The sequence below is a fragment of the Urocitellus parryii genome, chromosome 16 (genome assembly GCF_045843805.1).
Source record: "Urocitellus parryii isolate mUroPar1 chromosome 16, mUroPar1.hap1, whole genome shotgun sequence".
Classification (NCBI taxonomy): Eukaryota; Metazoa; Chordata; class Mammalia; order Rodentia; family Sciuridae; genus Urocitellus; species Urocitellus parryii.
Window position 1 is genome coordinate 17,203,807 of NC_135546.1, and position 121,896 is coordinate 17,325,702.

Consider the following 121,896-nt stretch of genomic DNA (forward strand, 5'->3'; position numbering starts at 1 on the left):
TTTCCAAAACGGAACAGATGATAATATGTAGCAATGATTATAGATAACATTTTGAAAACTTTTATGAGATGCCAGACTCTGCGGAACGCTCCCTCTGCCTCAGACAATTTAATCCCTCTCAGAAACGTCTAAGGTGGTCCTCTATGGGCATTATCATCCCCACTTGGAAAACAGCCACTTGGAAAACAGTTTGGCAGTTTGTCTTACAAAGTTACATTTCACCTCTCGTATGGCCCTTTGGTCCCCTCTGAGTTATCCTCTAAAAGAAATGAAATCTTATAGCCACACACACACACAAAAAAAAAACCATGTGAATGTTTATAGCAGCTTCATTCTTAATCACTAAAAACTGGTAGCAACTCAGATTTTCTTCCATTTGGGGAGTGGAGAAACATGTTGTGGTATATCCATACAATGGAATATCATACAGCAATGAAAAGGAATAAATGTTTTTTTTGGGGGGGTGGGTGCGCAGTAACATGAATGAAACCCAGATTCTAAGCGAAAGAAGCCAGATCCTCAAGGTCCCCATCCTGTATAATTCTGTTCAAAAGCTTCTAGAAAAGACACAACTCAGTGGTGGACTACTTGCCCAGCATGCATGAGACCCTGAGTTCAATCCCCCGTACGAAGAAGAAAAAGAAAGAGAAAAGAGGGAAAAAAAATGAAAAGATACAACCAGAAGTCAGGAAATAGATCAGCACTGGCTGGGGACAGGAGGGGAGAATGATTCCAAGAGGGCACGAGAGACTTTTGGGAGGGTGTTATGGTTTGAATATGGGGTATCCCCCTCAAAACTCCTGGGTCCACGAAGGAATGTCCAGAGGTAAATCGATTGGAACTTGAGGGCTGTGACCTCTCAGTTCATCCTAGTTTGAAGGGCCCGGCCAGGTGGGAACCGCCCAGGGGAGCATGGAACAGGTGGGTCACTGGGAGTGGCTCTGGAAGGGTTGGGGTGACTACCTGCGGGCCTTTCCCTCTGCTTCCTGGCTGCTCTGTGGTCCTCCACACCCTTCCACCATGACGGTCATTCCAGCAACTCAGGAGGCTGAGGCAGGAGGATCGCAAGTTGGAGGCCAGCCTCCGCCACTTAGTGAGAGGCCCTAAGCAACTTAGTGAGACCCTGTCTCTAAATTAAAAAAAATAAAAAGGGCTGGGGACAGGGGGCTCAGGGGGAAAGGACCTCTGAGTTCAGTCTCTGGTACCAAAAAAAAAAAAAAAATCAAACTAAGCAGAAAAAAAAATGATTGTCCTATAAACGTGAGATTTTTAAAATGCCAAACTCTTTCCAGAATAGTCTGTGAAAATCTGTGCCAGGCAAGAGAGGTAAAGCAAAGGCGCTAACACCTCGGTTATGTGCTGTAAATAATCAGAATAACTGCAATTATGCAGAGAGCAGATTTCACGCATTCCTTACTGTGGGCCAGGCTCGGTGCCAGGCTCTCTCTGTTCACTTCCTCTCCTCAGCAGCTCTAGGAAATGGGGGGGCTGGTTCCCAACTTACACACCGCAGCTCGGAGGCATAAGGCAGTCGGGAAACTCCACCAAAACCAGACGCCTACCCAGGGGCAGAGCGGGGCCTGGCAGCCATTTCTTTTCTCTGGCTCAGGTCAGCCTCCTGCAGATGCGTTTTTTGTTTGTTTGTGCCAGGAATTGAATCCAGGGGTGCCTAACCACTGAGCCACAATCCCCAGAAATATTTATTTTTTTATTCCGTGACAGGGTCTCCTTAAGTTGCTTAGAACGTGGCTAAGTTGTTGAGGCTGGCCTCCACCTTGTGATCCTCCTGCCTCAGCCTCCCATTTTCTTCTTTCTTATGTGCAGGGCCTTCAATGACGGAGTCACTTCTCTGCTTTCAACCTCTGTTTTTCCATGTCAAGTGGGACTGGATGAAGAGTCAGGTAACCAAAGCCGTTTCCGGGTGCCCCCACCCAGAGGGGTGAAATAAAATTTGCCCACAAATGTGCCAAGATGGAGAAAAATGATGTGTCCCAGGATTCCTTGGGGCAGAGTCCTCTGGGGGGTTAAAAAAAAAGGTGCACAGCTCTTGCCTTGTGTGTGTGGATCTGGGGATCTGGGTAGCCTCGTGATTGTGGGGTGAATTAGGGACTGTGGAGAGAGAGAGAGAGCTGTACTACATATTGCTAGTCTGGGGAAAAAGAGCAAAATTTGAAGTTTTCAGGACAGATTCTATTGAAGACATACAGCTTTCACATCAATAGCAAGTCCAAAAAATCATAAGCAGAAATGTCCCAAGTTGGGGACCATCTGTATATCATTCTCCTGCTGTGACTGGATCTTAAATGGCCCTCAAAGGCCCACGTGTTAAACAACTGGTATCCAGCTCGGTGCTATTCAGGGGTGGTGAACCTTTAAGAGGCGGGGCTTATCGGGAGGTCTTTAGGTCATTGGGAACATGCCCTGGAAGGGGATTGTGGGACCCCCCTTTCTCTCTTTTGCTGCCCGGCCATGAGGTTAAACAGTTGTGTTCCACCATAAGATGCCACAGGCCCAAAGCCCCAAGGACATCCGGTAATGGACTGAAGCCTCCTACATTGTGAGTCAAAGTAAACCTTTTCTCTTTTTAAGTCGACGGATGACCTCAGGTATTTGTTATAGTAACGGAAAACTGACTAACACATCCTCCAAATATTGGTCATGTTCTAACATTGCTCCTCTTACCCTGTCTTCCATCCTTATGTAAGAAATTTAAGTGGCCTCTGTGTCCAGGCTCCTGACTTTTAGAATTTGCAAAATTAAAGAAAAAAATGATTGTTCTGGGAGGCTTAAGTTTAGCAACAGGCTGTCCATCTCCCCTCCTGCCACCAGGGCCTGGTACTGGTCTCCTCTGCTGAAACTCCTCAGCACTGATCTCTTTGTCTCTCGTGTCAGCAATTCCAGCCTGTGATGGTTGGAACAGCAGGAATCTTAACCGTGGAGTTCATCAATCTGGGCAGGAAGAGCCGTGATTCTAAATTCCGCTGCCGGGGAGACTCACTGCCTTGTCAGAAGCTCACGGCCATTAAGACAGTTTCTGGAGTCAGCACTTTGAAAACTTGGGGGCTGTGGGCCCATCTACCCCTCCCTCACCCCGATCCCCTGGGCCTGCGCCCTCACTGATGAGAGTTATTAATAATTCAGGATTCATACAGGGCCAGCATGTGACCCAGGGAGGGACTCGGGAGCATGAATAAATGCTAAGTTGATCGGTCCCATTGTGGGGGCGGTGCTGTGTGTGTGTGTGTGTGTGTGTGTGTGTGGTGGCTTGAAGCTTGGCAGATCTGAGTTCAAATGCCAGTTCTGCTAATTCCAGATCTGTGACCTTGGGCAAGACACTTAACCTCTCTGAGCCCAGTGTGCTCCTTTGTTACATGAGATTAATTATAGCAGCCTTGAAAGGTGGGGGCATCTGACATCACATTCTTCCTTACCAAAGGGCTACTTCTGAAGTAGGTTGCATAGAAAAGGTCAAGATACCATTGGAGTCCTTTGGGGGACAAAAGCACCTGGCTGCAACTCACCTAGACCTGTTAGGACATCATGATGATCCTTGATAATCCTTAATTTACAGATTGGGAGTCTGAGGCTCAGAGACAGAGGTGATTTGCCCAAGGACACACAGCTCAACACGGAGATAGCTCAGGATCCTACAGAGACTGCTTATTTTTCTCTCCCCACTTTCACAGGAGGAAGAATGTGCTTTGAGACAAGGTCTTGCTAAGTTGCTGAGGCTGGCTTTGAACTTGTAGTCCCCCTACCTCAGTCCCCGTCACCCCTCAGTTGCTGGGATTACAGGTGTGCACCACCACCCCTGGCTTCCCTTTGCTCATATCACTTATAATGCATCTCAGAAATGGCTTCCCACTGGTGCACAAAGAACACATTCCCTTTTTATGGCTGCATAGTACTCCGTGACCCAGGTTTTACACACACACACACACCCCATTTCCATCTCATTCCTATGGAGAAAGCAAATCTGACTTCTGAAAACAGAAGGTCCCTGCCCCTTTCCTGGACTGTTCTTCCTCAAAGCCTCTGAGGTCTGTCTCCCAGCCCAGTTGGGTGGAATCCTCCGTAGGTACAATGTACAAACCTTCTCCCCAGCACATCCAGCCTTTGCTGTGTGTTCACTGACAGGCCCTAGCCCTCTCTGAGCCTCTGTTGATTCCTTTGCAAGATGTAAATCTGTGGTCTCCCACTCAAGGTGGGGAAGGCTCCTGTAGAGGATCCTGGATCCCTTTTGCCTCTGGAAGACCTGAGGCAAGGAAATTTGCTCATTCATTCATCAGATCACTTATTTCCACTTTCCTTCTCTCATTAATTTATTTACTAATCTTTTCCCTCCCTCACCCACCCAGTCACATTCACTCCGTCACATTCCTTTGGGGCCTGCTCATTCATTCCTTTGCTTATTTACTCATTCCTTCCTGTGCTTCTTCAATCAATCATTCATTCATTTGCTCATTCATTTGCTGTTTACTCAATTACTCATTCACTCATTTGCATATTTACTCTTTATTTGCCCATTCACGCATTCATTCTCTCCAATCAGTCATTCACTGGCTTGTTTACTCAATTACTCATTCATTCATTTGCTTTTTCACTCAATCATTAGTTCATCTGCTCATTCATTCATTCACCATGTGCTTGTGGACCCACTCACTCATTCATTCACTTATTTGCTTGGTCATTCATTCATTCTTTCCAATCATTCATTCATTTGCTTCTTTTGTCAAACTTTAATGCCTGTGCTCGCTCATTCATTCATTCGGTTATTTGCCCATTCGTTCAGTCATTCATTCATTCTCTCCAATCTCACTCATTTGCTTTTTCACTCAATCATTAATTCATTCTGTTCATTCATTCATTCATTCGCTTGTTTTCTCTTTCATTCATTCTTTCATTCTCTCACATCATTCATTCATCCGCTCATGCATTCATTCATCATGTGCTTGTGGACTCACTCACTCATTCATTCATTCACGTATTTGCTTATTCACTCATTCATTCATTCTCTCCAATCACTCATTCATTACTTTCCCACGCAATCATTCATTCATCTGCTCATTTGTTCATTCATTCGCTTGTTTACTCTTCCGCTCATTCATTCATTCCCCAATCATTCCTTCTCTCATTCATTCATTCATCATGTGCTTGTGGACCCACTCATTTATTCATTCATTTATTTGCTCAGTCACTCATTCATTCATTCTCTCCAATCACTCATTCATTACTTTCCCACGCAATCATTCATTCATCTGCTCATTTGTTCATTCATTCACTTGTTTACTCTTTCGCTCATTCATTCATTCTCTCCAATCATTCCTTCTCTCATTCATTCATTCACCGGGTGTTTGTGGACCCACCCACTCATTCATTCGTTCATTCATTCCTTCCTTCCTTCCTTCCTTCTCTTCTCCTTCCCTCCTTCCTTGTTCATTCCTTCCCTGACTTTGTCACCCCTCCGGGAGGCGATCCGTTATCCGCCGGCGGGTCTCGGAGCGGGGGTGCTGGCGGCGGGGTGTCGGGGCTGCGCGCGCACCCCCTCCCGCGCCGCCCCCGCGCCGCCCCCGCCCCGCCCCCCGCGCAGGGAAAGCGCGCGCTCCCGGGGAGCGTCGCTGCTCAGTCGCGGGCTCTGGCGCCGGAGCCGAGTGTCTGGCGGCCGCCCGGTTCCCCCGCGCTCGCGGCCGCCCATGCCCGGGGCCCGCGGCCGTCCCCAGCGCTGCGCTGCGCCGCCCGGGCCCGCGGGGGCGGGGTCGGGGCCGGGGCGCGGGCCGGGGGCGGGCTGGCGAGGCCGGGTCGGGCCGCAGGGCGGCGGCGGGGATGCGGGGCTGGCGGAGGAACCTCGCGCTCTGCCTGCAGCGGCTGCCGGACGAAGGTAGGACGCGGGGCCGGAGAGCGCGGGCGGCGGGGCGCGGGCCGGGGGACGCTCGGGGACTGTCCCCGCGGGGGGGGCGAAGGACGCGATCGGGAGAAGGACAGCGTCCCCAGAAGGGGACAGATCCAGGGGTCACCGCAGGACACCCAGTGACGAGCGGAGCGTGGTCCCGGGAAGCCCGCGGGGGGACTCCCAGGGCGCGCGGAGGGGGGACCCCGGGCAGGGCCACCAGGGCAGAGGGTCCGAACCTCGAAGGCGCGTCCCTGGACCAGTCCAGTTCCTGGAGCGAGCCTGGATCGGTGTCGCGGCCACGTGCCTCCTCCCGCCCGCCCGCTTGGCCCGGGCTCGGGAGGTGACAGCGCTCGCCGCAGGGGTCCCCTGGACCCCAGGCTGCCGTCCCCGCGCACCCAACTTTTCCGCGCGCTCAGACCCCGGAGTCCGCAGTTGCTCAAAGTTGCAAAGACGGTGGCGCCGATGTCCTGGGCAGTTGGGGTGACTCGGCTGCACGGGGCCCCCCTGTCCCCGCCTGTCCCTGCCGCAGCGCTGCGACGCAGCCCCCTCTGCCCCGCCATCCCCACTCTGTACCTGTTGTCGGAACCGCCTGGACCCGAGGGAGGAGGAGGGACCCGCGGCCAGGTCCTGCCATCGCCCAGGAAAGTTTGGGTTTGGTGCTAAGGACGATCTGCCCGTTGCCATTCGGGGCCCAGGAGAGGTGACCATGACAGCTACCCACGTACATCTTTGCGCACCATGAGGGGCATCCTGGGTGACAGCGACACTACATCCAGCGTGTCCAGGCGCCTCTGCCCTTAACCTTCACAGCCATCCCTCCGGAGGGCGCTCTCATTCTTTCCGCGTTACAGGCGACCATGCTGCCTCAGAGAGGGACAGCCCCTTTCCCAAGGTCACACAGCCTATAGGTGGCAGAGTTTGGATGTGAACCTACGGAGCCCAGAGGCATTTGGTAGTTTTCAGGTCCCCCTCTGGTCTGCCCCGTCCCCAAGTTGGGTCTTTCTCCATCTGATGGGAAAGGGTCTATTTCCAGCCAGAGTGGGGGCCCCCCAAGGAGACTGGGAGAGCTGGTCCTAATGGTCCTGCCCTGTCCCCAGGGCTAAGTAAGGTCCCTCACCTCTGCCTCTTCTGAAGGCCCAGGAGCAGAGATGGCACGGGGTTGGTGCCCTGGACCCTGGCTGGCTGGAGCTCTGGGTGGGTGCCCAGGGTGACCTTAGGGAAGAGGGAGATCGATAGGACTCTGATCCAGGGGATGGGGCAGGGGTGACATGCCCCTAGTCAGTGAAGCTGTCCCCAAGGAGCAGAGAACATTAAAGAATTCTCCAGGCACCGGGCGCTGGCCACCAACCTGCAGTCTGAGCGCGAGGCTTGCCTTCTGTCCTTCCAGGGCCCAGGCAGGTGGGGGTGCACCCGGGGAGTGTGCAAACCCGGGGTGGCATGTTTACCACGCAGTGTGAGCTGTGCAGAGGCCTCCGAGTGACCCACGGGAAGCAGAGGGGTCTTAGGACACCAAGAGTGGCTTCCCCTGCCATCTCTCCAGAGAGGCCACCTCTCCCTCAAGGCCAGAAGGATCCTCAGCGTTTTTTAGTTTTTTCCTGGGAAAATCTTCGCTAGACTTGATCCTTGGGCTCAGCACTCAATCACGGTGGTGGCTGGTGCCATCACCCGCGCCGGCAGGAAATGACTATTTCAAAAGAGACACAAATCTCTGGCTTTCTCTGGGCCACAGGGAAATGGGTTCCCGTGGGCTGGGTCCCAAATGAGAGGAGCAGAAAGAGGCAGAGACGGGGCCGGAGACCTATCACCTCTTGGAGGGAAGCTTGTTCGACTTATTGGATTTGATTATTATTATTTGGTGCTGGGGGTTGAGCCCAGGGCTGCTCCATCACCGGGCCCTGATTATTTTTGAGACAGGGTCTCCCTCATTTGCTTACAGCCTCGCTTAGTGGCCGAGGCTGGCCTCCAACTGGTGATCCTCCTGCCTCAGCCTCCCAAACCAGTGGGATTTTACGCGTGCACCATGGTGCCTGGCGGGAGGGATGTTATAAGCAAAACCAGTTCCTCTGTGGACCACGTTGAGTCATTGGGGAAATAGAATGGGCTTGGAGATCAGATGGATGTCTTGGGCACCTCTGAGTGCCAACTGTGTGTGACCTTGGGGTATCACTTTTTTTTTTTTGAGTTTTGGATTTTTTTTTTTTTTGTGTGTGTGTGTGTTTTAATTCATAAGATGGCAATGGCAGCCTTGCAGGTCATGATAGGTCTCTGCTAACATGTTATAGTGCAGGAACCTGCACATAGTAGATGCTCAAGAAATACTAATCCTGAGCCGGGTGCGTTGGCACATGCCCGCAACCCCAGCGGCTCAGGAAGCTGAGGCTTTAGGAACCCAAGTTCAAGGCCAGCCTCATCCATTTAGTAAGGCCCTCAGCAACCTAGGGAGATCGATCCTATCTTAAAATAAGATGTAAAAAAGGGCTGGCGGTGTAGCTCAGTGGTTACACACCCCTGGGTTGAAAGAAAGAAACAAGAAATCCTAATCCTGCTCTTCCTGATTTTTTAAAAAATCTGCTGTCACTTCAGATGTGGGGAAATGATATGGTGCATTGGTCCCTGGAGAAGGAGGACCCAGGGCGGATTTCCAAGTTGTAAGGGGTCAGCATATGAGGCCCTCCTCCATTAGGTTTTGGGGGAGTGAGTTTTGGCCACACAAGAATGTAGGGCGAGGCGTGGTGGAGGGCCTGGGTCTCGCGGGGTCAGGGAAAGCCTCTCTGAAAGTGACTTTTGAGCTGAGAATAAAGAATGAGAAGTCCCAGCTGGGCGCGGTGATCCACACCTGTCATCCCAGCAGTTTGGGAGGCTGAGGCAGGAGGATCCCAAGGTGGAGGCCAGCCTCAGCAACTTAGAGAGACCCAACTTTAGGAGACCCTGTTTCTAAATAAAATAAAATAAAACAAAAAGGGCTGGGGATGGGGCTCAGTGGTTAAGCACTCCTGGGTTCAGTACCTGGGAGGGAGGGAGGGAGAGAGAGAGAGAGAGAGAGAGAGAGAGAGAGAGAGAGAGAGAGATTTCTAGCAAATTCAGAGCAAAAAGGCAGGGGGTGAGGATCAGCTACTGGTCTGCAGGGGGTCATGTCAGGCAGTTTGACCTGTTGGAGTAGGAAAAAGAAGAGACGGTGGTCAAGGAGGAGAAATGAGAGGCTAGGAGCGGAGGACCCCGGATGATCCTCCAAGGTAAGATGCCCCTGGGCCTTCACGGCTGGAGATGGTGGATTTCATTCTGGGAGACTTTGAAGAACTTCCCCCGAGGGCCTGGGCCGCCTCCAAAGCTGAGCCAGGTTTTGAGGGATGCCCATGGTGGCTGGGCCAGGCAGAGGCAGGACACAAGGCGGGAAGCGACAGAGGTGGGAAAGTCAAGGGATGGCCAGAGGGGGACCTCTAGGGGACCTGTAAGGGAGGAGCTGTCCAGGGTGCTGAAGGGCGCGCCCAGCCTGCTTGGAATCAGGGTCGCCTAGGAGCGCAGGGGTGTCTGTGCGCGCGCGTCCCTGCGGTCCCCAGCTAGCTGATGTGTCCCTGTGCCGGTTGCCTAGGAGACAAGGAGGGAAGACGAGGGGGCGCACTTTGATTGGCTCCCGGGCTCCTGCTGCTCATCTGTCTGTGGGAACCGCAGGCCCAGGTTCCAAATGGTCCCCTGTGGGGATGCGGAGCGCAGGGACAGGAGGCTGGAGGTCCCAAGTCCCCCTGTGCGCGCTCGCGCGTGTGTGTCTGTGTGCGCGCGCGTGTGTGGCTGCCCGTGCGTGCGCACGAACTTGAACAAAGGCGCGTCTGGAGCTCACGTGCTCCCTGCTGGGAAACATCTGTCACTGCCTGCAATCAGGTGGCCAAAGGGGACCCAGAGGCACCCAAGGAGCAGCAGCCAGACTCCTCGGTGGGGTCTCCATCCCTGCCATGGCCACCCCGCGAGCTGATTGGAAAGGTCCCCTGGGGCCTCCAAACAGGCACCTGGAGCTGTGCATGGCGGAAGTTGGTCCCCGTGACGTGGACCATGACGTCAGCGTTGCAGAAGGGCCACCCCCACCCCCACCCCAGCCGAGAAGGGTGGTAGGAGCAAGGAAATCGGGGTTTTTTTCCTCCCCCAACTCCCTTCTCCTTTCAAATAATAGTCTCCCCTTTTCTTTTTTTTGTGCGTAAAAGGACAAGGAGCCTATGTTCCGATTTTATTCCAAAAGAACAGCAACCACAGAAACTCAGCAAAGTGTTTCCTTTGCAATTGGTTTGCCACTGCAGTAGCCCGGGTAGGCTTGGAAATTATTTTTAAAATGTTTTTAAGCTGCCTGGTGGCACATGCGCGCTTCAGCACCCTGGACAGCGCCCCTCCCTGAGAATTTCACAGCAGCTCAGGAGGAGGCTGAGGCAGGAGGATCGCAAGTTCAAAGCCAGCCTCAGCAACAACTGTCTAAACAGTCTCCACCCTGCTTCGTTATTTACGGGAGGAATCTCACATTGAAATACTTCCAGAGACACAAACTATGAGAGAAGGAGCCCCAGGACCTTTGCACTTGCTATATCTTTTTTTGCAATTGATCTTCCGCTGCTTGGCTCCTTTAGGTTCATGCAATTGTGTCCTCGGTAGAGGGGCCTTCCCTGACCATCCCATCTGGAATAGCTGTCCTTTAGCTCTGCAGACTTCTTTTGTTCCCAACCCTTTATACTGCCTGACTTTGTGACATACTTTACGTCCTTTTGATCCCCTACTATATAAGTGCCACGAGAGCTACAATCCCCATGTGATTCTATGTGATTCTCTCCACTGTATCCCGGCTGGCTGACTAGCACATTGCCTGGTATGTAGTAACTGCTCAATAAATCTGAGTGCACTAAAGGGGTGCATTGGGCTTGAGGGATAAAGTTGAACCAGAAGATGTAGGACTCATAGGCGCCTCGGCTCAACTTGCCAGATTTTCTGATTTTTTTTTCCTTAGAAGAGCTCAGGAGCCAGCATATAGTAGGTGCTCACTAAATGAGCCATGAATGGAACAGAGAAGGGAAGGGTAGGAACCAGCCTTTTAATTTAATGTAATTTTTTGGTACTAGGGATTGAACCCAGAGGCCCTTTACCACTGAGCCCCATCCCCAGCCCCTTTTATTTTTTTTTGTTTCAAGTTGGTCTTAAACTGGTGATCCTCCTGCCTCAGCCTCCCAAGCCACCAGGAGGGCAGGTGTGCACTGCAGTGCCCAGCTGAACACAGATTTATTGAGCAGATTTATTGAGCAGCTACTACATTTTTTTGAGCACCTGCTTTGAGTCGGGCCTGGGGCTGACTTTTCCACGTCCTTCCTTTACTGTGGCCCCACGATGACGCTGCTGAAACGACAGTCTGAGCTCCCAGTTTGCAAAGAAGAAGTAAAATATAAATTAAAATATAGCTTTATAGGCTGGGGCTGGGGGCTCGGTGGTAGAGCACTTGCCTGGTATGTGTGAGGCACGGGGTTCGATTCTCAGCACCACATATAGATAAATAAAATAAAGGTCTATCGACAGCTAAGAAAAATCTTTAAAAAATATAGCTTTACAGACTTAGCAAGACCTTGTCTCAAAATAAAAATTAAAAAATAAAAAGGACTGAGGATGTGGCTCAGTGGTTAAGCACCCCTGGGTTCAGTCCTTGGTACAAAAAAAAAAAAAAAGCACTCACACGTTTCAAAGACCTGCCACAGACCACGTGGGGCAGTATTTATGACTGTGCGTCACTGATAAAGAATAATATCCTGTGCACATAAAGGTCTCCTGCAAATCAATAAGAAAAGATAAGCAATCTAAGAGGAATGGTGAGAGATGCGAGAAGAGAGTTATTACAAGGAGAAACTCAAATGGCCAAAACAGGATGAAAGATGGAGAATCTCACCCTTTCAGGGGATCGTTCTGCGAATGCTAGGAAAAATGCTCATAGCGCCCGCGGCACAATATCAGTTTTAGGAGGAAATTAAAAAAATTCGTGGTGGGGAGTGGTGGTGCATGCCTGTCAACAACCAGCGGCTCTCGGGAGACTGAGGCAGGAGGATCACGAGGTTCAAAGCCAGCCTCAGCAACTCAGTGGGACCCTGTCTCTAAATAAAATACCAAAAATAAATAAATAAATAGATAAATAAATAGAAAGGGCTGGGGATGGGGCTCAGGGGTTAAGCACCCCAAGGTTCCATCCCTGGTACAAAAAAAAATTTTTTGTAGCACCTCTTCTTGGTTGTGACCTTGGGAGAACTGGACGCGCATGTGCAGTGAGTGGGAAGCGAATTAGACAGCTACCTGTGGAGCTAGAAAGTGCTGTAGAGAGACACTCTTTGACCCCGTTGGTCCTTTCTGATGTCTATTCTAGGGAAACATCTACTAGGTGCTGGAAGCCCAGGAGGGGAACCCCGTGTGGGAGGGTAATTGATTTGGGGGGTGAGAAATGAATTCTCTGAAGACAGAACGGGGTGCTGAATCTCACAGGGAGGCTAAATGATCAACGAGTCCCCTTCAGTGGGTGGGAAGGGACCCCAGGGGGTGAGGCCAGCAGGAAGGACCCTCCCTCCGAGATCCTTTGGTCGGGCTCTCTCAGGCTCCAGGCGGGGAGGACAGTCTCCAAAGGAGGGAGGGTCAGCCCAGGGCCCCAGGGGAGGCCGGGGAGCCTGAGACCCAGGATGTTAGTTAGGTCCTGCTAACTGGGGATCTGCTTTTGCTATATTTTCTGCTTCTCCTAAGTATAAACCAGGCTAAGCGCAGACCTCCCTCTGCGCGTCTTGGGTTTTATGGTCATTGGGTATTGCAGCCGCGGAGGCCTCTGGGAACTCTGTGCTCTGGACCCCAGAGGCTCAGCTTGCCGGCCTCCTGAGTAGGGTGTAGAGGCCACACCCAGGCAGCCTTCTCCGGAGGATGATGGGAAAAAAATTTTTTTGGGGGGGTGGTGCTGAGGATTGAACCCAGGGAGACTTTACCACTGAGCTACATCCCCACCCTTTTTATTTTTCATTTTGAGACTGGGTCTTGCTAAGTGGCTGAGGCTGGCCTCCAGCTTGTGATCCTCCTGCCTCAGCCTCCCAAGCCACTGGGATTAAGGTGTGCACCACCACACCTCATTATGTTAATGAGGTGATGAAGGTGATGCTTAGGGCTGGGTCCTAGGGAAAGGGATTAGGTTTACGTAAGGTCATTAGAGCGGACCTCCATTATTGAACCCTGTGGCTTTGGGATGCAGGGACAGTAACCAGACAGACACACACGGACGCATGCTCCATCTCTTGTCTTGGGATGCTCTGCAGCACCTCAGGAGTGGACCGTCCACCCTTCTATTGGCCTTCAAAATTCCATAGTCCTTCCTTTTCTGTTTCTAATAAAAAAAAATCTTGTAAAATGCTCATTGGACATTTAAACTATATTAATAATTAAACACAGCAACATGAATTTAAAAAAAAATTGCAATGCCCCCCTCCCTTTCCACCCAGCCCTGTTGGGTACACACTCGGGTGGCCTTGCTAGGGATGGTTAATTACCGGCTCCCCTATAGCTGGACAGCAAGGTTGTTTCCCGACTTTTGCTTCCGAACGTAAGGCTTCCGTGAGACCCCGCTTCCCCGCAGCTGCCATCAGCCTGCGTAGGCGTCCCCCCTGCAGATGTTATTTCTTACACTTGTCACTTTAATAGTCACATTATCTCTTGGAGTGTTGCTGTTCCTCCTGCTCCTCCCCCCTCCCCCTCGGGAAAGGGATCTCCTACCACCCACCCAGGGATTGAGCCCAGGGGATGCTTAAACCCTGAGCCCCTTCCCCAGCCCCTTTTTATATCTTATATTTAGAGACAGGGTCTCAGGGCCTCGCTAAGTGGTGGAGGCTGGCCTCCAACTGGCGATCCTCCTGCCTCGGCCTCCTGAGCCACTGGGATGACAGGCGTGGGCCACCGCCACACCCAGCAGTCACAGTACTGTGGATGCAGGAAGCTGACCTCCAAGGGGGAGAGAAGATTGTTGTCCCTGTGACCTGCCTCCCTCCTACCTGAGTCCTGGCAGCTGATTCCTACCCTTCTCCATTGATTCTATAATTAACTAGTTTGCAGCAGTCACTGCCTAAGCATGTGGGGGGGGGATGAGCCCTAAAGGACCAGACGGGGTCCCTGGGCTTAGGGAGCAGGGGGAGTGGCCATAACAGGTGCACGATTAACTAAGAGTTCACACAGGAGTGGGCCCCATCATCCCAGCGGCTCGGGAGGCTGAGGCAGGAGGATCACAAGGTGGAGGCCAGCCTCAGCAACTTAGCCAGGCCCGAAGCAACTCAGCGAGACCCTGTCTCTAAATAAGATATAAAAAGGGCTGGGGATGTGCGGCAGCAGCCACCCCTGGCCACTGAGGCCACCACCGTGCTCCAGCAGCAGGAGAGGATGGGGCCAGGTTGAGGGGCTGACAGCAGGAGGCCAACGGGTGACCCGAGCCTCTCTCCCTTCACTTTGCATCCGCTGTCCCTCCCTGTCACCTCTTAAGGCTGAATGGACCTTGGGTTTCCTCCTCCTTCCCCCCAGGGAGGTGTGAGGAGCCAGCAGGGTACCAGGGGGGGTCACCTAGCGGGTGCCATGTCGCCCCTGTCTCCTTACCATTATGGCTCAGGAAGGAAGTCAGGGACTGAGATGCGCTGTCCACCCGGATTTCCCTTGGGGCTGCTTACGGTCCTCCTTCAAGTCTAACCTGCTTCCTTCTTGCTGCAGGTCACTTGAGTTCCCTGGGACAGTGGCCCTGGGCCAAGGTGGCTCTGCACATCTAGGATCTCTCTTTCCCCCAACTCCCTGGGTCCCAGAAGCCGGGTCCCCCTGAGTCTGCATTGGCTGTGGACCGTCCCCATGTGAGAAACGGGCCAGTTGTGCCTCCCAGAGTCATCGGGAAACATCAGCGACAGAGAGATTCATGAAATCAAATCTCTTAAATTTTTTTTTTTTTACTCATATCATGTTTGTTTGAAGGGAGAGGAGGAGGTGACAGGTGGCCCCTTGGGGACAATCAACAGCAATTGAATTGGATTCTGCACTTAATTGAATGCAAAGTCCCTTCAGGGACACAGAGGCATTGAGGCTGCAAGGTAGGGCCCACGGGCAGGAGCTTCATAAAAGATTCAGGGCCCAGCTGAGCTTGCAGGCTGCTGGGCTCAGCGCCCTGGGCTCTGTTTTCACAGTGGGGGAGGCAGGTGGCCCAGGACTCCCTGCAGTTTAAAGGCTGTGTGTCTCTGGGCAAATCACCACCCGTCTCTGGGCTTGCGGCACCTTTCCATTTCCTGGCTCCTCCCCTACCTCACGGTCCTGGGGTGGGGGGGCAGCCCGCCTCCTACATTTTAAAAGCCTCTGTGCACCTGCGAGATTCTTCTTTGCAGTCTGCATCCCTCCCACTCAACTATTTGTTCCATTTTACAGAGGAAGAAACTGAGGGTCTGAGAAGCCCCCTGATGTGCCTGGCTTACCCAACCCATCTGGCACAGCCATGGAGCTCCTGGGGCCCCTTCATAGAGACAGAAACCTCCAGGTGGGGTTGAAAGACACTCAGGATTTGGATGGGTGGTGATCTGATTCTCCGCACCACCCCATGGTGGGGAGTCTGCTCTGTTAGTATTTTTATTTTCCCTTCCAACTAAGAAGAGCCAGAAGAATTAAGGAAACCTATGCACACCCCGCGTAACGAGTGCCAATCCGGCTGCCAATCTCTTCTGGCCCACCCTTCCTTCCCACCACATCCCAGAACTTGCTGTGTGACCCCGAGCAAGTGACCCAACCTCTCTGAACCTCCGTAGCAAAGATCACGTTATGCCCACCTTTACAAGGTGGCTGGGAGGATCAGACATTGGCAAATGGCCGAGCACAGTGCCTGGCCTCCATGTCCTCTGTGGGGGGTGGTGTATGTGTGAGTCCAATTCTAGGGGTGCTCAGACTGTGGAGGGAATTCTCCTAAAAATGTGTCCCTCCTCCTTGGAGGACCTGGGCTTTGCTGGCGTCCACCATCCCCATTGAGGAAGAGGGAGGGATCTTGGCATGGGCTGGTGGCTGCAGATGGCAGACGGCTCATGTATTTACTTCTGCCTAATAAATATGCATGACATATAAATAAAATATCTCACAACGGTCCCTCTGCGCCTGGATCCAAGCAGGCGGTGACAGTCGCAGCACGGCTTGCGTGTGCGGGGAGAGTCTGGCGACGAGGGTAAGGAGCTCATTATTCCTGCTTTAACCCAGTTTCCTGCCACACATCCAGAGGTTGCTCAGAGGCCCACTGGGGAGGCTCCGGGCTTCCCCTCCCTGTGCACCCCCAGCTGAGCTTTGGTGGATGAAGACCCCCCTGAGCCTTTGGCTTCTCTCTGAGGTGGGTGAAACCAGCCTGGACTGTCCAGTGACTGGTGGCCTCCCTGTCACTGTGGCTGCTGAAAGGGCCCCCCTATTCTGGAAGTCTCTCCAGACCTGCCATCATCAGATGGGTAGACCAGAAGGTCAGAATCAGCAGAAGGGATGATTATAAAAAGGGGGACTTATTAGGCTGGTTTAGGTGACCAGGAGCTGGAGGGGCCACAGTGGCCAGTCTGCAGGCGGGAGGACCCAGCAGCTGAGGCCCCAGAACCGGGGGGATCAACCGGGCTGCATCTGCTGCCCCTTTCTTGGTCTGTAACTTTTATTGAATCCAAGCCACCATCCTATTGGATGATGCTTCCCAGGCTTAGGGAGGGTCTCCACTTCCATTGGCTCTCCCACATGCCAATCATTCCTAGACACGCCTCCATGGACACACCCCCTTCCCTTTCAGCATCTCTGAATCCAGTCAAGTGGATGGTCCAGGTGAGCTACGCCAGGTTAACTGGGCAGCTCCTGGGGGGCCTGTTCTTGCTCTAGGACCTGGGGGGGGGTGCTTTGGGGAATAGGACTTTGGGTGCTAGGCCACAAGAAGTTAAAGCAGGTGACAATTCTGGCTTAGTTTTTTTTTTTTATTATTTTTTGGTACTGAGGATGGAACCCAGGGGTGCTCAACCATGAGCCCCCATCCCCAGCCCTTTTTTATATTTTATTTAGAGACAGGATCTTGCTGAGTTGCTTAGGGCCTTGCTAAGTTGCTGAGGTTGGCTTTGAACTCACGATCCTCCTGCCTCAGCCTCCCGAGCTGCTGGGATTGCAGGCGTGGGCCACCACACCCAGCTCTGGCTTGGGTCTTGACCATTTCCTCCTTTCCCCTGACCTTATGCCTTCTTACTCTAGCGTGATTCTAGCACTCATGGTCAGAAATCTCCAGGGCAGGCCAGGCAGGCTCCCACCAGGTCTATGCTTGAATCTTTCCCGCAATCTATGTGTGAGGGTCAGATATTGCTAAAACATCCAACCCTGAAGGACTTTGTGACTTGGGCCAAAGATCCCTTCGGATCCATCCCAGTGTAAATAAGTCCTGTGGGTGACCTCTGATTTAGCATAGGCTGTCTGTGAAGGTCTTGTACCCACAATATATAAAGAGCATCAACAAATCAACAAGAAAAAGACAACCCAATAGAAACATTGAGCCACAGTCTTGAGCAGTTGCTTCACAAAGGAGCCAGTCCATGTGGCCAGTGAGTGTATGAAAAGATGCTCCAACTGCCTCTCGTGTCCCTCCTTCGGGGACTTGGCACTGCAAGCCACAGTGGGACCCTGCCAGGAGGCTGACATTTTGGTGAAGCTGTGGGGTGCTCTGCCCCGAGACTGGGAAGAGTCCCTGAGAGATGAGAAGTGACACAGTTTCCTGTTCCCCTGGTTGGCATCTCTCTCCTCTCCCCGAGTCTCTCCTCTCCTCCTGTCTATTTCCAAGCTTGCACACACCAGATCCCAAGACAGAAGCCAGCCCAAACCCTATCATCCGAGCCACAGCCATCCATTCCTCCTCATCCCTTTCTGGGGAGGCAGGTAACATGGCAGCACTTGGTTACAAGTGACAGAAACCCTACTTCATCTGGCCTGAGCAAGAAAGAAACCCTCGTGGCTCAGATCAGCTTCAGGAAGGGCTGTATCAAGAGTCCTCCAGAGAAACAGAATCCTTCCATCAGTCACTCTACTTACCTATCATGTCTGTTATATCCGTCTATCTCCTGTCTGTGTGTCTGTCTGTCTTTCTATCACACCTGTCTATCATATCTATGTGTCTATTTCCTGTCTCTGTGTGTCTATCAGCTCCCATTGAGATTAATTTTAAGGAACAGGCAACAGGCCTTGCGTGATTCTGGCGCTCATGGTCAGAAACCTCCAGGGCAGGCCCGGCAGGCTCCCGCCAGGCCTCTGCATTGCAGTATTGAAAGCGGTTCTTCCTTCTTTAATGAACCTTTGGTCTTTGCTCTGAAGACCGTCCCCTGATTGGGTAAGGCCCACCCACATTCATGAACGGAATCTACTGAACTCCACCTCTGCCTTCCCCGTCACATCCAGGCTTGCGTTTGGCCAAACAACTGGACACTGCAGCCTGTCTGAGTGGACACAAAATGAAGCAGAGTTATTTATTCCACAGGGCGAGGACACTCAATGACCTGTGACTGTCTCTTTCCTGCTGCAAGGAGGCGGGGCCTCATGGCGTCCACAGGGAGAGGAAGGGAAGCTTCTTGGGCGTGATTGGCCTCTGCCCTGGGTGCCCCAGCCCCCACCCTGCAGGGTGCCCCCAGCTGGCGGGGACACAGCCCCTGTGTGCTGCCGGAAGTCCCACTTTGGAGCCAGCAGTCTGACTGAGCCCTGGCAGGTGATAATTTAGCCACCAACCACTGTGTCCCAGAGTGACATTGAATGACACGAGAACCACAGTGATTAGGGACAGAGGAGACCATCATGCGTGCGCTGGACAGGCTCAGCCCGCTGCCCATTCTGGCCCCCAGCACAGCCATGGCGTGAAAGGACACAGGGTGCCAGCTGTTTCTGCCACCAGGGAGCCTGGGTCTCGGGGAGGGGTCCCCTCTCTGCTCGGTGGCATCCTGGAGAAGCTGAGCCCAGAGGAATGTTCTAGAACCTGAGCCTCAGGGAGGGAAGAAGACACCTTGGCCTCTGCTCTGGGTGCAGGTTGGCGTGAGGCCAGAGCTGTGGCTGTCTCAGTTTCATGGTGGCATGTCCACCAAACCTGTGCCTTGGGTGGTGGTGGTTGGCATTTGGGTACCAACCACCGACATCCCCCGAATCCCTCCCTTCTGGAAAGGACTTTTAGTTTGATGAGGGGCCTGCATGTCCGTATCAGTCAGCTTCCAGTTGCTATAACAAAATACCTGAGGTACTTAACTTTGTAAGAGAAAAGGTTTGTTTCTTCTGGCTCATGGTTTTGGCTGTTGTGACCCAAGACGGAGTGGCCCGTGGTTTGGTGTCACTGTCTATGAGGCAGCATGTCATGGAGAGGGTACATGGAGCAAAGTCAGTCACTTCACCAACCAGGAAGCAAAAAGAAGAGGAGCCTGGGGTCCCACAGTCCATTTCAAAGACATGCCCCTAGTGACCTAAGGCTGTCCCCTCAGGCCATACCTCCTAGGTAACAGCATCCCCCTGGGCCAAACCTCAACACACAGGCTTTAGGGGGACATTCAATGTCCAAACCGTCACAGTCCAGTAACTTATCTCCTCACACAGAGGCCCTTGAAGTTGACAGAAAGGCTGGGCTGATGGCTTAGGCAATGGCCCGAAGGTGGGACAATCTAGACAAAGACTGGGACACGGGGACCAGTAGATAGACACTGCTTTTTGACTCTGCTGAGCAGCCCCGAGCTAAACCTTCATCTCACACGTTGTATTAGTCTGCTTTCCGTTGCTGTAACAAAATACCCGAGGCTGGGTGCTTTGTAAAGAAAAGAGGTATCTTTGGCTCAATGTCTTAGAGATCAAAGAACCTGGTGCTAACATCTGCGGGGCTCTGGTGAGGGCCTCATGCAGATGGCGTCACAGTGGTGTGAGAGGGTGCAGAACAGGCCAGAGATTCACAGCGACCCAACTAAATTGGCCATGAAGCCCCACCTCTTAGAGGCTCCAACCTTTAATACTGCCATCTTGAGGACCAACTTTTCTTTTTTGGTACCAGGGATTGAACTCAGGGACATTCACCCCTGAGCCCCGTCCCCAGCCCTATTTTGCATTTTATTTAGAGACAGGGTCTCCCTGAGCTGCTTAGGGCCTCGCTTTGGCTGAGGCTGGCCTCCACCTCGCGATCCTCCTGCCTCAGCCTCCCGAGCGGCTAGGGACAAACCACGTCGTACGTGCCTCTCTTTGTCTCCCTGTCGCCTTCTCTCTTTCTCTGAATCTTTCCTCCTTTGTCTTCTTTTTCCAGACTCAGGGACATGTGTCCCTTTGTCCCAGATTTCCTAAGAAATAAACACGGGCCGTTTGTCTCTGATCCAATTTCCCTCTCCCCCCCCCAACACTGCTAGTAGGAGTAATCGACACGAAATAAAACTGACATTGGCTAAAACCGTGCACAGTAAAAATAGCCATCGATCTAAAAATTGACGACAGAATCCGATCTCCATGCCAACACGAAGTTGTGCGGAAAAAAAAAAAAAAGAAAATCTGTCCAAGGAGAATGGGAGTTGGCAGAAATAATAGCCCAGCAGGGGAATCCACCGGGAGTGAAGTATTGAAGTCGTCCACAGAGTCAGCTACAATCAATCTGATGGATGAGGCAAATCTCCATCACAGATCTTAATTAGGAAAGAGCTGATCTCGACTCAATGGACTTTAAGAAAGCAGAGGAAAATGGGGAAAAAAAATACTAAAAACACGAAAGAAAATCTCAGAAGTGGCTTTGAAATCGATTCATCAACAAGTGGCCTCCACGAGGCTCAGGCCAGAACGTGCTTGCTCATGGCTGTCAGAGTTGGTGAGATGGGAACAGTCGTATTTGACATGCCCTTGGCTTTGACAGTGGCCTCAAAAGAGCCACCGCACTTGGGAGAAAAGACGGTCCCTTTATCCGTCAATCTTGAGTGAAGGAGGCTGAGGCAGGAGGATCGCAAGTTAGCGGATCTGAGGTCAGTTAGGGACTCCTGGGTTCACGTGAGCTGTGGAGCCAGGCAGCCTGGGTTCAAATCCCCACTCAGCCAGCGGGTGCCATGGTGCCCGTCTGTCATCCCAGCCCCTCGGGAGGCTGAGGCAGGAGGATCTCGAGTTCAAAGCCAGCCTCAGCAACTAAGGTCATTTGCTGAAGTTCCTAATGGCTCTAAGTTGAATTTGATTTTTCTTGATTTGTGTGTGTGTGTGTGTGTGTGTGTGTGTTGGGAGGTGCTGGGACAGAGCCTGGAGCCTCGTGCATGATAAACACGGCCTCTACCCCTGAGCTCCACCCCCAGCCTCTGAATTAAATGGAATTGTAGCCAAATCCATCGCACAGAATGGTTTGGGCTTTGCTCACGATGACACTTGGTCCAGACAGGACTTTAAACAAATGTGAAATCCCTGGAGCACAGTCCAATTACCAGTTGCTTTCACGGCCCCCAGGCCCTTTGATTTTGTGATAACTCTGTTTCTTTTTCTTTTTTGGGGGTGTAGGGGTGTGGGGGGAGTAACCGGGGATTGAACTCAGGGTCACTCGACCCCTGAGCCCCGTCCCCAGCCCTATTTTGCATTTTATTTAGAGACAGGGTCTCAATGAGTTGCTTAAGGCCTTGCTTTGGCTGAGGCTGGCCTCCAACTTGTGATCCTCCTGCCTCAGCCTCCCGAGTCGCTGAGATCACAGGCGTGTGCACCCCGGCGCCGACATTCACAGGGCTCTTATTGGAAACCCAAGTCAGATCCGTCCTTTCCTGTGCTCCACAGCCTTCCATGGTCCTCACTTGACCTGACACCTCCTGCGACCCCCTAGCTCCCTCGCCTCCAGCCACGCTGGCTTCCTGGCTGGTCCTCACCACACACCAGGCACGGACCTGCCCCAGGACCTTTGCACTGCCTGCTTTAGCTGCCTGGCTCACGGATCCTCCAGGTTGAACCTTCATTTCCTTCTTTTTTCCAGAAGACTTGACCCAGAGAGGCCTCTGCCCCCCACGTACTCTTCGCACCCCACTTTTTTCCCTTCCGACCCCTTATTTCAACCTGCGTTTTATTACACATGGATGACGTTGGTCCTCCCTCTGCCCTCGTAGAATGTGTTCTGAGTGGGTGTGCAAAGGCAGGAGGGTGTGTGTGTGTGTGTGTGTGTGTCCACCGCACTCTGACCCCACGTCTTCTCTCTCTCTGGAGTGCCAGCCCCTGCCCGAACCTCCCTGTGCCCCCTGACTCCCAGCCGGCCAAGATCCCACGGTTCACTGAAGCCCAGAGGCACGCAGGATCCCTGGGGACGGTCCTGGGCATTTAATAGCTTCATATAAAGTCCAGCCGTGATGGATGGCCGCCTCGTCCAGCTGGAACCCGTCCACGCCGCAGTGGCCGGGGACTCGGAAAGACTTGTGGCCAAGATTCATCTTGGGAGCCTGCCCACCTATTCCTTGGGGACTTTTTAAAAATTTTTTTCCCTTAGTGCTTGGGACTCATTTTGTCTCCCGTGGCCTTGGGGACAGGGCTGAGAGCAAAGAGCAAGCACACGCTCTGTGGCTGGCCTGGCTTTTGGTCTGGGCGGTGAGGAAAACCAACGGCTCACACTGTTGGTCTGGGGTCCAAGGAGACCGATCCCCTGCTCTGTCCCCCTCTTGAATCTGATGACCTGTGGCTTGGGTCCTCGGTGGTCCTCACCACACACCAGGCATGAACCTGCCGCAGGACCTTTGCACTGGCTGCTGCCTGTAATTCTGCCTTTCTAACGGCCGGCGGCTGGACCCCAGGGTGGCGTGGACCCGTGACCATGATGCCCTGCAGCTGCGAATCCACCATCTTGACTCCCTGGTGTGCCCTCCTGGGCTGTCCCCAGTCCCCTGTGACATGTGACTCTGAGATCCCATCTTCCTAGTGCCCTGGACTCTGATTCCTACACTGCAGTGGGTCTGTTGGATGGCCAGTGCCCGGGGACTTTGTTCAAACTGTTCACCCTGAAAAAAATCGAATGGACACATGCCATCTCGCAGCCAGGGTAGGCCATCGGAAGAAGCCAGAAGGCCCTTCGGGGACGTGATCGTCCCTTTCTGCATCTGGGGCCACAGGCGGGGCCGTCTCTGGGGGTCACTTTTGAATGTCTGCTCCCTGGGGGGCGGGGGGGACTCAGGCTCTGTGCCTCCTGGCCCGACTGTGCCACTAGCAAGCTACGTGACCTCAGGCCCCGCTGTGGGGAGTCTGGGGGTGAAATGTCCTGCAGGACGGGGCTGTTTGGCTGGTGACAGATGAGTGAGGACAGCCCCAGCTCCACTTTGGTGTTGTTTGAACCAGGGACTAAACCCAGGGCTGCTTTACCACTGAGCCACGTCCCCGGTCCTTTTTATATTTTAGAGACAGGATCTCACTGAGTTGCCGAGGCTGGCCTCCAATTTGCGATCCTCCTGCCTCAGCCTCCTGAGCCGCTGGGATCGTAGGCACGTGCCACCGCGCCCGGCTCCTCACCTCCATTCTTACCCCGTTTCACGAATTGGGGTCTCCCTGGCAGGTGCCCAAGGACCAGGGGCCAGTGTGTGACACTGACTCCCACGTCTGATCAACATACCCCTTTCCCAACCCCTGAGTCTGCAGCCAGATTCCCTCAGAAGGCGCGGAGGTCCCGGATTGTGGCACTCCGAGGTGGCAGGCGTGGGCAGGCTGTGTCCCTTTGCTGTTCCATTATGCTGTGTTTTCTGTAATCACGACGCCCACACGTTGGCACCCGCACAAGAGCCGCATCTGTGTTCAGCACAGCGGGCGGGCACCAGGACGGGTTCAGAACCAGGCTGCTCAGTTCACCGGCCCCTCCTCCCTCCAGAGCCACGGGACCTCAGCCCTTCACCCGTCTCCTGGCACCTTGGTCTCCACATCTGTGACCTAGAGACAGATGATCACGTCCCCACCTCAAGGACTCACGTGCATAAAAGGGCTGCCAACACCCAGACTGCAAAGCCAGAATCAACATTAGTTATTTTAGTCTCAGGTTCCAGATGAGGAGACCGAGGCTCCAAAAGCAAAAGGCCTCACACGGAATTTTGAGCTGGTTTCCAATCGCTGAGCCCTTGTGTGAGTCCCTGGACCGGGTGCAGCCCCGGGTGACCAAGCAATGCTACCTACACCCACTTGATGGGTGGCCAAGCAGCACACTGTTGGGGTCCTCCACCTCCTTGGTGACCATCCCCATCCCTGGGGCTCATTAAGAGGAATCAGCGTGGTCCGCGCTGCCGTGGACTGGCCCAAGGGGGAGCCCTGGCCACGCTGCTGCTCCGGTGGCAGGAGGGGACATTACCTCCACTCAGGTGCCCCCCTATGTAACCTGCCTCCTGTTACCAGTGCCTGCCCAGGAATTCGAACCTAATTATTGCTCTGCAAAAGCTTGCCACCTGTTTCCTGGCAGATGGCCCTGTGCGGGCACCTGTCGGCCAGCCACCCTGGCCCACACCAAAAACATGTGGCGGTATTTTTTTTTTGCTCTTGGCTCAGAAGCATCTTCGAGGCACCAGATGGTAGGGCTCAACCCCGCCATCCCCTTGAGGGCTCTTTCTGGCTCTCGTTCCTTGGGTGGAGAGCAGGGGGTGAGTGGAGAGATGGAGGGAGGGGTGTGTTGGAGATACCTCCTCTGTGCTGGATGCTGTGTGATGTTGGAGCACCTGCTTTCCCTCTCTGATCGTCACCATCCCCATCTTCATGACAGGGCCGCAGTGAGGCCGCAGCTCCCTACCCTGGCGCCCAGGTCCCACGTCCGGCTTCAGCACTAGTTGTTATTTTTTTTTTTTTAAAGCTCTTCAGATGGTCCTAATGAGAATCCAGGTGACATCACCTTCGCCCATCACAGCACCTGGGACGACAAACCTGTAGAGTTCTCAAGTTCTGTGCCTGGGAGAGGAAATGGCCCCAAAAGTGGTTCCCCTCTTGGTGACACATGCCCAGACAGTTTGCAGGACATTTTGATCACCTCTGTCCCCACAGGGCATCCTAATGGTGGGGTGTGTGTGTGTGTGTGTGTGTGTGAGTGCGAACGTCGCTGTGACAAAACACCTTAAGTAATTAAGTTAAAAACAGGAAAGGTGTGTTTGGACCCATGGTTTCAAAGGTTGCAGGCTGTGTTCAACTAGCCCTGTTTCGCTCCGGGTGTGCGGCAAGGCAGCCCACCATGCAAGATGGCACCATGTGGCGGAGAAAAGCCACGCACCCCGTACTGCGCTGCTACTGGCGAGTGAACGGAGGGTGAGGCACGGCGGGTCCTATTATACCGGTCAAGGACACGCCCCCCAGTGACATCACTTCCTGTAGCTAAGCCCCACCCCTTAAAGGGTACCGGGAAGTGAAAAGAGGGCAGGACAGGGCGGGTCCTGTTATACCTGTCAAGGACACGCCCCCCAGTGACCTCACTTCCTGCCACTAAGCCCCACCTCTTAGAGGGTACTGGGAAGTGAAAAGAAGGCAGGGACAAGACAGGTTCAGTTAAACCTGTCAAGGGCACGCCCCCCAGTGACCTCACTTCCTGTAGCTAAGCCCCACCCCTTAAAGGGTACTGGGAAGTCAAAAGAGGGCAGGACAAGGCGGGTCCTATTATATCTGTCAAGGGCACGCCCCCTGGTGACCTCACTTCCTGTCACTAAGCCGCACCTCTTAGAGGGTACTGGGAGGTAAAAAGAAGATAGGGACAAGGCCGGTTCAGTTATACCTGTCAAGGCACGCCCCCAGTGACCTCACTTCCTGTAGCTAAGCCCCACCCCTTAAAGGGTACTGGGAAGTGAAAAGAGTGTGGGGACAGGGCGGTTTCTGTTATACCCTGTCAAGGGCACCCTCCCAATGACCTCACTTCCTCCCATTAGGCCCCACCTCTTAAAGGTTCCACCACCTTGTAATAGTACCACCGTATGAGGACCAGGCCACTAATGGAGTGTCTGTCAAAGACCCAAAGTCTAATGAGTCTGTGGGGAACACTCCAGATCCAAACTGTAGCGCTCAATTATCAATCATCATCTTCTACAGTATCGCTGAGAAAAACTGAGGTCCAACCTGTTTGACCCTGGACCTGCGGCTGCTAACCTGGAGGAAGGAGCAGCTGTCCCGCTGATGGCCCATCCTCAAGGACACACCTCATTCCACCCCTTTCATCTCCCCTGCGTCCACCCAGCCTCCCTGCGCACGCGCAGTGGCTCCTCCCTGTCTCCCTCTGTCCCTCACCTCCGTCCTTTCTCCCATCAGCAGCTGAGCGGGGAGAGTGTTGAATCAGAGGTCAGACCACCTCCCTCCTCTGCCCCCAGGGCAGCAGTGACAAGCCAGAGTCCCCTGGAGGCCTGCATGCCCTCCCCCACCACCCTGGCTCCTGCAGCCCCTTCCCCACAACTCTGCCCCCTCCCTCTTCTAAGCCTGTCTTTCAAAATGTCACCTTCTCAGGGAAGCCTTTGAGGACCCACTCCCCTTTCTATCTCCACATTTTCAATGACTTTAAAACAATGTTCTGGTACCTGGAATTGAACCCAAGGATGCTTAACTACTGAACCACACCCCCAGACCTTTTTATGTATTTTGAGACAAAGTCTTGCTAAATTATTGAGGCTGGCCTCCAACTTGTGATCCTCCTGCCTCAGCCTCCCAAGCCACCGGGATGACAGGCATGCACCACCGCGCCCGGCGCCCAAGTTTTTACCTTCGAACATGTTCCATCACTTACTTACGTATTACATTTGTCATTTATGTTCTCTTCTCCCCATTTGTACATCATCAGCATGTGAAGGTCTGATTTCCAGGCCTGGCACACAGAGATGTGCTGAATGAATGGAGGAGCACATCTCTCCCTCTCCCGGCCTGGGGAGGTGATGGCAAGGGTCTTCCCCCCAACCCACCTCTGTACATGGCAGAGCCAGTCTCCGAGGCCTAGGTCTTATTTAGATCAGCGGAGCTGGGTGGCAGAAATGTCACTGCTTGGCCCATGGGGGAGAAAAGCCTAGGAGATTAAAGGCATCTCTGATGAGATGCTAATTTTTGTTTCTGGAAGCAGGTGGGGGTGGCAGCAACCCAGGGCCTCTGGGACTTTGTAAGGCTGAGGCCAAGGCTAGCCAGGATCCCTGTGATCTTTTTCTCTCCTTTGAACCCATCTCCTGGGCTTTGTGCAACTCGTTTTTTAAAGGGGGACCACACACTCCTATGTTACAATCCTGGCTTGGACACTCCAGAGGCTGTGTGACCTTAGGCAACAAGATAGACGTCTCTGGATCCTGGGACCCAGGAAATGAGAGTGCTCTAAAGAGGGTCAGACTCCACAGCCTTGTGGCTCCTCCCTCCTCTGGGCTGATTTGCCCCAGCCCTTTGCAAAACCTTTCATGAGCTTCCTTCACGGGTCCCCTCCCTGTCCCCTCAGTCACCCTGGGGCTGCGGCTTCTGCTGAAGGAACCCTGGAAAATTCTTGCGGTCACTGAAAAAGGAATATGTGGACTTCAGGCACGGTGGGTTCCAGGTGCCGACATGACATCATCATCCGTATTGAATTCGTCTCTCTTCCCTTTTTCTTTTGGGTTCCAGGGTGCTGAAACACGGAGTCACCTCCCCACCCCTTTTTTAATATTTTATTTAGAGACAAGGGTCTCGCTGAGTTGCTCTCAGTCTTCTCACCAAAGGGAGCAGAGAAGTGAGAGCAGGTTGGTCCTTGGCTAGACCTCCTGCTCCAGATTCGGGCTGTGTGTGCCACACTAGGAGGTCAGAGTGGAGGTTTACTGGGTGTGAGGCGGGAAGGAAGGCTTCACATGTTAACTGAACTCTTGCTGAATACCTGGGACACGGATGCATGCCCTTCTACACTGGTCACCCCATTAGATGCCCAGCCAAGAGCTACTCACTGGACATCTTTGGCTCCAGGCTTGGGGTCAGATAGACCATCTCAAGCTAGTATGAAATGCATTCTAGCAGTCCCCACCCCCACCCCCACTTCATCTGTGGTTTTGCTTCCCACAGTGTCAGTTACTTGTGGTCAACATCAACCTGCAATTCTATGGAAAATTCTAGAAATGACTCATGTAAGTTTTCCATTGCACACTGTTCGGATGGGTATGATAAAATCTGGAGCTATCCTGCTCCATCCAGCTCAGGATGGGATTCCTCTCTTTGTCCAGCGGATCCACTCTGTATATGCTACCTCCTCGTTAGCACTTAGCCTGTCTGGGTTATGAGATCAACCCTCGGGGTGTTGGAGTGTTAGTGTCCAAGTCAGAAAGTCAATAATAGCCTAATGCTACCCTAGCTCAATGTCACCATCCCCATGCCAACCACCTCACCTCAATTTGTCACATGGGCATCTTCTACCATCACGGGAAGAGTAAGTACAATACAATGAGATATTGTGAGAGAGACGGTTTGCACAACAGTTATGGGAGGCTAGAGAGGAGGTCATTGTAGTGGGAGGGTCCCCTGACCCACTTCCACAAGGGCCAGGGCCTGGGAGCATCAACAGCCCTCCCAGGGGACAGGGGACAGGGATTGGTTAGATTTCAGCAAAAAAGATGGGGGTGGAACCTCGCAGCACTTTTGGCGGGAAGGAGGCCTGGGGAACAGGGGACCCGTGGGGGTTGGCCGTTTCTGAACTTGTGGGAGCCGCTCTGTCGTCCCGGATCGCGGTGGAGGAAGGGCCTTGTCGCCACCGATGCCACCACAGCGGCTGGCTCCGGGGAGGATTAGCTATTTTAGCAACTCGGGGAGGGAGGAGCAGGGAGCGGCGCAGCCTCTCCATTGAGCGCAGGCGGCTCCGGGGCGCGCAGAGGCGCGTGGGGCTCGGGGTGGCCCGGGAGGCCCGGGGACAGGCTGCGTCCCGTCCTGGACCGGAGGAGGGACACGATGCTGGCGGTGTCACTCAAGTGGCGACTGGGCGTGGTGAGGCGGAAGCTCAAAGGTACCGTGTGGGGAGCGCGGGATGGGCCGGGAGGGGACAGAGAACCAGGGCGCGCGGTGCGTCTGGATGGAGAACAGAGGCTGGGGACGCCAGGAGGACACCCCGGTCCCCTCCCTGCGCCCAGTCACCCCCTGCTCTGCCCGATCTCTCTGTCTCGATGCTTTTTGGGGTTCTCTGTTGCGGCCCTTTGGAGGGGTGACTCTGGGTCTCTCCCTTTTCGGTCTCTTGGGTCCTTCTCTGTCCCTCTGTCTGTTCTTCTGTCTGTCCGTCTGTCCGTCTGTCTCAGATCCATTCTCTCCATCTCCATCTCTTTGTCTAAGTCTCTCCAACTCGCTCTGGGTGTCTTCTCCTCTCTCTCTCTCTCTCTCTCTCTCTCTCTCTCTCTCTCTCTCTCTCCCTCCCCCTTCCCTCTGTCCCCTCTGTCACCTGGTCGCCTCCCTGCTCCTCCTCCTCTCTCTCCAGCTGGGTCCCTCTTTGCTCTATCTGTCCCCTCCTCTGTCCCCTCTTCTGTCCCCTCCTAGCGCTTTCCCAGTCCCTTCCTGGTCTTTGTCTGGGTCCCCCACCCCTTCCCGGGGCATGTCACCCGTGGCTCCCCCCTACCCCCACTCAGGATCAGAGGTCGCCTCTCGGGTTGGGGTTGGGGTGGCCCCCCGCGGTGTGCGTGTGCCGGGAGCCAGCGCTGCCCTTGGCTGTGGGCCCAGCCTGAGTCTCTGCGGGGCTCCAGCCAGGTGCCACCTCCCTGGGCAGGAGTCCAGGTCCTCAGAGGAGCAGGGCGGAGAGGAACCTCTGCAGGCTGTGGGACCCCAGCCCCACCTGCGGCCACTAGCATCTGCCATGGCTGCCCCTGTGACAGGGTAAGGGTGGGGGAGGTGGATTCACCATCCCTTGTGCCTCGGGCTCAGAACTAAGAATACTCCGGGCCATTAGCTGGAATGACAGTGGCACACACAGTTCAGAGCCACCGTGCGCCAGGCAGTGCGATCACTCGCTCCTTCCTCAACACACCCAGTGAAGTCAGGGCCACCCTTGTCCTGATGGTGCTGGAGGAAATGGAGGCACAGAGAGGTTAAGTAACTTGCCCAAGGACACACAGCTAACAGACAGAGGCTCCCGCCTGACGTCTCCCCACTCTCCTGGGGGACTCCAAGGGAGTCTCTACTTGTCCACGTGCAGAAATAAAATCCCAGAGGAAAAGCACTCAGGAGATCCTAGGCCACGTGGCCTTGCCAGATGTCCCCAAACTCTGGGAGGGTCCAGAGAAGAGAAGCTTTGGTTTTTCTTGAGAGAAGTGAGCAAGGGCTTCGGGAGTGGGGTCTTGAAGGATGAGTAGGAGTTTGTAAGGTTAAAAAAAAGATGGTGGGGCGTGGTTTGTGCACATGCCTGGAGGCTTGAGAGAGCTGCCTCAGGGGACTGTGAGAACTTGGGTCAGCATGAAGGGCCTGGGGAGAGGAGGCAGCCACCCAGAGGGCATAGATGGTGGGCTCTGTCCTGAGGGCAGTGGGAGTCATAGAGGGTTCTGGAGCAAGAGAGGACGGAGGGCAGCTTTGAGTGTGGGAATAGGCTTTGGCTCTGGTCTGCAGACCACAGATGGGGCTGCAGGGAGAGGCCAGGGCTGGGGTCCAGGCGGGGGACCAGGACTGCAGGGCATGTGGGATTCATGGACGCTGAGGCAGGAGAATAAACAGTGCCCGTGCCCCCATTCCACAAGTATTTACTGAGCACCTGCTATGTGCCAGGTACTGTTCTAAGTCCTTGGGACCCAACATGGAACAAGATGGGTAAAAATCCCTGTCCTTGCCCTGCCAGGGATAAACTCATCCTGAGCATTTATGGAGCACTTGCTGCATGCGCACAATGGACAGAGAAGGACCATACGGGGATCCCAAGGAGCCCAGCTCAGAACTCACCAGGGAGCTCCAGGCAGAGCGTCCCACCCAGGTGGAGATGCAGGGCGGAGGGACCTGCCGTGTTCTCGGCAGAGAACGGTAGTCGGACATGGTGATGGAGTAAAGAACATTCTAGAACATTCTGGAACATTCTGGAAGATTCTGAAACATTCTAGAATATTCCGGAACATTCTAGAACATTCTGGAACATTCAAGGACTCAGCACCTTCCTTCGTATGGACCTCCTCACTCTCACACGGAGCCTGCATTGCCCATAAGGCACCCAGGAGACCGAGGCCCAGAGGGCAGTTGACCTTTTCAAGGTCGCACACCTTGGAATGAGCCATAGTGTCTGAGCTCCAAGCTCCAACATGTCACCTGGGGTGGGGCATTCCTCAGTGACAGGTTTACCCAGCATCCCCTGCTGAGAGCAGGGACCCCTCTGTTGTGTCCCCAACCGGTGTACCCCTCTGGCTTTGTCCAGGATCCCCATTCCTGCTGCCCCTGAGCTGGGTCATCTTGGGCGAGACAGCCATTCCCCTCCCCAGGGAGACGGTGGGATGGAGCCCGAGACCCAGGCCAACCCCAACTCTCTGAGGACCAGCCTCGGTTTCCCTCCTGTGTCCCAGGGCGGGAAGCCTCTGGCTGCTCCCGCCGAGCCCTGTCCCTGGGCCGACCTTGACTCTCGGGCGCCCACATTTCCGCGTCTTGGCCGAGGAGTCGGTGACTCATAAGCAGATGTGCTGGGCAGGTGGGCGGGCCAGGCGGGGCGCGTCGCTAGCAGATGGGGACAGCCACACAACTGGGGTGCCTAGGGTCCCCGAGCAATGACCTTGGGCAAGGTCCTTGCCCCTGGCTGAGCCCATGAGCCCCGTCTGCAGGATACACTCGTCAGGGAGGGTGTGCAGGCAGCTGGGGCCCCTTGGCGTTCCCGTTGGGGACAGAGGTGAAGCCGCCCCAGACTGGCTGGCGGGACCTGAAGCAGAGACGGCAGGTCCCACTTCTCCCCAGCCCACTCATGCACCCAAGGGCCAAGCCAAATGTGCTCAAGGTCACTCTCGGCAGAGAACAGTAGTTGGACATGGTGATGGAGATGAGGAACATTCCAGAATGTTCCAGAATGTTCTAGAATGTCCCAGAATGTTCTAGAATGTTCTTTATCTCCATCACCATGTCCAACTACTGCCCTCTGCTGAGAACACTGTAGGTCCCTCCGCCCTGCATCTCCACCTGGGTGGACCCTCTGCCCGGAGCTCCTTGGTGGGTTCTGAGCTGGGCTCCTTGGGATCCCCGTATGGTCCTTCTCCGCCGGACATTACACCTTGGTGTAGGACTTCAGGGTTCTCTGTCTCTCTTTTGTACTGCAGATTGAACCCAGGGGCCCTCCACCATGGAGCCGCGTCCCCAGCCCTATTTTGCCTTTTATTTAGAGACAGGGTCTCACTGAGTTGCTCAGGGCCTCACTTTTGCTGGCTTGGAACTCTCGATCCTCCTGCCTCAGCCTCCTGAGCTTCGGGGATAAACAGGTGTGCGTCACTGTAACTATTCCCCGCTGAAACCTCTGATCCAGCTTAGTTCCTGGCAGGTATAGTAAGTGCTCAATAAATACTCTTTGGAGTGACCAGGGAGATGGAGCCGAACCGTGTTCCGGCTGAACACCGGCACGTGCCCTGCCTAGAGTTCTCAGAGGAGTTTGAAAAAAACCAGAACAACCACCACCACCAGCACAACAAAAAGCTTTGGGAATGGACAACTTACATTTCAGAGGAAGAACCTGAGTTTCAGAGAGGTCCCCTGCACGATTGTACCCTCCAGGGGGGGAGGCTCAGAGCAAATACCAAACGACGCATGGCGCACCTTCCCCAGTCTTCTGAGGGTCCCCAGGAACAGCAACAGGGGACACCCAGCCCCCTGGCTCCATCCTTACTTGCTGGGCCACCTTGGGCAAGCTGTTCAACCTCTCTGGGTCCAATTGTTTATTGGAACTCCGCCTCGTTCCAAAGGGACAAACTGTTGCTTCTGGACATTGGCTTGGGTCAAATCCAATACAAAGGAGCTCAGTGGGCAGATGGGGGCAGAGAGCGGAGCGCCGACCCTGTTTTCCTACCTGGCTCCTTGCGCCTCGGTCCCCCAGGGCCCCCCGCACAGCAGGCCCACAGAGAAGCAAGCGGTGGCGCCTGGGAGCTCTCCCGTAATCCACGGGGTGACCTTTCAGAGGCTTCTCATGCACCAAAGTAAATTCCAAGGCAGCAGCGAGAGAGACCAGAGCGAGGCAAAGCTTCCGCCCGCCCATCTGTAATTGCTCATTTAAATGCATCTGCACCCAAAGCAAATGTTTTCTTAAGTGAAAGGGCAGCTGGTCCTCCAAAGGCCTATGGGGTGCTCTGTCCCTCCACGAAGGGGCTGAGGAAGGGGACGGGGCTGGGACTTAACCACCGAGCCCCATCCTCAGCCTGTTTTATATTTTATTTAGAGACAGGGTCTCACTGAGCTGCTTAGGGCTGGCCTCCAACTTGCGATCCTCCTGCCTCAGCCTCCCAAGCTGCTGAGATGACAGGGGTGCTCCACTGCCCCCCACCCCAAGCATCTTTTTTTGACCTTTGGTTTCTCTGCTGGTCAAGGGGACCTGGCCTGGCTCCTGGAGCCTGTCACCCAAACAGGAAGGCATCTTGGGAAGTGGGCCACACAGGAGAGACTTGGGCCTACGGACAGATTTTGAACCCAGATCCAAAGTACCATGGGGGGTTGGAACAACAGGGGTAGCCAGAAATGGTGAGCTAAATTCCAGAAGCAGCCCTCAGCCTGTGGCGACCCGGCAGCCGTCTTCTATTACCCATGGAACGTCGCCTGTCCAGTTGGGTGCACTGTACGGTTGCCCAGGTTGTTGACTCCCACCGTTCAGGGCCACTTTTACCCTGACCTTCTCTTCAGAGAGTCTGGCCCTGGCTTGGTGAGACGGGGGACAGAAGAAGTGGCTGCAGCTGGCTTCCGCCTGTCACAGATGGGTGCAGAAGGAGGCCCTGGGTGCCCATTGGGATCTGCCTGGTCCGCCTTAAGCCAGGAGCGGACAGGGCTGAGGCCCAGCTGGGGGGCGGGGGAGGGAAGGGGCAGCCTGCCAGCTGTGGCCAGAGCCTGTGACCAGCTGTGCCTGCCCGTCAAGCCCAGAGGCGGGCAGATCGGTCAGCAGCTCATTTGATCTTCAAATAAGCGTGTGGGGAGGGGGGGGGAGGCTGACCAGGGGGAAACTGAGGCTCTGCGGGAGGAGGCCGGACCCTCTGGTCTCCAGCACCAGGATTTCTAAACTGAGACCTGCAGGGACACGTCCCCGCATGGTGCCACCTCCAGAGAGTTGACCCGACTCGTGGGGTTTCTGTGCAGGTTTTGTGCAACCGGGGATTTTATTAAAATAAAAGCAATCATCAAGTTCGGGCCTCGCTGTGCCCATTTTCCAGGTGGAAAGACTGAGGCCCGGGGAGGGGACGCACTGGCCAGAATGCCAGGACGTGTCCCCTTTAAGCAGAGAGCCGCCCTTGGCAGTGGGTGGACTCGGGGCCCAGCCAGTGGGAGCCGAGGTCCCCTCCCTGTCCCTCCCTGGGAAGGAGGAGGCCCCGCCCAGTGGCTCCAGGGGACTTGGTGGTCAGCCGCTGGGGACAGAAGGGGACATGCTGTGCGGGCTGAGCCGGGAGACCCCTGGAGAGGCTGGTAGGTGAGGTGGGCGGGGCCAGGGGGCTGCCACCAAGCCTGGGGACCAGGGTGACCAGCCCTTGGGACTGCCACTCCCAGAGGCCCAGGGACTTGGGCAGAGTTGGGGGGTGGTGGTGGTAAGGGAGATGTCCCCGAGCGCTGGCTGGGTGGCAGGAGGGTGGGGCACAGTCGCCACATTCCTGGGGAGTGGCCGTGGGGCAGCGCTCGGGTGCTCTTGTCTGTCTGTCTGTCCATCCACTTATCTCTGGGCGACTTAGCCTAACTTCCCCGGCCCCAGATCACTCCGTACTCGGTGCCCTGCGGTCACCCCCTCCCATCCTGTCCTCCTTCACCCACCCCCGCCACCTGGCATGCTCTGGACATAGCTGCACAATGGCTTTAAGGGCCGGGACTGTGGTCCCAGAGGGCAGAAGAGGAGACTGAGGGTCAGGGAGGACCACTTAGATGACTTTAATAGCACCACGCCCCCATCCCTGCTCGGAAGGACCCAGACACTCTTTCTCCCACTCCCCACCCTGGTAACGGGTCGTCAGAGGTCAGCCCTGTGCCCAGACTCAGCCCCACCACCCCCCAGCAGCAGGGGTAAGAAGAGTGACATTTGTGTGACTTTCTTTGGCTTTTGGGCTCTGTTCTAAGCTCTTTTTTGGGGGGTGAATTTTCTCATTTAAATCCTCCAGAGAGTACCGTAAATGGCGCACTGTTATTCTCCCCCATTTTACAGCTGGGGAAACTGAGGCACGGGATAGTAGGTCACTTGTCTCTATCAGGTGACCTCTCTCTCCTTTCCGGAATGCTCTAACCCCTCCTTGATGATTTACTTGATCCTCTCCACTGCAGCCCTCACCCTCCTGTCCTCCCCAGGTCCCAGAACCTCCTGAGTTGACACCTGCCTCCGTTGACATCAGCCCAAAGGCTCTTTTTTTTTTAAGTCCAAAAAAGCAGCTTCAGGTGCAGCGGGATCCAGGTGCTGAATTAGCATCATTAGGGCTCTGGGCTTCATTTCCAGACAGACTCTTCTTGACCTTCAGGCTTAAGGTCAACCAACTCTAAGGAAAGAGCCTGTTTTCTGATAGTTCCAGCAAAAGTTGCTGGGCTGGCCCTCATTGGCCCAGCTTGGATCCCATGCCCACTGCTGACCAATCACTGGGCTTCTGAGTGGTGCCCGCCCCCTGGGGCTGGAGGGATTGTGGCCTGATTGGCTGGGGCTGGGCCAATCAGAGGCAGGCTTGGATCCCACACCCATTGTTGACCAATCACTGGGCTTCTGAGCGGTGGACGCCCCCTGGAGCTGGAGGGATTGTGGCCTGATTGGCTGGGTCTCGGCCAATCAGAGGCAGGCCCATCCCCAGGCTGGCCAATCCCAGCAGGACTGCGCACAGACTGGGCCAGGAAGCCCCGCCCCAAGCATCCACTTTCCCACCTCTAGGATGGGAGGCCTTTTCTGACTTCCCTGTCACAAAGATGTCCTTGTCCCCAGGGCCTGAGTGAACATCGGCCACCCAGCAGGGGCCTGGAAAGCTCTTAGGGAGTATCTATGTGGCATGTGTCCAGGGGAGGGGTCCCTTGCTGAGCCCCTGGCTGCCCAGTTCTCCCCAGGGGCTCTCAGGGGAGCCTGCTCTCAGCCTGGGGAGCCCTTAGCAGGGGCTGGGGCCACCAGGGGACCTCAGAGGCCGCCCAGCCAGGAGCCTGGAGCCAGGGAGGCCCGAGTTAGCGTCCGGGTTCCGCCCCTTCCGAAGCCCTGGCCTTGAATAACTTGCGTCTCTTTGATCCCCATTCTCCTAACCCATAAATGGCAAATGAATTCAAAAAAGATTTGTTGGACAGTGACCCGTGTCCAGCCAGCCCCGGAGTCGACAGACGGAAGCCCAGCCCAGTCCCTGCCTGCCCCTGACATCCCAGAGGACAGATAAATAAGTGTGTTTTAGAAAAAGTCCAAAAAAAGCAGCTGGTGAGATGCTGTGCATCTTACCAGCTGAGCGACCACTCTGAGCTCCCACCAAATAGGGAAATCCGTGAGTTCAATCCTCAATGTCCTTTCCCCTGTCCTTCTCCGCCCCCAGAAAAGCTGAGGAGGAGGCCCCCTGCCATAAATTCCTGAAGGAAGTGAGAGAAGCAGTTTGTACAGGCTGGGAACAGTATTCTGGGCAGGGGAACAGCCAGTGCAAAGGCCCTGGGGTGGGGTGTGTAGAACAGCCATTGGAGTGCCAGCAGGCAGGAGTGGAGTCGGGGAAGAGGAGAGCATTAGGAGGCTGTCACGGTGGGGAGGACTTTGGATGGGATCTTCTCCGTGTTCCAGGAAGCCGCTATTGGAAAATTAAGTCATTCTGTAGGTGACCCAGTTTCGAGGTCATATCCTTGCTATAGCTAGTGGCAGAGGGAGGGCAGAGGGACACAGACCCAGAGCACAGATGGCCAAGCCTGAGCCACCTCCCACCTGGTTGGGGGCTGCCAAGCCCCCTGGAGATGGGCTCTGGCAGGGGTGTGGCTTCAGGCCCCAGGTCCTGCTCAGTGCATGGAAGGTAACTTGGGGACCCTGGAAGTCCCCTTCCCAATGCCCTGACCCCTGTCAGTGGCCCACTGCCCTCCTGTGTAGGGAGGAGAGAGGACCCAAGGGTTAAGGATGTGGCCTTTGGGGATTCAGAGAGATCCAGCTCCTGGATGCTGTGCAGCTTACCAGCCGAGTGACCTCTCTGATCATCCATCTCCCTAATTGAGAGACAGGATCTCGTTAAGTTGCGTGGGACCTCGCTAAGTTGCCGAGGCTGGCCTCCACCTTGTGATCCTCCTGCCTCAGCCTTTGAGCTCCTGGGATTACCGGCATGTGCCAGGGGTACTCGTAATTAATTTTCTCTTACAATCCTTGGCACTGAGTGAGTCAAACGTTCTATGAGAAATGCTCAGATGCCTGTTCTCTGGAACTTAGCAGCCCCAGAGCTACATAGTTCTTTAGCACCCCCCAGGCCTATCCTGGCATTGGGGGAGCAGCCAAGAATGGACCTGGAAGGTAGGGCCAGAGCCCTGGGGAAGCTAAAGAATCCTGGATCGGTGCTGTGTGACACTGAGCCGTTTCCTAAACCTCTCTGTGCCTCAGTTTCCTCATCTATACCATGCAGGTGATAATGGCACCCGCCATTTAAGACTAGCGTGAGGATAACGTTGTGGTCATTTTCAAGTTCTTAGAACAAGTCCTGGGTTCAAATTCTGGCCCTGCCCTTCACCACTTCACCTGTTGATCTTCCAAATGGGAATAACGCTGATACCATCTCCAGAGTGACAGCGATTAAGTGAGATGCTATTTATCCAGCGCATACCATCGTCCCCTGATCCAGAGCGGTGGTTGCCATAACTCTAGGAAAACCTTTGAATGCTCTGGGGGTCAGAAAAGGAACCACTGTGCTTCCTCTGCACCCTACACCAGGTCCCCTTGACCCGAGAGCAGGGTAGGAGCGCCCCCATTCTGCAGAGGGCAAAACTGAGGCTCTGAGAGCAGCGTCCGGCCTCAGATCTCTTTTAGAGCAGAAAGCTGGGGGGTGGGTCAAGGATTGTCACTGGGCCCTCGGGAGCACCCTTGAAAGGTCGAAGCCAGGGGACAGTGGGGGCCACAATGGAGCCAGGTAGGTGCCCCCTTCTGCATTGGCACATGGCCGGCTGTCCCTTGTGTCCAAGCTGATCCCATGCACGGGCTCATTCCAGGCCCCGAGGAACCAGCTGTCAATCAACCTTGGAGCTGAGCTGACGGCCCTACCCCTACATGCCTTTGGGGTGACTTCCTTTCTCTTTTGCCCTTTTTTGTCATCTTAGGGGTGACTTCTCTTTTGTTAACCTTAAAGAAGTCCCTCCCCACCCAGCAGGGGACAGCAGGGGGACCAGGTCCCAGGTGTAGGGGGAGGGGGCTGGATTTCTGGCAAGATCTTTCCCTGCACTCCCTGCTCCCCAAAGCCACATTTTTCTGCTGGGGACTGGGGGGGACCCGGTTGGCTTCACGATGGAAATGAATTCCCCTCCGAAGCCAGTTCTTGGGCAAAAAAATCTCCTAATTACCCATTGCTGGAAGGAGTCGAAGTGGGGGGGAAAACATGTGGATAAAAATATCTCTTGTTTTTTTTTTTTTTTTTTTTTTTATGCACGTTTCCTGATGCAAAAGGGTTGGGAAAGATGTTTTTGAAAAGCCTTCATCGCTAAAGCATGTAATTACCCGGTCCCAGAACAAAGAGGGACAGGGAGGCACTGCGCATGCGCCTGAGGGAGGGGGCTGGGGTCTGAACCCCAGGATTTTTTTTTTAAATTTTCTATAAATAATGTCACCCCAGCTTCTCAAACCCCAGGCCAACAAGGGGAGACGCCTGCATTTCACCGATAGGGAAACAGAGGCTCAAGTTGGTGACATTGATGCTGCTTCTTTGATCCTTGGTCTGCTGCCCCTCACCCCAGGGTGAGCTTCAAAGTGACAGCACGCCTTCCTTCCGGGTGGCTTTCTGAATATGTGGAGGGGTCTGGGTTATGCAGAAACCTCTTGGGCGGTAACTTATCTGGGACCTCTTGGCCAAAATGCACTTGTCTTCCCCAGGGAAGTCCCTCCCAAGGTCTGACTTATTGCCCATGGACTCTCTGTTGGCACACAGTGCTATGAATCTGGTTTGCAGCTCCCTCCACTCCCCAGCAAGCTGGGAAAAGAAGCATTTTGAGCCCAAAGCCAGGAAAATCGGGGAGAAATGAGGGAATTGGGGCCACTCCGTGTTGAGACAAGCAGACCCACCCACACACTTCAGCTGTCCCAAGGGTGTCCCCAGGGTGTCACAGTGCAGCCCAGCTCAGCAACGGAGCAAAAGCTGAATACTGGATGAGATGAACTTGGAGGAGACCACGCCAGGAACTGGGTTCTCTCTTTAGCAGCTAGTGGGTTCAGCCTGGGTGTCAGACCCCGAGTTGGGGGACCCTGTCCATCATCCTTCCTCAACGTTTCGGACTCTTTTGATCATCAGGGCTCAAAACTCCACCTTGGACCTATCGTCCTGCTCAGCTCTGCTTTCTGAGTTCTTGCTCTGAATTTGGTGAACTTGGTCCCCAGCTTCCTTAAGCGGATTGTCACCCCCCTCCACCCCCTTTGTCCCATCCATGCACAAACCTCCCAGCAGGCAGCTTAGCTCCCGTCTTCCCGGGACACAGGAGGAGAGAGGGATTTTCCAGTGACAGAATCTAATTTGCACGGGATAAGACACATTTTCATTTCAGAATCGCCCTCGTGAAATACGCGAGACGCTCCCTGTCACACAGTTGACAGAATCCAGTCTCTCTAATTTTATTAGCTCGGAAACATCTTGTTGAATCGAAATGAAGTGCGTATTAGGGAGCCCTAATGGGAGGCATTAGACTTAATGGGGTGTTACTTGCCTCCGTGGCAGCTGATGCGACAGGGGGTCTGGGGAAGGAGGGGGGAGCCGAGCTGCTGGGGACCCAGCCCCAGGGGCCCAGGAAAGTGAGCACCAGCTTAACTGCTGTTTGATTTGTTATTTAGCAGCTCCTGCCAAGCCAAGGCCAGGCAGCTATTTGGTGGAGCAGTGACTGGGGAGCTGGGACAGCGTCTCAGGGGTTAGAGTGAAGATGGTGGCATTGCCAGGACCCTGAAACCGTGATCCAGGCTGGCCCCTCCTTCTCCCAGACTGTGCCCCGCCCATGGATGAGCCCGCCCCTTACCCAGGCTGGCTCCGCCCTCCCCAATCTGAGCCCCGCCCCTGGCTGAGCCTGCCCCTTACCCAGGCTGGCTCCGCCCCTTACCCAGGCTGGCCCCGCCCTCTCCCAGACTGAGCCCCACCCCTAGCTGAGCCCGCCCCTTACCCAGGCTGAGCCTTCCCCTTACCCAAGATGGCCCCGCCCCTTCTCAGACTGAGCCCCGCCCCTTACTTAGGCTGGCCCCGCCCCTTACAGGGATGAGCCCCACCCTTTCCCAGGGTGGCCCTCTCCTCTCCCAGACTGAGCTCAGCCCCTGGCTAAACATGACCCTCACCCAGGCTGGCCCCGCCCTTTCCCACACTTAGCCCCGCCTCTGGTTGGCCCCGCCCTGATCTGGGCTAGCCCCGCCCCTTTCCCACGGGTGAGCCCCGCCCCTTTCCCAGGCTGGCCCCGCCCCTGCCTGTGGAGCTCCTGCCCAGCGCAGGCTGACGTTGCTGTCCTGGGGAACCTTTGGCAGGGTCTGGAGTGATTTCCGGTTGACACCCGGCCTCTGGTGACACTTGAACTTCCTACAGCGCAGAAGAGAGGCTCCCCGCCGTCACCACCAGGACTTATCTAGCAGAAAATGCCATTATTGTAGAGGTTGAGAAAGTCCCTGTGGACTGAGCCCTGGTCTTGGTGTGACTTAGTCCCCACCTGGACCCCAAGTTGAGCCTGGACTTGGCCCATCCCAAGTCCTGATTCAGGGCCAGGTCCATTTACCCAGGCTGACCCCTAAACTGACCCTCCCCCTCATAACAGAGACCTGCAGGATGGGGTACGCCCTCTGCCACCTGCCCAGGTGGCTCCCCCTACCCTCCTTTCTGTCCCTGAGCAGGGAGGTGGGGGAAGGGGCGTGGCCTCCTCGCAGCTGGCGGAGGGCGGGGGCGGGACACTCAGGAGGCCTGGCTGGAGCCAGGGGGTCAGGGAGGCAGGGAGACCCTTCTCTGGCGGCAGCACGGGGAGTATGCTGGAGCCTCAGTTTGCTTATCTGTCAAGTGGGCATGATGGTAGCCTCTGCCTCTTCCCAGAGTCACTGTGAGTCGTGAACAGGACCGAATGAGACAGTGTGGGTGGGCAGGACGTGAGGGGTAATCTGGAATACGATCAGAGTAACAAAGGGCATGGCGTGGGAGGGGAGGTCCTGCCGTTGTTGCAGTGGAAATCTAGCTTCAGATCACCTTGAGATGCACAGACGACCTCTCAGGAAAGTCAGGCAAACCTCAGGAGTCGAAAAAGATAAAAAAAAAAGGAGCGGTGCGGGGCCTGAGGGTGCACGCCTGCCCCCGCGGCAACTCTGGAGGCTGAGGCAGGAGGATGGCAAGTTGGAGGCCAGCCTCAACAACTTAGCAAAAGATGAGATACAGATATTCGATACATCTATTCTATCAGCTTTGTACTAGAGATCTCCCCTGGCACCACTGGGCAAGTTAAAGAAATAAAAGGGACCAAGATTCGAAAGTAATACAAGTGTCCTTTTATGCAGATGACATGATTATGTCTGGAAGTTCCCGAGGACGCAGAGCAACTTGGGACCCTCTCATGTCTCTTTTTTTTGGTGGCAGGGGGAAGGGGCACACACCCACTCTGAGTCCTCGGGCAGCTTCTTACACAGTGAACCCCGTCCTTGCAGAATCACCCCGTCAATCCCACTCCTGAGGCTTTATCCAAGGGAAATGGAAATTCAAGTTCCAACTCAAACCTGGATGGAAATGTTTATTATGCTCCCTGCAAAATGAGCCCAAATTGGAAACAACAGAAACGCCTTTCACCAGATGAAAGGCAAAAAAAAAACAAAATCTGGTACAGCCACTGAGTGGAACACGCGTTGTTGATAATAACAAGAAACAAAATACCCAGACACGCCATGCGGGTGAATAGCAAATGATTATGCTAAGTCACACACACACAAAAAATGAGGCTCAAAAGCCTGTAATACGGTAGGACTCCATGGATAGGCCCCTTCTGGAAAAGGGCAAAATTGCAGGACCAGAACAGAGCGGTGCATGTCGGGAACCAAGGCTGGCAAGGGATAGATCTAAAGGAGCAGCACAGGAGAATTTGAGGAGGTGATGAAATAACCAGGAAAAAATAACTCTGTACAGAGGCAATTTTTTTCCCTAATATTATCAACCCAGGGGTTGGGAAATGCCTCTTAACCACCTCTATCATCAAGCTCTGGGACTTTCATCACCTCCCAACGACCTGGGAGGCTGAGGCAGGAGGATCTCAGGTTGGAGGCTGGCCTCCACAACTCAGCGAAGCCCAAAACAACTTAGGCAAGATCCTGTCTCCAAATAAAAAATAAAAAGGGCTGGGGATGTGGCTCAGTGGGTAAGGGCCCCTGGGTTTGGTCCCTGGTACCATAAGAAAAAAATAGTCCTCACAAATAAGCCTTGGTTATGGCCACTCAAGACTGAGTCAGTACTGTCCCACGTGAGCGGTGGCACCTGCGTGTGACTGAGCTCCCCGTCTCTGCAGGTAGGCAAGCACGCCCCCTCCTGGCAGGGTCAGCAGCCGTGGGTTCTGATCTACTTTGTAACAACTCCCCAGCTGTGTGACCCTGGACTTGGAACTATCCCTCTCTGAGCCTCAGCTTCCTTCTGGGGTACCGTGGAATTGTATCACCCACCAGAGTAACGTCACCGCCCGCAGATGGCGCTGAGTCTTCGACCACAGAGTGGCCCTGAAGCTCCAGGACCTGGCGGGGACTCACCACAGTGCCATTTGACCAGAAGAGCTGGGGTGGAGGGGGGGAGAGCTTCTTTAGGACAAGGGAATCCATGTTCCCTAGAGGAGGATCCGGGGTTCCTAGTGGCTGCCACCCACAGCCCCAGGCAGGGGGCGCCCTCTGGGCTGAGATAGGGTGGAAACCAGGGTGTCTTGTCTTTGTCCCCTGCAGACGATGGGCCGTATTCCAAAGGTGGCAAGGACGCGGGAGGCCCTGAGGTGGCCCTGGCATGCCGCAGACAGAGTATCCCAGGTAACGACATCTCTATCCTCCCCCCTCCCCCTGCCCTGGACGCACAGCGAGCCCAGGGTGCCCGTCCCAGAGCCTCAGCTCTGCCACTCGCTTGCTCTGTGACCTGGGGCCAGTCGCTCCACCTCTCTGATCCTCCGCTATAAAAAAAAAAATGAGATGATATTCCTCCGCCTTTAGCAACGCAGTGCGCATGCCTCCCCGGGGTTGGCCTCGCCTGTCTTGGACCAGGGGACCCCAGCACCGTCCCCTGCTGCGTGCTCACGGTCCCGTCTTTCTGCAGAGGAGTTCCGAGGGGTCATCATGGTGGAGCTGATCAAGCGGGAGGGCAGCACCCTGGGCCTGACCATCTCCGGAGGCACCGATAAGGATGGGAAGCCCAGGGTCTCCAACCTGAGGCCTGGGGGCCTCGCAGCCAGGTGAGGCAGGGGCTTGGTCGGTGACGTGAAGGGGTCCCGAGAGCCTGGGCTGTTCCCTCTGTCTAGAATGCTGTTCCCTGCAGTACCTACCCGGCAGGCTCCTCAGGTGCTGCTAGGTGCCCATGTGAGCCATCATCTGGCAAGCCAGGACCAACATTAGGGAGTGACCCAGATGTGATATTCTGGACCTTCCTTGGGCTTGTCCCTGGGCTGGTCAGAGTCATCATCAAGAAGGTGACAGACGGCCTGCGTGTGCCTGTCATCCCAGCAGCTCAGGAGGCTGAGGCAGGAGGATCGCAGATGGGAGGCCAGCCTCTCAGCGAGGCCCTGAGCAACTCAGCATGAAAACATAAACCTGCTTAGAGGACAAGATGGGACGGGGGGACAGATGGGGGGGAGGCCTGGTGTCCCCCATCCTAGGTTCAGATCTGCCCTTGCTGGTTACCCCCTTGACCTCTCTGGGCCTCTACTTTCCCATTTTGTCCAAAGGATCCAGAAATCCTCAGGGTCCCAGGGAGGGGAGGTCCCAGGGGCTGGTCCAGCCCGGTCACTCTGGGGTCCCCCCCTGGTTTAGGAGCGACCTGCTGAACGTGGGGGACTACATCCGGTCAGTGAACGGGATCCACCTGACCAGGCTGCGGCACGACGAGATCATCACTCTGCTCAAAAACGTGGGCGAGCGCGTGCTGTTGGAGGTGGAGTATGAGCTGCCCCCGCCCGGTGGGTGCCCCCCGGGAACCCTCTCCACTGCCTCGGTCCGGTCGTGGGTGGACACGGCTACCTCCTGCCAGGGCCTGGGGGGTGGGGGTCGTGCCAGACACGGGGAAGGGGATCCACAGACATCCATGCCTCGCTCAGGACATGGATGCGGTACGCTGTCACCAGGAGGCGGCAGGACCCTACTGTGCTTTTGCAGATTGAATTTCCAGATGTTTTTCCTGGAAGGGGGGGTGATTTGGGGGACATGGGCTGACCACGCACCGTCCCCACTGCCCTGAGGTGGGCCACGCTCTGAGTTCCCCAAGTTGCTCTCAAGTCTGGACATTTGAGACTTGACTCAAGCCTGGGTTTTTGGCAGCCTCTTTGTGAACAGGAGGCAGGCTCCTCCCTCTAAGTAGGGCACTACCCGGGGAGTGTGAGATCTCCCAGCGCCGCCGCTGGAATAAGCTTGGGGGACATCTGCCGGCTGAGGGGTGTGACCGTGGGACTCAAGGGAGTCTCTGTTTCTCTCCAGCCCCCGAAAACAACCCCAAGATCATTTCCAAGACGGTGGACATCTCACTCTACAAAGAGGGGAACAGCTTTGGCTTCGTCCTCAGAGGTCGGTGTGAGAATCACCTTTGGAGTTAGTGGGTGGGGACACAAAAGAGGCCAAGGGTCATTTCCTGTGTGCTCAATTTTGCTTTAATGAATGTGACAGATATCTAAGAGAAAATCATATTAAAAAAAATTTGTGGTGAGCGGGGTGCGGTGGCACATGCCTCTCTTTCCAGCGGCTCAGGAGGCTGAGGCTGGAGGATCGCAAGTTCAAAGCCAGCCTCAGCAACTTAGCAAAGTCTTAAGCAACTCAATGAGACCCTGGCTCAAAATGAAAATAAAAAGGGCTGGGGAGGGGGCTCCATGGTTAAATACACCTGGGTTCAATCCCTGGTACCCACCTCCCCCCCCCCAAAAAAAAGAGAAAATTATGGTGAAAGCTACTGTGAGACTGAGAACAAAGTTTGGAGCTGCCTAGCAACCAGGGCAAAAAGGGAAATAAGATGAACTCACAGGAAGGGAAGCAAGTCATTTAGCAGAGAGAGGATTGATCGTGTTCCCTGTCCCTCGTCCTATCAATGCAGGGTGGGTGGGTGGGGGAGAGATGTATAGTGGGTGTCTCACAAGAAGTGTCGGGACTAGCAAGGACAAGGTCCTCAGGCAGGTGGAACTGAGGAAGGCTGATCTAGGGACTTGGTGGGGGGCCTCTGGGTGTCAGGGAAGGGGTGGGCAGGTGACTCCCACCTCTTGTTGAATTGCGTTCAGGAGGTGCCCACGAAGACGTGCACAAGTCCCGCCCGCTCGTCCTGACCTACGTGCGTCCTGGTGGCCCAGCTGACAGGTGAGGCTCAACGGGAGGAAGCCACAGCCTCACTCCGCACCGACCTCCCCTGCCTCCCCGGGGAGGGGGCAGAGTGGAGGCCATGGTGCCCATTCTGTAGAGCAATGATTGAGGCCGGCAGAGGCCACACCCGGTGGCCAGAGCCCCTCAGCATCCTGGGTGCAGCAGGACAAGTCACTCCAGGCTGCCCCCAAGCCCTCTTACCCCACCTCCTGCCCTCTCGGTCCCCCGGGGCTTTGTGATTGGCTGGTTCTGGCTGTCACTCAGCCTCTAGGCAATGCCTGGGTCCCTACACAGAAAGCCCGCCCCTCTCCTCTCCAAGCCCCACCCCGCCCCGCCCCTCTCCAAGCCCCGCCCCACCCCTCTCAAGCCCAGACCCACCCCTCTCCAAGCCCAACCCCGCCCTTCTCCAAGCCCCGCCCCTCTCCAAGCCTAGCCCCTCCCCTATCCAAGTCCAGCCCCGCCCCTCTCTAAGCCCAGCCCCGCCCCTCTCTAAACCCAGCCCCACCCTCTCCAAGCCCAGCCCCGCCCCTCTCCAAGCCTAGCCCCTCCCCTATCCAAGTCCAGCCCCGCCCCTCTCTAAGCCCAGCCCCGCCCCTCTCCAAGCCTCAGTCCCGCCTCTCTCAAAGCCTCAGCCCCGCCCCTCTCTAAGCCCAGCCCCACCCTCTCCAAGCCCAGCCCCGCCCCTCTCCAAGCCTCAGTCCCGCCTCTCTCAAAGCCTCAGCCCCGCCCCTCTCCAAGCCTAGCCCCTTCCCTATCCAAGCCCAGCCCCACCCTCTCCAAGCCCAGCCCCGCCCCTCTCCAAGCCCAGCCCCGCCCCTCTCCAAGCCTCAGTCCCACCCCTCTCCAAGCCTCAGTCCCGCCTCTCTCAGAGCCTCAGCCCCGCCCCTCTCCAAGCCTAGCCCCTCCCCTATCCAAGTCCAGCCCCGCCCCTCTCTAAGCCCAGCCCCGCCCCTCTCTAAACCCAGCCCCACCCTCTCCAAGCCCAGCCCCGCCCCTCTCCAAGCCTAGCCCCTCCCCTATCCAAGTCCAGCCCCGCCCCTCTCTAAGCCCAGCCCCGCCCCTCTCCAAGCCTCAGTCCCGCCTCTCTCAAAGCCTCAGCCCCGCCCCTCTCTAAGCCCAGCCCCACCCTCTCCAAGCCTCAGTCCCGCCTCTCTCAAAGCCTCAGCCCCGCCCCTCTCCAAGCCTAGCCCCTTCCCTATCCAAGCCCAGCCCCACCCTCTCCAAGCCCAGCCCCGCCCCTCTCCAAGCCCAGCCCCGCCCCTCTCCAAGCCTCAGTCCCACCCCTCTCCAAGCCTCAGTCCCGCCTCTCTCAGAGCCTCAGCCCCGCCCCTCTCCAAGCCTAGCCCCTCCCCTATCCAAGTCCAGCCCCGCCCCTCTCCAAGCCCCAGCCCCGCCTCTCTCCAAGCCCCAGGCCCCTCCCCTACAGGAGATTCCTGGCCATTTTAAGAGAAGCCCTGGAATGGCCTTGTCACCAATCTAAATCTGTCCTTGGGACAGGGCCGTGTGAACTGCTATTCAGAGAACTTCCCAGAATAGCTTTGGCCACCTGTTGGGGCCCCTGAGACATCCAGGCCTGGGATTTGACCCAAACAAGAGGTCTCTGGGGGTGGGGGGGGGGTCAGTGGACGTTGCTAGAGCCCCCTCTCCTGAGGCCCTTGCCAAGTTCTTGTCGCCAGGCCAGATCCACTGCCGGAACCAATGGAAAAGGGGACCTTTGTGATAGGCAATGGGAAGCCCAAGGCCATGCCACCTCTGATGCTGTGTGACCCTGGCAGGCCAGACACCCTCTCTGGGCCCCGGTGCAGGAGTGGGCCCCAGCTTAGAGGTTCTAGGATGAAGTCCAGGCTGCCTGTGGATTCCTCCTTACCAAGGGGGTGGCGGAGGCCAGGGCCACCCTGGGTACATCCGGGCATCCCTTCTTTCTCGCCCCCGCCCCCTCCCTTCCCAGTCCTGCCTTCTGTGCGGTGCCCTGCGCTCCTGCCGGGCCACCCGGCTGACTGTGCCCTTCCCTGCAGGGAAGGCTCCTTAAAGGTGGGCGACAGGTTGCTCAGTGTTGACGGGATCCCCCTGCATGGGGCCAGCCATGCCACCGCCCTGGCCACTTTGCGACAGTGCAGCCAGGAAGCTCTCTTCCAGGTGGAGTACGATGTGGCCACCCCAGGTACATCGGGGACCAGGGTTGGGACAGGAAAAAGTCCGAGGTGGGGGATGCAGGCAGTGGCCATAGTTCCTTCCCATTGCCCAGGCTGTGTGACCTCCAGCCAGTCACTTAGCCTCTCTGAGCTTCTCTAGGCTTTAAATCCTGTCTGTCCGGGGTTGCTTGATGCACCCGGAACCCAACAGGTCTCTGTTCTCACAGAGCTGACGTTCTGGTGAGGAGAGAAGGTCAGAAAACAGAAGAGATAAGAAACAGTGTGTGTCACCAGGTGCCATGGTGCATGCCTGTCATCCAGGCTCCTTGGGAGGCTGAGGCAGGAGGATTACAGGTTTGAGGCTAGCCTCAGGCAATTTAGCAACAAATTGTCTCAAAATAAAATTTCCAAAAAGGAATGGGCCGTGGCTGGGCTTGTGGCTCAGCGGCAGAGCGCTTGGCCTCACACGTATGAGGCTCTGGGTTCCATCCTTAGCACCATATAAAATAAATTTTTAAAAATATTAAAAAAAAATAAGGACGGGGATGTGGCTCAGTGGGGAGACACCTCTGGGGTCCATTTCCAGTACCAAACACACACATGATATGGCACGTGCCAGGCGGCTAGTAGCACAGTGGGACAGAAGGAGAAAAGGCAGGGGTGTGGGAGGGGAAAGGCCCAGGGTGCTAACTAGGGTAGTGAGGGAAGGAAGCAGCTGGTGCAAAGGCCCTGGGGCAGGAGTCTAGCAGGCTTGACCCGGATGAAGCCCGTCTGGCTGGAGCACATGGGAGTGAATGGGAAGGAGGTAAGAACAGAGGAGGCGGGATCAGAGTGGAAGCCAATCAGCTGGAGGAGGCGACTGTCACTCATGGAGACTGGACCAGGCTGGTTATGGAGGTGGGATACCAGAAAGACCACGAGGGTCAGGCTGGTCTGATGGGCTGGCATCTGGATGCACAGCAAGTGTGACAGTGGCTCAGGGTGACATGGAGGTTTGGACTTGAAGCCACGGGGTGTGTTCACGGAGATCCCGTTTGATTTCTAAGACGAGGACAAATCATAGCCAATGTTATAGTTCATTGCTGGCATACAGCAGGCACTCAATAAGTGCAGACAAATTACTATTCACCGTGGGTGCTTCACTACGGGTGCTTCACCGCGGTCCCCACCCCCAGCCCTTTTTATTTTTATTTGGAGACAAGATTCCGCTAAGTTGCTTAGGGCCTCCCTTAGTTGCTGAGGCTGGCCTCCGACTGGCGATCCTCCTGCCTCAGCCTCCCAAGCTGCTGGGAAGACGGGCAGGATCTGGTTTTCTGATCTGTGGAGTGGGCATGTTCTTCCCTTTGGGGCAGCAGGTGTTCAGTGGACAGTGCAGAGGGACTGGGAAGGAGGGTGCTCGATATTTGCGTTTCACACCTGTTTTAAGATTTCTTTCCCCTGGTGCCAGACACGGTGGCCAGTGCCCCGGGGCCCTTGGTGGTGGAAATAGCCAAGACTCCGGGGTCGGCCCTGGGGATCTCGCTGACCACGGGCTCCCACCGGAACAAGCCCGTCCTCACCATCGACCGCATCAAGCCAGCCAGCGTGGTGGACAGGTGAGGCTGTGGGGGCGTGGGCGCAGGGGACAGGTGGCCCGCAGCTCTGACCGGCTGGACGCGCCTTCTCTGTCCCCTGTCTGGCCAGGAGCGGGGCCCTGCATGCCGGAGACCACATCCTGGCCATCGACGGAACCAGCACGGAGCACTGTTCGCTGCAGGAGGCCACCAAGCTCCTGGCCAGTGTGTCCGAGAAGGTGCGGCTGGAGATCTTGCCTGTGCCCCCGAGCCAGCGGCCCCTGAAGCCCACGGAAGCAGGTAGGTCCCCTTGGCCATGGTCCTGGCCGCAGCCCAGGGCTGTCCGGAGGGTGCAGAGGACCAGGAAGCCCAGGACTTCAGCCTGGAGGGACAGTGTGAGGCCACTGTTAACTATTGTCCCATTTCACACGGGAAACCGAGGCAGCTGAGGCTCAGAGACGTATGTACAGCGTCTCACAGGCCACCAGCCGCTAACTGTCCCCGGGCTCTTGTTAACTGAGCCTCTACTAAGTGCCCATCCTTGCTGGAAAGCTCATCATACTTCATTCCAGTCCTCTCTGTGGCCTGAGGAGGTGGCCCTGTCTTGATCTCATTTTACAGATGATCACAAGGCACAGAGAGGTTAAGTGAGTCGTCCAGATTCCACAGCTGGGCAGTGACAGGGCTGAGAATGTTTTTTTGGAACTGGGGATTGAACCCAGGGGTGTTTCACCACAGAGCCCCCTCCCCAGCCCTTTTTATTTTTTATTTAGAGACAGGGTCTCCCTAAGGTGCTCAGGGCCTTGCCAAGCGGCTGAGGCTAGCCTCCAACTTGGGATCCTTCTGCCTCAGCCTCCTGAGCTGCTGGGAATCAGGGCATGGGCCACCGCGCCCCTCTCAGAGCTGAAATTTCCCCTGCTCCATTAGCTCCAGGACTGGCCAAGCCCCAGGGTCGGGGTGGGACACGGAATCAATGGGCAAAATCAGCCCAGTCCTCCCCTGTCTATCCAAGGACATGGTGGCCCAGACGTGGTGGCCCTCCAGTGCGAGGGAGGGCCAGGCAGGGGCCTGGGGCAGTCTGGGAGGAGAGATCTGGCCCCAGTTTGGAGGCTGAGATGGGGAAGCAGGATCTCACAGAGGGGCCAGGGGGACCCCAGGGCAGCAAAGGCTCAGATGGAGTCCCCTGGGGTGAGGCTGGGGAAAGGAGGCCGGTGCCCGGGATCCGAGCCAGGCCCTGGCACTTCCCAGGGCACAGCAGGTCCCGTATATACCCAGGCCCGGGGTCCCCTGCTTCTTCCTCTCCCTGTGCACATGGGAAAGCAGGCTCCACGGGTGCAGGTGAGCTGGGTCTCCCTGTTCCTAACACCTGTCTGTCTGTCTGTCTGTCCATCTCTCCCGCTTACCTGTCCACTCCAGTCAAGCTGCAGAGGAGCGAGCCACCCCACCGCTGGGACCCCTGTGTGTCCTCCTGTCACAGCCCGAGGCCTGGCCACTGCAGGACGCCCACCTGGGCCACAGCTGGTGGCCAGGACCGCAGCCGATGTAACACACCCAAGTGGCCGCTGCAGCCGGCCGGTCCCCTGTGGCTTTCTCCTAGGGAGGGGGGCGGTGTACTAGCGGAAGAGAGCAAGACCCAGATTGGGAGGCCTGGCCACTGTCACCCAGAGTGTCAGGAGCAAGATGGGCCACGCCTCCAGAGCAAACCACACCCCCAGAGCAAGCCACACCCCCAGAGCAAGCCACACCCTCAGAGCAAGCCACACCCCCAGAACAAGACACACCCTCAGAGCAAGCCACATCTCAGAACAAACCACGCCCCCAGAGCAAGCCACACCCCAGAGCAAGCCACACCCTCAGAGCAAGCCACACCCCCAGAACAAGACACACCCTCAGAGCAAGCCACATCTCAGAACAAACCACGCCCCCAGAGCAAGCCACACCCCAGAGCAAGCCACACCCTCAGAGCAAAACCACGCCCCCAGAGCAAGCCACGCCCCAGAGCAAACCACGCCCCCAGAGCAAGCCACACCCCCAGAACAAGACACACCCTCAGAGCAAGCCACATCTCAGAACAAACCACGTCCCCAGAGCAAGCCACAACCCAGAGCAAGCCACACCCTCAGAGCAAAACCACGCCCCCAGAGCAAGCCACGCCCTAGAGCAAACCACGCCCCCAGAGCAAGCCACACCCTCAGAGCAAACCACACCCAGAGCATGCCACACCCCCATATCAAGCCACACCCTCAGAGCAAACCACACCCCCAGAGCAAGCCACACCCTCAGAGCAAGCCACACCCCCAGAGCAAGCCACACCCTCACAGCCAGGTTCCACTGGGTCTATGGAAACTGTAAAGTCATTGAGGCCCAGAGAGGGAAAGAGACTTGCCTGAGGTCACACAGCGAATATCTGAGGTGTCAGGAGGACAGCCTCCCCAGGTCTCTGGGCAGGTGGGTGACTTCCTGGGTCCTACTGCACAGCAGGGTGAGGGGCCCTGCCCGGGGGTTCACAGGGCTGTGCTCTTATCTCCCCAGCCTCGTCCTCCACACCCTTTTCCTCACCGACCATGAACCATGCCTTTTCCTGCACCAACCCCAGCACCCTGCCCCGCGGATCCCAGCCCATGAGCCCCAGGACCACCATGGGGCGGAGGAGGCAGCGGAGGAGGGAGCACAGGAGTTCGTGTAAGCCTTTGGTCCCTTTGGGCCACCTGTATGCTGGGAGTGAGGTTTTCCAGAGGGCGGAGCAGGACACCTGGGGAGGCGGGGCAGGCCGGGCTTAATGGCCCACGCCTGTCATCCCAGCGGCACGGGAGGCTGAGGCAGGAGGATTGTAAATTGGAGGCCAGCCTCAGCAACTTAAGGAAGCCCTAAGCAACTTAGTGAGACCCTAAATAAAAAAATAAAAAGGGCTGCGGATGTGGCTCAGTGGTGAAGTGCCCCTGGGTTTAATCCAAGATTCTGATCCATGCTATGACACGGATGTCCCCTGAAAACATTCTGCCAAGAAGCCAGTCGCTAAAGATCATGTACTATACGATTCTGTTTCCATGGAACATCCAGAAAACGGAAAATTTTACAGAGACAAAAAGATCGGTGGTGGCCGAGGGCTGGGTGAGGTGGGAGGATTGGGAGCAATAACAAATTTTCCTTGGGGTCAATCAACCTATTGATCATGGTGAACGCACTAAAACCATTGAATTGGACACTTTAAGTGGGCAACTACTCTGACAGGTGACTTGTATCTCAATGAAACCATTACCACTGGTGTATCCACCCTGTATATGCTACCCTCCCGTCAATTAATAGCTATTATCACATTGACCATCTTGATATTGCAGTGACACTTATTTTACTTCAGAATGGCCTCAAAGACCAAGCCTAGGATGCTGGCAGGATATTGGTTTTATTCTATTTTATTAATAGTTATTGTTAGTCTCTTACTGCAGCTGATTTATAAATTAAACTTTGTCATAGGTATGTGTGTCTAGGAAAAAGCATAGTATACACAGGGTTCAGGACTTGGAACGCATCCCATGCGGTTCAGAAGGAACTAGGGTGACATAATTATGCAGAGCCCCGGAATCTCTGTGTTACAAAATCAGGTCCCCACATACTGTCTTCTTTAGTCCTTGCCCCAAGCAGGTAGGAGTCATCATCCCATGGCACAGATGAGGAAACTAAGGCTCAGAGTCAGGACTCTTGCTTATGTGGCCCTCAGGCTCTGGTGTGGGTGGGCTCTGCTAAGGCCTCTCTGGGGCAGGCCACCTGAGTGCCATGATCACCTGTCCCCAGTATCCCTGGCTTCCAGCACGGTGGGGCCAGGTGGGCAGATTGTACACACAGAGACCACAGAGGTCATTCTCTGCGGAGACCCCCTCAATGGCTTCGGCCTGCAGCTCCAGGGCGGCTTCTTCGCCACTGAGACCCTGTCCTCTCCACCCTTGGTGCGCTTCATTGAGCCCGACAGCCCGGCTGAGAGGTGAGCCTGCTGCCCTTCCCCTTTGTCCAGTGTATCCACCCTGTATATGCTACCCTCCCGTCGATGGATAGCTGTTATCACATTGACCATCTCGGTATTGCCTCAAAGACCAAGTGTAGTGATGCTGGCAGGATATTGGTTTTATTCTATAAAACTGACAAAGGGGACAGTGGGGAAACTGAGTCAAAACATCAAGCCCCGGCTTCCTTAGTGTGTCTCAGCCATCGAATCGACCAGCCCCATGTTGACAGTCGAGGCTCAGAGAAGTTGATTCACTTGCTCAGGATCACACAGCACAGGCATGAAATCCTCAGGACTCACGCTCCTGCATGCCTTGTGGAGTCCTCTGAGGATCTTGTGAGGACTCTGGCATCTCCCCCCATGGACAGACAGACAAACCGAGGCCCAGGACGGTCAGGCCCTTAGCCGGGGTCCTAGGACATACTGTCTGACGATACATAGCTGGCACACCCAGTGGACATGTCATGCAGATTCTTCTCTCTGCTGGGCCACCCGGGGTTCAGGTGTGGGCTGCTGCAGGTGGGGGACCGTGTCCTGTCCATCAATGGCATCGCCACGGAAGACGGGACCATGGAGGAGGCCAACCAGCTCCTGAGAGACGCGGCGCTCACCCACAAGGTGGTGCTGGAGGTGGAGTTCGACGTGGCCGGTGAGTGGGTGGCCTCTCTTGATCTTGCACGCGTCCTATGCAATTTTCCCAACACCCTGTCCCTCTCTGTGCCCAGTCCCCTGCTGGGGGACAGCATCCGGTGGAAGTAGGAGGTAGCCTGGGGCTGGACCGGGGATACCCTGAGCTGCTTCTCTGCATGATTCAGCCAAAGGATCCAGATTCTGGTGGTGGGCTCTCCACCCCGTGCGACTCTGGACAGGACACTTTCCCCATGCGTAAAATAGCAGGTAGAACCCACAAGAGGAGTATCCTTGGGTTCAAGAGCATGAATCATGTGACTAGACCTAGACAGGACCTGGCACATAGTAGGTGCTCAGTAAATCCTTGCTGGATCCAAACTGGATTGAATGTGGCCTTGGGCACCTCCCACACTGACTGACAGTCCGCGGCCTGCGTTCCGGTCCTGACTCTGCTCTGACCATTGCGGGTCAGTCGTTGGGAGCAAATGTGTTCCTTCTCTGGCCCTCGGTTTCCTCCTCCATCAGGCGGAAGAAGCAGAGCGGGGTTGGAAGGGTCTCTCTCAGGGGTCCCTCCCCGCCAGGCCAGAGTGGGGATCCCCGAGGCTCCCGCCGTGGGCCTCACATCAGCCCACATCTGTTTGTTCGCAGAGTCGGTCATCCCGAGCAGCGGCACCTTCCATGTGAAGCTGCCCAAGCGGCGTGGCGTGGAGCTGGGCATCACCATTAGCTGTGAGTCCCCCTGCTGGAAGCGGGTCCTCAGGCCACGCCCCCCAGAGCAAGCCACGCCCCAGAGCAAGCCACACCCTCAGCAAAGACACGCCCCCAGGGCAAGCCACGCCCCCAGAGCAAGCCACACCCTCAGAGCAACCCACACCCCCGAGCAAGCCACATCCTCAGAGCAACCCACACCCCAAGAGCAAACCACACCCCAGTGCAACCCACACCCTGAGAGCAAACCACACCCCAGAGCAAGACACACCCTTCAGAACAAGCCACGCCCCAGAGCAAGCCACGCCCCAGAGCAAGCCACACCCTCAGCAAAGACACGCCCCCAGAGCAAGTCACGCCCCAGAGCAAGCCACAACCCTCAGAGCAAGCCACACCCTCAGAGCAAGCCACACCCCAGAGCAAGCCACATCCTCAGAGCAACCCACACCCTCAGCAAAGACACGCCCCCAGAGCAAGCCACGCCCCAGAGCAAGCCACGCCCCAGAGCAAGCCACACCCTCAGCAAAGACACGCCCCCAGAGCAAGTCACGCCCCAGAGCAAGCCACAACCCTCAGAGCAAGCCACACCCTCAAAGCAAACCACACCCCAGAGCAAGACACACCCCAGAGCAAGCCACAACCCCAGAACAAGCCACGCCCCAGAGCAAGCCACGCCCCAGAGCAAGCCACGCCCCCAAGACAGCCACACTCTCACAGCAGCCATGCCTCTCAGAGCAAGCCACACCCCCAGAGCTAGCTACACTCAGAGCAAACCACGCCCCTCAGAGCAAGGCACACCCTTCAGAACAAGCCACACCCTCAGAGCAAGCCACACCCCAGAGCAAGCCACACCCTTGGAGCAAACCACGCCCCCAGAGCAAGCCACGCCCCCAGAGCAAGCCACACCCTCAGAGCAGGCCACACCCAGAGCAAGCCATACCCTTTCAAGCAAGCCACGCCCCTGAGCGCAAAGCCACGCCCCTCAGAGCAAGCCACACCCCTCAGGACAAGCCACACCCTCAGAGTAAGCCAAGGCCTTTCAAACAAGCCACCCCGAGGAGCAGCTGTCTTCTCGCCAGCATTGCCACACCCGGGACGCACCCAGCTTGGGCAGGAGAGGAGGGAAGATGGGAGCCCCCTGGCCTGACAAGGCTCCCCCTGGGGCTGTCAGGGGCCCTCCAGAAAGACCCACACTGCGCCTCCCGTTGTGTGACTTAGTCTCACCACTTCCCCGCGAGGCCCGGGCCTCCCACTGACCTTGCAGAATGGAAACGAGGCTCAGCTCAGGGTGGCGGAGGGTTTGTTCACGGTCACAGCCAGGAAGCCGTAGAACAGGGCGCCTCCTGTCCCCAGCAGCCCTGGGCTGCATGGCCCTGCCCCACCCTGAGGTCCTCCGCGGTCAGATTCATGGCCACTTTCCCCCCAGCGGCCAGCAGGAAGCGAGGGGAGCCGCTGATCATCTCGGACATCAAGAAGGGCAGCGCCGCACACAGGTAAGGGACACCCCTGGGGACACGGGGAGGGACGCCCGGGCCCCACGTCTGCCTGCCCCGGGCGCTTCCCATCCCCCACCCCGGCTCCCGCAGGACGGGCACCCTGGAGCCGGGTGACAAGCTGCTGGCCATCGACAACATCCGTCTGGACAACTGTCCCATGGAGGACGCCGTGCAGATCCTGCGACAGTGCGAGGACCTGGTGAAGCTGAAGATCCGGAAAGACGAAGACAATTCGGGTAGGGACCCGAGTGTCACCTCTCGGGCGCCACCCCGTGGGCCAGCGAGGTCCCATCTGGCCAAGGAAGGAGGGAGATGGGGACAGCTGAGTGTATGCGTGCAGATGGTGACCTCAGGGTCCCCACCGGAGCGGATGCATTGCATGGAGTGAGTGTCACCGCTGCAGGGGGCCAGCCCTGTCCCTTCCCCAGGGGACCCTGGCCCTCACGGCGTCCCCCTTTGCAGACGAGCAGGAGACCACGGGCGCCGTCAGCTACACGGTGGAGCTGAAGCGCTACGGGGGTCCCCTGGGCATCACCATCTCGGGCACAGAGGAGCCTTTTGACCCCATTGTCATCTCGGGCCTCACCAAGCGCGGGCTGGCGGAGAGGTGAGCGGGGCTCTGGGGGGACCCGGGTGGCCCCAGATGTCCCAGGGAAGGGACAGGCAGAGGGGCGCCCTGGTACTGCAGTGACCTAGTGGCTCCTGGAGGGAAGGCACCGCGCCCGCAGCGCCCCCTGCTGGACTCCTGGAGCGCTGCAGAGACTCCAAAGGTCCTTATGAACCACGGAGCGCCCCCAGCCCAGGCCTGAGTGTTGGGGACCCACAGACGACCCCTCTGCCCCCACCAGGCTGATGCAGCCCCGCGCTGGCCAACTGAAGGACAAACCGAAATGCAAATTTAGCCACTAACTTTCTAGTCGAAAGAGTTGGGCACAGTGGCGCACGTCTGGAATCCCAGCCGCTCTGGAGGCTGAGGCAGGAGGATCGCAAGTTGGAGGCCGGCCTCAGCAACTTAGCAAGGCCATGTCGTTATTTCAGTGTGCAATCAATATTTCCTTTTCCTCATACTACGTCTTCAGAATCGGGTGGCTATTTTAGAATCTAGCTGATCCTGATTCACATCGGCCACTCTCCAGTGACACAGAGGTCACCTATCCTGCCGGCCATACTGCCTCTTCCCGATCCGCTGCCCGGGGGCGTCTGGGGAGCATGCTGGACAATGCCTACCCCCGCTCACAAGCTCCCACAAAGGGTGACATCTGCGTCTGGGGTTCCGGATCCCTGACCCCAGTCCTCTGTCTTCTGTCTCCCCCCACCCCCAGGACTGGCGCCATCCACGTGGGGGACCGCATCCTGGCCATCAACAGCGTCAGCCTCAAGGGCCGGCCCCTGAGCGAGGCCATCCACCTCCTGCAGGTGGCTGGCGAGACTGTCACACTGAAGATCAAGAAGCAGCTTGACCGTGAGCGCACCTCCACGCCCTGGGCACCACTCAGCCCCTTAGGAAGGACGGGCCACCTGTCCCCCTGGGGTCAGCTTAACGCATGTCTCAGGAGTCCTTGCCACATCCCCAGGAAGGCAGGAGGGTGGCTGGGTCAGCTGGAGAGAAGAGGGAGCCTGGGTTTGGAGTCTTCTTCTACTTATTTTTATTTATTTATTATGATTTTTTATATATGAATGCATCATAATTCTTATTACACATATTCAGCACAATTTTTCATATCTCTGGTTGTATATAAAGTAGGTTGACACCAATTCGTGTCTTCATACGTGGACTTTGGATGATGATGTCCATCACATTCCACCATCCTTGCTAACCCCCTGCCCCCTCCCTTCCCTCTCACCCCTCTGCCCTATCTAGAGTCTGTCTATTCCTCCCACGCTCCCCCTCCCTACCCCACTATGAATCAGCCTCCTTATATCAGAGAAAACATTCAGCATTTGATTTTTGGGAGATTGGCTGACTTCACTTAGCATTGTCTTCTCCAATGCCATCCATTTACCTGCAAATGCCATGATTTTGTTCTTTTTTAGTGCTGAGTAATATTCCACTGTGTATATATGCCACATCTTTTTTATCCATCCATCCACTGAAGGGCATCTAGGTTGGCTCCACAGTTTAGCTATTGTGAATTGTGCTGCTGTAAACACTGATGTGGCTGTGTCCCTGTAGTATGCTGATTTTAAGTCCTTTGGGTATAGTCTGAGGAGAGGGATAGCTGGGTCAAATGGTGGTTCCATTCCCAGATTTCCAAGGAATCTCCATACTGCTTTCCATGTTGGCTGCACCAATTTGCAGTCCCACTGCAACAGCTGTGATCAGCTGTTACTCTGAGGTCAGAGATGGCAGCTCCTCCTCCTCCTCCCCCTCCCAGGTCCCCTCCTGCCCCACAAGCCGGGCAGCCTCAGCGAGGCCAGTGACGTGGACGAGGACCCACCGGATGCCATCAAAGGAGGCCGACTCCCAGCCCGGTTCTCGCCCGCCGTGCCCAGCGTGGACAGTGCTGTCGAGTCCTGGGACAGCTCCGCCACGGAGGGTGGTGGCTTTGGGGGTCCAGGTAACACCCTGGGGTCCTTGGACCTGCCTCGGTGGGGCTCAGTCCCTCTGGAGCTCCTTCCTGCCTCTCCTGTCTAGCGTGACCCTCTAGGCGACACTTCATAGAAGTAAGACACGATTCGACCCCATTGACCACTTCCAGGGTCCCTGGGCTCCCCGGGGCACTACCATTCCCGCACCCCAGCCAGCTACTTAGATTTCTCCTCCATGAGACGAAGAACCAAGCTGGGCTGGCTCCCGGGGGTCGCCTGTCATCCTAGGGGCTCAGGAGGCCGAGGCAGGAGGATCGCAAGTTGGAGGCCGGCCTCAGCCACTTAGTGAGACTGTCTCAAATCAAAACCAAAAAGGGCTGGGGACGGGGCTCGGTGGTTAAACACCCCGGGTTCAATCCCTGGTACCAGGGGAAAGATAAAGGGGAACCAAGTTTGCCTCATTCCCATCCCGACCTCTGGTATACAGTAGGTGCCCAATCAGTGTTCACTGCATCCAGTTGAACATGCAAAATCAGAGAGCACCCTCCCACCCCATCCTACAACACTTGAGCTGGGCCGATGCCTCTGGGGCCCCCTCCCGGGTCAGGCATCCTGAGACCCACCAGGGACGGTGACATCTGATGCTGTCCTTGTCTGTCACCCTGGGACCCCCAGGTCACACAGTGACTGAGCAAGGCCTCCAGGGGCCTGGGGAGCCCCAGCCCTGGCTCCCACCACGGGGGGAACCTGCTCTCTGCGGGCCTCAGCCTCCCTCTCCATCCTCCGGGCTGAGCCTGTCAGCTTAGTCCCTGGGGACCGTCCTCAGAGGCTGTCCCCAAGGAGCTGGTGGGGACAGGGTCCAGAAGGCGAGCTGGCCAAGCCAGGCCTGTGGAGCTGGGTGACCGACCAGGAGGTCTGGAGAGGGCCCCAGGGACACAGGGACCCTCGGGGGCTCCAGAGAGTCCCACAGGCCCCCGGAGGAGCAGCCAAGGGGACAAGGTCATCCGGAATGTGCATGTCCCCTGTCTCCGCCCGCCAGGTTCCTACACCCCACAGGCGACGGTCCGGGGTGGCGTGACCCCCCAGGAGTGGAGGTCCAGCCGGCTCAGGGGCAGCCCACCACCCATCGAGCCCCGGAGGACCAGCTTCACCCCGGGCCTTGCCGACGAGAGTTTCCCTGAGGAGGAGGACTGGGAGCCACCAACGAGGTGTGTGGTGGGGACACCAGAGGAGGAGGAGGCAGCCTGGGACTCTTGGCTGGGATGGGCCAGGGTGGCCGGTCCCTGGGCTGTGCCAGGAGGTGGGGAGAGGGCACCAGGGCGGAGGCCCAAGATGGGAGGCTGAGGCAGGAGGATCGCAAGGTGGAGGCCAGCCTCAGCCACTGAGTGAGGCCCTAAGCCACTCAGGGAGACCCTGTCTCAAATAATTAAAAAAGGGGGGCTGGGGGCATAGAGGATCAACAGGAGGCTCAGAACTTGAACCCGCACCCACCTTCTGCCCAGAAAGCCTTTCCGGCTTCTCTCCTGGAAAACTCCTACTCGTCCCTCAAAACCCAGCTCAAATAACCCCGGCCCTCCAGAGGGAGGCTCCCCCGACTTTCTCAGGCAGGGACAGGGAAGTCCCAAGTGGCCTTTGAGCCTCTCCCAGCAAAAAACTAAATAAATAAAATAAAGTCCCATCGTCCCCATCTCTCTGTGTCCCCCTGCTGTGTCACGGTGTGTGTGTCTGGGCGGGGCCGGGGCCTGTCCTCTGGGTCTATACCATGGATCTCCTCTCTGTCCGTCTGTCCGTCTGTCTCTCTTCCCAGGCGTCCTGTGTCACCGCTCTCCACTCTGTGTCATCTGCCCATGTTTTAACTGGCCACCTACACTCCTGGTGGCCCCTAGCTGCGTGTCCCCCCTCCCCGGCCCATTCTGTGTCACCAACCACTGTCCCCGACCCCCACCCCGGGGGGCCCCAGCACTGTCACCGAGGATGCCTGCCCGCCTGCCCGTCCGTCCGTCCGTCTGTCCACCCTCTGGCCCCTTGAGCCCGACGCTGGCCCCAGGGCCCTGAAGACGCACCTCCGGCCCCGGCCTGTCGCCCAGCCGCCACCTGACGCTGTGGTTCCCTACGTTACAGCCCAGACCCCCGAGCCCCCCGCGAGGAGGGCTTCTGGCAGGTGCTCGGGGAAGCCCTTGAAGACCTGGAGTCGTGCGGCCAGTCGGAGATGCTGCGGGAGCTGGAGGTACGGGCCACCCGGGCCTGGGCACATTGGGGTGTGTGTGCTGGGAGGGGACACATCCCCAGCCCTTTTTAAAAAATTTTTTATTTTATTTTTTTTAATTTGAAGACAGTCTCACTAAGTTATTTAGGGCTTTTGCTAAATTGTTGAGGCTGGCCTCCCACTTGAGATCCTCCTGCCTCAGCCTCCAGAGCCGCTGGGATTCCAGGCGTGGGCCACCACTCCCGACTCTTCCGTGTGTATTTTTTAAGCAATGATGCTTTGCCCGGTGTCTTTGGTATTGAACTTTCAGCATTTTTTTTCTTTGCTCACGGAGTCCATTGGTAAAGCTACGATTCCACCTGTAGGAACTGCTTTGGCTGCGATCCTTCAAATTTTGATTTATGCTGTTTTTACCAGTCCATTCAGTTTCAAATGTTTTAAAGATTTTCACCATCGTCTTCACTTCAACCCCTGAACTGTGCAGAAGTGGGGAGTTTTGTTTGTTTGTTGGTGTTTTAGAATGCTTGATTTTGTTTCTAGCTATGTTTATATTTAATGTAAAAGAAAACCCAATTCATATTGCTTTTTTTTTCATTATCATGTACCGTGGCCAGAATATATTCAATTTCATATTAATTCTTTAGAATTTGTGAAAACTTCTTTCTCTGTGGCCTAGAATGGGATTTTTTTTTTTTAGTACCAGGAATTGAACCCAGGGGGGTGCTTAGCCACTGAACCCCATCCCCAGCCTCTTTTATGTTTTATTTTGAGACAGGATCTCACGGAGTTGCTGAGGCTGGCTTTGAACTCACGATCCTCCTGCCTCAGCCTCCCCAGCCGCTGGGATGACAGGCGAGCACTACCACTTCCAGCCCCGTATTTTTTCTTAACTTCAATTTTCTAACAAACTCTAATCAATACTTCTTAATAAGACAGGCACTTGAGAAAACGCCCAACTTCCCCCCAGACAATCTCCTTCTATCTCCTAACTTATTTATAAAAACTGCTCAAATTTCATGCGGGGATTCGGCCGGTACGTGTTTCCTCTTATCAACCTTTTTCTTTGCTCACGTTCCTTCTCTTATCTCACCTTTCCTTTCCGAGTTCCTTTTTTAAATATATATTTTTTTTCAAAAGCTCAGTCAGTGAGGGTCTTTGGATGTCAGGTCTCTTAGGTCTTGTGTTCTGAAGAGCTCTGTTTCCCTGCAAATCTTGAAAGATAGTTTAGCTGGGTATAAAACGAAAATTCTCTGGCCTCTTGGGAGGTGTGGCTCCGTTATCTAAGACGCATTCTGTCCTCCACGTCTCTTAGCTTTTCTCTTAACATCTTTCCCTGCCCTCTTTAATCTGCCCACCAATTCACTAATTCTCCCTTGGCTCTATTTATTCTAACGTATAGTCCTAGAGATTGTATTTCAGGAACTCTCTCTTCTATTTGTATAATGTCTATTTATTTTTCAAATATTCTGACTTTTGTTCTTAATGTCTTTGTCTCCCTATGTTTCAACTTTTCTGTACATTTTTCAACAGACCTATTCTCAACTTTTCTTTCTTTTGTGTTTTTTTTTCTATTATTTCTAGTGTCTGGGCATGAATCTACCTGTCTGTTACCTCCAGGGGAAGCTGGGCTTTTCGATTTCACCCTCTCGGGGGCAGTCACTCCCAGAGGCACCCCACCTGTGTTCTGTCTTGTTGGAGCATCTCTGAGATAGTCCCTCCTCCCGTGCCACCCTACTGCTGCCCCCAGCCATGGGCTTCCTTCCAGGTCTCCCCACCGCAGGGCCTTTGCATATGCTGCTCCGTCTTCCAGAGACACTCTCCTGCCTCCTCTTTTTCCTTGTCTCTGAGATCTCAGTTCTGGAAATTTCCCTGACCACTTACCCTATCCTGGGTGCTCACGACCCATGAACCTCTCCTCTGTCTCAATGATCATGTTACCTTAAGGTTTATGTTCATGAATAGCCGCGCAGCAAAGTGGTTAAGAGCCCTGACTTTGGAGCCAGACTCTGGATTCAAGTCGTATCTCTCTAAGCCTCAGTTTACTTATCTGCAGAATGGGGGGGGGGAATGGTGCAAGACCCCCTGATTACTATTGTAGAGAATAAAAAAGAGTTGTGAGTGTGAAGTGCTGAGAAGTGAGCCCAGCATCCGGGCACATGGTGCACGCCCGGAATCTCAGTGGCTCTGGAGGCTGAGGCAGGAGGATCGCAAGTTGGAGGCCAGCCTCAGCAACATAGTGAGGCCCTAAGCAACTCAGTGAGGCCCTGTCTCTAAATAAGATATAAAAAGATCTGGGGACGGGGGCTCGTGGTGAAGCACCCCATCTTTCAATCCCCAAAAAGAAACAAGAAATGAGCCTAGAAAGTTCTAGAATGCAGCCCCAGTCACTATTATTGTGATGATGTAATGGGAGGCCCCAAGGTGAGGCAAGAGCCACCTCCCTCTGTCCCCCTACAGGCCTCCATCATGACGGGCTCCGTGCAGAGCGGGGCCCTGGAGGGCAGGCCTGGCCCCCGGGCCTGGAGGAGGGCCCTGGAGGTGCGAGGGTCCCCCGAGGAGCTGCAGGAGCTGCTGCGGCCCGCGCCCCTGGAGATGCACAAGGTGGGTGCTGGGTGGGGACGCTCCTGGGACGCAGAGGGCCTCTCTGCTCTCCAGGCACATCCTCCTCCACCGAAAAACAGGGATTTTATACCGGGTTGAGTTTCCCAGAACCTCGTCATTTGGGTGATAAACACGCACAATGCAGAACGGGACTAAGTGGACCCGCTTTTACCCCCTCTCCAGTGTGTGTGTCCAAGTGTGTGTGAGTCGGCACCGATGTGTGCACGTGCATCTAGAAAAGTCGATATATTAGAGGCACCGAGATACGTGCACGTGTGTATACAGTCGGCCTTCCCTATCCACAGCTTCTGCATCTGCAGATCCAACCACACACAGGTTGGAAACATTCATCCAAAAATGGCATCCTTGCTGGGCACCAGGGCGCCTGTCGGTCATCCTAGGGACTTGGGAGGCTGAGGCAGGAGGATCGTAAGTTGGAGGCCAGCCTCAGCAACTTAGCCAGACTCTCAAAATTTAAAAAAAATAATAATATAAATGGCGGAGGGGGGCGAGGCTGGGGCTGTGGCTCAGTGGTAGAGCACTCACCTAGCACGTGGGAGGCCCTGGGTTCGATACTCAGCACCACATAAAAGTAAACAAATAAAATAAAGGTATGGTGTCCAATTACAACTAAAAAAAATTTTTTTTAAATGGCGGGGGATGTGGCTCAGCGGTAAAGCATCCCTGGGTTCAATCTATGCTTAAAAAAAAATGACATCTGCACTGAACATGTACAGACTTTTTTTTAAGTCTTTAAGGGTTACTGGAATCAATCTCCTGCATAACTGAGGAACCACTGTGCAATCTCTCTCTCTCTCTCTCTCTCTCTCTCTCTCTCGCTCTCGCTCTCTCTCTATTGGGGATTAAATCCAAGGACCCTGAACCACTGAGCCACATCCCCAGCGCTTTTCATTTTTCATTTTGAGACAGGTCTCACTAAGTGGCTGAGGCTGGCCTCCAACTTGCGGTCCTCCTGCCTCAGCCTCTCCCAGCCACCGGGGGGCTGACAGGCGTGGGCCAGGGCACCAGGCTGGGTAACATTTTTCTATCCATCATAACTTTCCATTACTACCTGAAACGAGAAGCCAGCATCTCCCAGGAGGAGAAACTCCCAGCCCTTGAGCTCGAACCCAGCTCTTTCCAACGCCAGACCAAGGGATTCAGGCCACCACGGGGGGGTGGGGCTGGAGTCACAAGTCAGAGCCTCAGGGACCCTCCCGTCCTTCTGCTCCCAGGTGACGCTGCACAAGGACCCCGTGCGGAACGACTTTGGTTTCAGCGTCTCGGACGGCCTCCTGGAGAAGGGGGTCTATGTGCACACCGTGCGCCCCGAAGGGCCAGCCCAGCGGGGGGGCCTCCAGCCCTTTGACAGGGTCCTTCAGGTAACGCAGGGGACACGACAGGGGGGGGGGCCTTGGGACCGGGGAAGAGCCCACCTCTACACATCTGGGAGAAGCCAATGACGACTGGGTGCGGTGGCCCACGCCTGTCATCCCAGCGACTTGGGAGGCTGAGGCAAGAGGATCCCAAGTTGGAGGCCAGCCTCAGCAACTTGGTGAGAACCTATGCAACTTAGACCCTGTGTCAAAATTTAAAAAATTTTTTTTTAAAAAGATGAGGGATGTAGTTCAATGGCAAGTCACCCCAGGTCCTATCCCCAGTACGAGTAATAATAAGGGGAATGACAAAGTGAGCTGTATCAGTCAGGTGAGGCTGAGTTATGCTGCAGTAACAAACAACCCCCAGACCTCAGTGCTGAGCATGCACTAGTATTGAACTACTCTGTGCGTCCACTGGGGGGCAGTGTGGCCTTGCTTTCCCCAGGCGGAGGGACCCTCCAGCTTGTCTAATTCCTGTGGCCTCCTCAAAAATGCAGGACGGAGGAAAGGAGGCTGCCTTCACCCAGAAAGATACCTGTCACCATCCTTCGCAGCCCATGTGACCTGCCTGACAGCCAAGGACACCGGGGAGGGTGGGAGGTCCCCCTGGATCCTCCTTTCCCATGCCCAGACATTTTTGTCTCCTGGCTTTGGTACTAAATGGACTAAACTTGTGCTTTCTCTCCCTAAATCGATGGGGCTTTTTCAACTTAGTTATTTTGAAAGGAAATTTTTTTGTTGTGGCTTTGGATGGAACCCAGGGGCGCTTAACCACGGAGCCCCAGCCCCGGCCCTTTTTATTTTTATTATTATTATTTTTTTTCATTTTGAGACAGGGTCTTGCTAAGTGGCTCAGGGTCTCATTCAGTGGCTGAGGCTGGCCTCCACCTTGGGATCCTCCTGCCTCAGCCTCCCGAGCTGTTCCCTTCCACTTCCCTGCTGCTGAGCTGACCCCTGGGTCCTGTCGCCCGGCTGTGCACTGTGCAGGTCAACCACGTCCGCACGCGGGACTTCGACTGCTGCCTGGCGGTGCCACTCCTGGCCGAGGCGGGTGACGTCCTGGAGCTGGTCATCAGCCGCAACCCCCTGGCGCAGAGCAAGAGGACATCGCGAGCGCCAGTCCCCGGCAGTCCCCAGATGCTCTGAAGGCAGCCCTTGATCCAGACACCCCAGGGGGCCAACGGCGGGGTCCCCGTGGGCACCTGCTTGGCCGACTGGGTCGGGACCTGGTCTCTGTCCCCAAGTTCTGTGTCAACGGGGGACACCAGGCAGCGAGGTCCCCGTCCTCGGTTCAGAGTGACATCTGTGTGTTTGCCAAGTTGGTCACCAAGATGCCCCAGAGGAGCCCCAGAGGGGTAGGGACAGGAGGAGAGGGGCCGGGGCTTCTCAGGTCCCCGTGGGCCTCCGTGGACAGGTGACAGGGACAGGAAAGCCCGAGAATGGGCTACCAGGGGCGCTGAGCTCGCTGTCACAGGAGGTGAGCAGGGGCCGTCCCCCAGGACCCGTCCCCCGGACTCAGGTGCTTACATTCCCTGGCAGAGGGCCCATGTCACCCAGGGACCGGGCCACCAAGGAGGATATGTTCAGGGTGGGACTCCTGGGACCCCGTCTCCCGCAGCACCTCCGCTCTGGGGACACCGAGCTGGGGCACGTGGGACCCCGGGAAGCCGGCCCTGAGCCTTTGACTGGGGCCTGTGGGTCTGGGGACCCTGGGGCGGGCACCATCGGGCTCTGGGTGACCACGACCCACCTCCGTCCCCGAGTTAGTCCAGGCCCCTTTTAGTGGTGATGTCATGTCCCCGGGATCGGTTCCTGTTGGACAGTCTCTGAGCGGACACAGGACCCTCTCCACCTGCCCACCGTCCTCTCCACTTCCCGGCGTCCTGCTCCCTGATGGTCCCGTCCCCGAGGGTCCTTCCTGCCTCTGGCTGGGGCCACCCAAGCGTCTCTGCCATCTTGGATTCCCGGGTCCACGTCCACCCCAGGGTGAAAGGACTCTGCCCACCTGTCATCAGGGGCACCATGCGAAGGCCCAGAGACCCCGGCTTCGAGGGGTGGGAGACGGCACCGCCAGAGAGAGGTGTCTCTCCGGGCCATCAGCGGGTCCTGCTGTGCAGCCTTGGATGGGTGGCCCACCCTCTCTGGGCCTTTGTGAAGAAACAGGGCTGTCACGGACACACACTCAGGGCTTCTGGGCTTGGGCTTGCCCCTTCGGACTCCAGGCCTCCAGGCCAGGGAGGACACATCCACTCGGACCTGCACCCCCCTGTCCCCTCCTCGGGCTGTGGCCTCCGCCATTTACCCCACCCCCAACATATGCAATGAGGCCGGGCGGCGTGGCTCTGTGGCTCTGTGGCCAGTGGGACCTTCTCATATGCAATACTTCCCGTGGCTTCTCGTGGGGACGCCCGTCCCTGACTTGACGCTCCCCAGCACCCCTCCCCGGTGACCGCCCTGCCTGCAGACGCCTCTTGGGAACGGCCCCTGTGACATGTCCCCCTCCCCGCCCCCGTCCCCAAAGCTGTATTTTTCTCTGGCTGAGATGAGGACTTTCCTTGTAAAGTATTTTTCTACTCGAGGTTTCTCAGGGCTCCGGGGAGAGCCCGACGTGCCAACCAGCGACATTGCAAAGGCCACCTGTGGCCTGTGGGGGGCCCACGTGTCAATCTGTGTCCCTGTGGGGTGGGGGGTCCAGTACCCGCGGGGTGATTTTTTTAAAAAAAAAAAAGTAAAAATATCTCAAGGCACCAGAGTGGACGGTTTTCTTTTTTCCTTAATTTTCTTTATTTCTTGGTTGGCGAGACCCAGGGTCCCTACAGATCCGGTGACATCGCACCTGGTTTAAGTTCAAACACTGATATTTTTGTTGTTGTTTGAAGTTTGGGTACCCAGGATGGAACCCCAGGAGGACTTAACCACCGAACCCCCATCCCCAGCCCTTATTTTTATTCCTTTTTTAGAGACAGGGCCTCGCTATGTTGTTGAGGCTGGCCTCCAACTTGCCATCCTCCTGCCTCAGCCTCCCCAATGTGAATGCACGTTAGCCATACGTGAAGACATTTTAAAAACCTGCCATTTACTGGGCGTGATGTGGCCCCTGGACATTACAACATCCACAGAGGGACTGAGGGCCTGTCTGCCTACTACAGTGGAGGACGGTGAACCCCGTAAGCAAATCATTAAGACTTCGGGCTCCGGAGGCAGAGGCAGGAAGGATCGCAAGTGGGCGTCTATGAGCAACCTCGCGTGAGACCCTGGCTCAAAAATAAAAACTAAAAAGGGCTTGGAGGGTGGGCGTGGTGGCGCACACCTGTCATCCCTCCAGCGGCTCTGGAGGCTGAGGCAGGAGGATCCCAAGTTGGAGGCCAGCCTCAGCCGCTCAGCGAGAGACCCTGTCTCTCAATAAAATACAGAAATGGTCCCCCCCCCTCCACCTGGGACGGGATCCTCCACCTGCACTCTCTACATTTTTGCAGGGTCGGCCTCAAAAAGCCCTTCACAGAAATTTCTAGAAACTGTCAAGGGCTTGCCCAACCCACGGGGAAACGTCCGCTCAGCCCCAACACACCGCACACCCGCTGGGGGCTTTTAAAAAGGAAACGTTTATTGTCGTGTTATAAGGTGATTACAAACTCCTCTACAAAAAAGAAAAAAAAGCCAAAGATGGATTTAAAATATCGATATACATATTTATCTAAAAAGCCAAGAAGAAATGAACACACACACACACACACTCACACGAGCCCCGCGAATCCCAGGGACCCTCCATCATCAAACGTGGACGCACAGAAGCTCGTATTCTGCGGGGACAGGGGGATGGGGAGGGGGACACACCAAGGATTTTGTTCAAATACAAATATCTCCTCCTCCGAAGAGTCTCCCGTGGATGGATTTCATAGATTCTTTTTTTTTTTTAGTCGTATTTTTTCTTTTTTACAAAAGTTTAAAATACCTTAAAAATAGTTCGAAGGTTTTTTTTTTTAATTTTCATTTTTTTTTTTTAATTTTTTAAAAATTTTTATTTTTTAAAAAAGTCCCGATGAGCCAGGACATTTTTTTTTTTCTGGAAGGAGGCGAACCCCACGTTTATCAGCTTTTGCTTTGTGCTAAATAGAGAGAGTCTTGGGGGTGCGTGGGGGGGAGGGGGAGGGGAAGGTTGGGGGACCATGACTTGGGGGAAATCAAGGGACAAAAAAAAAAATCAAAATGCAGCCACCATCTTGATGGGAAGCCAAAGGTCCCACAAGAGACTCCCTCCTCCTCCTCCAGGGAGTCACAACAGGTGGAGAGGGGACACTCAGGGGACCGTGGGGGGGGGAGAGCTTCCTGTGGGGGGTCACGGGCGGGCAGGCGGGGGTGGCCCTGGGACTCGGGGACTCTGGATTGTTCTCCAACTTGGTGGCTCCTGGGTTTTCGGTTTGGCCCTGAATCTGTCGGAGGGTCTTGCCTGCGTCTGAGGCTTTGAAGGATCCTCCAGGGATTGTCCCTTGGGTCCCCTTCTGGCTGAGTGTCGGGGAGAAGTTGGGGACTCTTTGCTCCCAGCCTGGTGCCACCGCCCAGAGCCATGGCTTTGTCAAAGGGGCTCTTGGAGGTGCTCGGGGACAGCCCAGGGGCTCTTGGTGCCACCATCTTTGGGGTGCTGGGCGGGGACCGGGGAGTGCCACCTGGTCCTGGAAATTGTCATTAAATCCTATTTTTTTTTAGGGGGAGCCGACCGGCCAGCCTGGGCCTGGGCTGGCTCTTGTGCACAGAGGACTCTCGGGTCCCCTCTCCCAGGGGTGACCTGTGGGGAAGGAGGTCCCTGGGCAGGGCCAGAGGGGACAGATGGCCTGTCCTGCCCGAGGCCACCTCCCATCTCGCCAGCTGGGGACCGAGAGGCCCCGGGGGAGGGTCTGAGGTGCTGGGGATGCTTCTCGCCCCGTCCCTGGCCACCAGGACAGCTGCTTCCTCTGTCACCCACGCGTCTTTGGTCGCCAGGGAGAACCTTGGGGAGGGATGGGGACCCGGCTCCGGTCACACTCGCCGGCCACCGCCTGGTCCTCGTGACCCGGGAACGTCTGGAGCCCCCTCCCTGCTCGGGGACCGGGTTTCCCCAGGGACACCGAGGTCACTGCACAGGGGACCCTGGAGAGCCTTGGGGACAGTCCCAGGGTCTCCGATCCATGAGGCAGCTCCCCGGGGAGGGGGGTGGACATTCATCTTGGGGACCCCCCACCCACTTCTTCATCTTTAAAAAAGAAAAGTCTGTGCCTTGGTGGCTTCCTGTCCAGACGGGGCAGCCTGGGCACCGGGTGACACCAGACCTAGGTGACACCAGACCTCTGACCCGTCCCAGGCAGATGGATGGCGGGAGGAAGGTCGGACCCGCCTGTCCCAAGACGGGGACCAGTCGTGAGCTCTAAGGGACAGATTTCACTTCTACAGAGAGAGACGGAAAGACGGCCATCGTCACGGGGGACACGGACCAACGCTGTGGCCAGGAGGGGACACGGGAAGGCAGGGGCCCGGGGCCCCGGGAGCAGCAGTTGGAGACAGTGGCCGACCCCTCTTCCAGGTGGGGGCCTTGGGGACCCGGCCTCTGTGTGCGTCTTTGGTCTAGGAGAGTGTCACCACGTTAGCGGGATGTCCCTCCCCCAGGTCACCAGCTCACGGTGGTGGCAGGAAGGGGAACAGGGGGACCGAGAGGACCCCGAAGGCTCAGGTGGCCGCAGTCTGTCAGGGTCCTGCTCCCCGGGAGGTGGGGGGGACCCTGCCTTCCCAGAGGGACACAAGGTGAGTTTTCTAGAAAGTTCCAGAAGGACGACAGGAAAACCGGGGGGGGGGGTGTCACACGGCAACTGGGTCACATCAGCAGGACAAGGACACAGGCCCCACACCACGGGGACCACAGAGACACGGAAAAACGGGGACAGGGGACCAGCACGGGTGGCTTGGAATGGGATCGGGGGACGTTTGGCAGAGTGTCCCTAAATAGGCCACTTGTCCGAGACCAGAGGGGCAGGAGGGGGACAGCGGAGTCTCCCCCCCTCCACTAAAAATCCCAAATTGGGGCAGCAGGAGGTTTCCAGGGGTCACCAGAGACACAGCTCAGGACGTGGAAGCCAGCCACGGGGACAGTCCCCGCCTGGGTGCCTGCGGTCACGTTGGGGGTGTGGCCGAGACCCTGACCACAGTGACAAGGACGGCCCACGGCCCCGTTCAGGTCCACGGGGGGCACGGGGTGGACCTCTGAAGGGTGCAGCACCTTCCTTCCTGGTTCAGGGGCCGACCTGGCTCTGGGTGTCACTCACGATGACACCAGGTCTTGGGGGTGCCAGCCCCCCCTCCCCCCGGGTCCCTGGACGACCCCGACCTGCCAGACTCTCCTTGGGCCGGCACTCAGGGAGGATCCCACCCCTGAGGCCACTCTGGGCATCTGGGGGCCAGGAGCCGAGGTGGCCCTAGGTGACACTGGAGAGAGAGCAGGTCCCAGTCGGGGGTGGAGAGTCGAGGGGAGGGAATCCCCGCTCCCCAACTCCAGGCCCCTGTCCTTTGGTCCATCTGTGTCCCCTCATCCTCGGGGGGTGGGGGGACACCCAGATCCTGCACTGACCCCCTTCAAATGCAACAGACCCACCCGCCAGACCCCGGGTGCTCTCGAGCCAGCTTGGGGTCTTTGCCCGGAATGTTCCAGAAAGGATCGTGCGTGGCCCATCACCCACCTCGTTCAAGGGCTCTGCCATGTCTCGCAGCTCCTGCTTGGACCCTGGACTCGGACAGTCCTACTGATTATCCACCCTCGATCTCAAAATAAAAGATGGGATTTTTTTAAAAAAAGAAAAACCCGGAGCTAGAGTTTCTATTGCTATTTAACTTTTCTGAGCTCTCTCCGTTCGTCTATTTAATTTGAGGGCCTGGTTCATAGATTTGGGCAGGTTTACTGTTGGCTGAGAGAAATGTAACGAAGGGTCTCCTCCGGGCCCTGTTTCTTCTGCTCCTTGGGGGTCTGGCCAGTCACTCTGCTCGGGATGTCGAACCCCTGAACCAGGTTCGGAAAGATACTACACCCTCAAGATGCAGCTCAGGGCTGAAAAAATCGTCCTCAACATTTTAGTTTTCCTTGGGGGTCAGAATTTTCTCCTGGTTCGACCAAGCACCAAAAAATTGCTTTTGGAAAAGAAAACCAAAAAAAAAAAAAACGATCTCTATTGCTGGCGAGAAGAGTCATTCACATGGTCAAAGTGTCCCATGGTCAAGAGTCACATGTTCCAGAAAGAGAAATAAACAAAGATATCTACAAAGAAAACTTTTCACCCCGTTCCCCTAAAAGAGACCTAATTCAGTAGGAAAGTTCGCATTTCCCTGGGGACATCTGCCCAGGGGGGGGTTTCTTCTATTTTTTTTTTTTGTACAAAATATCCCCAAATCAGAACAAAATACACACACCCACGATACACACACACACGCTCACGCACACGCGCGCACGCACGGAGTTCACGTTTGACAAAAAAAAACACCAACGAGGACGAGGAAGAGATCCCTAGTGCAAAATATAAAGCTCTGTAAACCTGGTCCTAGGAGAATCTAATGTTAGTAAACAGGTGGAAAGCGGCCGCCCCGTGGCCCCCCGCGGGGGTCTCACATCATGGTCTCCACGATGATGTGAGTGGGTTTCATGAGGGTCCCGTTGAGCGTGATGCGGGAGCTGTAGGGAGTGGCCCCTTCACACTCCACGGCCCAGCGGTTGGGTTCCCTCGGGGTCAAGAGGTACTTGACTCTCTGCAGAAGGAAGACCCCAGGGCTCAGATGCCACGTCCCCGTCCCCGTCCCCCTCGGCCTCCCTCCTGACATTTCTGGTGTGTGCTGTGTGGCCTTGGGACAGTGATCACCCTCTCTGGTTTTGGGGGTTCTCCTGGAGTGGATGGAAGGTTCTTGCTCCCTGATTGGACTTTGGCTCATGCTGCTGGGGATGAGGGAGGGGGCCACTTGGGAGTGCTCAGAGCAGCAGATGTCCCCTGTTTGTCCTCTGTTTGTCCCCAGGCCCAGGATTTCAGGTTTGTTTGGTTTTTTGGTACCTGGGATTGAACCCACGGGTACTTGACCCCTGAGCCCCGTCCCCAGCCCTTTTTCTGTTTTATTTAGAGTCAGGGTCTCCCTGAGTGGCTCGGGGCCTCGCTAAGTGGCGGAGGCTGGCCTCCACCTTGCCATCCTCCGGCCTCAGCCTCCCGAGCCTCGAGATCCTACCATCTTAAGAACTGACAGGCTTCCCAGGATTCTGGCTGGACATTGGGGTCCTGTCCTCTGTCTGATGAAGACCCAGGGGCGGGGGTCTGCCTGGCTCCCTGGTCCCCCTGACCCCGGGTTCCTTCTCCCCTCTCCCCACTCTCAACCTTTCCCCTTCCAGCCCAGGAGGAAGCTCCCTCAGGCCAGCCCAGGGGGGAGCAGGGCCCCAGGACATCCTGGCTCCAGATTGTGAAGAGAGAAAAACAATAAAATTCAAAAAAACCACCCGGCTCAGAACAAAACCCGCGTCCTGGCCCCGACCCAAGTCCGGAGGCTCCGGGAGATTCTGAGAAGGGAATTTCTTGGAAAGAGCCTCAGCCTCTGCCAGCCCCGACCCGCCCTGGGGCCTCCGTCTTGTGGAGAGGAGGCTGGGGCAGGAAGGGGACCCCCGGGGGACACGGGCAGACACACAGTCTGCCACCAACCCAGCTGAGACTCGGGCACAAGGGGCTTCTGGGGGCTGGGCCTCCACTGGGCTCCAGGGTAAGGAGAGGGGTCTGGGGGGAACTCGGCTCCTTTCTCCAGAACATTCTGTCCTTGACTCTCACATTCTGGAACCTTCTTCCTCAGCCCCCAGACCTGCCCTGACCAGGACCACAAAGCCCTCTCCCCCCCTCTGCACCAACGGGGCTCTGGGCCTCTTTTCCCACAATGCACTCTGCCCAAACCATCCCGGGAAGGGTCTAGGATTCAGAGAGGGCTACCGTCTGGCTTCAGGTCACACAGCAAAAAGCCAGCCGGCCGGCCGGCCTCAGCCTCCCGCTTCTCCCAGCCCAGCACTCACCACGAGGAACGGCCCCTCCGTCTGGCAGAGGCGAATCAGGATGACCAAAGGGATGCACATCATGGACGACAGGGCCAGGCCCCAGCCAAACCCGATGGCCCAGTTTGGGTACACGTAGACTTTGTTGTAGGTCAGGGGCACGTACTTGGCGAGAGAAAAGACGAAACATCCCTACGGAGAGAGAGAAGGGGGCGGTCAGAGGGGGGTCCCGGGCCACCCAGAGGTGCAGGGGCTTCTGGGACCAGGAAGGGCCTCAACCTGAGAGGACGGTCTCTCTCTCCCAGGGAGCAGAACCCTCTGCTGCCCTGAGAATCTCCTTCCTGCGAGAATCTGACCAAGTCACCTCCCAGAGGGTGACACCACCCCCCCACCACCAAGTGCAGCCTATCCACCCTCAGGGAGCGAGGGATGAAGAAACCGAGGGTCACGCTGGGCACAGTGGGGCACGCTTGTCATCCCAGTGGCTCTGGAGGCTGAGGCGGGAGGATTGCAAGGTGGAGGCCAGCCTCAGCAATTTAGTGAGGCCCCAAGCCACTCAGGGAGACCCTGTCTCTAAATAAAATGCAAAATAGGGCTGGGGACGGGGCTCAGGGGTCCAGGGTCCCCGAGTTCAATTCCTGGCAACAAAAAAAAAAAAAAAAGAATCTGAGGGTCAGAGTGACAGGCACTGGTCATGAATAAGCTTTCAGTGGGGACAGGAACATGCACCGAGATGGACCCAACGCCTCTCTGCCAGGGGTCAACTCAGCTGTGGTCCATGGTTGCTATAGTTACTTACTTTTCTGGGGGAAAAAAAATTCAGGGGTGGGGGGACCCCATCCTAGTAAATGATATTGGTAATAAAGTCAGTCAGCTCCCACCAGAACCACTTCAGAGTGACCTTGTTCCAGAGGTGGGGAAACTGAGGCCCAAAGTGGGACCTGGCTGCTTGAGGTCACTCAACAAGCTAACAGCAGTGCTGACCCAGCGTGGCCTAGGAGCAGAGGGCCCCTGGTGCTCCTTATGGGGACTTCCAAGATGGCGGCCACTTCCAAGATGGCGGCCACTTCCAAGATGGCGGCCACTTCCAAGATGGCGGCCACTTCCAAGATGGCGGCCACTTCCAAGATGGCGGCCACTTCCAAGATGGCGGCCACTTCCAAGATGGCGGCCCCAGGAAGGGCAAGAGTGGCCATGGAAATGGTGTCTCTGGGCAGCACGTTCCCCAGGACACTGGTGACTTCACACAGGGACAGGTCAGCAGCCTTCCCTGCCGAGGATTTCCCGATTGCAGGGAGGACAACCTCTGAGGCAGAACTCATGGGAATGGACCAAGGCCCCTCCCAAGATGGCGGCCCTTCCAAGATGGCGGCCCTTCCAAGATGGCGGCCCCTTCCAAGATGGCGGCCCCTTCCAAGATGGCGGCCCCTTCCAAGATGGCGGCCCCTTCCAAGATGATGGCGGCCCCAGGAAGGGCAAGGTGGGCCACCACTATCCCCAAATCCTGAGGGGCTATGAGGTCTCCTCAACCTTGGGAGAGCCCAGAACATTCCTCTGTGAGGACGTCCTCTCTGGAAGCCACCATCCTCATCCCACCATGGAAACAATATGTCCAGTGTCGATGGAAATTCCCAAGCCTGCCACTGGACGTCCACCTCACCCAGCTCACAGGCTCTGGGAGAGTCAGCGGGGAGCTTGGTCCTCCGCTGTCACCTCCACCCTCCCTGGCTGCACCCTACCCTTTCACAACACAGGTGGCTTCCTCGGCCGGGGACGCCCTTCCTGTCCCCTCTGCCCAACAAACTCCTATTCATCCCTCAGAACCCATCTCTGGGAACCCTGCTAGAGCGGCCTCTGTCCCAGAAACTGAAGGGACGACCCCAGAGACCCAGAGATGTCCCCAATCCCCCTCCCCCTCCCCCAGCCAAATCAGGGCTGTACTCACAACACAGAGAACCGGGGTAATGACAGTCCAGCTGTACTTCATCCAGGGCCCAGGCCGATAGCCGATCATGTCCTCGATACCATCGTAAAAGTTGTCACCACCTGCAAAAGACAGCGGTGGACACTGGGTGACACAGCACGGTGACCGCGGTGTGACACGCTGGTGACATGTGACATTCTGCCCCGGGGAATGCTGTGTCAGGGGGATCAAGGAGATGTGTACCTTGAACCCTCACAGCACTGGGGTCATCTGGATAAATGGTATCAAGTCGGAGAGGAGAGGCCGGGAAGGGGAGGCCTTTCTCACTGCTCCTGAAGCTTCCCCGCGTAGTAGAGGCCCAAAGGAGAGGCTTAGGGAAGAATATGCCGGAATCTCTACTCACCAAATATCCAGGCAATAACAACACATTCAAAGAATGCAACCCACAGAAGGCATACACCACTAGCTGCATAGTAGTCAAAGAGTTGAAACACATACATGCCACCCTGTAAGGAAACAAAGAACAACACATCCCAGGTTGAGTGCTGGTTTGGGTTCTAGTTCCCTTCATATACAAAGAGCTCTGGCAAATCAATAACAACAACAACAAAAAATACTCCCAAAGGAAAAAAAAATGGGTGACACAGGATGACCGGATAAATGTGTCTAAAAAGATGTCCAGCTTCACGGTTTGAAGTTTGAACCTTCTTGAACTCGGACACACAGAGACAGAAAGTAGACAAACAACATTGTCTTAGCAAAAATAATGGCCAAAATAATGGCCGCCGAATCAAGTGCAGTTAACACACAGGACTCTGGTCCCACCCAGCTTGAGGAGGGACGCAGCAGGGCAGGCCCGGGGTGACGCTGGGCCTGTGTGGGCTGAGCGCGTTGTCTCTCTGGCTTTCCTCTTGCTAGAGGTGCCAAGGCACGGTGACACACCTGCTCCTGTCACCTCTCGGGCGCTCTCTCTGTTAATTTTATTTATTTTTGGTTCCAGGGATTGGACCCACTGAGCCCCCGTCCCCAGCCCTTTTTATGATTTTTTTATTTAGAGACAGGGTCTCGCTAAGTTGCTGAGGCTGGCCTCCAACTTGGGATCCTCCTGCCTCAGCCTCCTGGGTTCCGTGGGCCACCCCTTAAACCTATTTGAAGTCGAGCCCCCTCCTGGCCCCTGGCCACTCTCTGAACCGTGGATCTGCCCCCGTCAGCCAGAAGCCCCCATGTCCCCCGGCCTCAGCCCCGATGGGCCACACGTGTCCAGCCCTGCCCAGCCCTGCCCATGGGTGGCCATGGCCAGGGGCAGTCAGCGCACCCCCCCCCCACAGGAGTCCCTGTGCCACACAGGGAGGGCCAGGCACTTCCATCCCCATTGTCACCGTCATTGTCACCTGTCACCATTATTGTCACCTACCTGTCAGCCTCATCGTCACCCACCTCCATCACCACTGTCACCGTCATTGTCACCTACCTCTGTCACCCTTGTCACATCACTGTCACCTACCTCTGTCACCTTGTCACATCATTGTCACCTACCTCTGTCACCATTGCCACCATCACTGTCACCCACCTCTGTTCACCATCATCACCCTCATTGTCACCTACATCTGTCACCATCGTCACCCTCATTGTCACCTGCCACCATCATCACCATCATTGTCACCTACCTGTCACCATTGTCACCCTCATTGTCACCCTACCTCTGTCACCATCGTCACCCTCATTGTCACCTACATTGGTCACCATTGTCATCATCATTGTCACCCTCATTGTCACCCACCTCCATTGTCATTGTCACCCACCTCCATTGTCATTGTCACCCTCATTGTTACCATCACTGTCACCTCCAGCACCATCATCACCCTCACTGTCACCTACCTCTGTCACCATTGTCACCAATATTGTCACCCACTTCCATCATCAATGTCACCCTCATTGTCACCTGTCATCATTATCACCCTCATTGTCACCCACCTCTGTTACCCTCATCATCACCTACATCTGTCACCATTGTCACTATCATTGTCACCCATCTTCATCATCATCGTCACCCTCATTGTCACCTACCTCTGTCACCATCGCCACCCTCATTGTCACCTACCTCCATCCACCTACCTCCTTGGCCATCACCACTCTCACCGTCACCTCCCTCGGTCGCCCTCACTGTCACCTCCCTCCGCAGCGCTCTCGTCACCTACCTCCGTCACCATCGTCAGCCCCAGCAGGTAGCTGATGCCACACACGATGGCGATGAAGATCTCCCGGCGATAACCCTTCCTTAGGAAGGACGGGTAGAGGTCCACCAAGGACGTGATCTGTCCCTCGACTTCCACAAACTGCGGGAAGGACAGGAGCAGCCGTGAGGGGTGACCAGAGACAGGGCAGGTCCAGGGCCTTCTGAGCCGGGAGCCCTGGGCCGTGTGGGTCGAGCCACGGGGTGCCACACGCAGGGGGCCCCTCAGCCGACGTGTGACCCAAACGTGGAGCTCAGCGCCCACTTGCTGGGTGGCTTGGTGTCCCCCGGGGAGAACGGAAGTCGATCCCGGTGGATCCGCACACCCAGGTGCGTGAGCGACACGGAGATCCACGAATCCACCCCGGGGCTTCCAAAGGTAGCCAAGGTGACTTGAGAGGGACCCTCCCTCGGTGACATTCCGGAGCCAGTCTCCCTCTCTCGGTCTCCGGGCAGAACAATCGATCATGGAGACTGCGCCAGGGGAACTGCCTCGTTTTTGAAATGGTGACATTAGACTCCACCTCCTGGACATAGATCATCATTGATCTAACCCAAGCCCCCGACTCATGGCTTCCAGGTTTCTGCTCCTACTCCCCCCGACAGTGACACTTCCTCTCCCCATCTGTCCTGAGGCTCAAATGTCCTGTGGCAAAGTCTCAGAAGGGCCGTTTGGGGATTAAGGGACCCGCGGAGGCATTTAAATTTCAGGGACACCCTGGGTCCCCCCTCACAGGGCTGACAGGGCTGGCCTCTGCCAAACCTCCCCCTTCCCCACGTCCCCCAAGTCCCCACGGCCATCAGATGCGGACAAAGGACCCCGGCCTAATGTGGCTTCCCTTGCTCAGTCCCCGGGGGTGGCCTGGGGATCCGGGGACTTGGGCTCAACACCTCCTGTCCCCTGGGTCTGAGTGACAGGCCACCTGACCACCGAGCCTCGAGTCCCAGGCTCTGCAGACGGGGTAAGGAGTGACCACCGTCCCCGGGGCTGGCTTTGAGAGCGTCCTGGGACCCTTAAGGTCATCTGCGGACCTGGGACCTTCCGGAGAGGGGCCTGTCCCCAACCCGGGGCCCGTGTCCCTGAGGGAGGAGAGTCTCATGATGAACCGAGGTCCCCTCTGGCTCAGGAAGCAGTTTCTCCCAAGCCTGGGTGGCCTCCTTAGGGCCCGTGGGGACGTCACGCCTCGTCGGTCATTAACCTCTGTGTTTGGCTCTGTCCCCGCCCGCGAGCCGACCTCTGGCAGAGGTTCTAGAAGCTTCATGCCTGGGGCCTCCAGAGGCCAAACCCATGAACCAGGAATGATTAACGGCGTCCCCAACTTGCTGACCCAGCTGAGTCCATCAGCCAAGGCGGGACTCGGAGTTTGCTTTTAGCGTCCCAAATGTCCTCCTCCTGTCTTTCCCGCTAATCGGGGTCCCCTGTCTGCCAAAGCCTCTACTGGGTTCCTTTTCTTAGTTTTGGGGACCCCGAGATTGAACTCGTGGTCACTCGGCCACGGAGCCCGGTTCCCAGCCCTGTTTTGTGTTTTATTGAGAGACAGGGTCTCCCTGAGCGGCTCAGGGCCTCGCTTTGGCTGAGGCTGGCCTCCACTTTGCGATCCTCCTGCCTCGGCCTCCCCAGTCCCCCTTGGGAGGACAGGCACATTCAGTCGCACCCTGCTCAGACCCCGGGGGCTGAAACCAACTTGAAATATCCCCTGAAGGCAGCGAATCAGGTCCCCACCCCAGGGGACAGTGGCTACGTACCTGACTATCCAGTCCAAGCAAGAGAAGCATAATAAAGAAAAGAATCGACCAAAAGGTGGGGAGCGGCATCATGGTCACAGCTTTGGGGTACGCAATGAAGGCCAAGCCAGGACCTACAAGAGAGAGAGAAAACGGGGAGGGGGGGACACAAGGTAGGGGACGCGTCAGTGACCAGGCCACTCGGCACCCCGGGCCTCACCGCAAAGACTCTCGGATCTGAGGTGGGCCTCCCAAACCCAAGACCCGGGGAGGAGCCGGGTCTGTCACCTGGGGAGAGACACCAGGCCTGTCTCGCTTGGGGTGGGTGGGGGGACGCACGGGGGCATCTGTCTCTTATGCAGCAAGAGTGGCCTCCAAGATTGGCCTCCAAGAGTGGCCTCCAAGATTGGCCTCCAAGAGTGGCCTCCAAGAGTGGCCTCCAAGATTGGCCTCCGCAGAGGCCCAGAACCGTGCAGACTCGGGGTTGTCGGGGAGCAGGGTTGGAGGACCGAGGCCCAGGGAGTCAGGAGAAGTGGGGGACCCCGCCGCCTCTCCCCGGCCACCTGGGCTGGAAAGTCCTGGTGGTCTGACCACTGGAGGCCTCCTGGTTTGCAAACAGAAGGTCTCTACACCTCTCTGTGCACTCCCGCGAGGCGCGCTGGGCCACCCAGGGCCCAGCCCCACGGGGACAGGCACCCCCCAGGCTCAGGAGCACTTCCTGTCTGTATCTCCCCCTTGGAGGGCCTCACCTAAAAGTGAGGGGACAGGTCACCCCAAGGGCGTCTGTCCAGATGCTCAGAGGCAGAGACCATGTCCCCCCCACCATACACACACACACAAATAAAGAGCTCTCGGTTTCCAATGTGTGGATTTGGCTGTGGGGGGTGGGCACAGGAGTGTGGTCAGCTCCCCGGGCAGCCTGTGGCTGGGATGATTCTGGAAATAGAAAGGTCTCCTCCTCCTGCCTCCGAAAGGCGGCAAGGCATGGTTTTTAAAGCAAACATTATGCGCCAAATGAATGCTCTGAGGATGGGAGGGCCGGGCGCCGGGCACATGCCAGTCATCCCACGGGAGGCTGAGGCAGGAGGATCGCGAGTTCCAAGCCAGCCTCAGCCAAAGCGAGGCCCTGAGCCACTCAGCGAGACCCTGTCTCTCAATAAAATGGAAAATAGGGTTGGGGACAGGGCTCCGGGGTTGAGGGCCCCTGGGTTCAATCCCTGGTACCAAAAAATGTCCCCACTAACACCCCAAAGGTGGCAGAGGGGGGCGGGCCTCTTCAGAAGGAGGAGTCGACTCAGCCAGACCCCAACAATGGCCTTGGCCTTGTCCAGTGGTTGCTTAGGGTGACCCTAAGTGGCCTCAGGGTCTCCTTTCAAGCCCGAAAGCTACTTGAATGGACCCCAGTGTGGACGGCTGAGAACTGGATTAGGCTTCCCGCTCAGGACAAGCTTGGAATCAAGGTCAGGGTTAAAATAGGGCATCTGCAGCCGGGTCCACCAAGGAGGCCAGAGGAGGGGAGCACCGTGCTCTCCCTAATGCCACAGCAGTGAGGAATTGGGCCGGGGACAGCGGCGCACGCCTGCAATCCCAGTGGCTCAGGAGGCTGAGGCAGGAGGATCTCAAATTAGAGGCCAGCCTCGGCGATTTAGCAACTCAGTGAGTCCATGTCTCTAAATAAAATATAAAAAGGGCTGGGGAGGGGGCTCCGTGGTGAAGCACCCCTGGATTCAATGCCTGGTACCAAAAAAAAAAAAAAATTGAGGACTTTGGTCCAGTCAATTGGGAGACAGATGTAAAATGGGACTCCCTCCCCAGCCTCCTGCCAGGGCCTCCCAAAGATGCTCAGTTTTTCTGTGTCTGGATTTTAATTCTGCTTTTTTCAAGCCAGGCTCTGGGAGAGGGTCCCAAAGTCTTTCCCTGAGAGCTGATGGTGAACTTGGGGATGGGGCAGGGAAGTCCCCACCCGAGCCAGGCTGTGTCCCCCCGCCTGCCCAGCGCTCCCATCTGGCTACTTAATTATCTCATCTAAATACACCGTGGCTCAATATGGTGCTCGTTAAAAGCTCATTAGAGAAATAATCGCTCTAGAGGTTACCGGCGGCTCCTGGCCATCCCCACGGGGAATGAATGACCAGATGTCTGAAGTGGACACAGTGGAGAGTTCGGAAACGACTCAGGATGCCCAGAGACGGGTATGCAAAAGCGCCCGGCCGTCCACAGAGAAAGTTCTGGATCACAGAGAGAGTTCTCTGTGTCTTCCCCCACACCAAGATCCAGGCCCTGCCCTGGGCCATGTCAATCCACCCACAGGACTCTGCAAAAGCCCCCACCATCTATGGGCAAAGCGGGCAACGGGGTGCCCTGGGTCCCCCCTCAACACTCCCAACTGGCCATGGAAATTTCTAGAATCATTTTGGGTGTCCTTGGTCTGTTCTCTGGGGACTGTCTCTGAGGGTCTGATTTGGAAGGAGGGGAAGAGAGGCACGTAGGGGGCCGGGGGCTGGATTTTCCAGGTGGTTCTGCAGCTTGGGGAGGGGACGGGGGTGTCCCAAGGATGAGACCTGGCAGGGGACAGGGGACAGGGGACTCCAGGAGGTCGGAGGAGCCCAGGCCAATGCTCACACCTGAAAGGCCAGAGATTGTCACAGGTGTCCCAGGCCCGGATGGGGAGGCAGAAGAGGGACACGGTGATGGGGGGGGTTTCTCCAGCAGGTGGAGGGACAGGGCCAGGGGCCAGGAGACCCCTGTTCTGGCTCTCACCCCCCCAGAGTGACCGCTGGCCTCCACCCTGGAAATGCCAAAGTGGCCCCTGGGACCCCAGAAGCGGGAGGGGCACCGTCTTGCATTTCCAATGCATGACGTTGGAGGAGGGCAAGGTCAAGGTCAAGGTCAAGAGAACAGCCCGCCCCTGGTCTGCCGCGGTAGGCTCCAAAGGGACCTTAGCCCAGGACCCTCACCTGGGTCCAGGCGACCCGAGGGCGGTTGTGACAGATGTCAGGAAGCCAGGTGGGGGTCTCAGCGGTGACAACCCCACCCACCCTTCCAGACAAGGGACAAGGACCCTCCTGAGGGACCCGGGCAGGACCCTGAGAAGGGCCCAAGAAGCCAGGACAAGAAGAGTCTGGGGACCTCGGGAGCCTTATCATCTAAAGCCACTGTCGTCTGCAAGTCCCAAGCCCAGGACATGAGCAGCGGTGACCGCGTCCTGGAACCCAGGTCCCCGGGACACTGGGTTGAGGGTCTACACCGGGGGCCACGGGAGAGCCCAGCATTGCCAGGCGACATGACAGGGTTCCAGGTCCCCCAGGTCCCCGACCCCACAGAGGGCTCAGGGTTGGGACACGGAGCAGGCATCGCCTGTGACGCCATGTGTCCCCAGGAGGCGGGGGACACTGCGCTTCCCACCTTCCCTGGGAGGGGCGCCTTCCACTCCCTCTGGCCCCGCCCTGACGGCCCCTCGGGGATTTGATTGGCCCCCCGGGGAATTTGATTGACGGATGGAGGAACTGGAGATTTGATTGACAGATGGAGGGAGACGCATGCGCACTGAGAGCAAAGGGCCAAACCCCGTCACCCAGGCTGGGGGGAAGGTGGCCAGGCCATGATGCCATGGCCACGGGGTGGTTTCTGTCCCTGAAACCGGGAATGGGCTGCAAAAGGGCGGACACACCACGTCGCCCAATGTCCCCAATGTCACCGCCTCCCCATGGCATTCCTGCTGCCCCAGTTGCAATGACCATTTTGATTTTCCAAGGCCGCTCCTCCTGGGCTCGGTGACAATCCGTGTGTGGGGGGGTACTTCTTGGTGGGGGGGGAGGTCTATTTTGGAAATCAGGCTCATTCCCCCCCCATCCCCCCTGGGGGGGGTCTGGCTTCATGCCTGCAGTACTCGGCTTGAACACTAGGTGGCAGTGCCCACCACCACTGCCCCCGAGGCTACCGTACCTGACTCAGCCACATCAGCAATGTCCACCCCTTGCTCTTGTGCCATGAAGCCCAGGATGGAAAAAATTGCGAAGCCAGACACAAAACTGGTACCACTGTTCAGGCATCCCAGCAGCATACAGTCCCTAAGTCACACATATGTCAGGGAGCAAGTTAATTCACGACACATGGAAGCCAGGCTTCCTACTCAACTTGTTTTCTTTTTTTTCTTTTTCTTTTTCTTTTTCTTTTCAACATCATCACATCTAGGGTCTACCAGGCCCCGCCGGCGCGACACTTGCCTGTACGAGTTGTACTTGTACTTGTTGTAGCTCCCCAGGGAGGTCATGGCCCCCAGGCAGATGGCATAGGAGAAGAAGATTTGGGTCCCAGCGTCGATCCACACCTTGGAAGGGTGACGGACGGGGAGGTGGCAGGGAAAGAGAGAGAGAGAGAGAAGGAGCTGTCAGTCATGGGTGGCCCGGAGGAGAAGGCGCAGGTGCCTGGCCACCAGGGGATGAGCCTCCGGGGGGACTTTGGGGTATACACATGAGCTGGGGGGTGGGGAGGCTGAGGCAGGAGGATTGGAAGTTGGAGGCCGGCCTCAGCCCTTTAGTCTTCAGCAACGGAAGCCAGACGGGTTCCCAAATAAATGCAAATGATTTTTAAAAAGGGCTGAGCGGTTAAGAGCTTCCATCCCCAGGAGCCAATAATAATAATAATAATAGGGAAGAGGTCGGTCGGTCAGTGGACCCGCAGCTCCCATGGTGACAGTGATGGTTAATGGATCACAGGCAAAAGCCGTTTTCCAGAACCTTCAACAAGCACCACCTTCTCACTGTCCTTGGAACCCGGCCAACTCCCCGCCTCCCTCCCAGAGCTTAGGAGAAGAGACCCGGCCCCCAGGAAGGTGACCAGAGAGCAGAGCTCTGGGGACAAAAGGTCGACCACTGAGCCCACAGCCTCCTCCTCCTCCCTGAGGTCCTGAGGCTGGGCACCCCGGGGGGTGGCTCTCAGGACCTGCCCCTGGACCTCCCAGGAAGCCATTAACTCTGCAGTGTTGGTCACCCAGGGTGGCCTGCAGCAGTCCCCCCCCACACCCCGGGGCCAGCTCTGCTAAGGTCTGTCCCTTTCCTGGCCCAGTGCCCAAGGCAGACTCTAGAACTGGCCTCCTGGGGGGTCCTGGGCGGGATCAGAGAGGCCCCCGCGGCGGTGGGGGACAGGGGCCCTGGTTACCTGCGGATCCTCCAGGCGGGTGATGTCAGGGTACAGGTAGAACTTGATGCCCTCCCCGGCGCCGGGCAGGGTCAGCCCGCGGACCAGCAGCACCAATAGCATGGCGAAGGGGAAGGTGGCCGTGAAGTAGACAACCTGCAGGAGGGGGGACCACGGGGACTGTGAGCATCCCGCCCCATCCTCCCCTCCCCAAGGGGAAGGAGGAAACAGAAAAGCAGAGACCTCTACGAGAGCCAGGCTGTGCAATCTCACGTGCTGTGTGACCTTGGACACGTCGCTTAACTTCTCTGAACCTGCTGCTTCAAACCAAAACCTGAGCATGATACAATTATTCTTCTGGTCTAAGTCCAGAATATGGTGGGGGACCACGGAGAGCACAAATTCCTCTCTGCCACACGCAGAGGGCACGGTAGTGGTGCACGCCTGTCATCCCAGCAGCCGGGGAGGCTGAGGCAGGAGGATCGGGAGTCGGAGGCCAGCCTCTGCAATTTGTCTCTCAATTAAAAAAAATAAAAAAGGGGCTGGGGACGGGGCTCCCTGGTGAGGCGCCCCTGGGTTCAGTCCCCAGGGCCAACTCTGTCACCCGCTCCCTGAATCTCTTTCTTCTTCCAGGGCCTCAGGACCTGTCCCCACGCCCCCACACCCTACTCCTGACCTTTATTTATTTTCTTTGAGGCTGAAAATCCTCACAACTTTCCAAGAACGGAGGCGGAGGGCGGGCCAGGAAGCCCCAGAGGGGTCAAGAAAGTCAGCCCGTCTGTCCCTCCCTTCCTGCAGACAGACGGTCAGGAGACCCTGGTCACTCCCACCCCTGGGGGGCCCCTGGGTGGGCCACGCCTCAGTGGGTGAACAATAGCCGCAGACAGCAGCTCCGGTGGGGTCCCGCCGGGGCTCCCACTTCAAAGCGGCCTCGGGCTGTGCCCAGAGCCAGTGTCGTGGGGGGCCATTTCCCTTGTTGGGGGGCGGGCTTCACTTATTATTTCAGGGTTTGTACCTATTAACTCATTTAACTCCCAGAGCAGGTTTGGCAAGAGCTCGGGACCTTGCTAGCTGCATCTTCCAGAGGAGAAAGATGGGAACAGAGAGCTCAGGTCACCCTCACGGGGTCCTGAGTCAGCAGGGGTCAGAGGTGGGGTCTTTCTTTGGGTCTCAGTAAATGGTGGAGGCTTGGCCTCCAAACTCCCGGTCCTCCTGCCTCAGCCTCCCGAGAGACGATGGAATCCCAGACGTGAGCCACTGTGCCCAGCGTTGGAGGTGGTGGGATTTGATCTAGGTCAGCGACTTCCAGGGTCCCTGCATCTTGGGGGGGGGGCGGGGTGTGGTTGCTATTCACCCCCCAAAACCCGGCGGGGTCACACGGCCTCAGTGCCTCTAAAGAGAGCCTCCCTTGTTTTGCAGAGTTGGCTCCGGGGATGAGCCCCTGAGAGTGTCTCTCCATATTTCCGTGACTCCCCCGGGGATCCTCGAGGGAGAAGCTGGTGCCAGACACCACCCGCGGGGGCCTCTGGCGGTGGCCCGGCAGGTCGCGTGGCAGGACGCGGTACTTTTCCGCTCTGCCTGGTGGAACTCCCTGGTGCCTCTGAGAGCCCTCGGCCCCAGCGCCCTGGGGACTTAGAGGGACAGGCTTTTCCCCGTTCCCCTGCAGGGACATGCCCAGCTTGAACCCTATTGATTGTCCACTGACAAGCTGTGTGACATCGGGCAAGTCTATTAACCTCTCTGGACCCTCCGATTCCCCATGGATAAAATGGGAGGATTAACGAGCTAAGGAGGTCCACGTCTGCTTTGGGGCATCCGTGACCACAGTCACTAGCCCTTGAATGACGTAGCCCACGGCGTCTTCTGGGATATCTCAGACCCTTGGAGTCGTGAGAATCGTAGAAATAGACATGGCCAGTCGGGCGCGGGGGTGGCCCTCGCCTGTCATCTCAGCGGCTGGGGAGGCTGAGGCAGGAGGATCGCAAGTGGGAGGCCAGCCTCAGCCAAAGTGAGGCCCTGAGCCGCTCAGGGAGACCCTGTGTCTCAATAAAATGCAAAACTGGCTGGGGACGGGGCTCAGGGGTCGAGGGCCCCCAAGTTCAATCCCTGGTGACCCCCCAAAGCCCCCCCAAAAAACAGAAAGTCAGTAAGTGACTTGAGCTGAGGCCTGAGCCTCTCGGGTCTGGTCTCTCCTGCCATCTACCTCCCCGTCCCTTCCCCAGGGACCCGGGTCACCTTGAAGACAGCCTTGGCCAGGAGGAGACCGTCAGCTGCCTGTGGGCCCAGCCCCCGGGGCAGTGGCCATGCACTTGGTCTCTGGCCAGGGCTGGGAGCCATGGCCGGCGGGCGGGCGGGCGTCCTGTGGGCCACCGAGCTCCAGGAAGTCCCCAGAGCTGTTTGTCTTGGCTGCTCTGGGCTGACCCAGGCCCTGCCATTGTTCTGGGAACCGCGCCCACCCCCAGAGGAGGCCGAGGCTGAGGGTGGGGTGGGGGGAGACCGCAGGTTAAGTCACGTCTCCGCACGGCCACCGCTGTGACCTGGCACCCACTGGTTTGGCGTCCGTTCTACTCTGCGTGTGGCCCTTCGTCTCACGGGTCGGTCACGGTGTCTGGTGGACGCCGGCCTCCTCCATCGGCCTGGATGGGACCTACCCCAGGGCCTTTGCACAGGCTAGTCCCGTCTCCCCGGGAATTTTTCCCCTTGGGTGTCCAAGTCACCTCCTGGTTGAACGTTGCGCCTCCTCAGGAGGCCGAGGCAGGAGGATCGAAAGTTGGAGGCCAGCCTCGGCCATTTAGCGAGGCCCCGAGCCACTCAGGGACACCCTGTGTCTAAATGAAATCTAAAAAGGGCTGGGGACGGGGCTCAGGGGTGGAGCAGCCCTGGGTCCCATCCCTGGTACCAAACAGAGAGAGAGAGAAACAGGTCTGCAAAAGACCCTTGTCAGAGGCTTGGTCCCCAGCCCCTGGCACTACCCTTACAAGTAGGGCCTGGTGGGAGATGGCAGGTCCCCGTCTCCTCCGAGCTCCTGGGGACCCCTGATGCTGCCAGTCAGGTCAAAAGCGTCACAACCTGTCCACCGAGGGCTGGTTACGAGGAACACAGCTGCCGCAGGGCGCGGTGGCCCACGCCTGTAGTCCCTGCACCCCGGGAGGCCGAGGCAGGAGGATGGCGAGCTCAGAGCCAGCCTCAGCAACTCAGCAAGTCGCTAAGCAACTCAGCGAGACCCTGTCTCTAAATTTAAAAATTAAAAATGACAAAAGGGGCTGGGGCTGGGGGCTCAGGGGTGCAGCGTCCCTGGGTTCAATCCCCGGCAACAAAAAATAAAAATAAAATTAAAATAACACAGTTGTCAGAGAGGATTTCTCTGTTCCCAACTAATATTACTTACAGCTCTGATATTAATTAACTGCCAACACCTGCACCTACAGGTAACACCTGTATCTACCTCTAACACCTGCATCTACTGCTAACACCTGCATCTACGGCCAACACCTGCACCTACCTCTAACACCTGCACCTACCTTTAACACCTGTATCTACAGGTAACACCTGCATCTATAGGTAACACCTGCATCTACAGGTAACACCTGCATCTACCTCTAACACCTGCATCTACTGCTAACACCTGCATCTACAGGTAACACCTGCATCTACAGGTAACACCTGCACCTACCTCTAACACCTGCATCTACAGGTAACACCTGCACCTACCTCTAACACCTGCATCTACAGGTAACACCTGCACCTACCTCTAACACCTGCACCTACAGGTAACACCCGCATCTACCTCTAACACCGCACCTACTGCTAACACCTGCATCTACAGGTAACACCTGCATCTACCTCTAACACCTGCATCTACAGGTAACACCTGCACCTACCTCTAACACCTGCATCTACAGGTAACACCTGCACCTACCTCTAACACCTGCATCTACAGGTAACACCTGCACCTACCTCTAACACCTGCACCTACAGGTAACACCCGCATCTACCTCTAACACCGCACCTACTGCTAACACCTGCATCTACAGGTAACACCTGCATCTACCTCTAACACCTGCATCTACCTCTAACACCTGCATCTACCTCTAACACCTGCATCTACCTCTAACACCTGCATCTACAGGTAACACCTGCATCTACCTCTAACACCTGCACCTACTGCTAACACCTGCACCTACTGCTAACACCTGCATCTACCTCTAACACCTGCATCTACAGGTAACACCTCGGATGGGGAAGCAGCCGCGGTTGGGTCAGTCAGAGAGACCCGCCGTCCCACCTCCAGGGATCCTGCCGCTGGTCCCCAGACCACTGACCACGTGGAGCCAGACCCTGAGACTGGACTTCATCTCCTTTTTCTAGGGGACGGTTCGCCCCGCGGCCACGCTGGCCTCTTCCCTTTCCAGGTCAGGGAGGCCCGGGACCGGGAGGAGGCAGGGGGGTGGGGACGGCCACTTACCTTGCCCGTGGACCGGACGCCCTTCCAGATGCAGAAGAAGCACACCAGCCACACCAACAGGAGGCAGAGCGCCAGGTCCCACTTGAGGGCGCCCGGCTCGTCGATCCCCGAGGACAGGCTCAGCACGTTGCGCCTGGGAGCCAACAGGGCGGGAGTCAGCGGGGACCCGGGGTCTGGGGGCACAGTTGTGGGGACGTCCGGAAGGGGCCAGAAGAAGGGTCAAGGGCCCTGGGGTCCACGATCCTTCGGCAAACCCAGGTTCAACCCGGCCTGGCTTGGGGCAGGTCAGGAAACCCCTGAGCCTCAGTTTCCTCATCTGACAAATGGGTACTGACTTTTCGACAGGACCTCGGCTGACACACTCAGCTTCACCTGGCCGCCTGTGGTCCTGGCAGCTCGGGAGGCTGAGGCAGGAGGATCGCAAGGTGGAGGCCAGCCTCAGCCACTTAGCGAGGCCCTCAGCAACTCAGGGAGACCCTGTCTCTAAATAAAATAGAAAAAGGGCTGGGGACAAGGCTCCGTGGTGACCATCCGGGATTCAATCCCTGGTACCAAAAGTAAAATAAAATAAAATTTTAGCTTCATTGTTCATGGGGACCGGTGACCCGGCCTCCCCAGACCAGCCTCCGGCCTCTAATGTGGGGCAGACACTCTCCCCATGTCCTTTGGTCCCTCCCTATTTTATCGGCCCCACCCCCTTGTCATCTGGATCTCTGTAAGATGTGCGGCCCAGTCTCAGGCAGCCTCCACTCCCCGGTGGTCCTCCCTGGAGGTCCGCGAGGCCCGAGCTGAAGGCCGCGCTGTGCCGTGTCCGCTGGTGCGTGAGGACCCACGCGCAGCTCCGCGCCCTGCGGGGGCCAGATACCATCAGGAACCGGGGGCCAGGCCCTGACCCTCGGCCAAGTCCAGGAAACATGATGCGCCCACAGGACACTCGTTGTCCCCAAGCGCGCAGTGCCCGGTCAGTGATCAAGAGGAGTCCCCCAGCCTCCACCCCCCGTGTGCCCAGGTAATCTGCCTCCTGATCTCCACGGTCCCCACGCTCCGGGGCGAGGGCCAGGCCCGGAAGAGGCTGCTTCTCCTTTCCAAAGCACCAGCTTCTGCCCGAAGGCTCTGTGCCCCAGGAGTAGAGTGACTTTGTCCCTTGTTTGACCTTTTATAAAATAGAAATCAAGGGCTCCAGTCCTGCAGGGCGCGCAGGGCGCGGGGGTGCACGCCTGTAATCCCAGCCGTTCTGGAGGCTGAGGGCGGAGGATCCCAAGGGGGAGGCCAGCCTCCGCAATTTAAAGAAATTCTGTCTCAAAATAGTACTGGAAAGGCTGGGGGGTGTAGCTCAGTGGCAGTGCACCCTGGGTGTGATCACCCCGAAAAAAACCAAAATAATAATAAAGTTGCCAGGATGCCCGTGTCTTATCAAGACCCTTTTTGTTAAAAAAAAAAAAAAAAAAAAAAAATATATATATATATATATATATATATATATATATTATTTAAATCTTATTTGATCCAGCCCCACTTTACATATGGGGAAAACTGAGGCCTGACAAATCCATTTATACACATTCACAAAGCCTTCAGGCAGCTGGAAGAGCGGTCACTCAACCCCAGATCTGTCCAGCGACAAAGTCAGGTCCCTGTCCCTAGCGCAGCCTCCCCCCCCCCGCCCCGCCCCTGCCAGGGGCCGATGGTCTCTGGGTTCAATCCCAGTCCCCCCCCCCAAAAAAAAAAATTTAAAAAAATTTGATGCAAATCACTGGTGTCCCCTAAGCACCTTCTGACTGCCCCAGACACCCACACTGCCACCAATCCTGTCCCCGATTGCACCACAGGACTTTTGAACAGCCTCCTCACTGGACTCCCCGCCTCCACTCTGGCCTCTACAGTCAGAGGGAATCCAGCAGGACCCAGGCTGCCTCATGGCCTCTGCCCCTCAGCCTCCCATGGCTACCACCCCGTCCCCTAAATCTTCAGACCTAAAGGGGTTCTTTTTCCCCAGGGGGTGGGTACCAGGGATGGAACCCAGGGGCATCCACCACGGAGCCCCATCCCTGGCCCTTTTTATATTTTATTTAGAGACCAGGCCTTGCTAAGTGGCCGAGGCTAGCCTCCAACTTGTTATCCTCCTGCCTCAGCCTCCAGAGCGTGTGAAATTCCGGGCACGTGCCACCTTGCTTGGCACACCTAAAGGTTTTAAAGAGCCTGGGGACCACGACCTACTGCGTCTGCCTGGACCATGTGTGTTCCCAGGAAGCACCTGTCGATCATTCAACAGCACCTTGCACAAAGCAGGTGCTCAATTAATGCCACGAGTACACGGATCACGCCCATTTCCTTGGCGGGAAAACGGAGGCTCAGCCATTCACCTAAAATCCCCCAGACAGACATCAACCCTGGACACCTGGGTCCTGTTTCCTGGTGTCCCCGCTCCTGGGGTCCAGCCACCCTGCAGCCCGGGACCTACGGCGGCCATCAGCCGGGCCTCTCAGCCTCCCCTGTGTCTCTGGCCTCGAGGGAGGAGACCCAGGAGTCCGCGACATGATCATCCAAGAATAGCGGTGACTCATTGCAGGGTGGGATCCAAGAACTGGAATAATGACCGGGCTCCGGGCCGCCGTCCAGAGAGGTCAATACGTCCCCAAGTGGGGACCAATGGCTTCCTCTTGGCCGCGGGCCAGCTGTCTCTTGGCCACGGCTGCCCCCTGGGGACCGGCACAGGACAACAATTATAAAAGGACCCGTCCGCCCGGCGCTCGACGCCGCACAAGCCTCCCCCGGCCTCTCCCCCGGCCTCCGCCTCCTTCCAGCAGCTGCCGAGGAAGATTGGGGACTGTTTGGAAACGTGACTCATGTGGCTTTGATTCTAATAACGACTAATGAGACGTGCCGGCTCCCGGGAGGCCCCAGGGGGAGGCCAGGAGGAAGGCCGGGCTCCGCCTGCTGAAGGGCATGGGGCCAGGCCGGGCCTCCGTCTGTCCTCCAGAACCTGAGCCCGTGAGGGAGACCTCGGGACAAAGGGGACCTCAGATGGCAAGGCTCAGAGAGAGGTGGGCTGGCTTTGGCCAGTTATAAAGCCAATCCCAGGGGCCCTGGTGGTTCTTCTGGGAATAGAGAGAAGGGGGACATCTCCTGGCCTGGGTGGCCCCTGCCTGGAATTCCAGCCACGGGGGAGGCCGAGGCAGGAGGATCGCGAGTTGGAGGCCGAGACTCGGCAACTTGGTGAGACCCTGGCTCCACGTCAAACACAGAAAGGGCTGGGGCTGGGGCTCGGGGGTGAAGGGCCCCTGGGTTCCGTCTCCAGGACACCACGGAGTCTGGGGTACGTGACGTCCAATGGCACTTTGCATTTTTCTAGCGGGTTCTGAGGGCTGGGAACCAGTCAGGGCCACCCTACAGCCTTGGGGTGGCAGAGGAGGACATCAGGGACCTGAGAGGGGGCTGTGACTGACCAAGCTAGAGATGGCAGAGCAAAGGCTAGACCCCAGGGGCACAGGCTAGACCCCAGGAGGACGGGCTAGACCACAGGTGTGCAGGCTAGACCCCAGGTGCACAGGCTAGACCCCAGGAGGACGGGCTAGACCACAGGTGTGCAGGCTAGACCCCAGGTGCACAGGCTAGACCCCAGGGGGACGGGCTAGACCATAGGTGCATAGTCTAGACCCCAGGTGCACGGGCTAGACCCCAGGGGGATGGGCTAGACCCCAGGAGGACGGGCTAGACCCCAGGTGCACGGGCTAGACCCCAGGGGGATGGGCTAGACCCCAGGTGCACGGGCTAGACCCCAGGTGCATGGGCTAGACCCCAGGTGTGCGGGCTAGACCCCAGGTGCACGGGCTAGACCCCAGGTGCGCGGGCTAGACCCCAGGTGTGCAGGCTAGACCCCAGGTGTGCAGGCTAGACTCCAGGTACGCAGGCTAGACCCCAGTTGCACAGGCTAGACCCCAGTTGCACAGGCTAGACCCCAGAGGGACAGGCTAGACCCCAGGTGCACAGACTAGACCCCAGGTGCATGGGCTAGACCCCAGGTGCACGGGCTAGACCCCAGGTGCACAGGCCAGACCCCAGGGGGACAGGCTAGACCCCAGGTGCATAGTCTAGACCCCAGGTGCACGGGCTAGACTCCAGGTGAATGGGCTAGACCCCAGGTGCACGGGCTAGACCCCAGGTGCGTGGGCTAGACCCCAGGTGCGCGGGCTAGACCCCAGGTGTGTGGGCTACACTCCAGGTGCATGGGCTAGACCCCAGGTGCACTGGCTAGACCCCAGGTGCATAGGCTAGACCCCTGGTGCATGGGCTAGACCTCAGGGGCACAGGCTAGACCCCAGGTGCACGGGCTAGACCCCAGGTGCACAGGCTAGACCCCCGGTCGTGATGGCAACGAGGCCCAGTAGGCTGGCAGAGATGCTGGTGCCCCAGGCAGGGCAGGCCTGTGTGGTCAGGCCGTGCCAAGAACAGCACAGAAAGGTCAAGGCGGTGGCCTTGGGCCCATTCAAGTGACAGAATGAGATGCCAACGTTTCTTTGTCTAGAAGCTCGCTCCCCAACGGGTGGGAGCTGAGGGGGCGATGCGTGTGCTCTTAATGTCCTCTGTGTTTGCAGGGGACCATGTGTATGCATGAGGAGTCCCTCTGAGAAGCCTGGGGACCTGCATTCTTCTCTGTGCAAACAACAGAGAACATCTGTATTTTCCCTAACAGCTCCCTGCGGTGATGGACGACGCTGTGGCTCACTGTGAAAGTACCCGAGTTCTCCACCCTCGCGGACAGGCGGGTTTTATTCCCCCGTACTTCTGTGTCTGGGGTCGTCCTTTGGCTTCCCCTGGTCACGGGACATGAACACAAACGACGCCCGAAAGGAGACTGAAAAAGAGCTTGCGCATGGAGGGTCGCCCGTCTGTTGTCCCCGGAGCTACCCGTGACAGAGCCCCTAGCCAGCCAATGCCCAAGCGCTACCCCGAGGACCCACAACGGTCTGCAGACACAGGAAGCAGCCCAAGATTCGGAGGGCCTGGCGCAAACTGCCGACAAACAGAATCATGGTAAATGGTGACTGTGAATTCACCAAATGTGGGGATGGTTGTTACGCAGCGAGAGCTAACTGCTAACTGATACACAATTTTCCCCACTCGATCTACGCGCCTTTCACTGGAGTAACTACCTCAGCCTCGTATAGGCTTTTTTTTCCTCTGTTCAAGGACAGAGAATGTATTTTTTTTTCTAGAATGTACTAAGAAATCGTGAAGAAACTGAGGCTCAGAGAGGAGAAAGGGGACTTGCCCAGATCAACGGGCCAGGAAGTGGCAGAACCGAGATTCGATTTCAGCCCTGGGCAAATAGGGACCCTCCCCCGGTCCCATCCCTGACCCTCGAAGACCGCGACTCCCCAGGGAGGACAGGGGTGGCCCGCCCCCTGCGCCCCCTGCGCCCGCCCGCGGCCAGGCTTACTCCCAGAACTCGATGACAGGGGACGTGTAGTTGTGGGCGCTGAAGGTGAGCCACGGGCTCTGGTTCCTGCGCAGCGTGTCCTCCAGGCAGTGGGCCGTGTTCCAGCTGTGGTTGCAGTGGGCCCAGGGCAGGTCCTTCTGGAAGGAGTGGAACAGGTAGTAGGTGGCCCAGGCCAGGATGACGATGTAGTAGACGTTGAGCAGGGACACGATGACGATGGACGCGTAGCCGATACCTGGGGGGGGAGGGGCGCCATGAGCATGGGCAGGGGGCCACCAGGACCGTCCACTCCACAGGACAGGGCCAGGGCGCTCTGCAGCAGAGACCAGCACCGGAGGAAGATGGACGGATGGAGGGACGGACGGGTGGACGGGTGGAGGGACGGACGGGTGGGTGGACAGAAGGACAGACGGACAGATGGATGATTGGATGGACGGATGGATGATTGGATGGATAGGTGGACAGACGGACAGATGGATGGACGGATGGATGGACAGATGGATGGACGGATGGATGGACGGATGATTGGATGGATGGACGGACAGACGATTGGATGGATGGATGGGTGGGTGGACAGAAGGACAGACGGACAGATGGATGATTGGATGGATGGGTGGACAGATGGACAGACGGATGGACGGATGGATGGACGGATGGACGGACGGATGGACAGATGGACAGACGGATGGATGGACGGATGGACGGACGGATGGACGGATGGATGGACGGATGGACAGACGGATGGATGGACGGATGGATGGACAGATGGACAGATGGGTGGACGATTGGATGGACGGATGATTGGATGGATGGGTGGGTGGACGATTGGATGAATGGACGGACAGACGATTGGATGGATGGATGGGTGGGTGGACAGAAGGACAGACGGACAGATGGATGATTGGATGGATGGGTGGACAGATGGACAGATGGATGGACGGATGGATGGACGGATGGATGGACGGATGGACAGACGGATGGATGGACGGATGGACAGACGGATGGATGGATGGATGGATGGACAGATGGACGGATGGATGGACAGATGGACAGATGGATGGATGGACGGATGGATGGATGGATGGACAGATGGGTGGACGATTGGATGGATGGATAGGTGGACAGATGGACGGACGGATGGACAGATGGACGGACGGATGGACGGATGGATGGACGGATGGACGGACGGATGGATGGACGGATGGATGGACGATTGGATGGATGGATGGATAGGTGGACAGATGGGTGGACGATTGGATGGATGGATAGGTGGACAGATGGATGGACGGATGGACGGATGGACGGATGGATGGACGGATGGATGGACGGATGGACAGATGGGTGGACGATTGGATGGACGGATGGATGGACAGATGGACAGATGGGTGGACGGATGGACAGACAGATGGATGGACGGATGGACGGATGGACGGACGGATGGACGGATGGATGGATGGATGGACGGATGGATGGACAGATGGACAGATGGGTGGACGGATGGATGGACGGATGGATGGACAGATGGACAGATGGGTGGACGATTGGATGAATGGATGGATAGGTGGACAGATGGACAGATGGATGGATGGACGGATGGATGGATGGACGGATGGATGGATGGACGGATGGGTGGACGGATGGTGGGTGGTGGGTGGTGGATGAAGACCCAGTAGGTGCACAGAGCACCCAGGCGTGGTGGTTGGTTGGCGGGTCGGCCAGGGCAGTGGAGAGCTGAGTGGGTGGACGGTGGATGGTGCAAGCTGACCGCCTGACCGCATTAGTGACTCATCGATCATCTATCAACCAGTATCACTATTGGTCACTGGATCACTGGTCCGTGGCCCACAGGGTGGTGGAGTGGACGTCTACGGGTGGCTGGGCCAGTCGCCCTCCTGCCCGGGGCCCGGCTCCCGTCTACACGGCGCCTCCTGGGAACACAGAGCCCTGGGGGGCCACGCCACCTTCTCTTCCTAGCAGCCGGGTGGGACCCCCTGAGCACCTACTGTGTGCCAGGCCCGTGTCCCCTCCCCTCAGGGGCCAGGGCAGGAGCACCCCGTCGGCTGTCCCCACTGGCCCCTTCCTGACCTGCATCAGGCACGTCCCCTGGTCCTGGGGCACAGTAGCTGCTCAATAAAACCCGGCGCAGCACAGGGACCCCCCACTCACCGGAGAACAGGGGGCAGATCTTCTCCCAGCAGGTGATGCCCCCCTCCGAGGTGTACTGGCCGATGATGACCTCCAGGAAGAACACGGGCAGGCCGCTCCCGAACAGGAAGATGAAGTACGGGATGAGAAAGGCACCTGTCGGGGGGCAGGCAGGAGGGACCCAGCGTCAGGGCGGTGACCGGCACCCAAGGCGCTCGCTCCCGACCCCTCCCGGCCACCAGAATCTGAGAGAGAGACAGAATGAGTGACGGGGGCAGGGGGTCAGCAGGGACAAGGGCCAGACTCTCCCACGTGTCCCCGCCCCCACCCCAGCCATCTCCAGATCGGCCCCCGGTCCTCGGAGCCACAGGGCCTTTGCTCGAGCTGCACCTAGGGGCTCGCCTGCCTCAGTAGGGTCTGTTCCACCTGGGAGACCCTCTCCGACACCTGCCATGCCCAGAGAAGCCGCTGGAAGGATCTAGAAGGATCGCAGCAGCCGCCACGAGAAACCCCAGGGTGGCTTCTTCTCCAGCTGGTGGGGGGGGGCAGGGGGTGGGGAGGGGGTGCCAGGGGACGGAGGCGGGGCACAGCTGGGGGACCGGGGTCCTACCTGCGTCACTAATGGCTTCAGCGGGTTCCATAAACCCTTTGAAACTGTGGGCAACTTGGGTCTAGGGTGGGTGCTTGGTTCTGAGGAGCGTCTGGGGCCCTCATCAGAGCCCCCCCAGGGGCCTGAGACCTACGAAAGGTTAAGAAACCAGGCTCTAAGGGAAAAGTCCCCAGAAAGGGTGGCACGGGGCCAGGCTTGAGCACATTCCGACCTACCCAAGCTCTCTCTCCAAGTCCCTAAAACCTCGGGGCCGGGGAGGCGGGGTGGCCACAGGACCTTGGCACCTCCTTCGCCAGGCAGGATTAAAACAGAACGAAACAAGAAAACACCCCAACCACATGGCCCACACCTGGCATCCCAGCGGCTCGGGAGGCCGAGGCAGGAGGATCGCGAGTTGGAGGCCAGCCTCAGCCAAAGTTGCTTGAGCAACTCCGCGAGACCCTGTCTCTCAATAAAATGCAAAATCGGGCTGGGGACGGGGCTCAGTGGCCGAATGTCCCCAAGCTCTCTCCCCGGTACCCCCTTCCCCCCAAAAAAAGCCAATGTCAAGGAGAGATAAAGTGGGGAGCAATAAATCCAGGGGGGGTTTACAAAGGGCAAGTGTGAATATTCAACTTTATTCCGCCTTTTCAGAGACTAGAGGATCAGAGAGGGTGGGAGGCACCTCCAGGTAACACAGCAAGACTCGGGACGGAACACGGCCACCCTGATTCTCAGTCACGCTCTTCTCCTGTGTCTAGGGTGAGCTGGGGCCGGGGGTGGGACAGGGTGACCCGGGGAAGGAAAATCAGGGTGCAGAGAGAAGGCACCCCGACCCTCGGGGGGCAGGGTCAGCTGCCACCCTGGACTCACCTCCACCATTTTTATAGCAGAGGTACGGGAACCGCCACACGTTGCCCAAGCCCACGAAGCCACCAGCCACGGACAGCACAAAGTCGATCTTGCTGGCCCACTTCTCCCGCTGCGGGGGCTTGCCCTCGGCCTCGTCCTCGGGCCGGGTGCCGGGGCTTTTCCCGGGAGACGGCTTCAAGATATCCTTGTGGAAGTCCTTCAGACACTGCAACTTCTCTTTGGTGGCCATCGGATCACTTTCTAGGCAGGGGGGACACAATGGGGCCAAAGGGTGAGGCCCATGCGGTGGGCCCCGGGGGGGGGAGCCACAGGACGGCCTGATGCTCATTTTGGAGGCTGAGGCCGGAGGATCGAGAGTTGGAGGCCAGCCTCCGCCAAAGCCAGACCCTCAGCCGCTCAGGGAGACCCTGTCTCTCAATAAAATGCAAAACAGGGCTGGCGACTGGGCTCAGGGGTGGGGTGTCCCCTGGGGACCAGAGGAGCCCGTCCTGGGGTGCCCCTGGCAGGCACACAGTAGGGCATCAGGCAGCGCCTTGGGGTCAGCGGTTCCCAGGGATCTGCAGGTCGCTCAGCTCTGGGGGGGACGCAGCAGGCCAGGGGGGGGTGGCCCGAGGACTGGGGCGTGCAGGCCCGGCCCCAGGGCCACCAGGAGACAGCGAGACCCACCTCTTCCTGTCCCTGGCTGGGGTGGGGGACCCCGATTGTTTCTGGCGACAGGCAGACCCAGGAGGCTTCCTGCAGCCCCGGGCAGCCCCCGGGCCCCTCCTCTGTCTGGTGGGGCATCCGCAGGGCCCGGTGGGGCCAGGCCACTGTAAAAATAGCCCCAGCGGCCACTATTGTTCCAGCGGGGGCCCCCGATGGTTATCGGGACACTCATTGTGGGCCGGCTGGGTGGGCCTCTAGTGGGAGGATGTCTGGGCCTCCCCTCCGGGGGACAGTGTGGCTCAGGGACCACGTCCACCCTCTTTAGTGGGAGAGGATTGAACTCAGAGATGGCACTTGACCCCCGAGCCCCGTCCCCAGCCCCGTTTTGCGTTTTATTGAGAGACAGGGCCTCCCTGAGCGGCTCAGGGCCTCGCTTTGGCTGAGGCTGGCCTCCCACTTGCGATCCTCCTGCCTCAGCCTCCCCAGCCGCTGGGAGGGCAGGCGTGAGCCCCCACCGTGCCCAGCAAAGGCTGGTTCCCCCCCAGGAGCCAGGGCTGGTGGCTGGTGGAGAGTCCTCCCTCCATCTCTGGGCTGCAGGATTGACTCCTCACACCGGCAGAGAACCTTCTAGAAACTTGGGGCAGAGCGGTAACTGGAAATCCCCGAGCCCCTTGGGTTCCCTCTAGTTTCCTGTGGAACCAGGATTCTAGCTCTTTCCACGGCCCCGGGCCGGGCTGCCTGGGGCTGAACCAGGGTGGTTGGGGGGGGGGTGTTGAAGGGACAGGGCAGGTGGCTGTCACCTGCAGGGCTCTGTGGGGTCCTCCCTGCTCCTGGCTTGTCCCCATAAGGAATCCCAGAGTGTCAGCCTGGATCCCAAAGCCAGGAGCTCCTTCCCTTCCCCCTGCTGGGTGACCTCAGGCAAGTGAGTCAACCTCTCTGGTCAAGGACTTGGGTGCCAGCTGCTGGGATCCAACTGCTCTAATCTCTACCAGCGTGGAAAGGCTGCTTCGTGCGACTCTGGGTGACATCAGCAAGTGCCAGATGCTCTGAGGTCACTGAGCTGAGCTGGTAGTGCCAGGACACCCAGGCCTTCCCTGTCCCTCTCAGATGGCCCGGCTTGACCTCACAGGACACCCTGGCTGCCGGGCCTCCGCCCATCTCTTATGGATTCCCAATGAGGACACTCTCCGGGACACTCCAGCCAGGGCACCCCTCGGGGCCGTGAGTGTCCGGCCGCGGGCACGGGTCCCCTCTGCCGGCGTGCGACGGTCGATTTTCCTGCCGACATGAGCTGTTTTTCCTGGCCCGGCGCCCAGGGTGATTCTGTAGCGGCCGAGATACATAATTCCTCATTTTAAGAGCTTCCTCTTTGGTTTTGACAGCCACAAGCCATTGTGGTGGCCCTGACCCAGGCGCTGTGGGAGGACGCCTCCCGCTTGGCCCGACTCAAAACCCTCCCCGTGTCTCGGTTCCAGGGATGGCGGCCAGATCCAGCCGTGCCTGAAGGCCCACTTGGCAGCAGATCACCTGGTCAAGCTCTGGCCAGATGCAACCCGGGGCCGGCCACATGGGGGGTTTGCAAAACAGTCCTTTGGTCCCCAAATTGTTAACCAGCATCAGACGGCCGAGTAGCCACTCTGGGCCAAAAGCTGCTTCTAATGACAGTTTCCTGAGCCATCCCCAAATATTCTTGTGTTAAAAGCATCAGGGAGCTGAGCGCTGGGGCCCACGCCTGTCATCCCAGCAGCTCAGGAGGCCGAGGCAGGAGAATCGTGAGTTCAAAGCCAGCCTCAGCCAAAGGGAGGCCCTCGGCAGCTCAGCGAGACCCTGTCTCTCAATAAAATATAAAAAAGGGGCTGGGGACGGGGCTCAGGGGTTGAGCGATCCTGGGTTCAATCCCTGGGACCAGAAATAAAAAAAATAATAATAATAAAATTAAAAATAAAGAAGGCAGCTTCAAGCCACAGACCAGATGACAAATTAGGGAACTGGGTTCAAGGGCAAATAGGGAAGTGAAGGGCCCCGTGACCTGGTGGGGAGATCAGGGGGGTGAGGTACATGATCAAGGAGGCGGATCCAAAGTTCAAGGCCAGCCTCAGCCATTTAGCAGAGAGCCTGTCTCCAAATAAAATCATCAGGGCTGGGGGGGGGGGGGTATAAAGCCACTGGATTCAATCCTAAAATTTATTATTAAAAAAGGGGGGGGGGGGCAGGGCGCCGTGGCGCACGCCTGTCATCCCAGAGGCTCGGGAGGCTGAGGCAGGAGGATCGAGAGTTGGAGGCCAGCCTCAGCCAAAGCGAGGCCCTAAGCCACTCAGGGAGGCCCTGTCTCTCAATAAAATGCAAAATAGGGCTGGGGACGGGGCTCAGGGGTGGAGTGTCCCTGAGTTCAATGCCCGGTACCAAAAAAAAAAGAAAGATTTAATCATTGAGTGGAGTCATGCGGTCAGTAGCCTTTGGTCACCTATTTCTGGGCAAAGGCTAACCAAGCCCCCGGGTGGCCTCTCCTGAGCCAAGTTCATCCGGGAAACCAGGCACTGTTTTTTGGTCTGGGTTTTGGTCCCAGGGATTGAACCCCAGGGGCACTGAACCCCTGAACCCCAGCCCCAGCCCGTCTTTCTGTTTTATCACCGACAAAGGGCCTCACTCCATGGCTGAGGCTGGCCTCCAACGCGCGAGCCTCCTGCCTCAGCCTCCACTGGGAGGACAGGCGTGGGCCCTGGTGCCCGGCCTGAGAGGGGGTTTTTAGGGGTTCTCCTGGGGCTTTTGTGGGATTTTCTGACCATTTGATTCCCATCCCTCAATCTTGTCTCATCCTCAGCTGAGGCCCTCGGACAGGGACCCACTTGGGATGAGTCCAGGGGCGATGGGACTGGGTCCCCTGGTCACCCCAAGCAATTGCCCCTGGGTGAGGAGATGGCCCTGTAACGGAGGCTGGAGCCGGAGGAGGAAGGAGGAGGCTGGGTGGAGAGGGGGAGGGGCATCGTGTCCCCCCCTCCCCCGGGTCCTGGTGCTTGGGGACCTGTGGGGACCTGTGGGTCCCACGGGCCAGATCCACCTGAGGATTCTGCACACAGGAAGCTTCTGGAACCGCGGCCTCCAGACTGGGCCTCCCTGGCATGGCCTGGGTGTGGGGGGGAGGTGTGTGCTTTGGAGGCTGAGGTTTGGGGACAGGTGACAGGGATCTGCATGCCCTTCCCCCACCGCCCAGGCGGTGAGTCAGCCGGCAACAGGCTCCCGGTGACACCCACGGAGCTAGCTGTCACCTCCTGTCCCAGGCAGTGCCACCCCCTCCCCTCCCCCAGCCCCGGGGCGGAGGCTGGCTTCCAGGGACGTGGGTGGGGGCGGGGAGGGGTGGACGGCTCCTGAGACCCAGCAGCCAGGGCCATAAAGGGGCCATTTCCTGGGACTTCCGCTTTTTGAAGCTCTGCAGATTGTCACCTGGCCTCCTGTCACCTCGCCACCAAGAGCAAACCCCCGGTGGCAGCCCCTCCCTGGCTCTACACACACACCAAGAAGGGCCCTGGGGGACACAAGTCACAAGGGTGTGGCCAAGGGCCCTGTGCCCACTCAGAACTGGCTGTCCCCGAGTCTGTCACCAGGGCTCTGCAGGAAGCCACAGCTCTGTGGCCACCGGTCCCTGCTCCGGGGCCTCGGCCTCAGTGTGACCATCTGGGCAGTGGGCGCAGCAGGGGACGCTCCCAGGGCTGGACGCATCGGCCAACAGCCTTCCTGCCGGCCTCCACCCTCGGAAGTACCCAGCACCACGGGGTCCCCTCCGTCACCCTGATCCGGAAGCCGGGTTTCTGGTCACCTGAAACCTGCAGAAGTGTCGGAGCACAGTCCCCCCAAGAGAGTCGCCTACAGTGGCGCACGGCGGTCATCCCCGCGCCTGGGGAGGCTGAGGCAGGAGGATCGCAAGTTGGAGGCCAGCCTCAGCCACTTAGCGAGGCCCTGAGCCACTCAGGGAGACCCTGTCTCTGAATAAAATAGAAAAAGGGCTGGGGACAGGGCTCAGGGGTTCCGTTCCCAGAGATGGAGGAACGCAGCTCTGTCCCCAAGAGCAGACCTCGTGACGAGACAGCCATCGGGAGGCCAGCCTCCTCCGCAGCCCACACCACCAGGCCTGGCGAGGGCTCTGCTCCCAGAGCAGAAACCTGAAGGGGACCGTCCCCACAGACATCCCCTACCAGGTGGTATACAGCAGGCGCCAGACCTCGGTGCAGACCTGGGTAGATGGAGCTCATGTCTAGGTCTGTCAGTCAGCAGATGCTGGTGTCGGGGGCGGTGACCACGGGTGACTTCCAGCCTTTTCTAAGATGGAGCCTAACTGCAGCTACTGCTCGGCTGCAAGAAAAACCGAGCGTTAAGATCCGCACCAGGAGCCAGCTCAGGACTGGGTGTCCCCAACTCTGTCACCAGGAGCCACAGCTGGGGACCCACTCCCTGCTCCAGACTCTGTCTCTAAATAAAATGCAAAATAGGGCTGGGGAGGGGGCCTCGGTGGCCGAGGGACCCTGGGTTCAATCCCTGGTTCCTCCCCCAAAAAGTCTCCCTGAACCTAGTAGCAGCCTCGACCCTCAGCCTCCACCCTCAGCCTCCACCCTCAGCCACAGCCTTGAGGAGCATCTCCAGGGTCCCAGATGGTGTCTCAGCGCCCGGTCCTCCATTCAGCTGCTTCTCCCTGGGCCTCCCTGGCTCTTGGCCGCCTCAGCTACAGGGGCCATGTGGGGGAGGGGACCTGCTGTCTCTGCCATTAAACTTGACTGAAGGGTGACATGGGTCCCCTGAGTTGGTGGATCTGAGCACAGATGTGGAAACCTGCTGACCACCCCCTCTTCCTGGTTTTGGGGAGGGGACGGGAGACAGTTCCCTGAAGAGCCAAACCGGGTGGCCCACGCCTGTCCTTTCCCGGCGACTCGGGAGGCCGAGGCAGGAGGATCGCAAGTTGGAGGCCAGCCTCGGCAATGTAAAAAAAAAATAAAAGTCCCCCGGAGGCGGTAAAGCTAAAATTTGCCGGTCCACACCCCTCAAGGGTGAGCTTGAAGGAGACTGCGAAAGCCCCCTCCGTCCCTTTCCCAGATGGGAGAACCGAGGCCCAGGTGGCGGAGGAGGAGGAGGTTATTGGAGGCTGAATAAAAAGCCTCAGCCTCTCCTGTTGGGGGTTCCTCTCTGGGGCTCCCTAGAACGGTTGGGGTTTCCTAGGGTCAGCTCAAGTCCTCTTTCCCAGACCAAGACACCCCAGAGTTGTCCCCAGATCCCTCCGGGGGTCCTTGGGGACAGCCCTGCCCACGCCCTGTGCACCCGGCAACCTACCTTGGGTGCGCTCAGGGACTGACTGAGGAGAGGCTGGGGAGGTGGGAGAAGAGAGGTTCCCATTGGTGGTCCAGGGGAGGGGGCGAGCTGGGCAGGTCCTCAGCCTGGGGACCCTGGTGCCCTCCGAGGAAGACCCCCGTGCCCCTCGGGTCCCCAGGAAGCAGGAAGTCCCCAAGCAGTCCCATGTCTGTCCCCTGCACCCTCCCCCCACCTTCCAGAAAGACTCTGCTCCTCCTCGGAACCCCATTTCCCAGGTAACCACAGCTGTTGGTGACCTCACAGGACAGGAGTCACACAAGAGGATCCAGGGTAGTTCCAGCAAAGGGCCAGAGGCTGAGGCAGGAGGATGGCAAATTGGAGGCCAGCCTCCACCACTTAGGTCTCAAAATGAAATTTTTTTTTTTTTTTTGTAGTTTGGTGGTAGATCATTTAGCACGTGGGATGCTCTGGGTTGGGTCCCCAGGACCAGGCACACACATAAAAGGAGAGGGGGGTCCCTTGGAAGCCACCCACCATTCTTGGTGGACGATGGCTCCTTCCTCAACTCTAATCCTCCCTCCTTTCTCTGGTGGTCACAGATGGCAGAATGTTCTAGAGCCCTGTTCCAGATGGGCTGAGGACCCTGGTTTATCACTGTCACTGTCATAGTGACAGTTTTTTTTTCCTAATTCCAAGATGACGGGATTGAAATGACACAGACTGCACCTAACACTGTGGACCTGGCACTGTACTAGGCAGGAGCCACTGGTGACTCAGCCTTCAGAGTTTCCTTCTGAAGTCATTTGTCCCTGAGGATGGCTGCTCACTTATCTCCGAATTCGTTCCAAAGGTCACTGTCTTCATAGCATCATCGTCTTAAAGGTCTTAGGGGACAAAAGGGGCGTTTGGGAAAGTCTTTAAATTATGCAAAATTCTCTAAGTGGGCAGCCAATCCCGGGCAGCCAATCCTGCGCAGCCAATCCCGGGCAGCCAATCCCGGACAGCCAATCCTGAGCAGCCAATCCTGCACAGCCAATCTCAGGCAGCCAATCCTGAGAAGCCAATTCTGAGCAGCCAATCCCAGGAAGCCAATCCCGGGCTGCCAATCCTGAGAAGCCAATCCTGGGCAGCCAATCTCAGGCAGCCAATCCTAGGCAGCCAATCATGAGAAGCCAATCCCAGGCAGCCAATCAGGAGCAGCCAAGAAGTCCCAGGCGGCCAATACTGGCTCCCAGGGCTGAGTAGCAGGTGCTGCAGGCTCTACGACCCCAGCGCCCTCAACCCCAGTCAGTCTCACCTAGGAGGCGAGAGACTGCACCCCACTTGGCAGGTGCACCCCACTTGGCAGGTGCACCCCACTTGGCAGTTCAGAGATGCTGGGTGACCTGCTCAAGTTTGCCCAGGCAGCAATCAATGAATGGACTCCACAATCCTAGACTGAACCGAGGTCTGGGGCATCGCCTGGTCCTGTCCTTTGATGCCACTAACTCCGCCCCTACAACCCGATGCAGGAGTCAACGGAATTGCTGTTATTTTATTTATTTTTAAAATTTTTAATTAATTATTATTATTATTATTATTATTATTTTTTTTTTATGGTGCTGGGGATCCCACCAACAGCATTGCCCCATGGCTCCCATCTTCATGGGCTAGATGGCAGGGGCAATAGCTGCAGAGGTGACAGCCAGAGGCCACGTGCTAATCATCCAGTGCTTTCCCATTTCATTTTTCTCCAGGACCCCTGCGGTGACAACTAACTACCCCTCAGGCTAGGGAAGGGATTTTCCTCCCCTAGCCGTTTAAACTCAGCCTCTTTGGAGTCATTAGTTGGCTCCAGTACAGAGGTGTGGCTAATCTCCCCAACTCACCGGGAAAGGGACTGAACCCCAGGGTTTTCTCCTGTTCCACAGCTTCCAAAGACAGAGCCACAGCCTCCCTCCCTTCCTGCGTCCCCAGCTGTCCCCTGGGGAGTACCAGAGATTGAACCAGGGGTGCTTAACCACCGAGCCCCATCCCCAGCCCTACTTTATATTTTATTTAGAGACAGGGTCTCGCTGAGTTGCTTAGGGCCTCGCTACATTGCTGAGGCTGGCTTGGAACTCGCCATCCTCCTGCCTCAGCCTCCCAAACTGCTAGAATGAGGGGCATGGGCCCCCGTGGCTGCTTGAACTGTCACTCTTGAGCCACCACAGGGCTTCATCAGCTCCCCCACCCTGTGCACAGGCTGGCCTATCGGGGAAAAAAGTCTCCTTTTCCTCCTTGGGCACAGAGGATACCTGCGATTTAGGCCATCTCTATAAATAGCCAAGAAATCCATTCTCTTTAATTGACTCCTGTTATTTATTTGGTCAATCAGCTCCTCTGGCCCCCCTGATGGTCGAGTCCTATATTAATTCCTCCCTGACACTGTCACTGGAGAGGAGGCAGCCTCCTGGCCTCCCCAGTTTTCTCCTTGACGCCTGGCCTGCAGCTCTTAAGATTTTAGTGGGAAGCCAATGAGTCACTTGCCAGCTGCAGGCGGGTGACCTCAGGAATGTGGCTTCCCCCTCGGAGCCTCAGTTCCACCATCTGTGAAATGGGCTCTCTCCAAAGACACGTGAGAAAGCTGGAGGTAGCGCCTCAGTGCACAATCGGATTTGCTCCCCGGGGAAACTGGACACTGCCTCACCCCCCGGGGACGATCAGATGTCCTTTATGTCATGTGTTTGCAGGACAAATACGGACGGTGGCCCTTCTTTCGCACCCAGCTAAGCCCTGGGAAGAGAGGAAATCAAACACCCCGGCTTGGAGGTGGGTCACCAAGGGACAATACCAGGTCAACGCGCTCTCTCCGTTGGGTGCCCTGTGGTCAAACAGGCACATTCTGCGGAGGGGCCTCTGGCGGTGGCACTGCGGTCCCCTCCCTCCCAAGGCACCTCAGGCGCTCCCCAAACCACTTGAGTCTGCAAAGTAGGTTAGCCATCTCATTAGAGTGGCTCTCCTCCGGGGACCTGTGGCCGCGCCTGCGATTCTCCTGCAGCCGCGTCTGGGTGAGGGCAGAGGACAGGTGTCCAGACAACCAGGAGACATGGGTCGCTGCCTTGAAGGGACACTTGGGACCAGGAAATGAGGACTTCTGGTTCCCAGGGGCTGGGGCCCCAAAATGAGTCAAGACCAATCACTGGGTGTGACATCTGAGGTCACCCAACAAGACCACCTGCTCAGCTCCACCCTCCTCCCCAGAATGCAGGCCACGCCCCATCCAGCCAGGCCACGCCCTATCTGACCTGGGCTCCCCCCAACTGATGAGGGTATGCCCCATCCCACCAGGCCACGCCCAGTCTCGCCGGGCCACGCCCATTCCTTCCAGGCCACGCCCATTCCTGCCAGGCCACGCCCCATCCCACCAGGGGCACGCCCCATCCAATATGGGTCTCCTCCAACTGACAAGACCACGTCCCATCCCACCAAGCCACGCCCAGTCTGTCCAGGCCACGCCCAGTCCTGCCAGGGGCACGCTCTGTCCAACCTGTCTCTCTCCCAACTGACAAGACCACGCCCCATCTGGTGAAGCCACGCCCAGTCCCGTTAGGCCACTCCCAGTCTTGCCAGGGTCACGCCCCATCCAACCAGGCTCTCCCCCAACTGGCAAGACCACGCCCCATCAGACCAAGCCACAGCCAGTCCGGTTAGGCCACGCCCACTCCTGCCAGGGGCACGCCCCACCCAACCAGGCTCTCCTCCAACTGGCAAGACCACGTCCCATCCATCCAGGCCACACCCCATCCAACCAAGCCCCGCCCAGCCCCGCCAAGGGCACACACCATCCAACCGACTCTCCCCCAACTGACAAGAGCCAGCCCCATCCAACCAGGCCACGCCCAGTCCCGCCAGGCCACGCCCAGTCCCGCCAGGCCACGCCCCATCCGACCAGACCACGCCCAAATTAGCTTGCAGAAGTTCCCCAGGCACTTTGGCTCCGGGCCAGGCCTTGACAGAGCACTTCCGCTTCCCAGGGTGTCCTTCCTGTGCCCACCGCACAGCCTGCTGTCACTCAGAACATCTGGCAACATTTTGCAACATTGTGTGTCCAAAGCATCCTCCTCACCGAGGGCTGGGGACCTGGCTGGGTGGCCCAGCGCCTGGCCTCCTCCCTGGGGAGCGCTCAGACTAAACAGGGAGCAGGTCACCTCCAGGTCCCCAAGGGGCCACCACAGGCAAAGTCCACCACTTCAGGATGACTGTGTGGGCACTTTCGATTCTCAGTTTTCGGTGGCACAGAGTTCCCCCAAACTCCCCCACCCCATCAAATACTCCCCCTGAGACTTCACCTCACTCAGCTGGCAGAGAGGTGACAATGGGACACTTCTCAATGACAGGAAAGGCCAAAGGTCCTCACCCCAGGAAGCTGAGATGACCCAGAAACGTCCAGCAGGCTGGGCCACACGGGTGTCACTCAGCCCAGAGACAGGTGACTCCGGTTTTGTCTCTTGTAGGGTAAGAGACACGTCGAGGGTTGGAATGAGTAAATGTCACTAAGTCACCCTGAGAACACTTCAGTATGACCGTGATTGAGACACAGAAATGTTCGCACTTGTGCTTGTCAAATTCCAGAGCTCTGTGGGTGTCTCTGACCCAGTAAATCCTCCAGGTGGCTCGGGAGGCTGAGGCAGGAGGATCTCAAGTTCAAAGCCAGCCTCAGCCAAAGGGAGGCCCTCAGCAACTCAGGGAGACCCTGTCTCTAGATAAGATACCAAATAGGGCTGGGGACGGGGCTCAGGAGTCGAGGGCCCCCCAGTTCAGTCCCCAGTATGCCCCCCGCCCAAGAAGAAGTACCATCCAAAATCCCGTGTAGGTGCCATGGGGGGTGGGCCAGTAATATGGCGAGCTGGACCAAGGCCACTGCTTTCCCTAAACAGGACAAGACCCCGTGGGGACACGGGAACTTATTTTCCTTTTCTTTCTGGGGATCCACCCAGGGGTGCTTCATCACTGAGCCCCCGTCCCCAGCCCTTTTTATTTTTAATTTTGAGACAGGGTCTCGCTGAGTTGCTTCGCTTTTGCTGAGGCTGGCCTTGAACCTGAGATCCTCCTGCCTCAGCCTCCCCATTCTCTCCCATTCGGACAGTGGGCAACTCTGGTCTCTGAACGGCTCTGGCAATTTCTCAACGGAATTTCTGTCCTTAAAAAAAAATTCCCCTTAGACTCTTGCCAGGACTAACAGCCACCACGGAAGATACCCCCGGGGGGTGTCCTCAAGGAGACCCGAGCTTTCCTGTCACACAGGTTGGGCCAGAAGAGAGGCACCTGCCTGTCCTGCTCTTTGTGAGGCCTCCATCCCGTGGCATCTGGATAACCGCACTCAAACCCGGGCTCCCCGTCCTGACACGTGGCTTGGAGCTCTGTAGCTGTCCCCCTCGAGCCCCAGTTTGCTCCCCTGTCACCCGAGTTCAGTAAAAAAACTGCCTTGTGAAGCTGGGAGCAGTGGCCCACGCCTGTCGACCCTTGGGAGGCTGAGGCAGGAGGATCTCAAGGTGGAGGCCAGCCTCAGCCACTGAGTGAATCGCTAAGCGACTTAGCGAAACTCTTGTCTCCAAATCAAAAGTGCTGGGGATGTGGCTCCGTGAGTGGTTCAATGTCCCTGGTTCGACTCCCAGTCACGACCAGCAGCTCCTCGGGAGGCCCAGGCAGGAGGATCACGAGTTCAAAGCCAGCCTCAGCCAAACCGAGGCCCTGAGCCACTCAGGGAGACCCTGTCTCTAAATAAAATGCAAAATAGGGCTGGGGACGGGGGTTAGGGGTTCAGCACCCCTGGGTTCAATGCCCAGTATCCCCCCAAAAAAAGAGAGCAATCTCGGAGCACTGCCTGGAGGAGGTGTCAGACAAACACCTCTAAGCCGCTCTACGCCTCCGTGGTCTCTTCTGCAAAATGGGCTTCCCAAGTGGGCACCCCCCGAACAAGTCTCCAAAAGGCTCTCGCCACCGGCCACCTCTGATTATGGCCGATAAAGCCACCCGCCCCGCCCACGCGCACCTACTTCATCCTGGACACGGTCCAGCCTCTTGGGAGAGGGCTCTTGCCCAAGGCCTGTGGCTACTCATTAACCGGCAGAGAGGCCTCCCTCCTGGGGCTTTGGGGACGGTGCCGCACCCTGTGGGCACCCGGGTCAGATGCACGGGATTCCACATCTTCACGGCCGTTGGCAAACCTGGGAGAGGTCACTTCGCCTCTCTGGGCCTCAGTTTCCCCATCTGTAGATTGGCGCTACGGGGTGAGGCACCCGGGTTGGGGGTCCGTCCGTCAGTCAGCGTCGGACTCACTCAGCTGGGATGTCTACCCCCCAAAAAGGGAGGAGCCAGGAGCCACACCTGTCTCGTCCCAGCCGCTCGGGAGGCTGAGGCAGGAGGATCGCAAACTGGAGGCCAGCCTCAGCCACTGAGCGAGGCCCTCAGCAACTCAGCAAGACCCTGTCTCTCAATAAAATATAAATCCATGACAGAAGCCACCCGGGGAGACACCAAAGAGGATGAGACAAGAAACCCGAGCTTCGGAGTTTAGCAAGATCTATTTTTCAGTGAATGCCAGAATTAAGGGATTTTCGATTTTCCGAGGTTGAAAAATCAGTGAATAAATGGGCCCAAAGAGGAAGAATCTATCCATTCAACGGCTTCTAGAGACACCAGTGTGATCCTGACCGAAAAGCCAGCAAGCAAATGCCATCCACGGAGTGTCACCAGGGCCTATAGATTAGCTATCAGAGCTGCGGCCTGATAATCCACACAATGGCCCTTCTTGCTCTTTCGAAATACCTGGGGGAACCGTGGTCAAGAGGGAGCTGCCTTCCGCCCCAGTGATTCAGCAAAAGCAAAACAAACTCAACCAAAGAAAGAAAAAAAAAAATGCATGTGACTATTTTTATAGAACTGAGGACAGAGGGGACAAAAGGAATATAGTTAATATTAAGTGTAAGGACATCGAAGTGACGGGGTGTCAGGTGTTGCCAGCCAATCTCTGGCCACGTCTCTGAACGTTTGCAATATATTTTTTTTTTCCAATAGAAAGCTTAAGTGGGGCCAAGCTTTGGTGGCCTGCACCTGTCATCCCAGCAGCGGGGGAGGCCGAGGCAGGAGGATCACAAGGGGGAGGCCAGCCTCAGCTCTTAGTGAGGCCCTGAGCAACTCAGTGAGACTCTGTCTCAAAATAAAAAAAAATACAAAGGACCCGGGATGGGGCCCTGGGGTACAATACTTCTGGGTTCAGTTCCAAAAAAAAAAAAAAAAAAGTCTTAAGTTTTTTAAGAAGTTTAATGGGGAACTGGGGCCCATGGCTGTAATCCCAGCCACTAGAGGCTGAGGCAGGAGGATCAAAAGGTGGAGGCCAGACTCAGCAATTGAGTGAGACCCTGTCTCTGTGGTTCAATGTCCTACTTAACATGTCCTGGCTTAGATCTGCCTCACCACCCCAACCAAAAAGTTTGACAGATCAGAGATAATGATTATTATTGATATTATTATTTGCAGTACTAATTATTATTATTATTTTATTATCATTATCATCGTTATTATTATTTACTAATTATTATTATTATTATTATTTTTAATTTTGAGACAGGGTCTAAGTGGCTTAGAAACTCACTAAGTGGCTGAGGCTGGCCTCCAACTTGTGATCCTCCTGCCTCAGCCTCCAACTCTCTGGGATTCCAGCCGTGGGCCACTGCAGCCCAGCAGGTGGCCCCCACTTCCAGGATCAACTTGGCAAAGCTCTGTCCCTCCCCACCAGACGCAGGCAAGGCTGTCCCCGAGAGAGGCCAGCGCAGGCACACAGGGGACAGGCCACCTCCAGGTGACATGAACCAAGTCCCGTGTTCTCAGGAGTCTGTTTTCTCCTTGAGGCTGGGGGAGGCCCTGAGGTCCCCCCCAGATGGGGGTCATCCCTGCCCCAGGGGAGGCAGTGGCCCCAAGGAGGGGGGGTGTCAAGAGCTACTTACATTTCGGAGCCTCCTCAGAAGGGACTGTGGTTCTGGTCTTGCACCTACGGCAGAGAAGAGAAGAGACCGTGAGCGCCCAGGGACACCAAACCTCCAAGGGACGGGGACCAGGAAGCCCACAGGTGTGGCTCAACAGGTGTGTGCGCAGGTGGGCGGGGGCGGGGGGCGCGCCTGTCCTCCCAGCAGCTGGGGAGGCTGAGGCAGGAGGATCGCCAGGTGGAGGCCAGCCTCAGAAATTCAGCCAGGCCCTGAGCCACTCCGCGAGACCCTGTCCCTAAATAAAATTGAAAAAGGGCTGAGGACGGGGCTCAGGGGTGGAGTGCCCCTGGGTTCCGTCCTTGGACTCCACAAATTTTCCTGCTGATCTTCCAAGAACTGGGAACAGCCTCCAAATAGCTCCTCACCCCAGGCCCCTGGGCTGACATCCAATCCCGCGGCGGGGCCTCGACCCGGCAGGCTGCCTGGGGACACTGGCTGTCTGCAAGGGCCTGGCCGGCTCCGGGTTGGCCCCTGATTGACATCCGACTTGGCGGCTGGGCAAGGCCTCCCGCGGCTCTTGGATCGGGGACACTTGGGCTGGTCAGAGGCTTCCCACCCGCATCCTTTCCAAGGTGGCGCGAGCCCAGGGGACCAGGCTGTGCCAGCTCCAGCCTGGTGACCTTGGGCCAGCCACCTGCCCTCAGCTGGGGGCCTCGGCGGTATATCTGGGTGCCTTTGTGCATTGATTTATTTTCCATTTTGCGGTGGAGGCTCGGCCTCCTGGGCTCCAGAGATCTTCCAGCCTCAACCCCCAAATCCCAACCCTAAGGAGCAGGTCCGGCCCCGAGATCCTGCATTTCCAACCAGCCCCCCCCTCCCGGCTGTGTCCCTGCCACTGTTCTGGGGGACGACCCTGAAGGGGGAAGGAAATAGAATAACAGGCCACACAAGGGGGTGCCCACCCTGTCATCCCAGCGACTGGGGAGGCCGAGGCAGGAGGATCGCAAGTGGGAGGCCAGCCTCAGCCACTTAGTGAGACCCCGAGCGACTCCGGGAGACCCTGGCTCTAAATTAAAAAAGGGGATCCTGGGGGCGTGGCCGAGGGGTGCAGAGCCCTTGGGTTCAATCCCCGGTGACAAAAAAATGAATAATCGTCCAATAAACTACTGGTGAGTCCCCAGTGGAGGTGGGAAGGGACGCGGGTCCCACGTCTCTGCCCCGCGAGGGGCCGTCCATCCTGGTTGGGAACTCGGTCACGGTCCAGGTAATAAATATAGGGACAGGGCCTTCCTGGTGACAGATTTGGGTCTTTCCAGAACAGTCTTTGTTCCACTCTGCACAAGGCTCAATCTTTGATGTTCAAAGACAGAAATTGTCCTGTGCTGCTAGGACCCAAGGCAGAAGCCAGTCCCCGGGCTGCCCTGGAGCTGGGGGACCCACGGCAGGAGGCCACCGTGGGGCCTCGACCTGCCTCCTGCACCCCTCGCACCAAAAGCGAATCCACAAGCACCGAGCAGCCCGACCAGAGACTCTAGGCTGAAGGATTGAAGTTGCACAGCACAGACATTCCTCTCTCTCCCCACCATCCGCTGCCCGGAGCCCTGACCTTGAACTCCCTGGGAGCAGGACGTCCCTCTCCCACTTGCCTGAATCAGATGGGTGTCCCATGCCCAGCCCAGGGCGCTTCAGGACAGGGGACAGCACCACAGGGGTACTGTGCCGCTCAGCACCACCCACGGTGTGCTTGCAGGAGGCAGGGTGGGGACAGGAGGGGGTCCACGCAACACCTCCCACTGTGGCCTGAAGTCATTTTGCAAAGCAAAACCCACAGTCGGGGTGGGGGGGTGGGGGGGGTGCACGTCTGCCATCCCAGCGTGGCACGGGAGGCTGAGGCAGGAGGATCGCCAATTGGGAGGCCAGCCTCAACCACTGAGCAAGATCCTGTCTCCAAATTAAAAATTCAAATAAATAAAAAATTTAAAAAATGGCTCAGCTCCTGGGTTCAGGATCCAGCCCTAATAATCATCCGTTTATATAACCAGGTGGGACCAGGGACACAGGGTGGTGGCTCCGGAGAACTTCTGTGGGAGGCACAAGGACAGAAATAGGTCCCCGGGTCCCTGTGGGAAGGAGCTGGGGGCTCATTTATTCTCTTTTTTCCTTTTTAAGGTTCGTTCTCATCTCGAATCTTCTACTAAATCCTGGCAGAAAAACCCACATAAATTCCTCTATTTTCCTAAAACCTGGAGGCCACACCTCGGCTCAGAAAAATCCACACCCAAAGTGGCCTTAGGACCCCTGGAAAACCCCGTAGGACAACGGTTCCCTCCAAGAGGACCCGGGGGGACATGGTGACCTGCACTCCCACAGAGGGGTCTCTGTGCCCGAGCCTTCGGGAGCCTTCCAACCCCATCTGTGTGATCTCAGCCGGTGAGGACCAGAGAGGGCAAGGGAGTCCACGAGGTCACACAGCAAGTCAGAGACCTGAGAGGCGTTCAAACCCTGGAGTCCTCGCGCCCCATAATGACTCTTTGGATTTTCCAAAGGGCCTTCCGCGGTTACTCATTAACCCCAGCTCCAGGAGGGGCGTTGGTCTGTTTTGTTCAACAGCCACATCACCGGGGCCGCCTGGCACAACGACATAGAAGGACCCGCTGGTGCCAGGCACGGCGGGTGGCACACGCTGTAAACTTGGCACCTGGGGAGGCTGAGGCAAGAGGATCGCACCTTGGGAGGCCCTAAGCAGCTGAGCGAGACTCGATCTCCAAATTAAAAAAAATAAAATAAAAAGGGGCTGGGGACGGGGACAACGTGGTTCGGTGTCCCTGGGTTCAACCCCTGGCACTCCCCCCAAATAAAGAAGTCCAAACCACGGGCCTCCTTTCGGGAGTCAGGGAGGATGATATCCTCAATGTCTGTGCTGAGCACCTACGACGGGCCCGATCCCTCTGATGGACACTGTGGCTTCTGTCCCCTGTCCTCAGTGTGCCCTGCATCTGGTGGATTAAGTTGTTCAAGCTGGCCACCACCTTGCAATCCTCCTGCCTCAGCCTCCCGAGCTCTATTCCACAAAGCACTAGGGAGCCACGGAAGGCTCTTGAGCAGGAGCGTGGTCTTTGGAGAAGTTGGCTCCCGGAGGCCACAGCAAGGGGACACGGTGGCTGCCCAGGAGGGCTTTGGTGACACGGGCCTGCAGAACTAAATGAAGGTGCCCATCAGCCCGGAGCCAGAGGGTGGGCGGGGCCCTGGGGACCTCCCCCTTCCGGCAGCACCCAAGGAGCATGACTCGGCCCAGACCCAGGCCACCGCACTCCCCACCCCCCCCCCAACCACTGGCAGCCTCAGCGGAAAGAGGACGGTGGCAGTGACTCACTTGGCACTTTTACCGTCGGTGACAAGTCACCATGGCAACGGGACTTGCAGAAGGCCCCTCCTCGGGGGCCCGTCCCAGGAGCCATGTCCCCAGCCTTTTTTATATTTTTGATTTTGAGACAGGGTCTGGCTTCAGTTGCTTAAGGCCTTTCTAAATGGCTGAGGCTGGCCTCCACCTGACGATCCTCCTGCCTCGGCCTCCCAAGCTGCTGGGATGATAGGCCAGGCCCGGCCCCCATCTTGGATTCTTGGATTCAGGATGCTGTCCCCTGTGTCCCTCGCGGAGGGGACTCTCACCTAACCCCACCTGGGAACAGTGCTTCTTTGGAGGACTCTATCTTCCCCTGCTGATAAATGTGTCCCTCAGACCTCAGCCTCCTCCTCCGGAAAGTGGGTGGGCAGGTTGACTGCATGGCCTCACTCACCATGCCCACGCTCCACCATCGAAGGGACCCCTCTTGGTCACACCTGTCCCCGGGGTCCTGTTTGCCCGCCCTTGGTGTCATCACCTGGATTGTTCATTAACCTCCTCCTGATAGACCTCTTGGTATACACTCCCTCCTCCCGTGAGGCTGAGCACAGGGACCATTTTCTTGACCCCTGGCGTGCAGTAGGTGCTCAATAAATACTGGCGGTAGAGCCAGTGGGACGGAGACGGGCTGAGGCCTGGCGGGGACTCTGCCGTCTGTGGTCCTTCTACCCTGTCCTAGGTCATTTATCTGATGAGCTCGGGTGCAGAACCTCCAAGGGAGAAGGGATGGTCAATGTGGGTTCCTGGCCGGGGCGTGAGGGTGGCAAGTTGGAGGCCAGCCTGGGCCACTCTTTGCAAGACCCTGTCTCAAAATAAAATAATAATAATAATAATAATAATAGGGCCCGGAGCTGGGGCTTGGTGGCGCACACCTGTCATCCCAGCGGCTCAGGAGGCTGAGGCAGGAGGATCATGAGTTGGAGGCCAGCCTCAACCATGGCAAGGCCCTCAGCCACTCAGCGAGACCCTGTCTCTAAATAAAATGCCAAATAGGGCTGGGGAGGGGACTCAGGGGCCGAGGGTCCCTGGGTTCAATCCTGGGTCCCCCCCTACCCCAAAGTAAAAGGGGTCCTTCGTGTCCCCGGAGGGCCACAGCGTCCTGTGTGCCATCTCAGGTCAAGTTCAAAGCCACCGGGTGGGAGTGTCTGGTTCACTGAGCTGGACGCTGTCCACCGCGGTCAGGCAGGACAGGCCGAGGAGGCCAGCGGTTCCCGGTGTCCGGGACGCATTGCCAGCGCTGGGTTCTGAGGTGCCGAGGGTCCACGCTGGCCCAGGGTCTGACCAGACCCATCGGCAGGACCAGGGAGCGGGTCTGGGGCCGTCTCTGTTCAAAAGAAAATAAAACTTCCCCCTGAAGGGCCACTCTGTACTTGATACAGTTATTATTATTATTATTATTTAAAATTGTTTCTGATTTGTGTTACTTTTGTAATTAAAAAGTGAATCTTCTCCAGGCCGGGGCAGCCCTCGACCTGTCGTCCCAGCGACTGGGGAGGCTGAGGCAGGAGGATCACAAGCTGGAGGCCAGCCTCAGCCACTTAGTGAGTTTCTAAGCCACTTAGACCCTGTCTCAAAATATAAAATAATAATAATAATAATAAAGGACTGGGGAACATGAGCTTCTCACCATCCTCCTGCCTCAGCCTCCCCAGTAACTGGGACGACAGGTGTGCTCACACCACCATGTGGCTTAGTTTTTGATTTTTTTTTTTTGGTACCAGGGATTGAACCCAGGGACCCTTGACCCCCGAGCCCTGTCCCCAGCCCTATTTTGCATTTTATTGAGAGACAGGGTCTCGCTGAGTGGCTCAGGGCCTCGCTGTTGCTGAGGCTGGCTTGGAACCCGCGATCCTCCTGCCTCAGCCTCCCGGGCTCCTGGGATGAGAGGGCCAGGCCCGTCTTCTGACCTGGGGACAGTTAGGGCGGCTGCCCCTCCTCCAGCCTGAGCCGCACCCGGGGCCCTTTGTTTTAGGTGTTTTGTTTTTAGAAACAGAAAAGCAAATTCCTGCTCCTAAGCCCCAACCCGAGCCCCGGCCTCAGCTCGGGTTTCCAAAGGCAGCCACTGCCCAGGTGAGGCGGGAGGAGAAGCCCACACGGCCCCGTGTCCATAAGTCACCTGGGACTCCCAGGACGGCCACTCTCCCATGTTTCCAGAAATACCTTAGGCCAGACTCGCTGGCACAGAAGACGCTTTGTACCCTAACCCATGGCTGGGCCACCCTGCAACTCCTGGAACCCCAGCAGCCTCGTTCTCACCATGAGGGCTCTCCAGGCTGGACTGGCTTCAGTCCTGCTGTCCCCAAAATCCTGTTTGTCTCCCTGCTGACCTCAGAAGACAGCCCCAGGCCCAGCCAGCCAGCCCTCGGGTTCCTCAACTATCTGGCTTCTGCAGATTCTAACCCTGGATGGAAGTGGTGGCATCGCAGCCTCTGGGGAGGCTGAAGGAGGAGGATCATCAGGTGGAGGCCAGCCTCAGCACCTTGGCAAGGTCCTGCCGGGCATTTCCAGAACCAGAGCTCCTTCCCAGAAGCCATGGAGTCCAAGCAAAGCCGTTGACCAGGGCAGGTTGGCCAATGTGGAAAAGTGAGATACAGCCCCCAGAGAATCGGGTGACGCACACCTGTCATCCCAGCAGCTCAGGAGGCTGGGGCAGGAGGATCACAAGGTGGAGGCCAGCCTCAGCCACTTAGAGTCTAGGCAGCTCAGGGAGACCCTGTCTCTAAATAAAATACAAAAAAAGGGCTGGGGACGGGGTTCAGAGGTTGAAAGCCTCTGAATTGGATCTCTGGTACCCCACCCCCCCAAAAAAAGAACCTGGCTCTCGCTCACAGTGTCTTATCATCCGGGATCTTTGGAAAGACTCTTGGAGAAGGAACAGCTCCCAAGTCCCCTGACACATGGACAGCCTCCACTTGCCAGGAAGTCAGTGGCCACAGCTCCCCATCTGCCACCGTCCCACAAAGACAAAGCCTTCTCGGCGGGTCTCAGTTGGCCCATCTGTGAAATGGGCACAGCGACCCCCAGGGCCTGGGGACTGTGCCCAGCCGAGGTGGCCCTGGATGGCTCCGGATGAGGAGAGGAGAATTGGGAGAGGCAGCCCGCCGGGCAGCAGCTGGGCCACCCAGCCGTGCCAGGGTGTCCCCAAAGGACAAGCGCCCAAGAGGGCACGGTGGCCCTGGCCACATACCACAGCCACCCTGGAGCACGCTCGTGACACCCACTAATCGTCAGCTCTGCGGCCCAGCTGGGCTTTGCAGCTTACCACAGCTTAGGGCCCTCATCTCCCCCAATCCCCTCAAGGACGCCGGGGACTGGCCTGTGGGTGTCCTGGCTGCCTGGACGGTCCAGCTGAGGTTCAGAAGAGACTCACCCAAGGTCACCATGGACAGGGAGCCCAGCTCAGCTGCCCAGAGCCCAGCTCCCCCCCCCCCACCCTGGGATCCGGGGCTTCACCTGCGCAGGGGGCCGCAGGCCACGCCCACTTTCCAGATGAGGAAACCGAGGCCCAGCCAAGGTGGCCCAAGGTCAAGAGCGGGCGGAACCAGGGAAGGGGTGGGCACAGCCTCTGGCCATTCTGCCAGTCCCCCGGGGCTGTGGATTGTCAGCCTGGGGTCCCCGGGTGGCTGCAGAACCGTGGCCACCTCCTCACGCCCACCCCACGGTGACTCCCCGGTCCCTGGTCGAGGGAGACAGGCGGTTGCTAAGCGCTCACCCGCTCTCTCTCCCGTAAAAATAAACTCCTTCTGGCTGGGAGACGCGGGACCAGGTCCCCTCCCTGCAAGCCACCAAAAATAAATAAATTAATAAATTAATTAATTAATTAAATAAAATAAAATTCTTTTTTTTTAAATTTTTTTTCATTTTACAAAGAGCTCCCTGGGTGACATGGATTCAGGGCCCGATGGGCTCAAGTCCAAAGGGAGTCCCCAGCACCCCGAGACCCCCTCCCTGGAAGCTGCTGGGTGGCTGCTGAGTTGATTTATGTCCCCAGGCAGGAAATGGGGGCCAGGCTGGTCCTGGGGGAGGCTGGGATCTGGCAGGAGCCCGGGGTAGTGACCAAAATAGCCAAGCCGGTGGCCCTGCCCAGCACACACCTCCCTCTGGGTGTCCAAGAGGGACGGACAGTGGCCTGCAGTTCCCCTTCCAGAAGGGCTGGGGCAGGGGGGGAGGGAGGTGGTCCCCCCAGGGTCCCCCCCTGGGCAGCCTCCCTAGTGGGAGGGGCCTGTGAGCCTCCAAACCCAAAGAGGAACCCGCAGGAGGAAGGGGAAGCCAGAGCGAGATGTGCCCCACGGGCCACCTCGCTGCCCACGGTCGCCTGGCTGTCCCTGCCCGGGTGGCCTGGGTCCCGCCACTCAGGGCCACCTGCACACACACACACACACACACACACACAGGCAGCGCGGTGAGGCCATGCCTCCTGGTCACCTCTCTTTCCCATGCGGTCCCCGCCCTGCAGAACCCATTCGGGGCCATCGAACCCCTTTTGGCACGGGGTGGGGGGGTGGGGGGACACCCTCCCCCAGGCACAGCCCAGGGACACAGATCACAGGAGCCAGCCACCACACTCAGGGACACACACACACGTGCACGGGGCCAGGGTCTCCCTCGGAGACACGGTCACACCCGGGTCCACGCTCACGGGGACCCGCGCGCGCGAGAGGGCACAAGTCCCCGGGAGCCACGGCGACACACCGCCCGCAGGTACGCGCGCGCGCAGCCGGGGAGACCCGGAGAATGGCACGCGGCACTGGGTCGCCCATGTGCACGCGATGCAGGCGACATGGAGACACGGCCACCCTCGGAAGCACAGGCGTCCACGGGGTCCACCGTCACGGGGACGGAGCCGGACGGACAGACGGACAGACAGACCCCCCCAGGCGCGCACCCACCTGCCGCCGCCGCACCGCGAGCCCGAGAGACCTTGGGGCTGGGGTTGGGGGGTGGGGACAATAACACCGTCCCCCCCCCTCGCGGGACGGGCGACCCCCCTGGGTCCCTCTCTCGGATGGACCTGGACAGGCCAGGACCTGGACACGGGGAGGTGGCCCGAGCGCGGGATCCGGGGCGCAGGGGACGGCGGTGCGCGCCCAGCTCCGTGTCCCCTCGGGTACCTGCGGTGGCCTCGGCGCTGCGCTCGGCGGCCGGCGCCCCGGGTTCCCGTGGTCAGGAGCGCTGCCCGGGTGGCTCGGTCCCCGGTCCCCTCGGCGGGCTGTGCGCCGCGATGTCCCTCGGGGCGTCTCTGGGCTCGAGGTTCCCGATCGCGGGGCACGGGGCCACCCGAGCGCGGCGGCGGCGGCGGCGGTGGCCAGGCTCCGGGGCTCGGCGCTGGCCGCGGTGCGGAGGACGCGGTAATTTATAAGCGGCTTCTTCCTGACCTCGCGTGTCTGTTGTCTGCACAGGCAGCGCTCAGCATCGCCCATCCTGCTGGGTGGAAAAATACCAGCTCGGCCGGGCCGGGGCGGGGCCGGGGCGGGGCCGGGCCTGGGAGGGGCGGGGCCCGGCCGGGATGGGGGCCGGGCCTGGGCGGGGCCTGGGCGGGGCCTGGTGAGGCCGGCCTGGTGCCTGGGCGGGGTCTGGGCGGGGCCTGGTGGAGCCGGCCTGGTACCTGGGCGGGGCCTGGGCGGGGCCTGGGCGGGGCCTCAGCGCTCAGCCCCGCCCCGCGCGCGCAGACACACACGCGCACACACAGGCACACACACAGGCTCGCAGGCACGCACGCGCGCACGGGCTCGGTCACACAAAGAGCCCGGGCTCGCCTCGCCGAGCGCGCGCGCACACACCCTCCGACCGCGCAGGGGACGCTGGCGGGTGCCAAGGGGTTCAGCCTGTCCTTTGGGCCCCTTGCAGATGAAGAGCCAAAAGGGATCCAGGACCCCACCCCCACCCCATCCCTCGCTCCCCTCCCCCCACCCGGGTCCCCTTTTCCTAACCAGGATCCCCAAGCCCTGCCCCGGTCACCCATGCACCTGGATTGGGGGAGGAGCACATGGGGTGGCCACGTTCCAAAGTACCTGGGGCCTGTCCTCCAGGGAGTCCTCTGGGGCCATCCCATGGGGTCGCCAGGCTGGGTTTGTGCCTTTGCAAAACGGGCACCATCAGTAACCCCCCCCCCCCCCCCCCCGGGTGGCCTGAGGTCCTGGTTGTGACAGCCCTGGTGACTGGGATAGCAGAGCACTGCAGGGCAGGCCCGGAAGCCCACCCACTTTG

At 57.4% G+C, this 121,896-nt stretch overlaps 2 protein-coding genes across 6 annotated transcripts; one reads left to right on the plus strand and one right to left on the minus strand.

The window, feature by feature from the left end:
• Nucleotides 1–34,319: 34,319 nt before the first annotated feature.
• Nucleotides 34,320–67,538, plus strand: Grip2 (glutamate receptor interacting protein 2). 2 transcript variants are annotated; one of them, XM_026383023.2, is made up of 24 exons: nucleotides 34,320–34,396; nucleotides 43,011–43,091; nucleotides 43,372–43,507; nucleotides 44,082–44,227; nucleotides 44,742–44,828; nucleotides 45,530–45,605; nucleotides 47,624–47,769; nucleotides 49,188–49,335; nucleotides 49,424–49,593; nucleotides 50,710–50,835; nucleotides 51,826–51,975; nucleotides 53,086–53,272; nucleotides 53,797–53,942; nucleotides 54,572–54,652; nucleotides 56,058–56,124; nucleotides 56,218–56,363; nucleotides 56,590–56,734; nucleotides 57,450–57,589; nucleotides 58,503–58,685; nucleotides 59,696–59,864; nucleotides 60,778–60,883; nucleotides 63,320–63,463; nucleotides 64,699–64,845; nucleotides 65,830–67,538. In XM_026383023.2, the coding sequence occupies exons 1-24, from the start codon at nucleotides 34,357–34,359 to the stop codon at nucleotides 65,986–65,988; spliced, it is 3,126 nt and encodes a 1,041-aa protein (XP_026238808.2). In that variant the 5' UTR covers nucleotides 34,320–34,356; the 3' UTR covers nucleotides 65,989–67,538. The 2 variants fall into 2 exon arrangements, with proteins under 2 accessions (XP_026238808.2, XP_026238810.2); XM_026383025.2 differs by lacking the exons at nucleotides 63,320–63,463; nucleotides 64,699–64,845; nucleotides 65,830–67,538 and having other exon boundaries at nucleotides 60,464–60,841.
• An 893-nt stretch (nucleotides 67,539–68,431) lies between these two features.
• Nucleotides 68,432–120,845, minus strand: Slc6a6 (solute carrier family 6 member 6). Of its 4 annotated transcripts, none has more exons than XM_026382991.2 (15): nucleotides 120,801–120,845; nucleotides 112,308–112,351; nucleotides 98,401–98,640; nucleotides 96,960–97,094; nucleotides 94,794–95,028; nucleotides 89,354–89,486; nucleotides 84,910–85,044; nucleotides 83,976–84,079; nucleotides 83,695–83,819; nucleotides 79,771–79,883; nucleotides 77,990–78,127; nucleotides 76,195–76,297; nucleotides 75,813–75,913; nucleotides 73,889–74,059; nucleotides 68,432–72,600 (listed from the first exon to the last, which is right to left on the minus strand). In XM_026382991.2, exons 3-15 carry the CDS (start codon nucleotides 98,627–98,629, stop codon nucleotides 72,460–72,462), a joined length of 1,863 nt encoding a protein of 620 aa, XP_026238776.1. In that variant the 5' UTR covers nucleotides 98,630–98,640; nucleotides 112,308–112,351; nucleotides 120,801–120,845; the 3' UTR covers nucleotides 68,432–72,459. The 4 variants fall into 4 exon arrangements, with proteins under 4 accessions (XP_026238776.1, XP_026238777.1, XP_026238775.1 ...); XM_026382992.2 differs by having other exon boundaries at nucleotides 98,401–98,636; nucleotides 120,801–120,823; XM_026382990.2 differs by lacking the exons at nucleotides 112,308–112,351; nucleotides 120,801–120,845 and adding an exon at nucleotides 103,274–103,376.
• Between the last annotated feature and the right edge of the window lie 1,051 nt (nucleotides 120,846–121,896).

Excerpts from the sequence above, each read along its gene's own strand:
- Grip2 (XM_026383023.2), top strand. The coding sequence starts at position 34,357 with ATGCTGTGCGGGCTGAGCCGGGAGACCCCTGGAGAGGCTG. Across the intron at positions 51,976-53,085 it reads GAGGGAGCACAGGAGTTCGT|TATCCCTGGCTTCCAGCACG; the intron begins GTAAGCCTTTGG and ends ACCTGTCCCCAG. Across the intron at positions 59,865-60,777 it reads GACTGGGAGCCACCAACGAG|CCCAGACCCCCGAGCCCCCC; the intron begins GTGTGTGGTGGG and ends CCTACGTTACAG.
- Slc6a6 (XM_026382990.2), bottom strand. Across the intron at positions 97,095-98,400 it reads CTGCTATAAAAATGGTGGAG|GTGCCTTTCTCATCCCGTAC; the intron begins GTGAGTCCAGGG and ends GCCCCCCGACAG. Across the intron at positions 83,820-83,975 it reads TACAAGTACAACTCGTACAG|GGACTGTATGCTGCTGGGAT; the intron begins GCAAGTGTCGCG and ends TGTGTGACTTAG.